This window comes from Saccopteryx leptura, chromosome 3, assembly GCF_036850995.1.
Source record: "Saccopteryx leptura isolate mSacLep1 chromosome 3, mSacLep1_pri_phased_curated, whole genome shotgun sequence".
In the NCBI taxonomy this organism is placed as follows: domain Eukaryota; kingdom Metazoa; phylum Chordata; class Mammalia; order Chiroptera; family Emballonuridae; genus Saccopteryx; species Saccopteryx leptura.
In genome coordinates this window covers 89,372,355-89,513,931 of record NC_089505.1, presented here as the reverse complement: position 1 = coordinate 89,513,931, position 141,577 = coordinate 89,372,355, and the positions used below count along the sequence as shown (strand labels likewise).

General features: G+C 54.3%; 2 protein-coding genes across 7 annotated transcripts; both read right to left on the bottom strand.

The window, feature by feature from the left end:
- Positions 1 to 22,240: 22,240 nt before the first annotated feature.
- SPSB1 (splA/ryanodine receptor domain and SOCS box containing 1) lies at positions 22,241 to 91,652 on the bottom strand. 4 transcript variants are annotated; one of them, XM_066374976.1, is made up of 3 exons: positions 91,481 to 91,652; positions 32,762 to 33,571; positions 22,241 to 25,652 (listed from the first exon to the last, which is right to left on the bottom strand). In XM_066374976.1, the coding sequence occupies exons 2-3, from the start codon at positions 33,453 to 33,455 to the stop codon at positions 25,525 to 25,527; spliced, it is 822 nt and encodes a 273-aa protein (XP_066231073.1). In that variant the 5' UTR covers positions 33,456 to 33,571; positions 91,481 to 91,652; the 3' UTR covers positions 22,241 to 25,524. The 4 variants fall into 4 exon arrangements, with proteins under 4 accessions (XP_066231073.1, XP_066231077.1, XP_066231074.1 ...); XM_066374980.1 differs by lacking the exon at positions 91,481 to 91,652 and adding an exon at positions 76,848 to 76,941; XM_066374977.1 differs by lacking the exon at positions 91,481 to 91,652 and adding an exon at positions 51,785 to 51,886.
- Positions 91,653 to 109,280: 17,628 nt separating this feature from the next.
- Positions 109,281 to 140,008, bottom strand: H6PD (hexose-6-phosphate dehydrogenase/glucose 1-dehydrogenase). Of its 3 annotated transcripts, XM_066374973.1 has the most exons (6): positions 134,921 to 135,143; positions 131,579 to 131,634; positions 130,332 to 130,970; positions 129,116 to 129,233; positions 116,624 to 116,893; positions 109,281 to 115,402 (listed from the first exon to the last, which is right to left on the bottom strand). In XM_066374973.1, exons 1-6 carry the CDS (start codon positions 135,045 to 135,047, stop codon positions 114,039 to 114,041), a joined length of 2,574 nt encoding a protein of 857 aa, XP_066231070.1. In that variant the 5' UTR covers positions 135,048 to 135,143; the 3' UTR covers positions 109,281 to 114,038. The 3 variants fall into 3 exon arrangements, with proteins under 3 accessions (XP_066231070.1, XP_066231072.1, XP_066231069.1); XM_066374975.1 differs by lacking the exons at positions 131,579 to 131,634; positions 134,921 to 135,143 and adding an exon at positions 139,637 to 140,008 and having other exon boundaries at positions 130,332 to 130,968; XM_066374972.1 differs by lacking the exon at positions 131,579 to 131,634 and having other exon boundaries at positions 130,332 to 130,968; positions 134,921 to 135,556.
- Between the last annotated feature and the right edge of the window lie 1,569 nt (positions 140,009 to 141,577).

Here is a 141,577-nt window from a genome sequence, read left to right as displayed (position 1 = left end):
CAGATTTAGCAAGTAAAAATAGGACGCCCAGCTAAATTTGAGTTCCAGACAAACAACAAATGACTTTTTAGTCCAAGAATGTCCCTTGTAACACTTGCAACTCTGTGCCACCTGCTCCTAACGCACTGGTTGGTCCCCGGGCCAGCGCCCTTTCTCTCGGCTGTCCCTCTGGGTGGGCTAGCTCCTGAGCAAGGTGGGCTGAGCCGGCACCGATGTAGGGGCCGGGTGGGATCTGGGCTCAAGGAGCAGCCTGGAATCAGGGGACACAGAAAAGCAGTGGTGTCAGGCCAGATCTCTGAGGGCAGGGTTGGACCAGAACCAAGACCGGGCTTCAAACCCCTTATGTCTCACCTGCCACGGGGTGAGCTGGTGCCCCAGCAGGCCACCGGCTTAGAGGTTGGAGACAGGCTCTGACTCTGACATCTGAAAGCTCTGTGACCTTGGGCCGGCACCTAACTTCTCTGAGCCCTGTCCAATGGGGTAATAATACTACACGGAGGTGGCTGCGAAGATTACAGCGGACAGAAAGCACTTGATGCAGTGCCTGGCATACACCCAGTGCTCAGTAAATGGTAGGCATGACCATACACTTATCCATTTTATGTATATTACGTTATACCATGTTCCATCATTATATAACAATGACTTTAACACAATAAGAAGTTATTACTATAGATTGGACTTTTCTTTTGCTTACTGTTGTACTGCCAGCATCTTGAATGTGCCTGGAACATGGTAGGTGCTCCATAGTTATGTGCTGAGCGGCTACCTGGTGGGGGAAGGGGCTTTGCCTCCAGGTAGCTGGGAAGGGACCAGGCATCCAGCATCCCTGAGACTGGCCCAGCCCACTCCCACCTGACTAAGCCACTTGGCATTGCCCTAATGAGACAAAAACATGACATGCGGGAACCTAGAGAGCCCAGGCTGAAATCTGTGTCTTTGTTTCCATCGAGTTCTGGGAAATCAGACCCTTTCCGACCAGTGACAGGAGCGGGTGGCATCTCAGAATCCTGGCTCAGGTTGAGGGTGGGAAAGGGGGGTAAGGATGCTGGGATTCCAGCCCTGCCCATCCCTCCAGGTAGATGGAGAGGAACCGGAAAAAAAATGGAGGATGGGCAGCCACACAGTTTCGGTTCCAGACGTCCCTGTCTGACGTGCCTTGGACCCCCCTCTGTGGTGTCCAGCATGCCTGGCTGGCCTTCCTGAGGTCACAGTTCTGGTTTCATGGTTATTTGGGCAAAGACACGTTCGCAGTCTTGGAACTCTCACTGTGATGCCCCGTAAGCCCCAATGTCGGATGTTCGCAATCGAGCCCCTGACCTTCTTCGCCTGGGAGCCTGCTTCTCGCCAGGTCTCTGCCTCCGACAGGGGCACCTCCTTGTGCCTGGATGTCGTATCACAAACCAGGAGTTCTCTCAACCCTTTTATAGGCTCTCTTCCCATGTACAAGTCAGCACCAAGCCTGGTGAATTCTACCTCCCAAGTGTCTCCTGAGTCTGTCCACCGACCACCTTCCTAGTCCAGCTTTCAGCCTCCCACTACCGCCTACCCAGTATGAATGCCGCAGCCTCCTGGGGCGTCCCAGCCCCCACCCTGCTCTCCCTGCCGCCACCCGCAGGTGCAGGCCTTCCCCGCAGGTGCAGGCCTTCCCCGGGCTGCACGCCGTCCTGCCCTGCGTGCCCTCTCCCTGCTCCCTCCCGCGCACCTGCAGGTGCCCGCCTCCTCCATGGATACCTGGACATTCATGTCACTCACAGACACAATGACATTTCACTCCTGAATATGTAAACAAGTGTCTTCTGAGATCAGGGACGACAATCTCCTGCACAACCAAAATTCCATTTTTATACCCAGGAATTTAGCTCTGATGCAGAGGTATGATATACATAACAGGCAAGGCATAACTTAGTGCTCCAGCTGTCCCTATGGTTAGCTACTGTCCTCACTTTGCTTTCACTCAGGATCCCACCAGGAATCACACGTGTGTCTGTCTGGCTGTGCCTCCCTTCCATCTTCACAGTCTCTTCGGAGACACTTGAGCTTGCCCGAGTCCTGCTTTCTGGCCTCCTTTCCTTTCACAATAAAATCTGTCACCCCTGGCCTGACCAGGCGGTGGCACAGTGGGTAGAGCGTCAGACTGGGATGCGGAGGATCCAGGTTTGAGGCCCCGAGGTCTCCAGCTTGAGGGCAGGTTCATCTGGTTTGAGCAAAGCTCATCAGCTTGGACCCAAGGTCGCTGGCTCAAGCAAGGGGTTACTCAGTTTGCTGAAGGCCCGCGGTCAAGGCACATATGAGAAAGCAATCAATGAACAATTAAGCTATCGCAATGAAAAACTGATGATTGATGCTTCTCATCTCTCTCTGTTCCTGTCTGTCTGTCCCTATCCCTTTCTCTGACTCTCTCTTTGTCTCTTAAAAAAAAAAAATCTGTCACCCCTGCAGAGGGGACACATTGGAGGAAACACCTTGAACTCTCACTCAGTCTAAACCTAGAAAGTGACAGTCACAAAAGAGCAAGGGCAGCTGGTCTCCACCTGTCCTGTCCTGTCGGAGCCATGAGACTATTCTTTTATAATAACCCAGAGCGAGGCAAAGGGACCCCCAGGCAAGGGTGTGGGAGAAGGGCAGGGTCCCTGCTGATCATCCTTCCAGTTCTCTCTGAGCTTCAACACCCCCCCCATGTTGCCCATCCCTTGGCACCCAGGCCTATGCATTTCCAGGAGGAGGTCTGGGGAGCTCCAGGCAAGAATGCCAAAGCTAGGATGCAGCAAGTGCTTCCCGGATTATCGACTCACTGGGGTCATTTCTCCTCAGAGACCCTGGCACTGGCCAGGATTTACACGCTAGCTAGAATAACAATGGCCCTGACTGGGTCTTCGGAGGGGCAGGAAGACCCAAATGGCCCTGCGGGAGGGAGAGGTCATTCAGAGTCACCAACATTTATTGACACAGCCATGACTGTTCCTGGGACAGCTGTGAATCAGAGGAACTGCCGGGAATAGCACTCAAAGGCCAGACTCACACTGTCTGACCAGCCACGGCTGGTGTCCCTCCGTCACCTTCCACCCCCAGCAAGCCCGGGCTCTGTGGCCACCAGGCGCACACAGCAGGGCACCTGCTTCTATGGCGTACTGCGCCCTGCGGAAGATGAAATTCTTTCCTTCATTTGTCCAAAACCTATAGCTAGTGCCTACTGCATGCTGGGCAGGGTTCTAAGCACTGAATTTGGCAATTCAGGCTACTTTTTTTTTTGAGCACCTACGGTGTGCCAGGCTCCGTTTAGATATTGGGTTCCAGTTATTTGTCCTTCATTTTTTTTAGTACCTACTGTGTGTGTGTTCTAGGCATGGTGGAAGAATGCTCACCCAAGGTAACCCAAGGCAGTAAGGTGCAACCCAGAACCAGGCCTTGCCCTCACTCCCTTGGGGTCCTGGAAGCCTCTGAGGGGACAAGAGTGGGCGACCCAGCTCCAACCCAGGATGGGTGTCCAGGCCTGGCCACTCGCCGGCCATTTAGCCAGGCTGGCGGTGGCTCTCACCCCCTCTGGGGTGCCCCCCCATCAGAGTGGCCCTGTTGCTGGGAGACGCCATGCAAAACAGTGCTGGTCGTTCAGCAAATCTGGCATCGCCCCCGGCCCCACGGGCCACTGCAAGGAGCCCAATCCCCTAATTAGAACCGGCCGGCTTGGCCCGCACCCTCCTCAGGCCTGAGCTGACTTCAGTGGCCATAAAACTTGCAAAGTCTTTCCTGTGTGCTCTCCAGGGATGCAGCCTGCAGGAGCCTCGGCGACGAGTCACTTCCCCTGGCTGCGGGGCTGGCACACTCGCTCATGCCTCCTGGGGCCTGGCACACTGTGGATGCTGGGAAGGGACTGCTGAACAAAAGGACCCCCCCAAAGCCTCTCTCCTGCATCCTCATCCCTTCCTGCGGGCCCAGTCTGTCCCAGCACACTCCCCATCCTGCAAAGCTCGGCCGAGGAGCACGTCCCAGGTGGCTCACGGGCTGCTTCTCTGGGCTTCCGGGCATCTGAGCAATAGACAGACTGGGTTGCTGTTATTTGAATGACCTGCCCCGGAATTCCTCTAGGGCAGGGGCTGAGATCAGTCTGTCTCCGCATCCCAGCATGCACCCCTGGGCTCAGCAGAGTTGGCTCGTTGGAGTCTCAGCTGTTGGTGTCAAAACTCTTCTTGGGTCACCTGGGCCCTGCAGAAAAGCACTCAGCCCTCTCCTCCAGGGGCCAGAGACATCAAAGCCAAACTCCTCTTCCTGCAGATCCCTGAGGCTGGCGTGGCCTGGCCACTGATGTTTCTAGCCAGGTGGACCAGGCCGATTCCAGTTCCTAAGCCAATCTCTGTTCAAGCCTGGGCCGAGGTTTCCACTTGGAGAAGGTCCCCATGGTTAGGCTGGCCAAGGACCCAACTTGGAATCTCTGACTAATCCCAGCTGTCCGACCTCTGGTCCCTGGTGCGAGGAAGCTGTTGGCACTAAGCTCTCTCTGCCAGGTCCTCCTCAGTCCCACCTGAGCGAGAGGAGGCAGGTGGCTGAGACCAGGTCTGTCTTGGTATCCTGAGCTCTCCTGGTTCCCTTTCTGCACCCCAAAGCCCATGTCAGTTTGCAGAGAGCCATGGTCCCAGTCTCTGACAACAGTGTGCAGTGGCTTCCAGCAGAGCCAAGCCTGGCTGCATGATTTTTGGGAAGATGGCCGCTCTTTTCCAAGCTCTGGGGGTGTTTGTCCACACAAGGGGCTGTGGGATTCCCTGGTGGGAGGCCAGAGGGAGGGCTGTCAGCTGAGACCAGACTTCAAAGGGCTCCTCTGGGCTCCCTGCTTAGGCCTCCAGCTGCAGGATGGGCTGAGCTGCCAGCCCAGCAGCTGGCAGAACATAGGTCTGCCCATTTTGCTCAGAGCACGGAGCAGCAAACAACAATGGTGCCCACAGGCAGCTTGCAAGTCGCGGGATGTCCCAGGGACTGGGGTCCGAGGGTGGCCGCAGGTTGCTGGCAGGTCTACGTCAGCCCCTTCCTGGGGCAGGGTTTCTGGCCCTCGCTGGTTCTCAGCCACCTTCTCCAGGGGCACGCAACCCAGCTCTTGCTGATTATTTATTTACTAATTTGTGAGTGACTTTTGGGGAGCAAAGCAGGGGCTAGATGGCCTCTGTGTCCTGATACTAAGGCGGAGAGGAAGTTGGCCCCTTATCAAGCACCCACTGTATGCCTGGCTTGCTGCTGGGTGTCGGGACGGAATGCAAGAGAACAGCTCCTGGGGGCGGGAGGGAGAGGAAGGGATGTGAGTCCAGGGGTGGGCTGCTCCAGGGCCAGCTGGAAATGTGAAGGCTGGGACCCCCATCCCGCATCGGTGTGAGTGGGGCCCACCAGCAGGTCTGGAGAATGAGATCTTCAGTGGGCCAGGGCTGTGTCCCTGAACAGGCGGGGCTGGGAAGGAAGTGCTGTCTGGGCTGGCCTGCAGCTGTACCCTCCTCCCAGCCTTGTTCAAGCTTCCTCGCACCGGCTCCAGGCCCCTCTCCGCCTGTCCCCACTGTGATCCTAGCAGAGGCTGTGGAAAGGCCCCAGCCCTCCCCCCGGCCACCTGCCCAGTTCCCGTGTGACTCAGGAGGGTGGAGAAGCAGCCTGGAAGCGTCTCAGCCTCCTCTCCCATAACCTCCCCGGCTGCCGGCCAGAATTCCCCACCTTTCCTATGGGACCCGGATGGCCTGCCGGGTTCCTCAGTGCTGCAGAGCACATGGGATTTGAACCCTGCTTCCACTCAGGAAAAACCTGGTACATTCCACTCAGGAAAAACCTGGTTTGTCCAAGGGTGTGGCCGGCTGGCCTTGGCCAGGGGCCCCGTGCCAACTGAGCAGCCACTGTAGTGCCCGAGCTTGCACACCCCAAGCGGGGGCCACCGCTCAGCCTCACTGACTTTGCTACCGAGTCATTTTTAAGTCTCTCTGATTGCTGGGTCCCTGAGGCTTGGACAGAAGATTTCATGCCCTTGAATCCATCCCGGGGGACCAGTCTGCCGGGACCAGGAGACAGCCTCCAGCCCCTGCCCCACGGGACCTGTTTCTCTTGGATGAAATAAAAGGCAGGGGTCCTCTCCACATCCAGTGACTAAGCCTGCAGGAGGCCTCAGGCCCCTGGAGGCCAGTTCAGCAGGACTTGGGGAGGCTCTGGGCTTTTATGAAGTGGCCCTGAGGATGGCAGAAGGTAACGCGACTGTGGACCCCCGGCACCCACAACTGCCGGACCCTCTCTTGGGCAGCACTGCCCTTTCTTTCCCCCTGGGGACTGCTGAGACCAGCCCAGCGCATGTTCCGCAGGCCCAGTCAACAAAGAGCACTAGGGCCCCAGTGGAGGCTGCCAGGCTTCTGCTGAATGTGCGATCAATCCCGTAGGTGCCAACTCAGGGAAGGGTGACTGAAGGAATCCACCCCTCCTCTCCTCTCATAAATCATTTCCCCTTTAAAAAAAAAAAATCTTAAAGCTCTTTATTGTGTCTGGAATGCTTCCCCAAGAGTCCGCACTGGTGGGTCTGAGAAAGCACAGGGATGGCCGGGTCCTTCCCCCTGGGGCTGCCTTCCTGCGACTTCCTGGAGAGCGGGGACAGTGCCACACCAGGGCACAGAGTCCCCTTGGCTATCACTAGCCATGGGGCTGCTGTTCCTCTTCCCCTGGGTGCTTTTTGGAGAAGATTCTCTGTCTGCCACTGAACCGTGTGCGGGTCCCCGCTTGCATAGGTCAAACGTCAGGGTAGCATTTTTCCACTGCAGGCTCTAACAGGCTGGATGGTTCTTTGAAGCAGGTTCGAATACTTTGCTACTAGTAAGAGTTGGGTCTTGAACGGAAGTGCATTAGGATGGATACCAGGCAAATCCTTGTAGGGAATGTGCTAGACAGAATACGAGCTGCCCCAGAGATGTCTCTGTCCGAATTCCCAGAACCTGTGATGATGTAACCTTGCATGGCAGGCAAAAGGGACTTTATAGGTGGGACTAAGTCAAGCACCTTGAGATGGGGAGATGATTCTGGATGAAATAAAAGATGATCTCACCAGATGATCTCAAGGTGGGCCCAATGTCATCACAGGGTCGTTACAAGAGAGAGTCAGGAGGGTCAGAAAGAGGGAGAGAGAATGCTTTGAATGGAAGGTTTTGGTCCCCTCAGATCCACATGTTGAAGTCCATGTAAAACCCCACCCCCCACCAAGTTTGGCTAAATTTGGAGATGGAACTTCTAAGGAAGTAAGGTTAAATGAGGTGCGATACTGTGATTTATAAAAAAAATATATAGATTTGGTCATTCGGATGACTGAAATATATTTCTCATATAGTATATTTGGTTTTCCTTCACAATTCCTGGCTCACAGCTTTGGGAATTCTTGGAATTTCCTAAGTGATGAGAGTAGTGGAAAAAGGTGTCTTTTGTTATGTTTAACGAGGTGACTTTTGGAAAGTGCTTGAGGGTGGGACTAGTTGCCAGATGAACCAACCATGTGATGAGAGGGTTAGAAGCTTCAGTCCCCAGCCCTGATTTCCAGGGATGGAGGAGGGGCTGGAGGTCAATCAATGGCCAATGGCCAGTGATTGAATCAACCATGCCTATAGAACGAAGCCTCCATAAAAACCTCAGAGGAAGGGGTTTGGAGAGCTTCCCAGTTGGTGAACACGTAGAGAGGCAGGGAGAAACATGGCCGGAGAGGCACGGAAGCTCGTGCCCCTTCCCACACACCTGGCCCTACGCATCGCTTCTTCCTGGTTTGTTCCTGAGTTCCATCCTTTTCCAACAAACCGGTGATCCAGTAGGTAACATGTTTCTCCAAGTTCTGGGAGCCACTCTAGCAAAGTAATCGAACCCAAGGCGGGGTTCGTGGGAACCTCTGATTTATAGCCAGTGGGTCAGAAGTTGAGGTGACAACCTGGACTTGTGAATGGCACTCTGAGTTGGAGATTGGTCGCTGAACCTCCAAATTTTAGTCAGTCGGTCAGAGGCACAGGTAACCTGGGCTTGTGTCTGGCATGTGAAGTGTGCGTGTGTGTGCGCATGCTGGGGGAAGCAGTCTTGTAGGGCTGAGCCCTAGCCTGAGGCATCTGATGCTATCTCTGGGCAGATAGTGTCAAAATTGAGTTGAATTCTCATACACCCTGCTGTGGTCTGAGCATTGTTTGTTTGGGGTGGGAGAACCTCTCCCCTACTCCTCCACCCCGAGGGTGGAATTGGCTACACAGGAACCCAATTTAGAGGTTATAAGGGTGGGGCCCTGATCTGATAGGACAAATGTTGTTGTAAGAAGAGATATTAGAGAGTTTACATGTATACACAAGAGCTTCCCTAGCCCCCTACCCACCCCGTGACACGGGCGAGGGAAAGGCCATAGGAGGACGTTGTGAGAAGGTGGGAGGCAGGCGCCCTCAAGACACTGGAAGAGGCCAGAAAAAGGACTCTTCCTTAGATACCCCGGAAGGGACCAGCCCTGACACCTTGATTCTAGGACTCTGGGCTCCACCACTGTAAGATAATCAATCCGTGACATTTTAAGCCGAGTCGTGGCAGCTTGTTAGGACAGTCACAGCTCGCCAACACATGCCCTCCGAGGTGGGTCTGCCCCGTCTTGCCTTTTTCCTGGTGGCGGCTCCTGGACCTTCCCTTGGGAACTGGCCCTCCCTGCTCCCGTTCCCTCCACATGTCTGACCGGGATGGAACAGGTGACCAGAAAATAAAAACATCAGAACGGGGCATCTCCCTGGCCGCAGGGCGGGGGCCTGGAGTCAACAGGCCTCCTTCTGGGACTTCTGCTGACACGTGGGGAGGAAAGAATCACTCTTTCCACTGAGGTGGCCGAGGACTAACGTAAGCCGGAGCGCTGGCCGCCACACAGCCCCTGCGGGGTGGGGACCTGCCTGGAGAGGGAGCCTGGGCAGGGGAAACCAGGAACCCAGAACCGAGAGGGGTCCCAGGTGCCCCCTGACCACCTGGTCAAGCCCCATGCAACCCCATCCCGAACTTCCTGTCACACGAACCTCTAGATCCTCCATTAACCCAAGTTTGAGATTCTTTCACTTGCAACTCCGAGTCCTATAATAATGTCCCCAGATGCCATTTGTATGGAGGTGAGTGCTCTCAGGTGGGGAAGAGAGGGCCGAAGTTCCAGCCCGCGGCAAGAACTTGCCTGTTAGCCTCGGCCTGCCCTATCTCGACTGCGGCCACTTTGGCGTTTGTTGGGGATAATTATGAAGTATTGCACTCCTCCTCGAACAATTTTATTTGGGACCTTCCATGGAAACCCGAGAGAGCTTCCTGCTTAAACATGTTCCACCCTTCATCATACTGCCTGGAAGGAAACGGAGACCATACCTCCTAGGTAGCCCCTGCTTCAATCCTCCCGGGCACTCTCCTGAAAATGGAGACCCCCTGCGCTGAAGTGTTATTCCACTTCCACGATGGTCTGAAACAGAAGGCCTGGGGACGTGGGTCATGGGAAAGGAAGCACATGATGGCTCATTGGAAAATCACATGGCTGCCCATGTGATCACAGGCAAAGAATATATATGCACAGATGCCCACGTTGTCATTGTTGCCATCAGCACAGAAACTGGATACAGGCTGGGGTCCGGCAAGGTCTCCAAGGTTATACCTTCCTGGGGACAGAAGAGCCACAGCTCTAACCTCTGGGACCTGGGTGGGATTGTCACCATAATACTAACTATGAGTTTGTGTCTGGCTCCATCTTCCTCTGTCCCCTGCCTGGGAGGCTGCTCTGTGTGGACCACAAGGAAGCCCTTTGCCTTCTGGTGGGGGAGCTCCACAGTGGGCTAGGGAGGGAGGAGACCGAGGACAGGGTATTCACTCACCTGGCTCCCTTCCTTCAAGGCCTTTGTTTCCTGGAGCTGCCGTAACAAAGTACCATAGACTGGGTGGCTTAAGACAATGGAGCTGTATTCTCTCACTGTTCAGTAGGCCGTTAAGTCTGAGATCAAGGTCTTGGCAGGGCCACGGTCTCTTGGAGGCTCTAGGGCAGGGGTCCCCAAACTACGGCCCACGGGCCGCATGCGGCCCCCTGAGGCCATTTATCCGGCCCCCCGCCGCACTTCCGGAAGGGGCACCTCTTTCATTGGTGGTCAGTGAGAGGGGCATAGTTCCCATTGAAATACTGGTCAGTTTGTTGATTTAAATTTACTTGTTCTTTATTTTAAATATTGTATTTGTTCCCGTTTTGGTTTTTTACTTTAAAATAAGATATGTGCAGTGTGCATAGGGATTTGTTCATAGTTTTTTTTTTATAGTCCGGCCCTCCAACGGTCTGAGGGACAGTGAACTGGCCCTCTGTGTAAAAAGTTTAGGGACCCTTGCTCTAGGGGAGGATCTGACCTGGCCTCTTCCAGCCTCGGGTCGCTGCAGGTGTTTCTGGGCTGGTGGCTGCATCACTCCAGCCTTCTCTGTACATCTATCTCTCCGCGTGTCCTCTCCTCTTCTGATAGGGGCACCGGTTACAGGTTAGGACCCACCCTAAATCCAGGAGGATCTCGTCTCAAGATCTTTAAATACAGGTATTGATCGACTTACAACCTATGCAACTTACGACCATTCGACTTTATGACCACAATCACTAGCCACGACTGCTCCGCGTCTGCAGCGCAAGCGTTGCCCAGCTGGGCGTACGACAGTGCAGACCAGCTTCTGGCAGCACTACCATCTCCGCGTGCACCATTTCAACTGTTATCCCAGACTCGGTACAGCAATTTGTGTTTTGTGTCTTGGGTATTTTTCATCAAACCCCTAAAGACCTTTCTTTGGAGTGTGAAATGGAAGATGTTGAAGAGTTGCTAGACAAAGAATCCGGAGAACTTACAAATGAAGAGCTAATCAAACTGGAAGAAGAAAGAGTGGTGGAAGAAGAAAGAAGAGAATCAGAGAAAGAAGAGGAGAAGCCAGAAAGAAAGTTCACCGCTAAGGGATTATCAGAAGGTTTATCTTTACCGAATAAACTTCTTATACATTTCGAAGCAGTGGACCCAAACGGATGATTTGCAAGGATTGAACGAATGGCGCACGATGTGTTTCGTTCGTATCATGAAACTTATGAAGAAAAAAAGAAACATACAATTCAGACAAAGCTCACCATGTTTATGAAAAAACCAACTCCGGTAACCCCAACTGCTGCCTCAGATGACAACATCAACGATCCGCAGCCAAGCACCAGCGGCCAATAAAATGTTTCATACATGTTTATATATTTTGATATGTTTTGCAATTGGGAAAATGTTTCCTATGGTATTTTTTACACCTGTATTTTGTATTTTTGTATACACCTGTATTTTGTAATTTTGTATGTTTTGCAAATATTAAACCAGTTGTACTGGTAATGCAGTGTCTTACTTAAACCTGATGAATGTAAAAATAAGAAACAAAATGGTGTAGAGATGATACAAATGGCATAAAATGAACAAAGAAAATTATGATATATAACAATAATGAAAGAAAATTATGATAAAATATGACTTAAAGATTTTTATAACATCATTTCACAGTACTGTACATATAGCCTACTCAACTTACGACCAAATCGTATTATGACAGGTCTATCAGAACCAATCGTGGTCGTAAGTCAAGCACTAGCTGTAATTACATTAGGTCGCTTCCGGGTGGACATGAGTTTTTGGGGATAGTGTTCAACACACTACAAAGCCCTCTGGGAATGGTTATGTCCCACGCCCAAAGGTCACTGTTCCCCTCAAGGTGTCCTGCTCTGTCCGACTAGCTTTCATTCTGGGCTTGAGATTTTGCCCTACCATTGTCCTTTCATGCTTCGGGGTGCCAGCTCTGGGCTTCTACACCCTCCTTTTCTCACTTGAGGTTCCCCTACATCCTACTTGTCAATAAACCCTCCCTGAATGATCCTGAAGGTGCCGACTGTGTCCTGTTGGGAGGCAGGTGGACACAGTGACCAGTGCCGAGCCCTCCCTCCACCTCCTCCCGTCTGCAGTTAGGAACACTCTCATCTAAAGGAAGAAACAGGCTCAACGGGGCTGAGTTATTTGTCCAAACCCCTGTAGTTGGCGCGCGGCACTGAAGGCTGCCTCCAGACCCCTGCTCTTAACCATTGGAACTCCTTACCATGGTCAATGCCCCTCTCTCAGGATCCCAGGAAAAGGCTGTTTGCCTCTGAGAGGAGTCTTTCAGGGTGTGGGGACCCAGGGAGAGTGAGACCTGGCCGTGTGGACAGCTCCAGACTCTTGCCACTGCAGGTGATGGAAACCCAGCTCCAATGGGCTTCAGCAAAAAATAGAATTGGCCCTGGCCGGTTGGCTCAGTGGTAGAGCGTCGGCCTGGTGTGCAGGAGTCCTGGGTTCGATTCCCAGCCAGGGCACATAGGAGAAGCGCCCATCTGCTTCTCCACCCCTCCCCCTCTCCTTCCTCTCTGTCTCTCTCTTCCCCTCCCACAGCCAAGGCTCCATTGGAGCAAAGTTGGCCCGGGCGCTGAGGATAGCTCCATGGCCTCTGCCTCAGGCGCTAGAATGGCCCTGGTTGCAACAGAGCAACGCCCCAGATGGGCAGAGCATTGCCCCCTGGTGGGCATGCCGGGTGGATCCCGATTGGGCGCATGCGGGAGTCTGTCTGACTGAGTCCCCATTTCCAACTTCAGAAAAATACAAAAAAAAAAAAAAAAAAAAATAGAATTGATTGGCTCATGTGCCTTTAAAAGCTCTGGGGGCACCTGGCCTGTGGTGTCTCTGGACTCAGGTGTGCAAATGACGGCCCAAAGTCGGCACGTGCCCCTGTCTCTCATCTCTGTAGTGGCCCATGCTGGCTTGTTCTCCGGCGGCTGCCAGGACAGCTCCCGTCCTCAGCGTCACGGTCCCAGCAGAGACTTCCCGACAGTGGCTGCAGAGTCTGGGGGAGGACGCTAGATGGGGGTCTCATGCCAGGCAGGTGGCCCCCCAAAGGGAATCTGGGTACAGCTGAGACTTCCAGAAAGGGCAGATGCAGGTGGCCCCAGCTTGGTGGGGGACAATGGGCAGAGGATTTATCAGTCACCTGCAGCCATGGGGGAGGGATGGGGCAGGCCGATGTGGAACTGAGGCTTCTTTCTCCTCAACACAGAGGCCCCCGTGCAGAGGTCTGGGAAGAAGGCAGCAGGCAGTCTGTCCGGGAGGGGATCGAGCCCTTGGGTCCTATGTCCAGGTGGACGCCTCACCTGATCCCAGGACTTCGGCACCATAAGCCTCGGTCTGCCCGGCTGTTCCCCACAAAGGCTCTGACGTAGCAAATGAGCGGGCCAGAGCCCCATCTGTCACGTCCTAGCCTTGTGACCAGCCCTGTCACCCTTTGGACTGCAGTCTCCTTTGCTGGAAAAAGAGGGCCTGCTCCCTTTGTAGAGAGGACTAAATAGGACTTCAGGTGTGAGAAGTTGCCGAGGCCCCAACAGACACTGGACGAGCACCCTATCCTAATCTAAGACCCCAGCCTCCGAGTCTTGTCCCCAGGCCTGGTGGTCCGACTGCACTCTGCAGAGGGTCCTCTATCTCCCTGTCCCCTTTGTGTCTTCCCTGGTCCTCTTGTGTCCAACCAGGCAGGAAGTCCATAAAGTCTGGGCCCCTGGTCCCGCGCTGTCTTTGTCTTCCTTTGCATCCTCAATAAATGCAAAAGACTGTGGAGCGAGGCAGGGAGGGCTCTGTTTTCTCTGGGTCACACATTGAATAAACAGGTTTTGTGCCAGCTCGGTGCCAGGCGGCCCAGGACCGGAGAGGCGGCGAGGCCAGGCTGGCTTGGAGTCTGCGCTGTTTCCATCTGCACCAGGCCCCGCCTCCTCACAGCTGTGAGTTGCGCTTTGGGCAAACCTGTCCCGTCTGTGTCTCAGTTTCTTCCTCTCTAAAACGAAGATAGACAGCTGACCTTGTGGGAGTGCTATCACTCTAGGGAGCTGGGGGAGGGCCCAGGCGCATGTATCCCGTGGCACTGACCCCTTCTGTCCTACTTGTAGCCTCTGCTTTCCTGTCTCGGCTCCCAGGAGCCCTGCCCTGCATGGATGAAGAAGCAGGGTTTGGAGAAGAGAGCAAGTGCGTCCTCCTGGGAAGCCCTTCCCTTCTCAGATGAGCTGGAGCACTGGATTGGGAGTCTGAAGGGCAAGCCTAATCCCCAGGTCCCCAGTAATGAAAACAGAAGCTCCACCCCATCCACAGCACGAGAACTATGTGCCAGGCACTTACATGCATGGTGAACCCAGCCCGTAAGCCACCCTCGTCCTCCCACTGTGGCCAGGGTCCATCTCAAAGCATCAGCCTCTTAGTTCTGTGCAAATCTCCATCTTCTGCTCACCCACTGACCCTCAGGGCTCCCCCAGTCCACAGCAGTGGCCAAAATGAAGACCCCACTGGCCAAGGAGGAGCCGGGGTCCTGTCCCAGAGACTGAGTGTGGCAGGGCCTGGGGAAGGGAGAGGAGGTGCAGACGGCTGGCTGCCTCACGCAGGTGCTCAGCTTGTGTGCCGCACAAGGGGCTACTTTGCAGGCGCTGTTGTCAGCATAGACACACTGCCCCGCATGAGAGTGTGCAGGCAAACGTGGGAACTCAGGCCTGTGCTCATGGGGAGCTGGGGTGAGCCCATTTTACAAGGCCTGGACACATCCTGGGAGGCGCCTGCTCACTCTTGGCACCCATGTGCACACACGTGTGCAGTTGTGCTCATAGACACCCCTCGACTACTCGGTCAGTCTGCCACTCTCAGACCCAGTCCCCACCGTTGCCAGGCAGGGCTTTAGGAACAATGGAGGCCAAATAAGTGGACGAATGGATGACGGGAGGAGTGGGTGAGTGGCGGAGAAGTCTGCCCTGACTTCCGGGCTGAGCAGAGCTCACGGCTCTGGCTGACTTTGGGGTCCGTGCTGGGTGGAGGGAGCGCCCTTTCCTTCTCACTTTAACACAAGTGGTTCTGGTCTTGGGTGTGCAGCCTTCCCAGCCCAGGGGCCAGTGGGTGGAGCACTAACTTTGGCATTCAAAATTAAAGCCCCACTGGCCACCTGGGTGTCCGCTGCCACAGCGTGGTCACAGGCCACGTGGAGGGCGAGGTGCCAAGGAGGGAGCAGGTGCTTTGCCGGGATCCCAGTGAGCTCCTCCAGGAGCGCCTCACCTCCTTGCCCCCCGCAGGCAGTATGGGCTCGTTGGCCTCCCATGTGCGGGGGGCTGGGGCCCGAGGGGCAGGGGTAGAGGCCGCAGGGAGACGGGCAGCCCTGTCCCAGCCTGCCCAGTAGGAGTCTGTTCACCCCTCCCCGGGCTCTGGCGAGAGACTGGAACACAAAGCTATTTTTATTTATGATAGTGTCAGTGGGCTGGCCTCTGTCTAGACAGCTGGTGTTATCATTCGAGGCCATCCTGGAATGCGCGGCCCCATTTATTGAGAACAGAAGACAGTGTGCAGATTAAACAGCTCATAAAAATAAGCTGGGAACAACACTGGGCCGGGAAGACCAAGGTAACCCGGCTAGGTCAGCTATCTTGGACGTGGGGATGTTTTCAGAGAAAACAAGGAGTGATGTGGCCCAGGGGAAGCCAGCACGTCCTGCTGGTATTCCTCAGCGCAGGTGCATGCTGGGAACTACAGGGACTCTCCCTAACGAGTGGGGTGGCAGGAAGAGATGAAGGGGACGCCACCTCCCCTGGGACAGGCCTTATGGAGCAGCTGGGACTCTGTCTGCAGACATCAACACAGGCTATTGCTGCTCACCCCAGTTATCCAGGCTTCAAGGGAGAGTCAGGCTCTGGGAGATGAATCAAGGAGATGTGTTCTGGGTGCATATTTACTCATTCATTAATTCATTCATTCATTCCCTCAATCAATCCATAAATATATACTGAGCATTTACAACATTCAAGCAGGAACTCAGGTCTTATTTTCAAGACACTTGGGGGGAGGGACACGGGGAGAGACTGACATGAAAACACAGACTCGGGTCCTGCAGTGACATGCCGGAGACTCCCACATGGTCTGATCTTATCGCTCTCTTAGTTAAAGGGCCAGACTTCCTTGCCACCAGCCTCATCTCTTGCCAGCCTCAGCCCCTGGACTGCCTGTCTGCAACCTCGATTTACCTAGGGGTGCCGGGGACCTGTCCCTCCCCCTCCCCAGTGTCCCATGGCATGGCAGCAGCTTCTCCAGGCTGACCCACCAACACCCTCGGCATGCCCGGGGAACTGGTCACCATGCACAGAGGAGATCTAGGAGCACAGAACGCCCTTCCCAGGACACTGCACTGGGCTGAGTGAGCTCCAAGCAGCCACCGTGACTGCTCCTCCAAAAAGAAGACACCAAAGTGGGAGCTCAAGGAACCACACAGAGTCCCAGGCTCTTCTCAGGAGCGAAGACTGTAGCTGGGTTTTGAGACTGGGGCACCCAAGGGGAATTCAGAGTGGGGGCCTGGGCCAGGAGCTGCCCGCAGATGGAAGAACTTCTGTATGTAAGCAGAGTAAATAACCCTGAAGTCCTGAGTTTAAGGTTCCTTCAAGAGGCTGCCGTGGGAGGCAGAGAGGCTGTAAGCTTAGATAGCATTATTATTATTACTTTATAAGTAGTATTACTGTATGCACCCACCATCGAATGTCAGTGCTCCTAGCCCCTTACAAAAAGCCACTCAACAAGGCAGGTCTATAACCATCCCCATTTTACAGAGGAACCTACATAAAAAGGGCTCAGCTTCCTCTCCCTGGAAAACTCCTATTCACCCTTTAAAACCCTGCAAGGGCATTCTTGTCCTGATCACCTGGTAGAGTCCAACACTATCCCCTGCATTACCTAAACTCCTACCTCCCATCTCTGTTGGTCTCTGCCCACATACTGATCCCTTTGCTCAAAAGCTTGGTTTTCTGAGTTTGAATCCCTGCTGTCCCCATGTGTCTGGCAGAACAAGGTGTCCGATGTGTTTGCTAAATGGGACAATGGAGGGCGTGGCACCTCTTCTCCTTACTCCCACAGAGCCTCCTGCAGGAAAGACGTTCTTGCTGCCCTCAAAAGTGGCCAGGATAACTTCAAGGGCCCAGGTCCTCCAAGGGGAGTCTGGGCTGGGCTGCTGCCTCAGCTCAGTCCCCAGCTCAGCCTTCCAGGAAGCGAGGGGTGGGGGATACTCAGAGGAGTCCCCAGCTTCCAGGGACGTTTGCAGGGTGCATAAGGAGAAGCCACAGGATCCAAGGGAAGTGGGGAGTGCTCTCTGGGAGGGGCGGGCCTATCTAAGGAGCTTATCTTCTCACTTCCCCATAAATAGAGATTATAATAATAAAACCTTAGGCTTGTGTGGGCTTTGTAGCTTTTCAAGACATTGCTCCATACCCAGGCCTCATCTGATCTTTGCAACACTGCGAGCTTGGCCAGAAGGTATCATTATTCCCATTTCATAGACGAGCAAAATGAGGCTCCCAAAGGCAGTGTCCTGAGTCACGAGATCAGCCACTGACGTTCTGAATCCAAACCCAGCACCCCCTGCGCCCTTGCCTGGGTCCTTTTGTATTTCCACCGGTTGCTGCGTGCGTCGCCCTGCAGTGGGCTGGCCTGGGAACTTCCTAAATTCTGCCACCATTTCTGGGAACCCTAGCTCCTGGGCGGGGGGGGGGCGGGGTGCCCTGCTGTGCTCTTTCTCTTTCTGGTTCTCTCTGGAGGATTCACAAGTGAAAAGGGGGGGTGGGAGCTGGGCAGGGAGAAGTCGGGTTCTTTGGGACTGCCAGAAAGGCAGGCTCTGGGTCTTCCCAGGACCCCGCATTGCTTCCCCAGCTCCGCAGCCTCCAGGCCTGGCTCCTCCCAGTGCGGCCCTGGAGGCGTCCCATTCCAGGGAGAGCCAAACGCTAGCACGTTAGCAGAGGATGTTTTCCTGCCCAGCGGACAAAACATTTCTGGCGTTTTCAGGAGGGGACTGAACACTGTGTCCACTTTGGCGGCGTTCGGGATTCCTGGACGGATACAAGTGTGCTTTCACATGCAACAAGATGAATTACACAGGCTCCCCACCCGCCCCACCCCTTTTCCCTTGTCACCCACTCGCTCCAGAGCAAACATCTGAGAAGCCATTCCAAGTGGCCTCAGGAAGTGAACACTTGAGTCATATGCCTCTCGTCACAGGCCTCCTCGGTGGTGGTGGGGGGGGCTGGAAAACACCCCCCAACAACCCCGAGTCCTGTGAACCCCAACATTTAGGGTTTGCTTGATAGGCTTGGCCTCTGGCCTGACACAGCGGCCTCCATACCAAGGTTGGACCTGCTGGTGTGTCCCTGGCAATTCCCTGGTTCACCAGGAATCCCGGAGGTTTGGGACCCTTCCAGGATGCCCTGAATGAACTGGTCTCAGCCCCGGTTCCCTGTGGACTTCCATGCTGCATTTAAAGAGGTGTCAGGTGGCTGAAGTGAGATAAGTGGGTGGGGCTACCTCCCATGGGACAATCCTGGCCAATAGGGCCCACTCCAACAGGTGCCTCACTGCAAACTGCCTGTGGGGTCTCTAGGCTTGTTTTAGGCCCTGCCTGTCCCGGAAGGTCCAGCAGTCAGAACATTCCACAAACTCGGAGTGCCCACCAGACGCTCTGAAGTCAGGGCCACGCTGCCACCCCAGGAAGGTTAGATGCTTGGGGAGTTGGGCTCCCACGCTGCCTCCACTCAGGCAGAACAGGCATGGGCAGTGGGGGAGGCGGCAGCAAGGATGCTGAGCAAAGGCCCGTGGGTCAGTGCCAGGGCCTTGAACCCGCTGGGGCAAGCTGAACTCCAGCGGGAAGCAGGCTGCTAACCAGTAAGCAAGTTGTAAAAACCCAACTCAGACACAACATCTGGCAGCTGCTTCAAATAGTTCTCTGTCTGAAGTTGGAGTTGCTCGCGGCCGTCCAGTAAATCAAACCATGTGCAAAGAGGAGCCCTGGGCCGACCCGAGGCACCCTGCTTGGCCGGGTCCCAGCCGCGCCTCCAGTCTCTCTTGCTCTTTAAATAGCCCGGGGTTCACATTCCATTTCCTTGTACGATCAGTTCTGTGTGGGCCTGGCCGGGGAGGCTGCAGGGATGCGGGCTAACTCCCTCTGTCCCGAAGAAAGATGGAGGAAAGATGAACACTGAGCCTCCCCGGGGGGACTTGGCATGCGGGACTCATGTCCCCGGCTCTCTCTGCCTCTGTTTCTGATGACTCCTGAGCAATGCCCGTGTCTTCCCAGACTGCTGGACCCACTCATTGTAGCTGGCCAGAGGGACATCCAGGGGGAGAGAGAGAGAGAGAGAGAGAGGGAGGCAGAGGCCAAGTCCTCTGTCCACTGACAAATTTCAAGTTCTCTCCAAGTCCTGGCCTGAGCCTGAGCCTCTGAGTCCATGCACAGCCTGGGCGCTCACCCTGTGGAAGAACGTCCACCCGTTCTGCAGCGGGTCTGCTCTCGTGGGCCTGGCCCTCCTGGCCTGGGGCAGGAGGGAGCTGATAATGATGGAAAACACCCCTGACAGGCCCGGCGATGGGCTGTTTCTCGCCCTCATTGTATCATAGATCCTCATGGTCATCATATGCGTGGGTACTGTTTTGATCCTGGCTCTAAAGGTGTATAGAGGATTGAATGGTGCCCCTCAGAGCGATATGTCGATGTGCTGACCCTGGAATCTGTGAATGTGACCTTATTTGGACAAGGGTCTTAGCGGATGTCACCGAGTTCAGGATCTCAAGATGGCTTCATTCTGGATAACCTAGGCGGGCCCTAATCCAATGACAATGGTCCTTCTAAGATAGACAGGGAGACACAAAGGGGAGAGGGCCATGAGGCAGAGGTTGGAGTGATGTGGCCACAAGCTGAGGGGCCACTAGAAGCTGGAAGAGGCAGGAAGTATTCTTCCTTAGAACCCCCAGGGGGAGCACAGCTCTGTCCACACCTTGAGTCTGGACTTTTGGCCTCAGAACTGTAAGAATCTAAATGTGTGTTGTATTAAGCCACCCAGTGTGTGGTAATTTATCATGGCAGACACAGGAAACTAATACAATATGGAAATCGGGGGTCAGAGAGACTGGGCAGGGCCACACGGCTCTTCAGTCTCCGTGCAGAGGGCACTGAGGAGGGGTCATGGCACCGAGCATGAAGCCCTGGCTGTCCTGGCTCCAGAGCCCAGGTGGTCCTCTCCCCATCCTGCCGCCCCAGTGCAGGGCCCGGCGGGGAGGTGCAGATCTTTGTTTTTTGGCTGAACTTCGTTCTACCTGTGGTCATCAGCAACCTGGACAACAGCTTTGCTTAACGGAGATCCTTGGGAAGGAACTTCACAAACGTGCTTTGGTTAAAAAAGATCTTCCAAAAGTTGGGAGTCAAGGGTCCTGTTGGGAGGGAGAGTGGAACATCTGTGAGGAGACAGGGGAGACACAACTGGGGAGAGACACAGTCCTGGGGGGGGGGGTGCTGAGGTCATGGGAACCACCCATGAGCAGCAGCGTCTGAGAGGATGGCCCAGCGGGACGGCACCTGGGCCGTGGCTCTGAGACCCGGATGGTGTCTCTGAGCTCCTGGTTCAGCTCTCTGGGACTCATTCCCCTGGGAAAACCGAGGGCCAGGGGAAGATCCCAAGGCCAAGGCTTCCCTCCTTCCACTCCAGTCTCCCCCTGAAATTTGCCCTGTTCATTCCTCAGAGACAAGCGCTTTGGTGCCTGGAAAGACACTGGCGTCGCAGCCCCAGCTCTCTGGGCCTTTGCATGTGCTCCGAAACCCAGCGCGGATGGTGCTGCATACCAGTGGGCTCCAAGCTTCTACGGGCCACAGCCCCCTGAAGGCTTCTGAAGGAAATGGGGACCCACAGGGGCTCTGCATGAGCATAGCTCTATGTAATTTCGGGGCCCCATGGACCCCTGGGGCAAAGTGTCAGAACCAGCTATGGGTATTTACCACAATGCAGATTCCCAGGCACCACTACTGCATCAAAGTTTCTGGGATTCTGCTTTTGTAAAATCCCAAGGTCCCCTGGTGGTTCCAATGCAGCAGAGGTACTTGTGAAGTTAAGGTCCCTAAACTTGGTCATGTTACATGTGTGCAGACACCTCCCTAGGGAGGGCAGAAGGTCCACCCTCAGAATAGTCAGAAAAGGGACAAATGAGGCCTTTGCTCTTCACGCCTATGGAGTAGACCAGGACGAGGGGGCAGGTGGGTTGGGTGGGAGGACTGACCCAGGGCCGGGGTAGTGCCACTTTCTATCTAGCCAGCTGCCTCCAGTTTGGGCTTTTCCACCGGGGACACTCCTGCCCAGGATAATCATTATCAGACCAGCGGCAGTAGCCGCTGCTTCTTTGGCCCAGGAAGAAAGCTTCAGAGAAGTGTTAGTTCTCTTTAAAAAAAAAAAAAGAAACAAACAAAAGAAGAAACAAAAAACAAAAAAAGAAACAGAAGAAAGAAAGAAAGAAAGAAAGAAAAGAAAGAAAGAAAGAAAGAAAGAAAGAAAGAAAGAAAGAAAGAAAGAAAGAAAGAAAGAAAGAAAGAAAGAAAGAAAGAAAGAAAGAAAGAAAGACAAAAAAAAGAAAGACAAAAAAAAGAAAGAAAATGAGAAGAAAGAACCAGAGCCCTGCCGAGGACACAGGTCTGAGGCTGGAGCGGGACTCTGCTGAGGACACCGGGCGAATGGTCAGGCCGGTGCTGCCCGCCAGCAGCTGAGCCCCGAGAAGCCCCGGGGGGGCCGTGAGCAGCTTCCTCTGGGCTCGCTCGGCCAGGACATCATTTGTTGATTCTAGAGCCCAGTCCCTAGCTCATGATTTCCTCCCTGGTTGCCATGGCCCCGTACAGAAAACACAGCAAACGCCTGGCCCCGGGCAGCTCATTTATTTCAAATATTCCTTGCAGCTGGACTCCAACCATGCTTGGGTGTCTGGACTGGAGCGGGAACTAATTGCTCTGTCTTCGGCCCCCTCCCCGGCTCCCCCGGCATACTTTATGGTTCAGTAAAGTCCACATTCCTCATCTCACCGAGGAGGAGGAGCGGGAGGAAGGGCGGGAGGGGAGCCATGTACAGGAGATGGTCGGCGGCGGGAGGGCTCTTCCCATCTACCGCCAAGCCTGAGAAGCTGCTACCTGCTCGAAGGCAGGGTATTAATTACATCCACATGGGCCAGTCTGCAAGATGGTTTTATGAAGACCGCTCCCTTCTACATGAAACCCTGCTCCCCCAGAAGTCTCCAGGCTGCACAAAGGCGCTTATTTTTCCTCTGCTTCCTACACCCTCCCCGCCCCCACTGCCTGCCCCTGCCCCTCCCCCTGGCCGCCCCCTTCAAAGCAAGCCAGAGTTCCAACTGCAACCCAGACATGAACTCCAACCTAAAAATAACTTCAGACCACCCTTTGCTTCCAAACATGTCAGGGGAAGGCATCCTAGGGGTCCCTTTCCCCATACCCACCTTGATCTTGGGAGACTGTCCCCAGGAAGAAAGAACATTTATTGGGAAGTTCGTTTAGAAATGTTTGGTCCATTCTCAAAGACCGAGTCCATCCCAGGAACTGCCATTTTCCAAAACAGAAAGCAGCACATGAGCTTTCAAAGCACTTGTTTGCACACTTGCTAGTATGCCTGGCGGTTCTAAAACCTCATTTCACCCTTGCTACCCTCCCAGGAGATGGGCCCATGATGACAGCCATTCACGGAGGCTCACCCAAGATCACACAGCTAGTCAGGGTCAGAGCCAACGTTTGAACCCAGGTCTGACTCAGGAGGCCATGTGCTTGTCGCTGGGCCAATCCACCAACTCACCGAAAGAATTTCCCTTTACCCAGCAACTTTTTGAGAGAAAGAGCTGACACAGTCCCAGTGGTCTTCAGACTCTCTGAGGCAAGCTCACTTGGGGAGTCTGAGAAAACAGCAAATTCCTGGGCTTGGCCCCAAAAATGTTGATTCAGTCTGTCTCGGGCAGGGCCCAGAAACATGCATTTTAACCAACACCTCCCAGGTGGTGCTGATGCAGGTGGTCTGAAGAAAGCTGACCAGGAGGCTCTTAGAGAAATGGACATGGGACTTTGGTCCCAGGGGTCTTGGGCTCTCTGACCAGGACACTCTTCCCAGCACCACCAGATCCTGACATGCCTTTAGAATAAAAAATGCCCACAGGGAGCTGGATGTACTCTTGTTAATTCTTTGGAAACTAGTCATGACATGTGATCATATCTAGTGCATTTCTTGATTACTCTATCACTCACCGATCCTCTAAATAAGCCAGGATTTCCTGTTTTCTCTGCTGGGGTAGGGGATGTGAGGACCCTACCCATGATGGTTGGCAAAGTCTCACCAGCGTCACTGGGCTTGGCACTGGGGACAGACACAAAGATGAACAACCAGCTCCTAGCACCGAATGCCCGGAGCCGGGACTCCACCGACACCCATACAGTGGGCCTAAAGCCCGCTGGCAGCTTGAGCGTTCCAACACACGGCCCAGCCCCAGTCTCTCACAGATGTGTGGATCCTTTCCATTAGGTCAGCAAGCCCCTCAGTCTGGGGTGCAGGCTCACAGACTGCTGAGAAGGGATGGGGACATTCTAGGATCACCCCTCCAGTATCCGCCTGCTTTTCTGGGGACTCTGGCTGGGGTCCCACCCTCTGCCAGGTGCAGGGGTGGGGAGGAAGGGGGCAGTCACCTCATTTGTTGAAAACTGTGGGCCATGCAACTGGCTGGACCCAGAGGGGTCGGCCATGCCTCCTGCCCTTCCCCTAAGGCACAAAGAGGGACTCAAAAGTGGCTCTGTATTTTAATAAACTTTCCTTTATTAGGTTACGGACTATTATCAACCATCATAAAATAGAATGGGAGTTTTAAAACTGTACAGGCCACAGGGCTCTGGGCTGAGAGGGGAAAAGGGTGGGCTTGCAGGTGGGGGAACTGGGGGTGGTGGGCGGGAGGTGCAGCAGTGACAAAGAGCCCTGTGATGTCTCCAAGGCGCTGGGTCAAGGCGATAAGGCTGGGTCTGTGTAAGTGAAACTCTCTCATGTGCAACATTCATCAGGACAAAACCCGCCCTGAAACAGGGGTGAGGAAAATAAAAGTCTTACAGGTAAGGTCCCCCACCCCGTGGAAAAAAAACCCCACCTCACAATAATAAGGGGATAATTTACATTCCTCACCCAGTCTTGGCACCAATTTTGTGCTTCAAAAAATATATTCCACTGGAAGACTTTTTTTTTTTAAGGTACCCTACAGCAGCTGTTTAAAACATAATTCTTACGGACAAATATATATGCATATATATTAAACATTTTAAACAAATAAAGTCATCTATTGTACCTGTACAGAAATGAACTGAAGTGAGACTCGAAGGGAGTCGATAAGGAAATGGCAAACGTGGTGGGAGGGGCTGGGTCTGCTACGTGGGGGGGCTGTGGCAGGGAGGGGGCGTCCCTCTCCTGCTGGCTGCCCCGCCCCACCCCACCCCTCTGGCTCTGCAGGGAAGTGATGAGCCCGGAACTAAGTAGAGACCTGCCTGGGCTTCCGCCGTGAGGCACAACTCCGCTCTGGCCTCCCCCACCCTGCCCTGCTCTTGGCTTCTCAGGGGACAGAGACCCACTCATCCCCCCTTCTTGGTTCGGTGGTCCTGTGGGAAGCTGGAGCTTCTTAGGATGCACTGGGAAATCTCAGCTAGGGAGGCAAAAGCAAAACCAAACCCACACCTAAGAGCCCACGGAAGACAACAGAAATAAAACCGCGCACAAAGATGTATGAGCCCAAGTGCAAGGAACTACGGGAAGACACAGGAGTTGCCACAGCTGTGGAGCTGTGACCCCCTAAGACACTCACACTGCACTTGAGGCTAATGCTCCCTGAGGGGCCAGCTCAGGAACTCAGAGCAGAGCCCCCTGGAAACGGTAGGTCAAGGGACACAAAGACACCTGTGCCCACGTGGGGACACACTGTAGGCACAGCCCAGCAAGAAGGACAGGTGAGGCACACACGTGCCAGGGAGTGGAGTGTGAAAGAAAAGCAAAAGAACACTCCAGAGAGGTGATTGAACAAGATCCCTTTCTAAATGGAATAAATAAATGGCTTTTGTTATTGTTCAAAGAATAAATACAGGGTCCGTAGCCCCGGCAGCCGGGACTGACGCCGAGCGCTCATGCGCCTGCAGGAGGTCCACTTCTGGTTGCTGCCTCAGTGTCCCGGTGCGTTTCTGACATCCTGAGCTGGTCTCCGCGGCATGACCTCTCGTCTAAGCACCTCTTAGCACCCCTGGGATCTGCTTGCGGTGCCGGGGCCCTCCCTGGCACCCGGCAGGTGGAGGCTACCCATGCCACTCCAAGAGCGGAAGGGAGCTCAGAGCCGGGCTTCCTAGGAGTCCATGCTGGGTCTTTTTCCAAGTAGGGGCTGTGATGCGGCATGCAGGCACCTTCCGCCAATGCGGGGAAGGGGGACAGCCGAGCTTGTGTCCAGAGCTGTCCGTGTCCTGAAGAGCTGCTGGGAGGAGGAAGAGGAAGAGGGCCTTCCTCCCACGGCTGCGGACACCCGTCCAAGGCGCAGGGCGCGGTGGTGGTGGCGGCGGCTTGGTGAGTTGGCACCAGGTGGCTGTCGTGCTGGTGTCCTGGGCGGAGCATCACTGGTAGAGGAGGTAGGCCTTGAGGGAGGCGGGCAGCGGCAGCGCGTGGATCTCGCCCAGACGCTCCTTCCCCAGGGCCAGGCGCACAGAGCGGCGGCACAGGTCCATGAGCGGCAGAGGCTCAGCTGGGGAAACCGGGAGAGAGCGCATCGGGTTAGCATGGCCCTGCGTGGATCCACAACAAACATTAACGACAGTAGCATCCTCGAGATGAGTTTTAATACACAATGGATCCTTAAGTACTTTTAATTTAAAATTAATTATGAATAATGACACACAGAACCCATGCCCGGCCAGGCACCCCTGGTAAGCTCCGCAAGTGTGAGCTCATTGAATCCTCACGATGCTTTATGGTGATCTTGTAATCACAGGCAGATGGGGAAGCTGAGGGATAGAGAGAGGTCAAGTCACGCCCAGGGTCACACTGCGAGGAAGACATGACACAACAGGCCGTCCCTGCTCTGACACAGGACAAACAGCAGCCTCCCAGGGCGGCCGGCAGTCAGCTTTCCCCAACACACACCGCATGAGACCCCACACGAGCTTTCAGGAAGGGTGTCCTGAAGGTCACCAGTACCGTTCTCATCTGTATTTCACCACCGAGGGCCCTTAGGCACAATTGGGACCTAACATGCCAGGGCCACAGGCTTCTAGCTACAGCCTGCAAGGGAGGCTATGTGCAGCCTGCACCTCAGATAAACTATCACCTTCAGAAAAAAATCTGGAAGTCATTCCCTCCAAGGCCTGGAGGGGCTGCTCACCCTTCCTCTCAGGGATGATGACTGTTCCTCGCCCTCTCTCTCCTGAGACCAGGTGCAGGTCAGCACACCTGGAGCTGCTCGGGGCCACCCCTAGGGCTCTGGACACAGAAACGCAGACACGAACAGATCTGTGGTCTCACCCTGTCTCCCCTTGTCTCTGAGATGCCTTGGAGAGCAAAACAAAACTGAAAAAAACTAGAGAAAAACCCCAGTGTTTCCCTTGAGAGCCCATTCCACCAACAAATTTATAGATTAAGTTTCTTTCATAGTCACCACTCTGTCTCAGAATATTAAAAGTAACATGTAAAGAAAATCTTCAATTATTGAAAAACAAACCCTATGGCTGGAGGTGTTGGAATGGGGAGTGACCGCTCATGAGTACGGGTTTCTTTTGGGGTGATGTACGAGTGCTAACACTGATTGCAGCGATGGTGCACAAGTGGGGGTACACCAGAGACCACGGAGTCACACACTTCGAATAGGTGGATGTATGGCGTGTGAATTATATCTCAACAAACTTGTTATTAAAAAACAGAATAAATCTTAAGACTGATCATGCATTTACTAAATTCCAGGCTTTATAAGACCAACAACTGCTTTTCATCTCTCCTCCATCGTCACAGAAGAAGGAATTGAAGTAGTGTTTTTCATGGAGAGCTTTGACCCGGGGCCTTTCCTAGAGGCAGGAGGAGGAGCAAAATGATCTTGCCTCCTTTCAAGTCAAGGGTTCCAGACTACGGGTGAACAGGGCTGGGCTTCTCGCCTTGCCTGCTGGCAGAGCCTTGGGTCTCTGTCCTCATAAAGCACCCTTGCCTGGGGAACCCCACATCTGGCTCCTCCCTTCCCACCCTGTACAGCAAATCACTCCTCTGCCCAGGCCTCAGTTTCCCCATCTGTTAAGATGCGGAATTGGACCAGATGGTCTCCAGAGTCCCATCCAGCTGAAATCCTGAAGGCCAGAAGCAGCAGCTCTTGGCCTGGACCTGCTGTTGAGGAGCAGCCCTTCTGCGGGACCAAGCGGGGGAGTTTGGAGCTGCTTCCTCTTCGCCATCAGGGGCTCCCTTCTATCTTCCCTCAGCACCCCCAGCTCAAGGATGTGGCTCAGCCCCACTGGGAGGTAGAGGGGCTGCCCCTGGTGGTTGAAGGCACTTGGCAAAGCACTGAGAGCCACTGAATGTGGCCCAAGAGCCCGGCCAGGCCATGGAGTGAGGGCTGACAGCGAGTTCCCATCACACCCTCTTGGCTTAATGGGTTTCAGGTCCACTTAAGCTGTGGCTTGTGGAGCACCCATCATGTGCCCAGTAGGGACTATGGTTGTCAACCTACAGATGGAGAAACAGGCTTGGGGAGGTGAGAGTTGGGTCCAACGTCTGAGAGCCAAGGGCTAGAAAACGGATACCCACCAGTCCATGGAATTCTCAAGTGTGGCTTTCTGCACCAGCACGAAGAGGAGGCTCCCAGTAGCTCTTTGCTGTTCACCCAGAGGGACAAGGACCAACAGCTACCTCTTCCCCCCCATGAAGCTGTGTGGTGTGGGGGCAGAGCTTCCTCTGCCAGACCACCTTTGGACCACACTGCATAGCCCAGTTAGGAAGGGTCTGTGCAGCCAAAGGGGACATGTCCTTCAGCCATGCCAGATCTTCCAAGATGGGCTACTGGAGTGGCAGCTGACGGCGGCAGTGATGTGTTATGAGCTGAAAGTGTGACCAGTTACCCAGGCATTCCATGTATGGGCCTATTCTTGGGAACCTTAAGTATACAAAGAGGCCTCCCCCCACCCCCGCTGACCTTGCAGGAGCCGAATGACGAGGCACAGGCCATGGTCAGATTGCTTTTCAAAGGCCAGGCAGACCAAGAGGGCGCCGGCCACAGAAACACATGTGGGCACTGCGTGGGAAATGTCTGTCCCACGGGTTTTGGTTGGTTGCTAATAGGACCCAAGAAACTCCTCCCTCCACCTCAATACTTCCTACTGGGGGCTGTGAGCTCTGTAGCCACCTCTATTCACAAAGCTGGGTGCCCACTTTGATGCCCCTGAGGAAGTTCCCCAACAGAGAAGGCAGAGTTTATCCGATGACTCCTGGCCGCTCTGCCATCTCTGGGGAAACCCAGATGGCTCGCTCATTTACATAGTTTATATGAATGAGAGGGGGAGGCGCCCAGAGCACAGCACAGAAATCAGGAAGTGAATCAGGCGCTATTTATAGGAGCAGAAGGTTGAGGAACTGGAGAGTTCACAGGCCAAGTTCCGCATTTCTGGGAGAACCGAGTACCTGGTGGCCTCTTTGGACACGTGTGGCCCCAGCACCGCAGCCTGTGGCTCTCGGAGTCCTCTGAGAAACTGCAGCCCAACTTGAACACCAGAGACAGAGGCAGTATCTAGTTCGTGGGCTAAGTGAATGAGCTTCGGGTGCGTGGGGTCAAAGGCCAATGTCTCATGTCAGGAAGTGCCCTGGATTCAGCCATGTCCTCACCCTCACCTTCTCCACCCATCACTGGACTCGTGCTTACGCCAGCAAGCAGTGCTGATAATGGTGCTCCACGAGATGGATTCTAGAAAGTTGTGGTGGGACTGCCATCCCTGCATCGGTGTGCATTTCCCTTTATATTAAGCAGTTCTTACAAAAAAAAAAAAGCAAAAAAGCAGAACACTAACCCCTTGTCTTTGCCAACTGGGGAAGAATGCCTGACATCCAGCCAGGTGGTATGGCACCCTTAGTCACCTGCCTCTCAACTGAGAGCCCACTGTCCCTGTGTGACCAGCCTTTTGCTGGGCAGGGGGTCTAGAACAACCCCTTCTTCCCACATGGCCTTTTTCCCCAGAAAGAAGCCCCTGCAGGGTGGGGTGGTCAATCTCCCCAGAGAGGGTCATCCTGTGACCCAGCCGGAATGAAGGTCCTGGAAGGGGCCACCATCAGTGAGGCACCCCAGGAGGACACCAGGAGGTCACTGAGTTGAAAGGCTCCCAAGGAAAGGAGCTGCGCCCTGGCTGAACCCGCAACCGCGGCAAACCGCAGAGGACTTATCTGGGCGCCGGAAAAGGGAGAACTCGAAAATGTCTAACTCAGGGAAAATGCTTCCTCAGCGGACATGCCTGCTCCCAGTGGGGGCAGAGGGCACTCACGGGTCAGGGACTCTCTCCTGGGTGACCGTGGTCTGCTGCTTGCAAATAGGCCTTTTCTGTCTGCACCTACAGGGAGGGTGGCAGGCAGTCCTGGGGCCCAAGCCGGGCTCTCTCAGCACAATGGCCCTCTCCACCCCTCCTCCTCAGGAAACGGGGAGACGACAGAGCAACCCCTCTGGTTGCAGCCTTGGCCCCAGAGGTCTCAGGCCCCGAGGAGGAATCAGAACAAGTGGCCTGTGGTCGGAGCTGCCTGGATGATGGGGGAGGTCACACAGGGATACCCACCCCTTTGGCCCAGCACGGGACAGGGACTCTGTCAGGGAGGGTCTGCCCGGTCTGCAAGGGAAGGTGGGCTAGGAGAACAAAACACCTGTGGCAGTGCCCAGGGAGCGTGCACACGTGGGCGACTCTGGCTGACCTGCTCTGCAAACAGCTGTTACCTACTGATGTGAGGACCTGGCGGCTGGGGTGGGGTGGGGTGGTGCGGCCAATCCCCAGACGCCTCGGAGCAGTAAGGGATCAGAACTACCTCCACACCTTTGAGTGTAAAGCCTGACACCTAGAAAACCCGGCCAGAGCTTCCACCTGTTACAACCTGCTCCCTGGGCAGACCCCAGACCCAGTCTGGCTGTGACAGTCCAACTTCCTCAGCTGCCTTGGGAGGTAAAGCAAAGCCTTCTGGGCAGAGGACTTGGGCACCCTCTGACCTCATCTGATGGGCACCCTACCATCTGAGTGCTGGGCTGTTCCCCCCACCCCCAGGCAGTGGCATGAGGAGGGCCTGTCTTGGTCTATATTCACTGTCTCTACATGTGTAGAGGGTGGACTAGTGTCCTGCCCCCCCCCCCGCCCCCCAGTTCAAGACTGACTGGAACCTCAGAATGTGACTCTATTGGAAACAGAATATTTGCAGGTGTAATTAGTTAAGATGAGGTCACACTGGAGAGTAGGGTGGCCCTGAATCCAATAGCTGATGCCCTTATAAGAAGAGGAGAGGCACAGAGGAGAAGGCCACGTGTCTAAAGAGGCAAAGAATGAATGATGCGCCTATAAGCCAAGGACTGCTGGCAACCAGCAGGAGCCAGGAGGAAGCATGGGACGGAGTCTCCTTGGAGCCCTCAGAAGGAACTGACCCTGCCGACACCTTGATCTCAGACCTCTGGCCTGCAGAACTGTGGGAGATACATTTCTGTTGTTTTCAGCCGCCCAGCTGGTGTTCAGATGCTCCTGCCTTCCAGGAAACGCACACACCGCCCTTCTTGCTCCTCTCTGAACCAGCACTCAATCAGGCTTTTGACCCCACCCCACCCCACCCAGATGCCTCTCATCAAGGTCTCCAGTGATCACCCCGTGGCCAGAGTTGAGGGGAAGTTCTCAGCCATCAACCTATTTGATCTAGCATTACTTTGTCCTTCTTGAAGTCCTTCCTTTGTTTGGTGTTCAGGACACCGCTCTCCCCTCCGGCCCCATGGCCACTCCCCTCCGCTCCCCCTCGTCCACCACCTGACCTCACAGCACTGATGTGCCCTAGGGCTTGGCCTTAGCCCTCGCGCCCCCCACCCCAGGCCATCTCACCCAGTGGCCACAGCTCTAGACATCATCCAGCCCTAGACGACTCCCCCACTGACCATTGACCTGGACTCTGTCTCCAGACTTATAGAACCACCTGGACATGTCGAGTGAGCCCTGGCCCCCATCACCGCTCCCCTGGACAGCTGTCATAGCTCCTCCCTGGCCTCCCAGTGGCCATTCTTCCTCCACTAACGTCCACTTCTACACAGCAGCCAGAGTGACCCTTCGAGGACACAGGGACGCTCTCTCAATATGGAGCTGAGGCGTCAGTAGGTAGGCCGGGGCTGGCAGTTCTGACGCACGGCGCCCCATCCTACTCCCCACACATGCCGCGGGCTGAGGACGCTGCAGCACACTCAGGGTTCCCCACTGGGTTCCCTCCAAGTCAACCCCATGCAGAGCGGGGCCACCCGTGTCTGCCCAGAACTGGGGGAGGCAGGAAGCAATGCCTGGCGTTATGACTCTGGGATGGAGGGCAGGGGAGTCCTCACCGATAAACAAGGCAGTTGGAGGTGGGTTCAGGCCACAGGCACACGTCCAGTCTCCACCAGGGTCCAGCTCACCGGGTGTTCTCAACAACCCACTCCCAAGCGCATTACCCCATCCCCTCAAACCTGAAGGGCTGGACACTGCAAGGCCCAAGTAAGCATCTGTGCCCCTGACACCTGGCAGGGCCTCCTGCCCTCGCTGCCCTGTGGCGGGGGTTAGATCTCAGTGTGCCGGGCCAAACAATTCCTCAACGATGGCCAGCGCCTGGGTGGACGAAGCTTTCTGGCCCACCCCCCTTTACAAGGGGAGATTTGCAGGTGGCAGGAGGGACTCAGGAAAGAGTGAGAGTCAAGCCTGGGGGTGGACGGCTCCCAAGTTCCAGGACCTGCCACCGTGGGGGCCCAGCCGGGCAGCCACAAAGTCCTCCGCTTCCCAAACTGGGACAGCGCCATCACAGGAGAGTAATTTTCACACAAGGTCTGAGAAAGGCCACTCTTTTTCCCAAAGGGACAGGTGGAAATTTTTGCTGACTCGGTCTGTTTCTAACCCATGTTCTCCTTTCTAGAGGCCTCTTGACCTCAAGGGTGAACACGCCTCTCTCAGGGAACTATGTCTCAAAGGAGCCTACTTGGAGCATCCAGCACCAGGAGAGAAAGACCCTAAACCTGTCTAATGAGCGAGAGAGGCCACCAGCTTACAGTTCTGTGACGGGACCTACTACCGCCAAGGCTGCAGACCCACCTCAACAATACGCTGGCTACGGTGCTAGAACTTGGTCAATTGCAGATCAAACCTGAAGGCAGGTCAATGAGAAACGAACCGTATCTGTCAAAGACCATCACTCCAGTTATTTATTCATTTACTCACCATCCATCCATCCACCTACCCATCTACTCATTCATCTACTCATTCATTCATCCACTCACCCATCTCTTCATTCATCTACTCATCCATCTATCATCCATCTATTCATCCACCATCCATCCATCATCCATCTATCCATCCATCCATCCATCCATCCACCCAACCATCCACCCGTCTATCTATCCAACCACCAGTTCATTCGTCTACGAGGTGCTGTTATATTATCTGGCAGACTTCAGGTAGAATTTTTCATATAACCAGAGGCAGGCAAGAGTCGCCTCTGAGGATCTGAACGTGCTGGGGTGTCTATTCAAAGACATTTTAATTCCAATGACTACACAAACTTCTGGCCAGGCCTGCCCAGGACCCCAGGGACATGGAATCTGGGGAGAGTGCCACCTTGGACAGTGTAGAGGACACTTACGGTCAAGTCCATTCAAGTAGCGCATGCGGATCTCACAGTGGCCCCAGACGGCACTCACAACGGGATACAGTTTTTTGCCCTTGAGTCCCCGAAAAGCCACGCCCATGTACTGTCCGTCCACAATGAAGCTCAGGGTCCCGTCGTCCATGTCCAGGGCCACCAGGAATGAGTCAGGAACAATGAACGTCTCATCCGGCTCCAGAAAGGCCGGGTAGGTTTTGCTGGGCTGGTTTTTGCCATCATGGTAGAGCCTGTTGCGCCCCAAGTCCCAGCCCCAGGACTCATGGTTGTTCCCCACGAGGGTCGTATACCCGACGGAGTGCAGGGGGGCGTCGGCTGTCGCCACCCCCACCACAGCGTGCGTGCCCCGCTGCCTCATGGCCCACGTGATCTGCCACACGTGCAGCCCCCGCGTGTACCCGACTTTGCCCCTGATGGCGTCCGTGCTCTGGGCCACCGGATGCCGGTGAAAGATGAGCTTGTCGTCCTCCTTCACAAAGACGTTGAGCGAGCGGTCATTATTGTTCCACGAGTGGAGCAGCTGCACATCGTAGGACACGGGGGGCATGTCCAGCAGCAGGTCCAGGCGGGTGGGCTTGCAGTAGTCCAGGCCCTGGAGCTCCTGCTTCAAGGGCCGGTACGTGGGGTCCCGCATGTCCACAGTCTTGATCCCTCCCGTGACCTTCTGACCCATGTTCACCTCCGGTGTCAGCTCGTCACTGACTCCCCAGGCAAACTCAGCAATGGCGGGGCCTCTTCTCCTGAGGGCTGCTGGGCGGCCTCGACCAGGCGTAGAGCGGTCAGTGCTGCCTAATGGACGGAAAGAAAAATAGGAGGCTGGGTCAGCGGGGGTGTGGGGGCAAGGGCAGAAAGTTAACTAGGAGCGCGAGGTTCATAGAAACAGGCCGACCACAGACACGTCTCAGCAGCCTGGCTTCTGGGCTCCCATCACAGCCGATACGAGGGAGGCCGCGGCCTTGGCACGGAAGAAAACCCTGCTCTGTCCCCACAGCTGTGTCATCATATGGGAGAGAGGTCACCCGCCCAGCAGTCGGTGTGGAGAGAGGTAGGCTGGGGGGCTGGCATTATGCTCCCCCGTGGCAGAGCACCACATGCCTACTCGTGGTTTCTCAGGGCAGAAGGCCAAGTTGGCACAGGGCCCGCAATCAGCCTGTGCGGTGGGCATCTTCCCTGGTCCAAGCAAGGGGGAGCACCTCCTATGCCTGCTGCCCCGAGAGAGAAGGCAGAGCCCGGAGAGGCGGCAGCAACGCTTGCAGATGCCCCCTCCCAGCCGTTCCTCTCCTTTCCAGCATAGCCACCTCAGACAGGCCACCTCGGGCTCACAGCAGGGACAGGAACCCTGGGGGAGGCAGCAAGCTGACCGCTAACTCTAGGTCAGCGAGTGTACTCAGCTGGAAGGCCCCAGGGGCCGCTGGCTTGGTGGGCCCCGAGGCTGCAGCTACCTCCCTGGAGTGCCCCGCGTCCCACACCGTGCCTAGACTGGGGTGCCTGAGCCAGTCCCTAAGTCAGGTGGGCATGGAGACAGTCACCCTCTCACCCCCAGGAAGTTCTGGATCAACACTGGGATGACCACCACTTTTTCCTTCGACCAGAAGCCAATGTTTGGTTCCTTGGGGTCCCATCTGTGGAGGAAGTCTGACTCCAAGACACCTCACTCCCGCTCCGGCTTCACCACCTGTTGGCCCGTTTAAGGGAGGACGGGGCCGCGGGGTAGGAGGAGAAGCCTCATTGCATCTGTGCTGTCCTCTCCATCACAGGGGGTTACATCAGGAGGAGGGGCTACAATGTGGGGCTGAGAGGACCCTCACCACGCCGGTCGTTCCTGTCACCAGTGCCCACCTTGAATAAGGAAAAGCAACAAGCCACTTTGGTGTCCTGTAATCACTCCGGGCCTGCGAAGGGACTCGTGGCTGCCCGGTGTGGGAGACGGGCTCACAGGACCGACCAGACAAGGGAGAAAGAAGACAGGCTCCTGGCTATACAGATGTAACCAGACAAGTCTGCAGAGGAGCCTGGGCCAGAGGCCACGGGTGCCTGGCGGCTGGGAAAAGTGTCACACGGGTCGCTCTAAGCAGCACTAAGGTCCTGGAGACAAAGAGAAAACAAAGGAGCCAGGGGCGGGGCGCTGCGGGGCTCCCCTCTGCAGCTGGCATAGAGCTTTTCCCCCGTGGAAGCAAGGACAGAGTACCAGCTGGGACGCAAGGACAGAGACCTGGGACCACCGTCCTCCCTGGGTGCACGTGGAGCCAGCAGGGACAGAGGAGGGCAGGGACATGTGGAGGGGCTGGGTGTTCCCTTAGGTCTTCCAGCTGGCCCGGGGCTGGCCCTCTTCTGGGAAGAGACCCTATGAGACAATGTCTTCAGGCCTCCTGGAGAGCGGCTGTGGACAGAACATACGTCCCCCTGTGGGAACGCTTGGCCCCAGAACGCCTTATCTCAGTGGGCAGGTCATGCTTCTCATCCTCCCCTTCTGGTGGGAACAGAGGGCTTCCTCGCTCCCTGAGGTTGAGCTGTTTCTTCACAGACAGGCTGGGGGACCCTTTGTGTCAAATGGCTGCAAAGCTAGGACAGAGCTGAGCTGTCCGTCTGCAGGTAGGGGATCACCCTGGTTCTAGAAGGTTCTGTGGGTATTGGGACCTCATGTCCTGGATATCCCAGGACAATCCCCGTTCAAGCTTTCAGTCCCATTGACCCCTGAGAGCCACGGACATCTCCAGGGCTCCCCTTACAGCCGTGCTGTGGGGGCATCCGTGACTTTAGGGGCTGTTTGCCGGGCCCTGCGAGGGTGGGAGAGCCCGAGGTTGGGCGTGGAAAGGTGGTCCTCGCCTGCCGGACGCCTCCCTGACCTCCCTCCGAGCATCCTTCTGAGTTGGGGGAGGTGGGTTCAAGGCAGTTCTCAGAAGTACCCACAACCACCTCTGTCTGGATACCCCCCTCTGGCAGGTGCCCAGTGACCTCTCTGTGCAGGACCTGGTCGGGACACAGGTCTGCTCTCTGGGAGGACAAGGAGAAAGTTGACTTCCTAGGACAGTTCATCTGACTGCTTCTTGGAGCAGAGCAGCCACTGCCCTTTCCTTAGCCCTGTCATCACTGCAGGAAGGACCCCCAGAATCTCAGTGCACAGAAGACCCCGCCCCCACCCATGGGGACAGGCAGGAAAAGTGAGGAGGAGGCTGGGTGGGGGTGGAGACGTGGGGAAGGCGGGGCTGTGAGAGAGGAAGCCAGTGGGGAGAAGTCCTTCTAACACGTTCATCTAAAATGCTTGTAGAGAAATGGGTGGGAATGGAGAAGGGTCATAACTGGGAGGATGACAGGTGGGAAGGGGGGCGAGAAGATGGGGTGGAGGTGAGAAAGGGAGAGATGAAGGGAAGAGGGAAACAAGGGGGAGAGAGGGAGGGAGGGAGAGGGAGGGAGGAAGGAAGGGAAGGGAGAGAGAGAGAGGGAAGGAGGGAGGGAGAGGAAGAGAGAGGGAAAAGGAGGGAGGGAAACAAGGAGATAAGGAGGGAAACAAGGAGATAAGGAGGGAGGAAAGGAGAGAGGGAGGGAGGGAGGGAGGGAGGGAGGGAGGGAGGGAGGGAGGGAGGGAGGGAAGGAGAGAACTCAGGCCAGTGGGCCTATTCACACTTATAACTCCTACTTGAGCCAGAGCAGGGATCAGCTTTCTCTGTGACGTTGTTCTAGACAGTAAATGCTGTAGGTGTTGTGGGCCAGTCTCCATGCAACTACTCACCGCTGCCCTGTGGCATGAGGGCAGCCACAGGCGGGCATACAAAAATGAGCAAGGCCGAGTGCTAACGAAACTTCACTCACAAGAACAGGTGGTGCACTGCTGGCCACCCGAGCCAGTCTGAGGGTCTCTGCTGCCACGGCTGCCATGGGAGAGAGTAAGACAGATGCGAGAAGGCACCTGGTGGCAGCAAGGTCAGAATGAGCGGCTAGAAAAGACAGCGTGACTTCACAGGGGCGGTCATCTGTCCATCCAGGTCAGCTCCACAAGCTCTTCCCGCTCTGAGATTCTGCTGCCTTTGAGGCCAGATGCCAAGCAAGTCCACTGAACCCGCTCTTGTGCTCAGCTCCTACCCTCCTGGGCCCCCATGTTAGGAACCAACCTGTAGGAAGGGCCCCTTCCTGCCCCTGGACCACACAACCTTGAGTGGAGGGACTCTGGGAGGAAGAGCCGACAAAGGTGCTTGCAGCATCACGGGTCAACTCCCATACAGGGCACCCCAGGGCCTAGGCAGGACGTGTGGGCCACCTACTCTGCTGCGGCTGGGCCATCCTGCCTTCTTCTGAGTCACCTCCTAGGTGGTCAATCACTGTGGCAACCCTAGGTCTACCCTTGACTTGCCTGTCACCCGCCGGTCCCCACCCTGTGTCCCGGCCGTGGTTAAAGCCATTTCCTTCTCAGCTCCCCCCTGTTGTCCACACCTAGCCACATCCTCACAAGGCCACGGAAGCTACCCAGCCACCCTCCTCTTTCCATCGGTTTTAAAATGTGATCTGCCCTCTGCGTGTCCCCCAGGAGCTCCACTGACCCCCTCCTCAGGAACTGCCGCCTGGCAGGATGCTTCCTTCCCCCATGCTCCCCCCCCCACACACTCTGCTGCCCTCCACCAGCCCAGCTCCTGGGGCTTCCAGTCCTGGGGGAGACTCACGCATAGAAACAGTGGTGCGGGCCACTGCCTAGGACTAGCCCTTAGCTTTTCTGCGCTTCTGTTTGCTGCTCTGTAAGATGGGTGTCCCATGCTCACACCACACTCAAGTGAGACAGTGTTCCAGAGGGGACTGCTACAACTGGCAATGTCACCCCTCCCCCAGACTGCGCTCCATATACTGAACAAAGACTACTGTTATCCATCTTCTTGGTCACTGCACCTGCTTCTGCAGATGGACGCTGTCTTTGGGCTAAGACCCAAGTGCTTACAATGCTGAGCTAGAAAAGATCAAGTTTAAGGTCCTTTCTAAGCCAGGGGTTGGCAAACTTGCTCGACAGTAAGTATTCTAGGCTTCCCAGACAATATATAAATGAACGGATGTGGCTAGGTTCCAATAAAACTTTATTTACAAAAAACAGACAGTTAGATGTGATCCAGGAGCCATAGTTGGCTGATGCCTGTTCTAAACCCACGCAAAACTGCTAATGGTCTTGTCAGAATCAACATGGAGCTGGAGGTGGGTGCAGCGTGGGGGTCACATCACCCACAAGGGCCGAGTGATAGACTCTGGTTTGGTCTGTAAAGCTCCTGTTAACACTGACCCAAGGAAGGAGTCCCCAGTGGGCACCAAATTTCAGGTAGGGAACGGGAGAAGCAGAGCCTCCTTCCCTGCCAGTCCAAGAAACAACTGCAGATGCCCAGGCCTTGCAGGGCCTAGGGTTACCACAGGAGTGTCAGGACCTGGGATAGCTTGCCACATCCTTATAGTCTCCCACCAGGTGGGAGGACCCAGCCCTTGTCCCCATGCAGGAGAAGCAAAGCCACAGAGGGTGGGCAGGGTATGTCCAAATATTGCCTTGCAGGGCTGGAATGGGAGGGGTGGGAACAGAGCTGGCCCTGCTGCTGCCGCCACCACCCACCTGTCAGGCACGCACAGCTTCGGCCACACACACACACACACACACACACACACACACACACACACACACACACCCTTGCGCCAGCTGCTGCAGCATCCGGACTGATGAAGAAAGCACGTCACATGTTAACCACAGTGTCCCCAAGACTGTACCGGCCTGTTCCTCCTCAGGCTATCTCAAGCCAACCCTCAAGGCAAACAAATTCCTACCTCACCAACCTCTCTGATCACCCAAATAACATACTGTTCCCATTGCCCACAGTCCCCAGGGCTGCAGGGCAGGTTGTCATAAACAGGGTTCCAGCACCTGGTGCTTCTGAAGACCAACGTCAGGCCCAGGGAAGGGGTGAGAGGGAACAGGCCAGCAGGAGTCACACACTTGGGGAGTTAGCCACTGACCCCAGTATGCCATGGGGGGTAGGCTGTCACCCTCGTCTGCATGCTCAAATGTGGTAGGATGAGTACTTCAACCAGGAGGAAGAACATGTGTGTACACATAAATGTATACATATAAATTAGCAGTATTTTTTTACAGGTAAAATCAGGTTAAAGATCAAAAAGGGACAAAGAAAAAAGTAGCCATAAAAGGACCGGTTGAGAAGTGTACAAGAGAAAGGACACTCTCTACATAACCATCGGAGAGTGTGCATCATAACACACAACTGCATCTTAGTTGGGGTCTAACTTCTAGAACCTGTGTGTGCAGAGGCAGCTGCCCGATATTGCCCGGGAAGTGCCATGTGCACGGCTTCCTCCCCCCATTCCTCCGAGTGGCAGGCAGACCGCTCACCCACCCCATCACTGTATGCCTTCTCCCTGTCCCCACGCGGATGAGCAGTGGCTGTGGGGACACCGAGGCTGAGCGTGCTTGTGAGGTCAGCCTCTTCACTTCCCCCTGCTCCTCTGGTCACAGCTCAGACGTGTCCCTCCGCCCAATCCCAGCCTGGCCAAGCACTGACTCCAGTATGCCATGGGGACAAAGAGAGGAGGACCTGTCACCAAGGTCAAAGCCAAGCACATGGCTGTGAATGTCCCCTCTCATGCACTGGAGAGCTGGGCTGGGGAAGTGAGGGGTTAGGGGTGGGGGTGGGGGTGGGGGTGGAAAGGACCACACAAGGCACAAGGGAAGCAGGAGTCATAGCCATAGCACAGGGACAACTGTGCTGCACACTGGCCTTGACTCATCTCACCCTGAGGAGGGACACAGAGGGCATGAGTGTGCATGCGTGCATGTACACACACACACACACACACACACACACACACGAGAAGCTTGGCAGGCTTCAAGATTTTGCATTTACAATAGAGTAAATGAGATCAAAAGCTCTGGGAAAGGGGGGAACGGGAGATCTGTTATCAGGCCAGATTCCACTAAGTCCTAGGGTTTGACCTGGTGGAACGCCCTCCTCCCCCCACTAAGAACCGCTGACCCCACCCCCACTCCCCGCAATGCCACACACACACACATCATCTGTACTGGGTCAAAAGCCAGTTCATGGCTCACTGCGGACCCTCTGCAGTTCATGTGCCTCTTGGACACTCCATGGGGCAGAAGCCTCCCACTCGGTGTCCCTGCACCCACCAGAGCCACCTGTCCATCATGGAGCTCTAGGTGGACCTCGGGGGTAGGGGGGTGGGGGTGCTATGCGGATGCACACCCCAAAGCCACTGCCTCCCACTGCTGACTCGGACAATGTGCTCCCATCCCAAAAGCCCACTTCAAGAGGATTTGTTGGGAGCCACGGCTCTCCACGGAAGGGACGAGCGGAACCCCACAAACCATTTTCCCTCTGGTCTCTCAGGCTCCTCCACTGGGATCCTCCATGCCCTTAGGTGGAAGGCAGCCTGAGATAGAACTGATGGAGGCGTAGGGAGGGGCGCCCAGAACCAGATTCGGACCCCTTGACGGTGAGGCGGAGCCAGAGGCACCCCCAGCTCACTGTGTAGGAGGCCGAGACCTGGGGCACACCTTTAATGATCTAAGGCCGAGATTCTCTCTGAAGGGGCGAGGGAATGGGCACACCCACGGCCATGTCTCCTGGGCATGTGAGTGGAGACACCTATTGGAGACACCCACTGTTTTCACTACATGAGTCAGGAGTCACGGAGGAAAGTGATGCTGGTTGAGTACTGCCGGTGAGAGGGGACAAGCGACGCGGGGTACATGGAGTTAAAAAAGGTCGGGGGGGTTGGGGGAACGAGAGGATGTGGGGATGCCACTCAGGTACAGGAGTCGGTGTGTGTCCGAGACACACTGACAGACCCCCAACCTGGGACATGCTTCTTGGCTTGCAGGTGCCACCCCAGTGTAAAACACCCAGCAATTACCCGCCAACCACTTGTCCAGGGTCCACGAAACCCCACCGTCCTGCACAGGGACACACGGACAAAGACACTGGACCATGCCCTCCAGCAGCCTGGGGGAGGCCGCCCCTCGGATGTGGATGTGCCGACTGAACACACAATGTAACGTGATGCTGTTACATTTTCAAAAGCAGATCGGAGAACAATATGCGGAGCATGACCCCATTTCTGCAAGAATGAAATTTTAAAAAGATTCTCTCTGTGCGCCTTTATCTGTTTGGGGGCAAAGGGACAGGTCAGGAAGAATGCGGACAAAGGGAGGGGTCTGGAAGAATAGACACCAAAACTTTCCCAGTGGTTAATCATGGAGGGCGGGGCTGGGGGGGGGGGACAGTTCACTTTTAACAGCTTCTGAGCCGAAACTTTTTAAGACGCATATATTACTTGCATTGTCTTGAAAATGATTTTTAAGCACACACAAAAGAATAAATGGCTGAAAAATACCGATTCCACACACTACATTCACAAGAACAAGTTGTTCCCAAAGTATAGTAGTTCCTAAAGGCTCTCCATGTGTGCCATTTCTTTTAATCAGGCACAGGGTATACGTTTAATTTACCCACCGAGATCCACATTGAATCCAGAGTTGACAAGGGCATTTAAACCAAAGGTGACAATTCCCAGCTGGAGCTCTGGGACCATCCCAAAGAGGGACATTATTCCTACCATGATTTCTCCTAAGATGTCCCCTTACACTGTTTCTAAGTCACAAATTTTAATTTGCCCTGTAGATATGGGATAGCGGTCCGTCTCCGCCGGCCCTGAGCAAGAAAAGAACAAGTTGGGAAATCTGCAAGGCCAGGTGAGGAAGGAAGATGGAGGAGGCCGGTGACCGGGGAAGGGCAAGGATTTCAACCATGGGCTCAGATAAGACAGCAGCCTCAGCACCTCCCTGGTACATCACACTGTCCCTTCGACTGAAGCCACAACTCTGCAGTTCGCCTTTCAAAAAGAGACCCTTGCAGACCAATTCCCCCCCTCCCCAAGTCCCACCCCTACTAAAAATTATCCTTTTGTTCTGCTAAGAGAAAGTTCACTGAACCAGCAGCAAGCACTCTCGGTTGGTATGGGCAACCACATCCAAGGTGACGGGTGACAAATGGATAGAGTAAGGATGGGGGTAGGAGACACGCCGAGGAGGCAGACACTCACCTCCTTTCAGCTCGGTTCCCCCTCAGTGCGTCTGTCCGACTGACCCCAGAACAGTAAAACCATTGTTTTGACCCAAGACGGGGAAAGAATGAAATTCAGGATGTGGAACAAGGTGACCTATTTATAAAGCCTCCTTTCACCTGAAGATCAAACGTGCTGCCTCCCTCCGCTGCCCCGCCTCTCTCTCTCTCTCTCTCACACACACATACACACACGCACACGGGATTTTGCAAGAGAAGCTGCCCCAGGCGGGCGATCTGTGATTATAGCAGAACGCAACCTCTGCAGCCTGGTCTGCCTGCTCGTTAGGGTTCTAGGCTCCCGGGAGCCACGGCTCGCCAACATGCTGAGGCGTGGGAGCGCTCAGGGCGTGTCTGTGCAAGCCTGGTCACAGAACCCGCTGGCGAAGGTGCTGCCCACGGCGGGACCAGTGCCATATGGTTACAATCCCCTGACCCATCCCACTTGTCCACTGAGCTGTGTTCTTGCTCCAGCAAGGGTACAAAAGTAAGTCCCGACCCCTAAAATCAACAATAAGTATTGGACCTCTCTGGAAAGTTCTGACGAGTGATTCTGGAGAGAAAAATCCCACACGGTCGGTCCAGAACTCTAGCCTCTGACCTCAAAAGACCAATGCACCTGCCGTAAACACCTACAGAAGGAACCAGATTACTCACGGCACTTTCAGAAAGGACTCAAATCAGTTGAGCCGTGCCCCTGGGAAAGTGGCGTGACATTCATACAGAGACTAAAAATTAAAACAAAGAGTCATGGCTGCGGCCTGGCCAAGGCTGTGATGGGAACAGCCCGTGCTTTAGTCAGACGAGCAGCCCTGTTCTTGGAGGGACGTCAGTGACACACAATGACACACAGTGACCTTCCAGAAAGTCCACCAACACAGTGGCAGACATACTTTCAAGTGGCAGTGGGAATGAAATCTAGATTGTGGGCCTCTGACCTTGCCCAGCCTGGGGATGGGAGTCCATTTCACTGGACCTGCCTGCTCCACGGAGGAGCTGGGGGTCCCCACAGAAAGGGGGGCAGCAAGGCAGGCCACGGCCACCTCCATGGGGAGAGCCCATGGGAGCCCAAGGGGAAAGGCTCGGGGACAAGCTGGTTAGGGGCAGACGCCTGCAGTCACCCAGGAAACTGGGCAGTCTCCCCTGCTCACTCCAGGTGTTAATTAATGCACGATACTCCCTGCCCCCTCCTGCCTCCTTTTAACACTAGTGGACACCTGCAAGGATGAGCCAGGGAATGCTCAGGCAGGCACAGGGTCAGGTCTCCCAAGGTGGCCCGAGGAGCCCAGCCCCACCTTGCAGGGATGTCTCAGGAAGGGAGAGTCCTGCAGGCATCCTTCCACCGGGGTGGAGGGGGGACAGGAAGCCCCATGGGAGGCCACAGCTCCAGTAAAGCTGCCTGTGGACGCACAACTTGAGAACTCCCCGGTTAAATAACCCTTTTAGGTCCATAGCAGGGGCAGAAGTCTCATAAACTTTCTACAGGGGGAAGAGGCTACAGGGATGTTCTCCTGAAATTAGGTTTGCAGGAGCGGTTCTCATGCGAGGCCCCAGGGACCAGCAGATCAGCTGTCAGAGTTGCACGTGCTCCCGCCCCACCCTGACCTACTGAATCAGAAACTCTGGGTGGGGCCCAGCAGTCCGCAGCCTAATGAGCCCTCCAGGGAAATAGGATTCTAGCACAACATTTGAAATCTCAAAGCCATATTAAATGAGAACTGAGAACGTCAGGCTTGGATTGATAACCATCTTGATTTGAAATATTTCTTTTCTTTTTCTTTTTTTCTGAGAAAGACAGAGACAGGAACATTATCAAGTTGTTCCTGTACGTTCCCTGACCAGGAATCGAACTGGCAACCTCTGTGCTTCTGGATGACGCTCCAACCAACTGAGCTATCTGGTTAGAGCTTAATTTTTTATTTACTGATTGATGTTGAAAGAGCCAAAGAGAGGAAAAGAGAAAAAGGGGAGGGGGAAGGGAAGCATTCATTTGTTGTTCCACTTAGTTGTGCATTCATTGGTTGCTTCCTCTATGTGCCCTGACCAGGGATCGAACCTGCAACCTTGTCGCTTCAGGATGATGCTCTAAAGCAAGTCAGTAACCTTTCTGGCTGAAAGAGCCATGAACGCCACATATTTTAAAATGTAATTCCGTGAGAGCCATACAACGACCCACGTACTTTACGCATTATCCAATAAAAATTTGGTGTTGTCCCGGAGGACAGCTGTGATTGGCTCCAGCCACCCGCAACCATGAACATGAGCAATAGGAAATGAATGGATTGTAATATATGAGAATGTTTTATATTTTTAACATTATTATTTCTTTAATTAAAGATTTGTCTGTGAGCCAGATGTAGCCATCAAAGAGCCACATCTGGCTCGCGAGCCATAGGTTCCTGACCCCTGCTCTAAAGGACTAGCTAACCGGCCAGGGCCAAAATATTTCAAATGTTATCTATGCTCATATGAAAGCTCAATCCACAATGTATAAAGTCCCCACCTCCGTGCCCCGACTCTGGTGTATACACAAGTGCAGATGCAAAGATCTCCCACACAAAACGCTTCCCAGTTTGCGTTTCCTAAGTCATAATATACTGCTCGCAAAAATTAGGGGATATTTCAAAATGAATATGAAGTGATAAAAAAAGAAGCATTTGATTTTTTCTATTAAACAAGAACATCAGGAAAGCAAATGACAAGTCAAAGAAAGTTGTTTGATTATCCAAATGAGATGCAAAACCAACTTTTATTTCATTGGTAAAAATGCACCATACAAAAGGCTGAAAGTACTGGAGCATCTGCACATTCCCTGATCCCTAATTTCTGTGAGCAATGTATATTAGCACTCAGGTCAATTTCACGTGTCAGTTGTTGTACAATATTCCGTTGCCATAATTCCTAGAACTTTCTCTTACAGATGGACCTCTAGATTGTTTGTGACTACGGCCGTGTGTGCGAGTTTCTCTGTAACAGGACGGCCCCAGGGCAGTTTCTTCTCATGTAGTTCACGGGCACCAATCCTTGTATCACCCTTAAAATCTTGGACCTCAGCACCCCCATCTCACTCTCCATTTTTAGCAGAAGGAAATCAAAGGTCACAGTAACCCACCACCAGGTTTCCTGGTCTTCAAACTGACCCTTGGCGGGCTGATGGCTCACATTGCCTTGGACTGAAGGTTTGTCAACTGGGCCCGAGTGGACCGCAGCCAAAGAACTTGGAAAGGATTCTAAGAGGAATTGGGCAGCGTGTTTCCTAGTGCAACCTAATCACCACTCCCTGGGGGTATTCTCGGAACTCAAGGGGAGGCCAAGGGAGAGGCAAATCCCGGCCTCACAGGCCAGTTGCAAAAGGGACTTAAACATCCTGTTGAAGCCATGTGGCTCCACAGGAACATCCTCATCTACGCTGCTGGCCTTTCCTCCTCCAATCCAGTCAACCAGGAAAGTCCTGAACACTTGGGCTGACAAGTGGAGAAGGGACGACCTTGGTGAGTTCAAGAAAATCATCCCGAACTTCCAGGCGAGTGGAAGGGTCTGGGTGCCATGTTCCCATGGCACCAGCTGGTCATGCGGGGGGCAAGGCAAGGAGGCAGGGAGAGACGTCCCCAGCTGGCATATGTGTGGAGCTGAGGACAGCCCTCAAAGGCGCTGGCTGGAAGAATCGCTGTACCAGGGGCAAAGGAAAAGGTTTGCTACGTACAGGGAACTGAAGGACGCCACTGTTATCTGTCCTGAGAGTAAAATCTAGAGAACACTTATACAGGCCTAAGTGAGAAAAGAGATGAAAAGAAACCCAGAAAAATGGAAATGTCTCTGTCTTTAGTGTGATGAGCTTATGACTTTCCCTTTCTCCCTTTCTTTCAAATTTCCTTACCATCATTTTATTATTATTACAAAAAAAAAACCCCAACATAAATGAATGAACTTAGACATCCATCATTGGATGAAATGGGTACCCAAACTGTAGACCACACACACAATGGAATACGGTTCCACCACACAAAAACATGAATTACAGATACACACTACAACGTAGGTCGACCTCAAAAACTGGATGCTGAGTGAAAAAGGCCAGATGTAAAAGGTCACATATTATTTATATATATATATATAAATATATTTTTTTTTTTTGGTAAGAGTGAGAGAGAGAGACAGACAGGAAGGGAGAGAGCTGAGAAGCATTAATTTGTAGTTGCAACTTTAGTTCATTGACTGCTTCCTCATATGTGCCTTGACTGGGGGCAGGGAGGGGGGGCGGCTGCAGCCAAGACAGTGACCCCTTGCTTAAGCCAGCAACCAGCCTATGACCCCTTGCTCAAACCGATGAGGCCACTCTCACGCCAGCGACCTCAGGGTTTCAAACCTGGGTCCTCAGCATCCCAGGCCAACTCTCTATCCACTGTGCCACCATCTGGTCAGGCATGTCTTGTATGATTATGTGAAATAACCAGACTAGGTAAATCCACAGAGATAGGAAGCGGATGAGTGTTGGCTAGAAGCCAAGGGCCAGGAGAGGAAGGAGTGGCAAGTGATGCTAACGGGCCAGCGTGTGTCTGGGGCGTTGGGGGAGGGGGACGCACAGGTTCCAGAGCTCCACTGAGGTAGCAGTTGCGCAATACCGTGAAATGTACTAAATGCCGCTGAATTGTCCTCTTTAAATAAAACGTTCATGTGATATTATGTGAATTTCACCTCGACAAATAAAAACGATCGCAAATAGGTGAAAGATGTCCTCTTTCCTTCTCAAAGCCCACCTGGCAGGAGGCGGGGGTGGGAAGAGGAGGAAGAGCTGAGAGAGGCGCTGAGGCTGCCGGGAGCGGGCGGGCGGAGCCAGGCCTGTTCGCCAGGGAGACACGCGGGGACAGGGCTAACGATATTCATATGTGGGGTTACAGCAAGCCTTCCAGGGCTGAGTCGCTGCGCCCCGCTGCCTGCCCCCTTTCCCTCCCTCCTGAGGAAAAAGCGCAGGGCTGTGGTTTGGCAACCGCACAGCCTGGAGACGGCACCTGTAGAGAGCGTTTCCCTGGAGGAATCAGGAATGCGTGCCTGCTGCTCCACGCCCGCACCCAGAATGTGGTGTCGGAGAGGATGGCCAGCACGCACAAGGGCGGCGGGCCTGAGGATGAGGACATGGAAGAACCGATGTCACAGTGGATCACGCGTGAGGACACTCTCCCCACCCTGGGAACAAGCGAGGCGGGACGAGGAGAGAGACGTGCTAGGGTTCCCAGGTCCTGCTTTTCCACAGAGCAGGCCAACAGCCCGAGGCCGCTCCAAATGGCCAAGGCCCCACTTGGTGCTATCAGGAAGTCATTGCAGCCCTCAGACCCCACCCACTCCCCCGTGTCTAAGAAGCTGGTGCCTGACTGTCACCTATGACGCCACAGCATGGGGCTTTGGCTAGGTTAATGCACCGTTTGACTGGATGTGTTGCCACATGGAAGAAACCTGTCTAATGGGTTGAGTTCTGCGTTCTCACCGAGACTGTCACTCACAGACCTGGAGTGACCCATGCTTCTCACGCCAGGTGCCACCAACTCCCACAGACACTTTCTGGCAATGCTCACTCATGTAAAACACGAAAAGTTGGTGCAAAATGACCATGCTCAAGGCCTATGTGTGTATGTATATATATATTAGGTACCCAAATAAGTTTCTGTTGCCTACTCACCCATCCCACAAGCACCTGCTAAGCCCCAGAGGGCTAGCATGGGCTTCCCAAGACTCCTTCTTTGTTCCTTTGTCCCCGGGAAACTGAATAAAATGGATGACTGCAAACTGAGGGCTCCATGTGGCGGGTGTTTAGGAAAGTAAGGGTAGTGTCCCGCCTACCCTGCTAGAAAGCATCTCCCCCTGGCTGGAAACTGGTGGGAACCGACAAAATCAATAGGGTCGTGAGCACCTGCAGGAACGATCCAACCTGAGAGGTGGTCTGTCCGTGTTCACCTGGCAAGCACTTGGAAAACACCCAAGTCCAAATGAGGTGACTTAGGGCTGGAATTCATTCTACAAATATTCGCTGGGCACCTGTTATAGACACACAGGTAGACCCTGCTACCCTCATGGAGTATGAAGTCCGGTGTGGGAGAAAGGTAACACTCATTTGAACAATGAATGCAAGCTTCAAGGGCAGAGATGTTTATCTGTTGGGTTCACTGTGGAAGCCCCAAAGCCTAGAGCAGTGCCTGGAACATAGTAGGTGCTCAATAAATAAGCAAAGAATGAATATCTAAAATAGAGTCACGTAGTGTCAAAGAAAAATGAAGCCAAGAAGTGAGGATAAAACAAGTGATGGGAGGGACAGGGAGGGCGGGCTTTGCAAGGAAAGGCTTCTTTGATCCACTGATACACAAACAGAGACCTGGATGAAGGGAGGGAGAAAAGCGTGGGACTATTCAAAGGGAACAGGATGTGCGCCTCTTTTCTGCTGAGGTGGGAGTGCGCTTGGCATGCTGGGAGAACAGAGGACGGGGAGGCTGGGGGGAGGAGACAGGAAGAGAGCATGCAGAGGGCAGGCACACCAGGCCTGTGGGCCAGAGAGGGCTGGATTTTGTCTTCAGTGTGACGAGAATCCAGCAGAGGGCTTTGAGTAGGCAGAGGACGCGGTCTGACTTCTGTTCCAACATACTCCCTCGGGGCTTTGGCAGCCAGAGTGGACGTAGGGTGAACAGCTAGGGATTAGTGCTGCAATGCACCTTGGGCTGGGGGTGGCAAGAAAGCCAGGACTTGGGACTGTCACCAAAACTAGCTATGATGCAGTCAGGGACGGCACACCTGCCTAAGGAAAGGGCTGCTTAAGAAAGGTGACAATGAGTGAGGACACAGACACAGAGTCCAGGAAGATGACGGCCTAATCCATGGGCCCAAGAACTCTAGCTCCTGTTAGGTCTACCCCTGCGGAGACAGCAGAAATTGGGCTACATAGCGAGAGGTGCAAGTCATGAGGGCCACTGGCCGATTCCGAGCTCTGGCTCTGTACCTCCCATTTGCTGCGGTCAGAGGTGAACACAACCTTTAGCACACCTGACTGTCCTACCCCCTTAGGGTCCTCATCTGAGCAGCCCTGCTACCGCTATCCAAGACTTGAAGCTAGAACAGGGCGATCAAGGGCCACTCGTTTACTAAGTGCCTATCCTACCAAGGTAGAGGAGACACATGCAGTCTGGAGTTGGGCCTCCTGGGCTTAAATGTCAGCTCCACAAGCTGAACCACCCTGGGCAAGTACTCCGGGGTCTCTGAGCCTCAGATTCTGTGTCCATTGAAATGAGGGTGGATGTCGCTGGTTGGCTTTAAGGATTAAATGAGAAGCCTGTGGAAAGCTTAGCACTTACCGTATTTTTCATTCCATAAGATGCACCTTTTTCCCCCAAAGTGGAGGGGAATATGCCCGTGCGTCTTATGAAGCAAATGTTTTGTTTTGTTTTTTGTTTTTTAGCTGCTGTGGGTTCCCGGACAAGTAGAAGAGTATTTGAACTTTAAAGTCTCTTCTCATTTGTTCATAACAGTGCTAATGGTTCTTAATACTGCTGTTGAGTTTACATTGTTGAAATACATATTATTGTGGTATATTTTATTGAGTATTTTAACACACCATTTGGTTTGGAATATTTTTTTCTTATTTTCCTCCTTAAAACCCTAGGTGTGTCTTATGGTCAGGTGCTTCTTATGGAACAAAAAATACGGTAACAAAGAGCCAACACTGGTGATGTATTTGTCATTCAGTGGTCTGAGGAGAAGGAAAGGAGGGAGGGGCGGTTGGTTCCATGAGAAGGGGGTCTCCGGTAGCTTCTCAGTGGCGGAACGCGGTCATGCAAACCCTGACACCCACTCCTCAGCCCAGATTCAGCAGTCTCCACAAAGAAGGGGGTGTCCCCGCTCATTAATGGTGACAGAGAGGCCTCCATGGGAAGCTCTCCACAGCAGTGGTTTGGCCTCCCCCATGACCCCCGCCCCACCCCCACCCCCAACCCCATGTCTAGAAAAGTCTCTCAGGGAAGCAACTTTGATCTTGGGTGAGTCTGTCCCACTGTCACATTGGAGAACACAAAAGGAAGAAAGGGGAAGTGTTAAAAAGGGGAAATAGGACCAAGATCCATTGAACGGCCCTGTCCAGGATGGCAGTCAGGGCCGAGGGCAGGGGCAAGAACGAAGGCACCTGCTTGTCCCACAAACCTGTCAGCCCAGCTTTGGAAACGTAAGCCAGTCCAGACTCCCCCCCCCCCCCCGGACCCCGGTACACGTGGGGGCTACAAATAAATGCACATTTCACATGCTCGCTTCAGCAGGGCGGCCCCGCAACGTCAGGCAGACTGTGTTACACAGGTATTTCCTTTGCAAGCTGGACTTTTCCTGAAATAAAACCAGGCGACCTTCACAGGCGAAATGCGGAGCAGGGGCCACGTCCCACACTCTTCACCGTCAAATAAGGCCTGCCTCGTCACAGCCCCGGGCAGCCCAGACCACAGAGCCAGGTGTGGGGACCCCTCCCGGCCCCGCATGCTGCAGCCAGCCCCGGGCAGTGAGTTTCCGTAGCTGGAGGGAGACCACAGGTCCCCTGCACCGAGCACGCTGAGTGTTTCTAACGCTGTCCCAAGTTTCCGTTCCCATATCAAAAGCGCCTCTTTTCTGCTGAGGCAGCAAGACCTGCCAACAAAACAAGCCGCTGGGACCCACGTTTTCGTAACACAACGCCTTCCCTTGAAATGCACTACAATGAATCACTGAGGTTTAATAGTTTCGGCAGCTGGGCCGATGGAAGGAATCCGTGTGAAAGTCGACAGCGGAGCTCAGGCGGTACCCCCCCCCCCCCCCCGCGCGCCATGTCCCAGCCCCCCACCCAGATATCCCGTCTCTCTTGATTGACAGCACCCCCTCTCCAGGCCCCCAAATGGAAAACCAGACAGGACTAAGATCCCGCATTGCAGAATGGTCCAACTCCTTCCTTGAGAAGCAGTCACTTCAGGGGTGAGCGAGCCAGTCACCCTGCATGCCCTGCATCTGGCCCCCGGGCCCAGCTCAGGCATCGCCTGGGAGCTTGCTGGGAAGGCAGAGTCCCAGACCCTTTCCCAGCTGACTGACGCAGAACGGCACTGTGGCCAGGCACCCAGGTGACGTGTGTGCCCAGGCGGGTGGGGGCCATGGTGCGTGCCCCCCCCCCCCCCCGCGAAGTGGAGGCCTGGAGGAAACACACACCAGAGAGAGAGAAACAGAGGAGTGTTCATCCCTCTCCAGGAAAACCAGCCCTGAAACATAACTGACTCATAACAAACCGAACCTAGAAGCCGACAAGCTTAACAGGCAGAGCCCTGCTGGGGCCCCGTCCTCCTGTCCAGACCTACAAGAGTGGGGGCACCGTGGATTCCTTGCCTTTCTAGAAGGCCTCGGTTGCTCAGAGTCAAGAACGCCTAAGGTTATGTATGGCAAACACACATCCAGGGCCCTCCCCTGCTCACAGGTCGGGACGGGTTCCCTCTGCTCACTTCCGAGCCCCTGACAAGCCCCCTCAGTTCCATCTGCGCCTCCAATATTTCCGACTGACCACCTAGCCCTCTAACCTTGCCATTCCCAGGAGTCTCACGCTTTCTCATGCCCACACCTGTCGTAACGCCGTTCCTTTCACTTCAACATCCCCCACCCCCCATCCATCCATCCAGGACCTGTCTGGCCCTCTAGGCCACAGCGCCTTCCCTGGTCCATGACTGAGGTGTTCCTCAGCACATCTCCTCCCCACAACTCTCCCCAGAATTACCAGGACCCTGGTCTTGCCAGACTATAGAATGAAGGTCACTCATGGTCCTGAGTCCCATCCTGGCTGAGGTCCACAGCCCTGCCTGAGACCCACCCCCCACGGCCTGCTGGCGAGTGGCCCCACGGTCTCCCAGACACCTACCCGGGGATCTGGAGCTCTGGAAGGTTTAGGGGGGGCCAGTGCCTGGGGTAAGTGCCGAGAGAGAAGCCCTCAGTCCTCAGATGGGGGGCACTGAAGGCAGCACCGGCACCCTCTCTGCCGGCTGCCGGGCCCTGCCGGGTCCCCCGACCTCCCTCGCTGGGGCTGGATCAGCCCTGGCCTGAGTGAGCTCCTCCGTCACCAAGGGGAAGCGGCCCTTGGTTACCACTGGCCCGGAGAACACAGAAGGCAAAACAAACCCTGGAGCCGCTCCTGCTCCTCATGGACTGGCTCCTCGCTGCTGGGAACAATTACAAGGTAATAGCTGGCCAGTTTTTAAAGCCCTCCAGAAGGGAGGCTGTAGGCTGATGGGAGGCCATTTGTAACCAGTCCTTTCCTCTGCTGCTGCATGTCCCTGGGACCCAGCCCCCCCCCCCCAAACCACTCAGGACGCCCGGAGAAGTAAGGCTGGAAGTCACAAATGGGCCAGGCCCAGGCAGATGCGAGGTGGAACCCTGCACCCATAATAGCCACTAAGTCGTTTCTCAAAATGACAGGTGGACGGGCGTGGAGGCACCACCCTCGCAGACTCCATCCCGGTCCGCAGGACAGATGCAGAAGAGGCTGGCTCCCTTAGCCTCCCTTGAGCACCTCTTCCAGCAACGGACAACTTTCCTGCCCCCAAGCACTTGTCATGAACTGAACAGAAACTCACCAGCAAATGATGAGACGCCCTGTTCACCAGGCTCCTTCCGGCCGGAGCTGGCAGGTGATGGCCAGGATGGCACTCGGGCCGTGTCCCCCCACCCCCGGGCCACAGCCTGCTCACTGACCCCACTGACCCTGGCAAAGCACACCTGCAACCCCCAACCAGTCACACAGCGGCTCCCAGAGAGCAGGGTCTCCTGCACTCAGGGGCACCCCACAGCCTGGGCCTTGGCTGTGTCCCGGGTCCCCGTGAGCAGAAACCAGAGGGGTGCCTGAGTGGAATGGGGCAGGGGAGGAGCAGAGTGGGGCTCCCCCTCCCCCATGGTGGGTTTACACCTAAACCCTTCATGGAGTCAGCCATGCTTTCTTCCCTGCTCCCTCACCGGGAAGGGAGGGCATCCCCATCTCCCCCCGCCCCAGGCTTTTCTGGGGACAGACTGCTGACCTCAGATGGGGAATGTGGCAGCAGATGCAAACCCCCGACAAACTGGGTCCCCAGAACACCTGTCTCACCCTCATGCCACAGGGCACACTGGTCAGCCCTCCCCAGTCATTCCGAAGTCATGCTGGTCTCAGGCCAGCTTCGTGCTCTCCCAGGGGAGACACAGACAGACAGACAGATAAGACACAAAGAGAGAGACAGAGACAGAAAAAACAGAAAGACACAGAGTTAGAAATAGAGAAACAGAGACAAATAGACACAAAGAGAGAGAGAGAGAGAGAGAGAGAGAGAGAGAGAAACAGACACACAGAGACAGAGAAGGAGACAGAGATAGAGGCTGGGAAAAAAGAAGAAATAAGAGACTGAAGGGAGGAGGCCTCACAGCCTCAACAAATGTCAGCTGGGGCCTCAGGTGGCCAGAGCACCCCCATCAGGAGGCCAAGGCTAAAGGGCAAAGCAGGAGGGTCAGCAGTCACAGCCAGAGCTGGGGCGTGGGGTAGGAGACTGGGGCACGCCCCTGACTGCCTCACCCTGCTCTCCTACCCCTCCAAAGAGGCTTTCCCATCCCCACACTGCGGAGGTCATGGACTTCAAACAAGTCAACAACCTCAGTGACCAGGGAAGCCCCTGGCTCCAGGGCTGGCGAGTGGCCACCAGGAGGGTGCAAGCACCAGGGGAGGGGCGCCGTGGGCAGCCCCAGCAGCTGTGGCAGCTCCACTGGATGGGGGAGGCACCTGGAGGAGACTCCTGTTTTAAAAAATAAATCAGCTCCTCTGAAGGCAAAGGTCTGGCTCACCTGAGAATCAGGAGACAACCCCCCAGCCCCCTGCTCAGTGCCTGCGTGTCTCAGAGGGACCTGGGGCTAACTCCTGCCCCCACCCTGCTCTTCGGGGTGGGGGAGGCTGAGCTGCGGGAATGGCACCCAGAGTTAGTCTCAGACCCCAACTCTGACATGCTGGGAATTAAAATGGACTAATCGTAAGACCACTAGACAGAAACTACCAGAAGGCCCCCCTCCCCCCTCAAATTGGACTCCGTGGATATTTCTTCCAGACTTTAGGCGTGGACCTTGATCTTGGAGCTCCCTTCCTCCCCCTCCCTTTGAGGACCCCCCACCTGGGCAAGGTACCCAGGAGAGGCCCCACCAGGGAAGACTCCATGCAGTGGTGGTTTCTGCTTAAAAATTCCACACGCGGGCTTTCTCCTTGTAGTCTCTCTCCTCACACGGTTAAAGGAAAACATTTAAGCCATCAGGAAAGAGAAAAATGCCTCTAGACCCAGTCTTGTCCTTTTTTAGCTACTAGTGATCCTTTCAGCCAATGTGACGGCCTGTCCTGCAGAGCAGAGCCTGGGTGGGTGGGAGACAGAGGGGCCCCAGCCCCACAGGAGAGGTGAGGGGCAGACCCCGCAGCGTGTGGGTGGAGAACATGCCCTCAGAGGGGTCCTCACCAGGGCTGAGATGTCAATAGCAGAGATGAGCGACGGGAGCAAACAGGCAGGGGAGACACCACCCCCACACCCCGCCATGGGAGCTGGGGAGGGGTATTTGAGAAGCAGAAGGTGGTCAAGTGATGAGAATGCCAGGAGCATTCAGGGCAATAAACAGGGAGAGGGGGCAGGGAGCAGGATCTGGAGCCAGATGGCAAGGACCCTGAATGCCATGAGAGGGAGCAGGACTCAGGCACAGGGACCAGCTGCGGGGGTGTGTCTGTGTGTGTGACAGACAAGAAAGCCTCCTCCCCAAGTTCATCCAGCACCCTGGCTTTCCACACAGAACCAGAAAGTACTCTAAATGGACAGCTCATGACCTCTTTCCACTTCCCCCTGGTTGTGGGGTGGGGGGAGTGGAGCATTTCTTAATGACAAGGGTCACAAGGGGGGTGGCCTACCAACACAGCAACAGATGCTATCTTATTGTCTCCCGGTCAACTATGGCAGAAGGGTGGCCCCCTGTCCCCACTCCCCAAACACTTCCTTAAATGCTGTCAGAACAAACACTCTTCCTCCCTCCCTCCCTCCTCCCTCCCTTCCTCCCTCTGTTCTTTCACTTTGAGGTGGTAGGTTAAGAACCAGTAGGGAAGCATTAGAACATTCCTTTTAGATAAACAGAAAATGTGAAGTGTGTTAACAAAGCAAGAGACACCACTTGGAACCAACAGCCTGAGAACGCATCGCTAACTTACCCTGTGAAAGCCAGAGAAGTGTAAATACCAACGGCAGGCATGCTGAGGGAATCCCAGGTGATCATGAACACGCACGAGGAGGCCAACAGGTCCCAGCACACAGTAGGTCCTCAAATAACACTGGGTGCTTGCACGGTCCCTCAGTGCTCTGGGGCACCATGGGCACACTGCCCTTCACGTGCCTGAATGCGTTAGGTGGCGGCTATACTTATCACTGTTACATGATGCACAGGTGGTCAACTCTTAGCTCCAAAGGTCATCTTCCAGCCACTGACCACAGAACCAGAGAACCACCACTTCCTTTTAAAGTATAAAGACACCTTAAAGATCACCTAATAAAAATGCTTTGTTTGTAAAATGGTGCAGTTGCTGTGGTGGACAGTATGGTGAATCTTCAAAACAATAATTAAGGCTAGTATTATTACCATTATGTCCCCACAATGCCTCTTCTTGGGTATATACCCAAAAGAACTGGAAGCAGAGTCTTGAAGAGATCTGTGTCCACAGCTGCATTATTCACAGTAACCAAAATGTGGACACAACCCAAGTGTCCACTGATAGAGGAACAGACAGCAATATGTAGTAGGTCCACATAATGGAATTATTCAGTCTTTAAAAAGAAGGGAATTCTGCCAGAACAGTGGTGGCACAGTGGGTAGGGCATCGACCTCGGATGATGAGGTGCCAGGTTTGAAACCCAGAGGTCACCACTTGAGCGTGGGCTCATCTGGCTTGAGTGCAGGCTCATTAGCTTGGGCATGGGATCATAGACATGACCCCATGGTCACTGGCTGGAACCCAAAGATCGCTGGCTTGAGCAAGGGGTCACTGGCTCAGCTGAAGCCCCCCGGTCAAGGCACCTATGAAAAAGCAATCAATGAACAACTAAAGTGCCACAACAATGAGTTGATACTTCTCATCTCTTTCTCTTTCTGCCTGCCTATCTATCTATCTCTCTCTCTCTAGCTAAAAAAAAGAAAAAGAAAAAAAAAGGAAATTCTGACTCATGCTATAATACGGATGAACCTTGAGTGAGTACATCATGTGAAGTGAAATGTGTCAGTCACAAAACGACAAACCCTGCCTGAGTCCACTTCGATGAGGCACCTACAGGAATCAAGATCATAGACAGAAAGGAGAATGGTGGGCATCCAGAGCTGGGGTGTGCCCCATGGCACAGAGCTTCCGTTCGGGAAGACAAAACCATTCTGGAGATGGGTGGTAGGGATGGCCGCACAGCCATGTGACGGTGCTTAATGCCACTGAACTATATACTGAAAAATGGTTAAAATAGTGAATTTAAGTTACACATATTTTACCACAATTAAAAGAGATTTTGTTTCATATGAAAATTAAAAAAAAGAAAAAGAAAAATATGAGGCATAGAAAAATCGTGATGAAAGGGGGTCCCTCTATCCTGATGCCACCGGATACTAAGATACCCGGCCAGCGATCCCTGGCCACGACCTATCTTTGAGCCAACCAACGGCCGAGGCTGTCCACGCAGGAGCTGTGCCGAGAGAGGAACGAGCCTAAGCAGAGGCAGAAAGTCGCCGTTGACTTGGCTAACGGGCTCCTTAGACCTCTCTGCCAACCTCCCTTCCTTCCAGCGGAAATAAGAAGGAGAAGACTTGAATAGTCGCAGGCTGCTTCCCGGTCAAGTCTACTGGGCTGCTCACCTGCTGTTTCCCACGGCAGGTGCTTCACAGACCTGACAAGGAGACAGAACTGGCAGGAAACAGAAGCGGACGCAAAAAAGAAGCTGCATGTATGAAAGGCTGAGCCCAAAATGGCTAAGAAGCCAGGACAGGTCGCTGTCCAGGAAATGACTCATGTCTCCACGGGTCCCTTGGGGCTGCACCGGGAACAGACGACAAGCAGGGTAGACCAAGGTTCTCGAGGTTCTCAAGAAGCTTCAGGCGGTTCCCCAGTGGACCATGAACCTGCCAGGCCTGTTTCTGACACCGGGGGTGGCCGGTGTCTAGCACGGGGGGCCACGAGGGCAACTCAATCCACACTGGCTGGTGAAGCGCACTGAAACCAAGGTGGGGTGCCACCGCACCCTGGGTGCCAAGACCGCCTGGCGTAACCGACACCCTCTCCTGCAGCCACCCACACTTCCTGTGGCCTCCGTCACCCTCCACGCACTCAGGCTGCAGAAACCAGCAAGTTGACTTCATGCCCCAACCACCGTAGGGAAAGTACTCTTCCAAGGTCACAACCTCCTCAACAAGAAATTGAACGGCCTAAAAAAGCATCTTCTCTACCTCCCAACTGCATCTGAAAACTCCCAACCTCGTCGTCCCTGACCTTGAAACACTGGGTTCCGGGATGGCAGACACCCTGCTCTGCAAGGGCTCCCGTCCCCGGCTCCTTGGCCGGCTCTTCCTGCTGCCCCTTAAACACAGCCGTTCTTGAGGGGCCCTCCCTCCACGGGCTCCTCTGCTCTTAAAGCTCCAGGGAGCATCTCTTTTTGAACTTGATACATCTACCCCACACCATCACTTTTTTTTTTCAATGATAGCCTATAGTTAGTATTAGTCTGCTTCAGTTTCAGATGTACAGGTCGTGGTTAGACAATCGTGAACTTTACAGAGTGTTCCAACGGCATCCCTCTCAGGCAGCTCTGCCCCACTCACACCCAGCCCTCCCCCACGGACTCAGACGAGGCCCCCTCCCAGCTTCTCCATCTCTGCGATTGTTCTCCTCCTCCTCCCGGGGGGGGGGGGGAGGGTGTCACCTGCATTCAAACCTCCTCATCTCCCTGGGTTCCTCCTCCTCTGGGCTTCCCACATATATCATCAAATGGTAGATTCCCACATAACTGCCCAAATCTGCTCCCATTCTCCCTGTTAAGTCATTACCACATACAGCGAGTGCTGCAAGAGTCTCCAAATCGGCCTCCCCGCCCACAGCGTCTCTCTGACCTCTACCAGTCTTCCAAAAACACTCTCATGTAGACTTTTTTTTTTTCATTTCGAAAATCTGTAATTCAAAAAAATGCACAAAAGAGACTCATATTTTCAACACCTCAAATGAACAGCTGTCGACAGTTTGTCACATTTGCTGCTGGTCCTTTTATTACACAATAGTCAAGTGGCCAGAGGGCTCGAATAGGCAATTTAGAAGACAAGTCAACAAATGAAAAGATGCCCAGTCTCCCTAGTAAAATAGAGAAACACAAAATTCAGTAATAATAAGCGATCACTTGCACCCCTCCCTTCCCCGGGGTTCCTACAGAGTCAACTCAGAGGTGGCGCCTGCTGCTGGTGGGATGGGGAGGTAGTGTCTGCCCCCACATGACTCCAAATTGGTGCAGGTTTTGGGAATTAAACTGGTAATCAACCAAGCAATTCCGCTCTTGGAGCTTGGGCCCACAGGAATGAAGGTATTAAAAAAAATCTGTATAGGGTGTTTATCATAGAGTCGCTGCCATTTTCTGCTACTCCAAATTAAGCGTAGAGCCATCGGTGGAAACTGATCAGATGATCAACTCTGGTATGTCTGCTCCACGAACCATTCCGCAACAAGTAAAAAACAAGGCAGAACCACACAGGAGCCCGGGCATCCAGCGAGAAGAACAGGTGTGAATATAAACAGCGAAGCCTTTTTAATAAAATAATGACGTTCCCCAAAGTACATATATCTATATGCCTAGGCAGGCAGAAAGGTATGGAACTATTTGGGTGCATTACCCTTCAATAAAAGATTGATGTTAAAAAAAAACAAAAAAAAACTAACCTAGAAACTAACTGATGTTGGCAAGCATGCAGAGAAACTGAAACCCTTGTGTATACTGGGGGAGATGTAAAATGGTGCAGCCGCTGTGGCCCTCAAAAAACTAAAAATGGAATTAGCATATGATCTAACAATTCTACTTCTGGTTATAAGCCAAAAGAATTGTAAGCAGGGTATCAAACAGGTATTTGTTCATAAGAGCCAAAAGGTAGAAGCAACCCAAGCGTCCATTGATGGATGAAAGGATTAAACAAAATTCCCATACAATGGAATATTATTCAGCTTTGAAAAAGCAAGGGCATTCTGCCTGACCAGGCGGTGGCACAGTGGATAGAGTATCGGACTGGGATGTGGAGGACCCAGGTTCGAGACCCTGAGGTCGCCAGCTTGAGTACAGGCTTATCTGGTTTGAACAAGGTTCACCAGCTTGAGCCCAAGGTCGCTGGCTCGAGCAAGGGGTTACTCGGTCTGCTGTAGCCCCCGGTCAAGGCACATATGAGAAAGCAATCAAGGAACAACTAAGGTTCTGCAACGAAGAACTGATACTTCTCATCTCTCTCCCTGTCTGTCCCTTTCTCTCACTCTCTGTTACAAAATAAATAAATAAAATTTAAAAGCTTAAAAAAAAAAAGAAAAAGAAAGGGCATTCTGACACATGCTAATAATATGGATGAACTTTGAGGACATCATGCTAAGTGAAATACGCTAGTCACAAAAAGACAAATGCTATATGATTCCACTTACATGAGGTACCAAATTTACAGAGACAGAAAGTAGAATGGTGGTTACCAAGGGCTGAGTAGGAAGTAGGCATGGAGAGTAGTATTTAATGGGGACAGAATTTCAGTTTTACAAGATGAAAAGAGTCAGGGAGACAGATGGTGGTGATGGTTACACAGCACCATGACTATACCTGACATTACTGAACTGTACGCTTAAAAACTGTTAAGACTGTGTTATGGGCTGAATGTTTGTGTCACTGCCAAGTTCATATATTGAAATCCTCATCCCTAATGTGATGGTATTAGAAAGTGGGACCTTTAGGGGGATGATTAGGTTATGAGGGTGGAGCCCTCAAGAATGGGATTAGTGCCCTTATAAGAAGAAAACAGCAGAGATGATCCCTCCCCCTACATGTGATTTACAATGAGACGGCCATCTGCAAACCAGAGAGGGCTCTCCCCACACACCAGGTCTGCTGGCACCTTGACCTTGGACTTTCCGGCCTCCAGGACTGAGAGACACAAGTCTGCTGTTTAAGCCAACTTGTCTATGGTATTCTGTGAGAGTAGTTCAAGATGATTAAGACAGATGGTAAATTTTGTTACGTGTATTATCACACACAAAAAGGGACAGAAAAACATGCTCCAGGTTAACATCAGTTGGGGACAGGAGGGAGAAAGACAAAAAGGGAAGGAAAGAGGAGGGGTGGTTGGCAAACATGACGTAGTTCCCCAAAAGTGTGCGCAGGTGAAGCCATGAATGTGCGCGGACCACCAACATCACAAGGTCAGCGTCGGAATGTTCACGTAGGTACCGCAGGATCTCAGGTGACCTGTCCTTATTTATATTCACAAACTACGCCCCATTCAGTCTCTTCACACTTGAGCATGCAACATCATCCGGAACAACAATCAAGCTATTTTCGTTGTGGAAAAAATTACCTACAGAAAAGCACAAAGGTTGAAATCAACCAACCCCATCTTTTTCCCATGCAGAACTGGCAACTGCCAACATTGCTGACTCAGACCGAGCGTCTCCTGGGAGCATCTTGTGAACCAAGAGCCCATAGCGTGCATGCTTTCTTTAAACGTGTGTGGTTTCTTCCTTTGTGACGCCCTTGCTCTGACGCCATCAGGGGCTTCCTCCTGCTTATCAGGTAAGTCCAGATTTCTGTTCCCACACCAGCCGCGGCCCACTCTGTCACAGAGAGGCTTTCTCAACCCTTCTGTTTGCTCTAATAGCTATTCCTGTCCCCCAGGGCAGCTCCCGCACGTGCCCTCACCGGTCCACCCCATCCTGGAAGGCCCCAGAGGGCTGTCACCACAGAACCAAGCAGACCCTCTGAAACCCCCCTGTGAGGTCCACCTCACCTTACAACTAACTAAGCAGACACAAGGGTGCAATGCCATTGCAACATGACCTCACGTTGGACTTTGAAACAAAACCTCAGTATACATTGCCTACCCTCAGATCCCAGCACTTTCTAACGAACTGTGTAGCCAGGACGGTGGTACGAGGCCCGGGCAGACCATACCACGGTCAGCATGCACGTGTGGTCATCTGTTCCAGGGCCACTCTGAACCAGGGGGATTTTCTTTCCTGGACTCTAGGAATGAGTCCCAGAAAACACTCCAAAAGCTTCCTAAGCATCAACGTTTGGAGAATAAAATGTCTGTCTAGTGACACTGCCCACAGAATGTTCCCGACACCCCCATGGCGCTGCACATGTCCCCACCCAAGCCCCCCATGCTCCCGGCCACTCGTCCAAGGCTGAGACTTGGGATGTCTCCAGCACTCCAGCCCTGACCTCTGGCTGAGTGCTTGGCTTACTGCCTGAAACACTCTCCACCCTCACTGCTTTCTACACCTGTCCCACCCACCATCCCGTACCGCCTTTCCAGAACATTCTATCACTTCGCCCTCGCAAGGTCGCCCCCCTCCTGCCCTGGCATGAAGTCCTCTGACTGGGATACACACAACCCCTCTATCTAGTTGGGGTCTTGCCTCCGCCTCCCTCTCTACTGTGTTCCTTACTCCCGAACCCCTTGACTGAGGGCACCTGAGGCTAATGCAGACCTGTACCACCGGTGTCCCGTGTGGTTCCATACCTTCAGGACTCTTCCAGCAACCACCGCCCGTGCGCCCTGGAGAACACTCCTGACACTGTCAGAGCTCAGGGAAATCTTTCCACCGCTTACCAGAGAATTCCAGCAAATGCAGGCTCCACACCTGTTGGCTGAGGATAGACCAGTGGCTCTCACCGGGGTGATTTTACTACCCTCAGAGAACATCCGGCCAAGTCTGGAGACATATTGGATGGTCATAAAGGAGGGCTGCGGGGACTACTGGCATCTAGTGGGTAGAGGCCCAGGATGCCACTAAATATCCTAAGGGGAGGGTACAAGGACAGCCCCCACATTGAAAACTGATCCTGCCCACAATGTCAGCTGTGCCTCTAATGAGAAACCCTGAGACAGTGGCTTCTGATGAAGGACTCATGCATCCCTGGGACAACACGGCCTTGATGTGGCTAGAAGCACAGTCCAGGACACCCATGACTGTGACTCCACCCCAGGGCAAGATTGGGCAGGGGCACCTCAACTCCACCGGTCTGCCAAGCCAGGGGGGAGGAATTCAGCGATTACCCCATTACTGTCATCAGCCTCTGTGTCCCCTGAGCAAGACATTCAGCCTCTCTGGGCATTAGGTTTCTAGGTCTATGGACTAAAGGGTCCAAGAAGATCAGCTCTTCCCCAAAGTGGTCTGAACAAATTCTTTTTCTTTTTTATTTTTAAAGTTATTAGGGTGACACAGGTTAACTTAATTATACAGGTTCTGGGTGACCAATTCTACAACACAGCTCTGTACACCGTATTGTGTGCTCACCCCCCCCCCCGCCCCCAAGTCAAGTCTCCGTCTGCCATCATTTATGCTCCCTATACTCTCCTCCACGCCCCCTTCCCCGCAACCACCACACTGTTGTCCATGTCCATGAGTTTCCCCCCTTTGCTCTAACCCTCCACCTCCCTCACCCAGTGTGCCCCCTCTGCCCCCCAGCTGTCTGTCTGCTCTCTGTGTATGAGTCTGCACAGGTTCCTAAGCCCCTGAAAGTACCCAAGTTTGGGGAAATATATCCTCTCCTAGAGAGTCACAAAACCCACCAGCATCTCAAAGGCTCTGAGGAGTCCTGCAGGACAGAAGCATGGCAGGTTTTAACTCTAGAGGCTCCCACACTGGAGGACAAGGGGACATTCTCCCCGCCGCACATCTTCCCACCACGTCCCAAGGGGCACGGGTTTGGAGGTCCTCTGAATCTCTCTCAGCTCTGCGGCTTCTCAATTCTATGCTGAGCAGGGCCCCCACCTATTCCTGCTTACCGGGCTTTTAAAAAGGTATAAAAGTGAGTGTGCTACCCTGTGACAGAAGGGGCTGCTTACCTGCTCCAGCTGTGCAAACTCTCTGTGAGGTCCACCCCTGCCCCCAAGCCCCCAAGCGTAGGTCTGACTGGCACACTCATTCATGTGCCCAAGGTCAGGGGCTTGCTTTTGGGTGGGTAGTCCTGGCTGGTTCTGAGCCACGCTGGGCCCGTCCTCTGAATCTAGACCATGGGTTGGCAACTGATGATGATCCATGAGTCAACCGGGCCCACTGCCTGTTTTTGTCAATAAAGTTTTATTGACACACAGCCCTGGCCTCGTGTTCACATACTGTCTCTGGTATTCTCTCACTCACGTACCACACCAGCAGTCAAGTCATTGCAACAGAGGTCAAATGGCCCATGAAGCCTAAACATTTCTTCTCTGGCACTTAAGAGTTAGCTGACCTTTGGTCTAAACTTTAGAAAATTTTGGTGACCACTAGAGAAACGGGGGCCAAACCTCTCTCTCAAACTCCTCCCAGAGTCTGTTCCCCTAGGCTCAGGCCCCCGTGTCCACAAGCACTTGATGACACACTGTGCCCAAAGCACAGGGGCGTGCCAGACCCTGCTGTCACTCCACCACACCCATGCCCCCCTTCCCCACAGCTGCACCCTGCCGGCACCAGGATTTCCCTGGACCCCCGTGACGCCCCGCCCTTCACAAACCACAGCCTCATTTACAGCAGCTACCAGCCTTTTTCAGTTACGCACCCAATTAGCAAACTTTGAAACACGTACGCCCAAAAGACCCATATTGTGCGGTGGACCGTCGGTCTGAGGAACAAGCAGCAAACATGGTCACTGTGCCCGTCTCTCCCCCAATGACTGGCAGCAGATTTATTAACAGCCAGGAATCATCCTAATGCCCTGCCCTGAGGGATGCCCCAGAAAACCCCAGGGTGAGGGGAGGCCAGGGTCTTGGAACCAGGAGCCACACCCACCTGGTGGCAGTCAGGAAGGGGAGAATTAGGGACCCCCCCAGAATAGGCGCCAGCTGCTCCCCAGCAGCAAACACCACTGCCGCGCAGGGGGGGATTTCTGTGTTTTGACTCAGAGCAATACGTCTTACAAATTAAATGAAAGCAGCCTAAAACGCAGCAATAAGGAAAGCCCCTTGGAAACAGTCAGCGGGGTGACAGGTTCTGCCAGGAGAGTGGGAGGAAGGGTGGCGGACAACGGGCTGGTGAGGGGGGATGGGAGAGCCTCTGCCAGGTGGCTGCCTTCCAGGGGTCCTCAGACCTCCCCCCAGTCCCTGCACTGGGCCCTCCCACCAGGGGGAACACTGGGCCACAGGCAGTCAGTGACCCCCAGGAGATCAAGGTCCCAGCTCACCTTCTCAGCCATCCAGTGGCCTTTAGCCACCGTTAAAGGGGTGTTTTGGGACAGTCACTCAGACTCCATCCACTGACTTTCTGTGGGCACTTTAGGTGGTTTGAGTGCTACCACAGGTGAAGCCTGGTGACCCCCCATGGAATGGAGTAGAGAGACAGGCTCAGAAAAGTGACATGAGCCGTGCTTCCCCAGCAGCCCCAGTGGGTGATGCTTCATTCCACCCAAGACATCTCACGAGCACCCAAGGCCCAGCCGATCAAAGGACGGAAGAGCAAATTCAGCCCATTGGAGAACATTCCACCAGACCCCTCCAATGCCAGTGGCCTGACCAGCCACAAACCTGGTGAAAGACGAAATACAGGAGCTGCAGGTGACTGACCTCACGGACCCCAGACTCCTTGTAGCATCTTCTCTGCTTCTGGGATGAGTCGGAGCAGAGAAGGGGACCCAAATACATCTCCCCTCGAGTTTTTATGGAGAAAAAACCAAATTCCACCACGGGAAGCTTTGTGCCAGCCCAGGAAGCAGGGCCACCCAAGTGAAAAGGCAGCCTCCCCGGGCAATTGACTGCTTTTAGAAACACACCCTGCTCGTCTGCCACAAACCTGAGCCAGCAGCCAAAAGAGGGAAGTGAACAAAACAGCTCTCCGGATAAGACAGAGGATGCCGGGGGCAAAGCTAATGATAGGCTTCAACTCCGCCACCCAAATTTGTCCAGACAGCCCTATCCAGAGGGTGGCACGGCAGAGCAGAGCAGGTGGGAGCCTGCACAGGGGGAAGGGGGAGGGAGGGCCCCTGTGCCAGGTCCTGTACTGAGCCCTCCTGAGGTCCTTACTGTCCCCACCGCCCTGTGCTGGCCTCCAGCCTCCACACAGAGCTCTCTCAAATGCTCATCCAACTATGCCTGCTTAAAACCATTTGGTGGTCATTCGTGAAACACAAGAGTCACCCCGGCAAGCTTACTGAGTGCTTACTGTATGCCAGTGTCACAGGGCTACCTCAGGGACAACGATCAAACCCTCGTCTACAAAGGTGTTTTATGGCCTTGGCCGGTTGGCTCAGCGGTAGAGCGTCTGCCTGATGTGTGGAAGTCACCAGTTTGATTCCCAGTCAGGGCACATAAAAGATGTGACCATCTGCTTCTCCATGTCCCTCCTTCCCATCCTGCAGCCATAGCTTGAATGGTTCGAGCAAGTTGGCCTTGGGCGCGGAGGATGGCACCATGGCTTTGCCTCAGGAACTAAAATAGCTCAGTTGCCAAGCAATAGAGAAGCAGCCCCAGATGGCAAAGCATTGACCGGTAGGGGGCTTGCTGGCTGGATTCCAGTTGGGGCGCATGATGGAGGTCTGTGTCTGCCTCCCGCCTCTCACTTAATCAAAAACAAAACAAACAGTGTTTTAAAATCTGGTTCTGATGACCTTTCTGGCCTCATTCCCCACCACCCTCCCTGCCACAACACATAAAACCAGGGTGGCAACACAGTGTCCCCAACAAGCTGGGGTAGGCACCCGACTCCTCTGCCCAGCACCTGGCTTCTCGTGTTCTGCTGACGCACCTCGATTCTGACTTGGAGGACTTCCTCTTTCCACTCTGGTCCTGGGCTGTGGTCCTACTCTGTCCTGGCTCTGGGGCAGGTACACACATCAGTCCACGCATTGGGGCACCACCCATCCCTGTGACAGTGTGCATGCAGGCCAGTCAGAGCCAACCTTGGGACTTCTGCTTTAAAGGCCTTCTGAGAAGGAGGCCAAAACCAAGGAAAGCAGACGCTTAACCAGCAAGGCAATTGCCGATGCCAGAGTTTGAGCCTCTGGACCCAGCTGTGCCTGAAACCCCTCAACTTAGTTAGCTGCTACCAGTTCAGCAAACCGTTCACTTGTTTAAAGCTGTTGGGATTGGGTTTTCTATCCCTTACAACTGGAGAAGGCCTACCTAACTCAAAGCCGAGCTTTGTGAAGACTTCACATTTTTGCTCCTGTTTTGTCCTCCACTTGGAACTCTGGGCTTTCTTATCAGGCTTTGCCCCAGGGAGACTCTGACCCCAGACTCAGAGTCCATCTGGAAAGCCTCCCTGACCTCTCCCCAGTGTCATTTAGATGCCTCTACTCTGTGTCCTCTCAAAACCTGTCTGGGCTTTCCATTCAATTACCTGATCCTCAGATATGTGCCGAGTGGCCACGCCCTGCCCCTCCATCAGCCCGGGAGACACGCTGTGACTACTGATTTTCTTACCTGACTCTGCTCCTGAAAGGCAGGAACCAGGTTGCTCCAGCACCAGGCCCAGAGGCTGGCACACAGAAAGTACCAGATAAACAACTGCTGAAGGAGGAGGGAGCGACCGTGCCTCGTGGTGGCATGCCGCCTCTGTGGTTGCACCCTGTGTGAACGATGGGGTGGAAATCTAAGCCTATCCAGCAGCAAACTCTGTTGGTCCTATCCTCAATCTATCCAGAATCCAGTCCTGAGCTGTGGGTAGCTCTTGCTCACTCTCATCCCCTTGCTGTCCCATCCTGGTCCCTAGCACCAGCCTCCTCTGCCCAGACTCCCCAGTAGTTCTCCTCGCTGAAAAGCAGTGGCTCACAGTGGCCCACTGGCCCTTACAACCGACCTCCTGTGCCTCCTCCCTCTTCCCACACTCTGCTCTGTCCCACTGGCCTTCTGGCTACTTCTGGCACATGCCACACTCCTACCCCAGGGCCTTTGCTCTTCTCGAGCCCTCTCTGCCCAGTACCAGGTATACCGGGCCTGGATACCAAGTGGCTAATCCCTCATTTCCATCAGGCATCTGCCCAAAGGTTGCGTCATCACTGAGACCTTTCCCAGCTCTTACTTTAAATGACAACTGTTCTGACCCTGTGCTCTACTCAGCTCACTTGGTTATCTTCTTAAAACCTAAACCCTACAAGAATACATGTTCCACGAAGGGCCTGGAACAGCACCTGGAACATAGTAGGTGCTCAATGAGTATCTGCTGAAGCAGTGAGCGACTGCTTCCACCCCATGAAGCCACTGGGCACACCACCACACTCCACAGAAACACCGCCCCCATGCAAGCAGGGCCTTGGGTTTCCCCTCCTGCACCACCTTCCTGAAGGGTGATCAGGTGTCCAACCATTTGTCCCTGACCTGACCTGGACCCTTCTCCTGGCTCTGGAACCTTGTACAGCTCCTTCGCCCCAGGTCCCCTCATTCCTTGACAACTCAGTCCTCAAGTGTGGCGAGAGCTCACTCCTACACACCCCAAATCGTCCCTAGTGCACCAGGCCAGCCCGTGTCCAGGGTGCACAGGGCAGCCAGCCTCTTCCCTCCATTGGCACTGGCCACTCTTGTCTGGAAACCCCCGCGTCAGTAGTGGGAACAAAGGTGGCTCCATCAGCTGCTGCAGGCTGAGCTCTGGGGGTTCCACCATCCCCCACTGCCCGCCTGGGGCACACACCCACTCCCGAGGACCCTCCCACCACAGCCGTCCCTATCACCCCTTCCCACCCGGTTTCCCAAAAAACAATGTGTCTGGTCTGGATCAGACAATGCTGGCCCTGTGACAAACAGGACCGTCTGGCCTACTGTCGGCTCTATCTAAGAGGTCAAGGGTCACAGGAGTTATCATCGCGTCATCATCACAGGGAACTGAGGCTCCCCGGAGGCCAGGTCCCTTCCCAGGGAGACTCTGGGCGCCTCCTCCTCCTGCCGGGAGCCACACAAAGTTCTCTTTATGAAAGCGAGGCAGCAGGGCACCGGCAGTTTCAGCCTCAGGGAAACCCAGGTTTGGGTTTTCTCCGAGGGCACAACCAGGCCTTTGTCCTGACGTTGCCCCATCCCCACTGGCTGGCCTCCCTGTCAAGTACACGGTGTCCAGGACCCAAGCCCCTGCAGCCAACCATTCTGAGGCTGGGCACAAAGAGACACCACAGAGGACAGCAAGGCACGTGCACCCCACACTGAACACAACCCACCCACATTCCCCACCAGAGCCTCACAGAGGACCTACTATGTGCTGGGCAATGGTATCAAAGTGGGATCTGCCCTAGAGGTGGGCGATCGATGTGACATGTGACAACAGCTAATTAGGATGCATCTCACTGATGCCATCAATCGTTGTGAGTCCTGCGCACTGGCCGGCATGGGCTGGGAGGACCGAGTGCGGCTGCGTGAGGCCCGTTCCCGCAGCAGCAGACGCGCCACATTGTTGAGAAACATGGGAACCTGTGGTATCTCACTGGGGATTTGGTCCCCTTATTTTGGCACACAGAGATATGGCCTAAAAAAAAACTGAGAAGAAGACATGGAAAAAAAGTAACAGAACAGGAATTGGAACCCAATGGAACTACCAGGATGCCACAGGAGGGATTCGGAGCTCAGTTCCTGGTGGACAAGGGGAGAGAGTGACCCCCTTTGGGGTTGGCATCCTGGTTCTTCTTCCTGTCGGAAAAGTCCCCCGCCACACCCGATTTCCCACTGGCCACTAGGAGAAAGGGTCTGGGGAGGGGGGAGGCCCACAGTCACATGGCTCCACGGTCCCATGCACACGGCCCGACATCTGTGGGCCTCTCAGCACCCTGGAAGCCCAGCTGTGGGATGTCGATAGTGTGGACGTGGCCCAGGAGGCCTTAAGGATTTGTAAGGGTCACCCAGAATCTGCCCAGCTCTCGACACCCAAAAAAGACAGTGGGGGCAGCCAGAAACCACCTCCGTGAAGGAAGACGGGTCTGGTGTTCTCCCTGCTCTACTTTGGGCACATGTGGATTCCATGAAGCCTAAAGATGAAGGCTGAATTAAGCCCTCCATTGTGGGCAGGGGTCCAGGCCTGGGGGAGGGGCAGTGTGACCCAGCACTGAATTCCGGGCACCGGTGACGTCACAGTGTAGCCCTTCAGGGTCAGCCTTGGCGCCCGGGCTCTACGGCATCTTCTGAGATCCACCATGATTCCAGACAACAGGCCCTGAGGGACAGTTCCCGAGCCAACCATGGGGAGAAATGGAAAAGCCCCAGTGATTCTGTGGAAGAAACATCTGCCAATGAGCGTCAAACAGGAGTTGGGGGACCGGAGACAGGCCAAGTCCAGCCGCTGGCCCCCCTCGGCTCTGGGCCAGCAGGAATTAGTCTGTCCCATCTAGACAGTCAAAGCCACCAGCCCAGACAAAGCACTCACTCCACGGAGCAGAAAAGGTCGGGTGCTCAGACAGAGGGTCAGGAATGTGGGTTTCCCCTTTCCAAGATGGCGGAGGGGGAGGAGGGGGGCTGGCAGGACCACCAGTGGGCACTGCTAAGGTGGCCCTGCTGTCCAAATGCAGAGCAGGGGAGGGGCGCCAGCCTGCTCCCAGACACTCACTGCTCCTTCACAGCCAGCATCAAAGAGGGAAGGCCAGACACTGTCACCACGAGGAAGGTCACATGTGGGTCAGTGCCAGCGGCACGGGAAGGGAGTGACCTCTTTCTAAGGCCCATTCAGGAACCTCCCTGCAAGCCCAGACGTCTGACACAGCCAGACAACAAAGGAAAGGGGGGCCGGGGGGGGGGGCAGAGGTGTCTGATAGTCCAGTGTGGTGCTCTCCCTGATGACAGGGGCCCCACCGCTGCACCTCGGCCTCCTGCTGATCATCAGGGAGGACAGAGCAGGCCCAAACGCACTCCACCATTTGCCACCTTACACTGGCTCTCCTGACTCTCCAGAATGTTCTGAAATTTTCAGCCCAGTGGAACCAGAGGTGGTTTCGGCCTCCCCAGACTTTAGCACAGGACCCTGTGACCCATCTCTCCCCAGCACGTGTGCCGTTTCTCACAGGGCTTTGAGGAGCCCTTGTCAGGCTGGGCATTATTCAGACACCCGCCCTCTCAGTCAACCGTCAAGGCAGGACTTTTAAATCCTGCTTGCCAACAGGTCAAGTCACAATACAAACCAGGGAGGACCAGCAAGCAAGACTGTTGAAAACCTGTGGGGGCGAGAGGCAGGCACAGGCTTTGGAGCTCACCACCCTGGGTTTGAATCCTAGCTCTCACCCTTCCCCGGATATGACCTGAGACGTTTTGGGGACCTCCGTTTCCCCATGTGCAAAACAAGGACAATGACTTTAGCTGTCTCACAGGAATGGCTTTAGGTGAGAGGATGCCAGTGCACACGCATCCCGGTGCCTGGTACATGTTTAGTGCTCATTAAAGAGATGGATCTGAGACAGAGAAGGAGGAGCTCGAGCCCCAGGAACTAGAGCCCAGAAGAGGGCCGCACATGGCAGGCACTTGGTCAATGGTGCCCACTGGAAATGATCTTGTTGCTGCTGCTGCTGCACACCCCAGCCCCACTCTGCCCAAAGACTGTCCCCCCGCAAGTACCTGCGGAAGCTGAAGGAACCCCCCCCCCCCGTGAATCTGGTGATGCCCGAGCCTGCCCAGTGCCCCCATCCTGTCTCTCCTGACTCAGCACGAGTCACACCTTAACTTTGCTGCAGTCAGGCTGGTTCTGGAGTCAACGGCTCATTACGGTGACAATCGGGGCAGCTTATCATAAAATGGTGACCCTCCTTTTTTTTTTTTTTTTTTCTGAAGCTGGAAACGGGGAGAGAGACAGTCAGACAGACTCCCGCATGCGCCCGACTGGGATCCGCCTGGCATGCCCACCAGGGGGCAACGCTCTGCCCCTCCGGGGCGTCGCTCTGTTGCAACCAGAGCCACTCTAGCGCCTGGGGCAGAGGCCAAGGAGCCATCCCCAGCGCCCGGGCCATCTTTGCTCCAATGGAGCCTTGGCTGCGGGAGGGGAAGAGAGACAGAGAGGAAGGAGAGGGGGAGGGGTGGAGAAGCAGATGGGCGCTTCTCCTGTGTGCCCTGGCCAGGAATCGAACCCGGGACTTCTGCACGCCAGGCCGACGCTCTACCACTGAGCCAACTGGCCAGGGCCAAGTGACCCTCCTTCTTAATGGATCTTGGATGTGATGACATACAGCCCTCACCTGCCGCCTGTGCCTGCCTCCCTCGCTAGGTCACACGCATGTCCAGTGACTCTTTGTACTCATTTTTTGGCTGAATAGTAAGTGCTCACTAACGGTCGTCGGAGCTGAACGGCTGGAACACCTCTCTCGCAGTACCAAGGTGATGACGGAGTGGTCAGGGCAAGTTCAGATAAAGTGGCCCAGAGAGGGTCTGTCCTCTCCCAAGAACAGGCCCCGGGGCTCGGAGGCCATTGCTGCCATCCAGGATATGTGAGACTTCACCTGACAGACATGCTTCCATTGTAAGGAATTCTGGCTCCACCCTCCTTGCACCACCAGCTCAGAAACAGAAGGCTCCAAAGAATCCAAAAGTGTCAGCTAAGCCCAAGGAATGTAAACGTTTAAGGCCCCTGCCTGCGATGCTCCGCAGACTAAACTAAGGTTTAAGAGCATTTGTCAGCTGAGTGACTGTGTCTGTGTATGGGGATCTGATGGAAATAGGGCCATTTCCAGTACCTATAATTACCCTGCCACCTTTTCCAGCCACAGTCCCATTGCCTTGGCCTGGCGAGCGGGCCAGACACTCAGGAATTCAGGGATGGGATCAGGGCAGAGGAGAAGCAAGACACCTATTTTCAAAGGGGAGAAGGTCTTCCACTAGAGTCTGGGAGAAACCCCTCCTAGTCACAGCCACCTTTCCCATAATCCTGTCCTGTGGAAACCGGCCTCAAAAACACTGGTGATGACAATGAAAAGTCCCCAACAAGGAAACAAGAGACACAGAGCCCAGGTTCCAGGGGTACCACCTTCAAAAGGGAGGTCCTGGTCAGCCTGAGTGGGGGATAGCCACCAGGGGCTGTGGTCAGACCCTAAAGCCAGGATCAAGTGGTGGCTGAAAAGCAGTTGCCTGTTTCAGTCCCACGGTGTGCCAGGCACTGCCTTAGGCTCAGGGGCTGCTGGAGGACGTAGATGGAGCCCCAGCCTTCATGGAGACAGTCAACAGACAGCCACTGAATATGAGCTGATTAGATCAAAGATGCTTTTTATTTTATTTTACTATTTTATCTATTTTTTAATATGTGAGAGGCATGGAGGCAGAGAGACAGACTCCCACATACTCCCTGACTGAGATCCACCCAGCAAGCCTTCTACCTGGCGATGCTTTGCCCTTTTGGGGCCACTGCTCTGTTGCTTGGCAACCAAGTTATTTTAGCACCTGAGGTGAGGTCATGGAGCCATCCTCAGCACCACGGGGCCACCTTACTCAAACCAGTTGAGCCATGGCTGTGGGAGAGGAAGAAAGAGATAGACTGAGAAAGAAGGTGAGGGGGAGGGGTGGAGAAGTAGATGGTCGCTTCTCCTGTGTGCCCTGACCAGGAATTGAACCTGAGACATCCACACGCTGGGCCAACACTCTACCATGGAGCAAACCAGCCAGGGATGCCACACGCTGGGCCAACACTCTACCATGGAGCAAACCAGCCAGGGATGCCAACATTTTCCCCTGTTATGAAGAAGTTGGCTAACTCATTCATTCATTCAACAAATTCCCAATGAGCTCCCACATGTCCCAGCCACTATATTAGGTGGGCACCAGGACCTGATAGTAATAACCAAGGTCCCTGCCGTGGAAGATGTTTCAGCAACTCCCAGCACATCCCCCAGGACCTCCGCGGCACCCCCTGAATCCTTCCAAGTCCCCCGGCTAAGCACAGAGCATGGGGGCCAGCTCCAGCTCCACCTCACTGTCTCCCTCAGTGATGAGGGGTGACTGTTTCTTCTGCTCCGCTGTCTGAAATACTTGCTGCACAGAATGGGTGGGTGTGTGTTTCCCCCAAGTGCCAAGGGACAAATCCGAAACATGGAGCAAACCCGCTGTGTATAAAACACCCCAGCAACAGCACACTCCAGAACACCGTGACGAACTGGCTCTTCAGGACTTCCCAATAAATGGGGGACAGGGACATGTCACATCTGCATACAACTAAGGTAGGATGTGGGAGGAAGGGCAAGAGGAGGTTAAAGCCATCCGGCTGGGGTAGGGAGGGAGGAGGTATTGCCGGTGGAAGAAAGACAGAGACACTTCCGCCACGCAGAGGGCAGTCCTGCCCAGGGACAGTGGTTAATTCTCACCCCCAGTCTGCCTTACTCTTGCTGCAACCCCCCACCCCAGAACAGTGCTGGCACACAGTGGGCACTCAGGGAGTATTTGCAGAAGGAATTCTGCTATGAAAATTTAAGAGGGAGGGCCCTGGCCGATTGGCTCAGTGGCAGAGCGTCGGCCTGGCGTGCAGAAGTCCCAGGTTCGATTCCCAGCCAGGGCACACAGGAGAAGCGCCCATCTGCTTCTCCATCCCTCCCCCTCTCCTTCCTCTCTGTCTCTCTCTTCCCCTCCCCCAGCGAGGCTCCATTGGAGCAAAGATGGCCCGGGCGCTGGGGATGGCTCCTTGGCCTGTGCCCCAGGCGCTGGAGTGGCTCTGGTTGCAACAGAGCGACGCCCCGGAGGGGCAGAGCATCACCCCCTGGTGGGCAGAGCGTCGCCCCCTGTTGGGCGTGCCGGGTGGATCCCGGTCGGGCGCCTGCGGGAGTCTGTCTGACTGTCTCTCCCCATTTCCAGCTTCAGAAAAATACAAAAAAAAAAGAAAAAAAAAGAAAAAAAAATTTAAGAGGGAGGCAAAGAGAAACCTAAGATGAGGGCGGCGTCCAGAAATCACAGGAAAGACACCAACCTGGACATTTGGAGTCCCTGGCCGGTAAGTCTAGCGGCCACAGCCTAAGTCACTGCATTCAGGGGGCTTCGAAGTATGAAGCCCCTTCCTCCCTTTTGAGAAGGGTGTCCAGCCTCTCATCCCCGGATCAGGAAGGCAGGTGGCTGCTGGCCCAGGGCCAGGCCCAGCCACAGTCCTCCCAGGAGGTTTGGGGCCTGCAGACAGGAAAGGCAGGAAGCAGCTTCCCACCCAAGGACCAGTGGGTGTGGGCTCAAGCGCTCACTCAAACTGGGCTGTCCTGTCTCTAACCAGCAGGCAGGGCAGTGCTTTGAAGCTCTGCCCTTCAGGAGGTGGCCCTATCAACATCCCCCCCACCCCACCCAAACCACACCAGCCACAGCTGGGCCCCGGCGGAGCCCGCTCCGTCATCCCCGCTGGACCAGTCCAGTCTCCCCTGTGTCCCTTCCTGGCCCCTGTGGTCCTCGCTCCGAGTGGACACCTGAGATTGCTCCGTAGTAAAGCCCCCTCCGCACTTGGTATCAGCCACGCTTCACTGAACCCCTGACCCAATACGTCCCCACTGCCTCCTCAACTTGACTTCAGAAGGGAACAGCAGCTGTACGGGGTCCTGAGGAGGGGACCCCCAGGACTGTCCTCATCCCTGCAGCTGGCTTCTTCTCCTGCCCTGCAAATTGAGTCTCATGCCCATTTTGATAGGTGTGGAAACTGAGGCTCAAAGAGGCCAAGTGATTGTCTGGGATCCAGGTCGGAAGCCAGAATCAAACTCCTGGTTCTCCCAGGATGCTAGGAGTCTGAGGATGGAGGAGGGATAGCCTTGGGGACAAAGAAGAACACGGCAGCAAGGCCTCGTGAGCCGCAGGTAAAGGAGGCTGCCCTGGTGCCCTGCCTTCTGTTCCCCCCACAGCCTGAGGATGCTGGACCTCAGGCAGGCCGACACCGCCAGGGAGAAAGAGCGAAGAGGCAGAGGCCGGAGGGCACAGCAGAGACAGCACAGTCCGGGGAGGGACCAGCGTGGAGGTGGCAGCTGAGGCAGGAGGCCATCCCTGGTCAAGGAGCCAGGGGTGCATCACAGGTCTCTGGGTGCCCAGGTCTACCTTCACCCCTCGACCGCCATCAGCCCAGACCCTGCGACCCTTCCCTCACCAGGCCACGGGAAATGCCATCCCTCCCAGGTTGGAGCTTCCCAGAACTAACGCCGCACTTCCCCAATCTGCCCGGAAAGGGAGAGAGTACAGCTGTTTCCTGTGGTCCCCACCTGCCTTGTCAAGGAGCCCAGACTGTCCATCAGCTTCCCCCGGCTCCCAGGGGGACGCCAGTCAGTGCTTCGCACCCAGCCTGGGCACTCCAGGGCAGACCCCGGGTACCGGGAAGTTCCAGAAAAGTCTTAAGAACCCACTAAGGCAATGACAGGGCCGGAACTCCCCTTAGGTCTTCGCTTGGGTCCTTGTTTCCTGTCTGTGTGCCCCATAAGCCCCAGAGTGAGACGGAGCCCGGCCAACACAGGCTCTTGCAAACATGTAAAATGAATGGAAGATCAGACAATAAAAAGTGCCACCCAAGGAGCCCAAGGAACTGCAGTGCTCAAAAACAAAACAAAACAAAAACACACAAAAAATAACACCCAGTTCCCTCACCACAGGAAATCAGTTGCACACAACTTTGAAAGTGTCTTTTCCCACCTGGTGACCTGAAAAATCTCTAATACATGCACACATCCTTCTCTCTCTCTCTCTCTCTCTCTCTCTCTCGTCATATAACTAAACTGAAAATCCTAGCATCATATTGATTTTTACAATAATCTTTTTTAAGTGCTTGCTACACACCACCAGGTACCAGCTAGGCTCCCGGCGGTTTTGCATATGCACATTCCCTTCCGCCAGTGACAGACCTCTTCCCTTCCTCCTCACCCTCTAGTTCTTACACATCCCAAGGTTTAGCCTCAATGTCACCTCTTCCAGGGAGCCTTCCTGGATTCACCTGCTGAGCATAAACCTTTACTCTCCTTAACATCCTCCATAACACCAATTAGTCTCTCATTGCTTATATTGCCCTCTGCCTCAAATGGTCTTGCTTGAGAGTTAACTATATTTGCCTTCTTCCCTTCCAGAAAGCACAGGAAGCAAGCTCTCAAAGGCCAGGATTAAGGATGACAAATTACAAGGCATGTTCCCTCCTCACAGCAGGAAGGAAAACAAGGTGAGGACCCACGCCACCTCAGGCCCCACTGGATCCCAGTTACAGGAAAGACCACCCCGGCCAGCTCGCCCCATACCCTCCTCCCATCTGTGCGTTACTCTGACCCACCCCTATTTCACTGAGGGGAAACTGAGTCCTAGTTCACAGAGGAAGGAAGGACCAAAGCAACAAACACTCCAGCCCCCTCCATCTGCCTCTCCAGCCAGGCTTGTAACTGCTCCTGCCACCATACCCACACACACACACACACACACACACAGTTTCCGGGGTGCCCCCCCCCCCCAGAGAAGAGACCTGTAAACCAGAGACAGCACCCAGCAGGCCACCTGCTGTGCTCTGAAGGGGTGCATGGGCTCTGAGATACCCTCAGATGTGGTGATAGAGAGTGACTGCCCAAGACCCCCAGGTGTCCGCCCCTGCATCCAGCTGTCCCCTCTGCGGACAGTGTCAAGAGGCCCCAGGCCCCTGCCCACTGCCAATACCAAAGTCGGCTAGCTGGGCCAGTCCCCACCCAGACCAGCCTGCTAATGCTACCAGGCGGAACCACACCTATGTGCACCCCCTACACACACACACACACACACACACAGCCCTCCATTGTCCCCTGGAGGTTGCCTCTCACCCCCTGCCCCAGCGGAATCTAACGAGCCTGGGTGCACCATCATCTCCAACTCACCTGAAGCAGGCGGCCCAGCCAGCTGGGAAGTGTCTCCTTCCCAGCTCAGGTCCCTTGGGAGGTAAGCGAGCCCAGAGGAGGCGGACTGTCTCGCCTAGCACCTTCCTCTTTCCCTAAGCTCCCCCTCCCCTGCCCTGCTGGGCAAGGCTGAATAGGGAAGAGCACAGGGCCACTGTTTCCTCTGCAGGGCCCAGTGGCCGCTGCACCTCCCCGAACTCCTGCACCAGGTCTCCCCTTGTAGATGACTAAGCGATTTCCACCTCGGAGCCTGCCTGCCGAGAGGCCCCGCTGGCGGCAGAGCCATCCCAGGATGCCCGGAGCCGCACGCACTAAAACCCATAATTGGCGAGTCCTCTTCTTGGGAAAGAAAACCCCCTCCATGTTTTGTTTTGTTTTGTTTTATTTTCCCCTTAAATGAAACAAATCCACCCACGTAGTTACTGGAAACTCCAGCATGTGAAACTGAACCGCTTGCAAAGAGAATTAGTCAGCAACAATGTGAGCAGAGGAGTAGCCCCTCCGTAGGTGGAGCCCCCCCCCCATGATCTCGAGGTTCCCATCCAGGAGGGGAGAGGGGTGGCCCCGACCTCCATGCCAAACTACAGGGGATGCCCTGGGCCTGGAGCAAAAGAAGGCATCGCCCGTTCCTGAGGGCAAGTTTGCTTGCACCAGGTGGAGGACGAAATGTACATCTGAGTAAGTGCCCCGCTCACAACATGCGATGCTTTAAAAACCCTGGCTCAGGAATCTGACCTTCGTTCAAATAAATCGACGCCATCCAGCTGGTTGAACCTCTCTGGGTCTCAGTTTCCTCTCTGGTAGGATGAAGATACCAGAACCTCGCAGGTGCCCTGTCAGGATCACCAGACCCCCACACGAAGCACTTTGTGCCCAGCACCCAACGCGCAGCCGTGAAGGCTGACTTAGCGTAGGGGAGCTAAGGTGGGTGGGTGGGCGGGGCTGTCGTAGTAGGGCTCTGTCCCTCCGATCTCTGTCCCCCTCGGTGCAGTGGGGTTTGCTGAGTTGGTTCCCAACCCCTCTTGCTTTCCCCAAGACGCAGCAGGCTGAGGTGGGAAGTAGCTCAGGCCAGGTGCCAGCAGGTACAGGTCTCCTTGTCCCAGTGCCCTGAGCCTCAAGCTATGTGACACCACTGGGCTCCTTGACCTTGTCCTTCTCGTCTGTACAGACACTCTGAGGGCACAGACATTTTATTTTGCGCTGTTTCTTTTAAAACAAACAAACAAAAAACCCACTAAGTCACTTGCCAACTTAAAAAAAAAAAATCTGGATTCCTGGCTTCTCTTAGGGGGAAAAAGAAATGGACACGATTCCTGCACTGGAGGTCATTCCTCCAGATAAGAGAGGCCGCCCCTCACACGGGACACCCGAATGCCAGTTTGTCCCATTCTTCCCCCTTCCCCCCCATACCCTAGGCTCTATAGTCTCCACCCATTGCTCATTTGCATTTCCCCTCAGGGCATCTACATTCGCAACCCAGTTTAAAACCTTAATTTTATTTAGGAGCACAGACTTTAGCCACTCTTGACTGGAAATATACACAGGAAGCGTCCCTTGGGAAGGTAATTAAAGTCTGACACTTAAGGCTGATTTTTCTTGCCGAAAATCAAGACGATATAAGAAGACCCACTCCCTGGGCTGGCCGAGGGAAACCCCGCCATGAAACTAATTTTCCGAAATTCTTTAAGTGATTTGCTGGACAAAGTGCAAAAGAAGGTGTCAGGGGTCCTGCCCTTCATTTCTCGAACTCCTCTCCCTCTCCTTTCGCTTATGAATCAAAAGAGGGCCTCCTTCTGTGGCTCTCCTCCTCTGGACCACGGAAGGCGGGCACCGGGAACCAGGATGTCCCCTGAGGAGCGTCTGGGACAGCTGCTTGTAGAATGGGGAGCCCCCAGCTTTCCCAGCTGTTTTGTTTATTGGGGGGGGCCAGGGGATACAGGTCTGGGGGAACTCGGCCAGACCTACTTACAGCCCAGCAGAGATATTAAAAAGGTCAAGGGGACATCTAAGGGCATTTCCAAGTTGTCTTGGTCTCTCCTGAAGGGAAAAACACAAGATGCAGAACCTCCAGCCCTCCTGCAGGGACACTTTGCTCACTCAGCCTCCGCTGAGCGCCTGCCATGGGCCAGCCACCAAGACACGGCGCCCCTGAACACCCAGACACACTCGTACCACAGAACTCACCTGTGCAGAAGCCTAGTGACTGCTGCCTTGTGACCTATCCCTGTCCCCACCACATCACGAGCTCGTCAGGCTCAGAAGCCGTGTGGGGCAGTGACTCAGAGCACAGACTGACTCTGGGTCCAGCTCGGCTTCTTGGCTGTGTGATTCCAGACCTGCTATTTGACTTGTGGGCTTCAGGCTTCCTATCTGTAAAGTGGGCATAATACACCCCACTCAACAGAGATCGTGGCAGCAATAAATGTGTGAATGCACGGAAAGTGCCAGGAACAATGCTCGGCACATAGCAAGTGCTCAATAAATTGCCAGGGAACTAACTGGTCTAAACCCAGGAGGAAAAGGTAGCCCGTGTACATAGGTCTGCCGGGGACACAATGGCCTCGGGCCCAACTTTGGACGATCAGCACGCACTGTCACTGGTCACCTTAACTTTACACCCTCCACCTTCACTGCCTTCAGTAGGTGCTTTCGCAGGCTGTCCTGATTCAAGGCGATGACAAGGTGTGAGATGGTGCAATCCTCACAAGATACAGCTCGTGAGCCGCTCACCGTGGAACACCCACGACAGCACCTGCCTGCATCGCCACCCACCTGCACTGGACTGGGAAAAGCTGTGCGCCCCTGACCCTGGCCCCCCACCTGCACAGCATGCATCAGTACTGAGAAGGAATAAATTCCAGGATGGTGTTGATAGCTGCCCGGCTGTACACAGTCCCTAAACATCACCCAAGCGGACATTTACAATGGGTGGTGTGTGAATTTTACTTCTAGAAATAAATCCTACGTTAGCTGCTGCTGTATAGGCTCTGGGCCTCCAAGAGAGAGCATCCCACGGCTATGCCATCCAGAAAGATCGAGTGCTACCTGCTCTGTCTTCTAAAAAGTTCGGGGGGGGGGGGGAGTTACGCCAAGACAAACACTCGGTCATCGCGAGGGCTCCCCGTCTCAGTGCTTGCCGGCTCTCTGGCCTCCGCAGGGAAAGCCAGCCCGCCCCCCCCCCTTTCCTACTTTGTCTAAACACGGCTATTTTATCTGGCTGGGATGCATGGTGGCACAGCTCCCACAGAAAATTCCCCGTGGAGATTCCAAACCCACCTTCCCGGGAAGAAAACACAGATCACATCCCGAACCCCAAAACCTGGTGGGGAAAGCCACGTGGCGCCTGACACCCAGCTGCTCTGGCAGAACCATCCCGGATACTGTCAGCTTAGCCTGCGTTTTCTCCTTTATCTACTCCTGCCAGTCATAGAAGCGTGTTTGTTGGGGGAGAGGCAGAGGCAGGAGAGGGTGGGAGAAAACCACCCCCAGTCTGCCTCTAGGAAAGTGGCCCCAAAACTTATTTTTAGCAGTTCAAATGATATTCCCCCCAAATGAAGCCTTGTGCAGAACTCTACCCCCTGTCAATAATAATAATAATAATGTCACAGTGAGACTGTTCTGGCTGGAACGGCCTGTCTTCCTGGTCTGATGGGCCAGGGATGAGGCACCCACATAGCTGCTCATCCCAGAGCCTGGGCCGGCTTTGCACGCCGGCATTCCTGGGGCGCTGTGGGCGCCCTTGTTAGAGCTGCCCAGGAAACCAGAACATGGTTTCAAACCCCCAAAGCACAAAGACCCCAACTGACCCTTTCTGGAACTTCGATGTCATCCCGAAGCCCTATCTTTCCCAAAAGGAGGCTGCCCGTGTGCACCGATGGGACGGCTGAGGAGGCGTGTCACCCGCTGCGTGGGGCGATGGAGGCGTGAGGCTTACCATACAGTCTCTGCTCTCGCTCGAAATTTTCCATTAAAAATACATGTAAACACTACAGCAAAGCAAAACCTCAGCGGTGTCGAGACACCCCCCAGGGTGGGGGAGGAACCCCAGCCACGGTTCAGGACTCGGCTCAGACACGGCCTCCTGGGTCGGTGCTGTCTGGGTGTCTCAGCGCAGGTACCATGACGGCCCAGACAGAGCGGGCATTCACGGAATATTGGCTGAATGATGAAGGAATTAAAAAAACAAAAAAACAAAAAGACCTCTACCCGGAGCTGTCTAGACACCCCTGAGTGTGACTCGATAGTGAGGGGACGGGCTTTCTGGGACAGGCAGAGAGAAAAAGGGACCTGTGTGTACAAGGCAGCTCAGAATTAGCCCAACAGAGGACACGGCTGGAAGAAAGGGGAGACCCTACTTTTTTTGAGCATCAGGTCTCTCCAAAGATGAAGTTTTTTTTGAAAGGGACCCGGGCATTTACATGTAATGTCACATACTGGGAAAAATTTCAGTGCAGCGTTGCTGTTTAGGATGACTTTTCAGGCTTCACAAACACGAGGCTACCTTTCTCATTATGGCTTCTCAAAATCTCCACACTCAGAGGACCTTCGGATAAACCTTCATGGATCCACCTCAACCCTGTCTTCAGGGTAACTGAGCAGCAGGGTTCTGAGTGCCAGGTCTTCCTGATCTATCCAGGGGCTCACACCCCAAGAAAGCCACACAGGTGCCCTTGAGAACACGCCTTGCACAAAAACCTCCATACTCTAAACCCTGTGTTTAAACCTGAGGTGGCTTGAGGCTCCCTGAGAGCAACCTGAAAGGCAGACCCACTGTTTACTGCATGGCCTTCCCAAAGCAGGTGTGGGACCACCACAGAAATGCCCTAGCACCCCTTGTCCCAAAAAAGATCACAGCCACAAAGAGGCATCACTCCAGCCAGAAACCCTAGCTTCGGGCAGACCTGCAGCCCAAGCGCCAAGTGCATGGTTATGATCTGCTGGGAAAGCCCCCAGACTGTCCAGGCAAAAAGACGAGGGAGTAACATCGGAGCTGCCAAGGAGACAGCCAGAGTGTTTGACCAAGGAGGCGCAGGCAGACGGAGACAATAATTTCCAGTTGCTCCACACCTCTTAGGAGCAACTTTTGGGGTGAATGAGGTCGGGGAGGAATGCAAGAACACCCTGTACCCACTGACTACCCCTCGGCCTGCCATTTGAGACCTCCCTGTCATACAGCAGCTTTCCTATGATCCTTCACATCATAGCCAGTCCTTCCTCCCTGGGGGTCACGCCCCCCACCCCTGAAAACTACCAGCCTAGAATAAACCCTTGTGAACAGTCACACGGGGTCTTCTGTGGGCACTCAGCACACCTGACAGTGAGCTAACGTTTCCTGCATACACCTGTCGACTCACCTGCTCAGTCGCAGCCTGTCAAGGGCCCAGTGGTAAACAGTCAGTGCCCGATAAACGATGCCAATGGGTTCAATATTCACAGTAGAAAGAACACAGGCTGTGGAATCAGGTCAACATGACATTACCCACGCAGCCGTGTTACCTCTAGTAATTTAGAAGATGCCTCTGATGCTCACTTTTCTCATCTGTAAATGCTGAGATAATGCCTAAGTCACTGGGTTGCTGGAATGGTCAGAACTCCATCTAGAGTGCTGAGCACTGGGCCAGCCATGGTAGTCATTCAGTGGAGGGTAAGACTACGTCCGGCAGAATCATACTTGGAGCAGATGGGAGTCGAGACACCCTGAACTACACGTGAGCCTGAGGGTAAGAGGGAAAAGGCAGGAAGTCAGGGGGATCCAACGACCAAGGAGCCAATGTTCCTTGGGCCTTGACAGCTCAACCCTTCTCCCATGCCTGGGACAACCCACCAGTTCTCCTTTCAACAAAGTGTCCCCTGATTTGCAGTCATGGGACCATGACTCCGGGCCCCTGGTCCAGGACCCACTGCTAAGGTTCTGGTGACAGGTCGAGGGTGGGCAGAGAGCAAATGGCATGACTGCTGGTTGACGCTGGTCAGGGCATCACTGTCTTGGAGACTGGCAGGGGGCTCTGGGTCATACCACAAATGAGGCAGAGACAGTCCACCCCCTTTGAGGCCTGAGTGGCCTCACAAAGAAGAAAGAAAATGTCACTGGCTAAAAGCTAAAGCTCCGGTCCCAAATGGACCAACCGGACTTGAAAGTCAGAGACCAGTCCTGGAAACGGCTCCCACCTCTGGGTGGCCTGGCGGAGCAAGGGTCCCACAGGGAACGGACCCCAGCCTCCGAGCTGGCCCATGCGGGGACGTGTGGCATCCCTGCTAGAGATGGTGGGGGCCAGCGCTTCACAAAGTGAGCTTGGGATGGGGTCCTGCCCTGAAGGTCACGTCACAAGTTTGGGAATTCACTCTAAGAACAATGGGTGTCGCTGTTGAGCTTTAAGAAGGGAGTTGACGGCCCTGGCCGGTTGGCTCAGTGGTAGAGCGTCGGCTTGGCGTGCAGGGGTCCTGGGTTCGATTCCCGGCCAGGGCACACAGGAGAAGCGCCCATCTGCTTCTCCACCCCCTACCCCCTCCTTCCTCTCTGTCTCTCTCTTCCCCTCCCGCAGCTAAGGCTCCACTGGAGCAAAGATGGCCCGGGCACTGGGGATGGCTCCTTGGCCTCTGCCCCAGGCGCTGGAGTGGCTCTGGTAGTGAGAGCGACGCCCCGGAGGGGCAGAGCATCGCCCCCTGGTGGGCAGAGCCTAGCCCCTGGAGGGCGTGCCGGGTGGATCCCCGTCGGGCGCATGCGGGAGTCTGACTGTCTCTTCCCGTTTCCAGCTTCGGAAAATAAAAAAAAAGAAAAAAAAAGAAGGGAGTTGACATTGCCAGGTGTTCATTTTTAAGAGACTACTGGGAAAAAAATTTAAAACGAGAAGGGTCACTGAATTCAGGACGACGGGCCGCTGGGTCTTCAGTGGTGATTGAATATGGAGAAAGACGGGTCTGCAGTTCTAGGTAAAGTTTTATTTATTGATTGATTGATTTTGATTTTTTTTTTTTTTTAGATTTCATTTATTCATTTTAGAGCGAGCGAGAGAGAGAGAGAGACAGAGAGAGAGAAGGGGGGAGGAGCTGGAAGCATCAACTCCCATATGTGCCTTGACCAGGCAAGCCCAGGGTTTTGAACCGGCGACCTCAGCATTCCAGGTCGATGCTTTACCCACTACGCCACAGGTCAGGCTCTAAGTGAAGTTTTGTCTACACCAAGCTCTTTCCATGTTCAGGTGGCCCTCCAGGGAACCAGGGAGGGAAACCCAGCTTTCTTCCAGGAAACACGACAGCCTGAGGCCAAAGGTCACAGAGTAGGTGATTCCATCCGCAGGCAATGTCCTGAGTGGGCAAATCCACAGACTGAAGGAAGATCGGTGGTCACAGGGGTTGGGGAGGGGGCGTGGGGAGAGTGACTGCTGACTGGCTACAGGGCTCGCTTTTGGGGTGATAAAAATGTTTTGGAACTAGATAAAGGTGTTTGCCCAACACTGTGAATGTCCAGTGGCCCTTCCGTATCTGCGGGAGCTGGGTTCCAGTTCCCTCTGCGGATACCAAAACCCATGGATGCTCAAGTCCCTTACAGAAAATGGCGTAGTGTTTGCATATAACCTACACGCAGCCTCCCGTTTACTTTACCCATAATACCTCATACAATGTAAATGCTGTGTACAGTTGCTGTATGGTATTGTTTAGGGAATAATGATAATAAAAGAAAGTCTGTACATTGTTCAGTACAAACACAACCACTGTAGGCCTGAGTCCATAGTGTTGGAGACCAAAAGCCAATAGGGTCTTTGCAATTTAGATTTTTGGGGGACAGAGGTGTGGGGAACTGGCAATAAGTTGACAGTCTGCCCAACCCCCCACCTCACTTGTTCTGTGAAGTCACTAAAGGATATTTTTTTTCACACCTTCATGTTAGCTATGGTGTTGGATTGTACACTCTTCCTATCCCCCATGCCTCTGGGAAAAACTTGAAGCAAGTTTCTTTTTATCCTTTGTTTTGTGAAGTTAAATGTTATATATAATGAAAGTTTTCTTCACTTAATAAAATTCTTGAATTGCCTTGGAAATGTGACTTTGTTTTAATGATCTCTTTAATTTGCTAATGGCCTCACTTTACCCTATAAATAAAGTAAAAAAAAAAAAAGCACTCTATTCTTGCCATCAGCATTGCAAAAGCCTCCCAATCCCATCCTTTTTCCCTTTAAGCCTATTTTCTTAATTTCACGCCATTCCCACTCAAAACCTGGAATTACTAGCCACGCTGCTTCCCAGCACCATAGTGCACATCGGCAACCATGTAACAACTCTTTTCCCCAAGGTTGCCAGCTTGAGCACAGGCTCACCAGCTTGAGCGTGGCATCATAGACTGATGCCACAGTCACTGACTTGAAGCCCAAGGTCGCTGGCTTGAGCAAGAGGTCATTGGCTCAGCTAGATCCCCCACTTCAAGGCACATATGAAAAACAACCAATGAATAACTAAAGCGATTCAACTACAAGTTGATGCTTTTCATCTCTATCCCTTCCTGCCTCTGTTTCTGTCTCTCTCTCAAATAAAAAAAGAAAAAAATTAAAAACCAAAAAAGAATATTAAGAGATCTCCCGGAACTAAGAGTCTCCACTGAGCCACACTGATCCCATTTCTCCTGGGGTGCCACCATTTGCTCACAAACCTGGGGCCACTTCCGACTGTCCTAGGCCCCAAATGTCCAATTAACCCTGCAGGACGACAGGTCCTCCTCACCCCCACTCCACTGTGCCCAAAATGCTCACCTGGGTCAAAACCTGGCTATTCATTGTGAACAACTGTTAGGCAAACATGGCAGGAGGCAGCATCCATCCACCACGAGGGGCGTCCAGGGACCCAGACATGCCACTGCGGGGGACCCAAGGCCAAGAAGGTGAAGAGTTAACAGGAAAGGGTAACCCCTCCCACCCCTCGCCCTCAGCCAGCCACTGTCCTGAGAAGACCAGTCAGAGCTCACCCTTCTGGAACATCCTCGGCATCCTAGCCCCTCCCCACACAGACGTGTCCCGGGAGCCTCAGCCCCTCCCCCCACAGAAACGTCACCAGCGTCCCCGCCCCGCTCTGCTGGCCCACCCCCTGCCATCCTCCTGCCTCTCTGCCCTCGCTCTGCCCCAATCCAGCCACAAGCTAGCCCATGCTCACTTTCCTCATCAGTCATCCTCCTACCAGGAACGCCCGCCTGCCTGTCACTGTCTCCATAACGCCCTGGGTACTTCCACCCCAGGGCCCGTCTCTCCCACTGCACAGAGACAGAGCAGGACCCCATCCACAGAAAGGAGGGGCCAGGACCCCAGAGCAGCAGAGCTGGTGAGTGGATGCGAACTCAAAAAGTGCTGTGAGTGCTGGCAATTAGGAGGCTAAGCCCCAAGGACTGCTGGAAAGAAGTGCTGAGAAGGGAGGAAGTGGAGACCCCGTGTGTTGGCCTGGGAACGAGGCTGGACTTCGGCTGGAGGGACCATGCCTTCCAGGAAGTCCACCATCAGAGCCCCTTCATCCCCACAAGTATCCCAAAGGCACAGCGGGGAGGCCCCTGCCCTGGAGACTGTACTCAGAGAGAGTGCAATAAAAACCCAGAGACCAAGCATTCGTGGTTGGATGAATGGACAAGCTAAATGTGGCCCACCCACAGCATGGAGTATTCCCCAGCCTTAAAAAGGAAGGACATTCGGACACATGCTATGCCACTGATGGCCCTTGAGGACATCGTGCTAGGTAAAATAAGCCAGCCGCAGAGGGACAATCACTTCTCTGAGGGACCTCAAGAACATGCACAGAGACAGAAGGGGAACGGTGAGTGCCAGGGGCGGGGTGGGGAAGGGGGACGGGTGTCAGTGATGCAGTTTTGCAAGATGAAAAGAATTCTGGGGACGGATGGGGGCTGATGATTGCACAATGGTGTGAATGTACTTAGGGCTCCAAACTGCACACTTAAAAATGGCAAATGTGATGTTAGGTGTATGGTATCACAATCATGATCTTTAAGAGAGAGATTAAGTATAAAACCCCTGAACCAAAGAGCCTTCCCTGATGCCCACCACGGAGACTCCAGCATACCCCCCTCTTGTCAGCGGTGTACTGTCCCTGAACACATAGGCCCTGTCCAGAGCGCTAGCCCTGAGGATGCTGGTACAGGGGTCTCTAGCTGACAGTGCTAGGGGTAAGGGGCACGCCCCCTCTCATGCCAAAGGCTCTGTACTGGTGGCATCAACCCCCTTTTAATAGAACGTTCCTGTGTCCAGCCCAGGCCTCTCTCTTGAGCCTCAGGCCTAGCTGTGGTCTGGACATAACACATGCACCATTTCCATCTGGCCTGGTTCGAGGCACCTCCGTGCCCCTTGGCCCACCCCTCTCTATGGGGTCATCATCCACTGGGACCCCCACACTAGCAGGAAGCTCACAGGCATCTGCAATTCTCCACCATACTTCACACCCAAATCCCACTAATCATCAAACCTGCTGATTCCACCTTGAAGATGCTGCCAGCCTCCATTCCATCTGGCAGGAAACAGATGCAACGTAATACAAGGGAACATTGCGTGCGACCACCAGCAGCCGGTCTGGCAAGGGCAGTTCAGAGTTGGTGCAGCTGTCCAGACCCTGTCACCAGGTAGATCCTAGATTCCTAGTCTGTGTGGCATTTCCAGCCCACATGCCCTTAGGCTTGACCCAAACGACCCACTGCCTCCCTCCTTGTCCCAGAGGTACCCGTGGGCCGCTGACATTCCCACACTCCTCCTCCACCCATCGCCCAGACGGAAAGTTCAAGCGGGTTAAGCTTGAGTTCAGGTCGGTTAGGTCCAGAGCTTGTGACAAACCATTTCCACATCCCCTGCTGCCCAGCCCTGACTCGAATCCCCACAGGGGGCAAAGTGGGTTGTGCCTTAGTGTTTGCTTGTACCTGTGGTTGACCTGGTTTGTCTCATGACCAGCAGACTCCATTATTTGTAATGCTGAGCAATGAACAGAACTTTTAAAATACAAAATAAGACTCTCGGGTGGGGGTGGGGGGCATAAATACAGATCCTCAAGGAACCCTCTTTCCCTGTCCTAGCCAGGAAGGCCCCTCAACTCCAAGTCGGGAAGAGTGTGCTTATCCTGACTCGCCACCCAGCGGACACCTTCCCCGGTGTTTCCCTTAAATGCTTGTTAGATGTGTGATACCACATCAGAGACTGGCTTCATAATCACATAGCACGAGTGTGTGCATGTGTGCATGCGTGTGTGTGTGCACACCTGAAGCTGGTGAGGAAGCCTTATATACACTCTTCTCTCAACTTGAGAATATGTTTGAGATGTTCCATAATAATGTTTTTCATTTAAAAAATCACATACTTCTTGAAAAAAAAGGCCAGGCTGACAGAAGTGGCACACTGCACCAGGTAAGGGCTTGAGTGCCAAAATCAGAGTTAGCGACTTTTGCTCCACCGCTCAGCAGTGGCGAGACCGTGACCAAGTCACGTGCCCATTCCAGCCTCAGGAGAAGGTGGGTGGCGGGTGAACCGGCTGGTGCTCAGGGCTCTTAGGACAGAACAAGGGTAAATGTGTCAAGGACTCAGATCGAAGCCTGGGACCAGCATACACTATATCACTGTTTCCTGCCATTATTATTACCATCACCACCACCACCATCATCATCATCATCATCAAACAAGGTCACATCCACGAAGCACTCAGTGGCACAGAGCCTGGCACCTGTCTATGAGCAGGACTCTTAGGTAGGGAAGGATGCTATCAGGTAACTGGGACAAGGGTAAGAACTAGGTTGAAAGTCCAGAAGAAAAGTGCCTTTAAGTCTGTATTTTGTCGACCAAGCATGCGGGGAAGGACTCACAAGGGATTAGGCAGCCTGTGCCCAGGAACCATGTACCCCCCCCAGGCAGACCGAGGTACCCCTACTTAGACCGACCCTGTGCTTTGGTCTGATGAAGATGCTTATTCTCAAACATTTCAGGAAAAAGATAAATAAAATCATGACTACTACCGTCTATTTCTTGAGAAGATTTGGTATGAAATTCCCAGACTAAACTTGTGAACCTCATAAGAATCAGAGGTTTGGCTCAATGTGCAAATGTATCAGCAGACAAGACTCTGCTCATGGGGTGGGGGTGGGGGGTGGGGGGGGGGGGGTGCCAGGGACCCAGCAGAGCACAGAAAGCACAGTATCCATTGTCCTCAGTGAGCAAGGGGCAGCGCTGGCTCTACCAGCTGGACCTGCACTCTGCTGCCCCTGATCCACAGGAGAAATGAAGCATCTGTGCTGATTCCCCAGGGGGAGCTCAGAGGCTTAAGAGGCAGCCCCGGAGAGCCCACTGAAGGGAGGTTTCAGCCCTGCTGGAGCAATCCCAGGAATGCAGCCTCACCCAGCCCCAAAGTGACATCACCTGGGGCCTCTGGCAGACCGCTGCTTCCTGAGAGCCCTGGAACCCCCAGAACTCGCTGATTCTCTCCTGTCTCCCAGCCTCCCTGAAGCCATGACTGTTCCCCTGTTCACGGCTGTCAAAGCCACTGCAGCCAGTGTGACTCTGCTTGTTTGTCTCTGTGCTTTCCTGGGAAAGAAAAGAAAGATTTAGAAAGTTATTGCATTAGTCTACTCCACACCCCCACAGTCATTCTATCTCTCTCCATCTACTGGGTAAAGCGCTCCCTGTAAAAGACAACGCAGTAAGAGAACAAGAGAAGTGCTTAAAATGATCTAATCCAGCCCATCACTTTACAGCTGGGGAGACAGGAGTGCCTGGCCCATGACCTCAGCACTGGGGACAGTAACCAACGGCAACAGCTAGGCTTCTGGCGACTTGGTCCATAGCCCTGGCTGTGCACTTCGGGTAAGCCAGCCACTCTCTCTGGGCCTCTGCTGGGAAAGATACCGCGTAAGTAAACAGGGCTTCCCCAGATTCTCAATTCTTCCCAGGGGGAAAAGCTGGCTTCTGCCCCTAAAGCTTAATCCAGCGCCTCCCACCACCACCCGGAGTGGGAGTACCAGGAAGGCACTGGGCAGAGAAGGGAGAAGCAGCTGCCTCCTTCCTTGCTTGCTGTTCTCACACCCCACAACCAGGGATGAGGTCCGGCCCCCTCCCCTGTCCTACCCCAGGAGAGAATTCTTCCAAGGACACCAAACCTTAGTCACTGAGATGGCGCTTTTACCATCGACACCTGTTAAAACTCAACTCATGACCAGTTTCTGATGCTACCGGCTGGAGTGTTTAATTAAATATTACTCATTCAGGAAGCAGCCCCTGCCAACTCACCCCCAAACCGTACTGTTCATTTTCAGAGAAAGAGAGAGAGGGAGGGAAGGAGAGGCTCCTGCACCCTCAGCAGGCACCAGGAGGACTCCCCTGGTCCTGAGTACGGGTCCAGCACAGCCCAAAGTCAGGAACCAGTGGTCCCACCGCCAGGTAACCGGGAACCTCTCTCACACACACACACACACACACACACACATTCACAGAATACACTCACAATCACATAGACACACACATATGCACTTAAGAGATACACACATGCACTCACAGATGGACTCACACACACATTCACTCACATAGATGCAAAGACACACAATTACTCTAGACACGCTCACAGGAATTCACTATCACACGCGCACACACACACACACACACACACACACAGATGCACTGAGAAACATATTTACGGAGACTCATACCTCAGAGACACATACTTATTCCCACAAACCCACACAGCTGGGTTCACAGAGACACTCACACAGCCATACACTCAGGCACACACCACCCTCACTCACACACACAACTTGCAGTCTCACGGCAGGCCGAGGGAGCCATTAACATTCTGAGGAGCCTGTGCCCTGAACTTGAACAGGACAATTACCAAGTCCCCACCTACATTCCGGGGCGGAGGGTGACCCATCCCACGGTTCCACCGATGGACCCAGGCTCCTCTGGTTTTTTCGTTCTAATCAATTTCCTGACATAACATTTGGCTCTCCCTTTGGTTGCCGGGAGAAGCCGCGGCGGCTCCGGGTAAGCGGGGAGGGTGGCGGCGCCTGGGTGTAGCCCGGCGGGCTCCCCGGGGGAGGCGCTACCGGCCGGGATGGGTGGTACACCGAGGGGGCCAGTCGGCCGCGCTGCAGATGCGGGGCCCCGACCGGCGGGAAAAGCGAAACTAACTTCGCGGAGCGGGAGGGGCAGGTCGGCGCCCCGGCCTCGGCTGCCGGGACTGTCGCGGGAACCCGAGGCCCTGGGGGCGCCCCAGCACCTAAAAGTCGGCGAGGGGCGCCGCGCGCCCCAGGCTCCTATGCCCGATCTGCAGCCAGCGAAGCTCAACCCCGGAAGGGACGGTTGTCGCGGTCGCTGGGACCCCTCCCCCGTCTCGCCCCCGCAGGTGTGACCCGTGGCTGCCGCGACCAGCCCTCATCTGCAGCGGCAGCATCGGCAGCGGCACTGGGCGGAGCCCGACCCCCCTCTCCCGGGACCTACGGCGAGAGAAGGCTCCCCGTGCCTCTACGGTCCCAGTCGGGACCCCACCGGTCCCCAGTGCCCGGCCCCGCGCCCACCCACTCTGTCCCCAAGTGCCGCGACCCCCGCGCCCATTCCGTCCGGCCCCGCAGCCACGCGGTCCCCGCGCCCGGCCCTGCCTACCGCGTCGGGGAGGACGCTGCCGCCGCCCGCTCTCTGGGGCCGAGAGGCTCGGGGCGCCCGGCCGCGCCCGCCGCAGGGAGCGAAGCCGCCTCCTCCCCGCGGCCCCGGCGCCAGCGCCTGGAGCCTGGTTCCTGCTGCGAGCGCGCGGGCTGCCCGAGCGCGACTTCTATGCAAAGAAGAAAAAGCGACCCAAGGCTTTAAAGTGAAAAACGAGAAAAGCGCTGGGGGCGGGGCCGGCCTGCTCTGGCCCCGCCCCTCCCCGCCCCTGGGCTCTGGCGCGCGGGCAGTTGCGTGCTGCAGGGGCGCGAGGGGGCGCGGGGCCGGGCGGTCCCGGCGTGGGGGCTGGCAGCGCCTCGCTTGCCCCGCGCCAGCTCGGCCGGCCCCCGCCAGCACCCCCTGCTCACCCCACCCGGAGGCCACCGGGGCGCGGGAGGCCGAGGCAGAGCGGGCGCGCGGGGCGGCGCCGAAGCGTCGGTCCGGCGGGAGGCGTCTTAGAGAAGTGCCGGGCAGCCTCCGCTGGGCCAGAGGCCGGGGTTGCAACACCCGAAGGGCTGCGGCAGTGCCAGGCACCGGGAGGTTGGGGGCTCACTAATAATAATTTTTACAATCTCTTGGGAGAGTGAGGGTTGTTTCAGTAACCTCGGAGCAAGGCCCTGTTTGCCTCATTCCCAGCGGTTTAAAGTTCCGTAATTCTAGGACACAGGAGAGGAGTTTGTGGGCCGGAGATTAGCCAAGGACTCCCCGCGGTACTTGAGCCTACCCCCTTCCCCCAAACAATTCCATTTGGTACCCACAAGGGGCGGGGGTCTCAGGACTCTCAGTCCTCAGGGCCTGGGCATCGGCATCCCAGTGCCCGTTTGCTCCAGGCATACAACAGGCCCCTTTCCATGCATTGTGAATGAATGAATGGATGAATGAAGGAATGAATGGGTGGATGAGCAAGCAATTGCCTGGTGGGCCTCCACCCTTGAGGACTTCTCCACATAGTTGTCCTGTGGCTCTAGCTCATCACAGCTAGATTTCCCTCCCCTTGCCCCTTACACAGCAGCCACGTGCACCCTAGAACCAGGAAGCTTTTAAGTTACTCTTTTAAGAACATCTTACATTCCTCCGCCCCTTGCTGTGTGTTGTGTCTATGTGAAGGGAATGGGGAATTGGCATTATTGGAGAAGCCGTTACAAACAATGTAGTGTACAGTGATTTCATCTTTACCAGAACCTGTACGGGCAGGACTGTTTAACATTGTAAAGATGAGGAAGCAATTCGCGACCAGGCAGTGGCACAGTGGGTAGAGCATTTGCCTGGGACACTGAGGGCTCAGGTTCGAAACCCCGAAGTTACCGGCTTGAGCGTGGGCTCATCAGCCTTGAGTGCAGGGTCAGGCTTGAGCATAGGATCATACACATGACCCCATGGTCAGTGGCTTGAGCAAGGGGTCACTAGCTCAGCTCTAGCCCCCAACACCTCAAGGCATAAAGCAATCTATGTACAACTTAGGTGCCACAACTATGACTTGATACTTCTCATGTCTTTCCCTTTCTGTCTGTCTGTCCCTGTCTGTCTCTCTCTCTCACACACACACACACACAAAAGAAAGACAAGGAAGCAGTAAGTGGCCAGAGGCCCTGCCCTAGCAAAGCTTAGAGCCCCATTAGCTTCCAAAGCCTGATGTCTTCTAACTTCACTGTGCTGTCAGTCAGTTTTGCTTTGTTTTGAATTTTATATATATAAAATTCTCAACTGGCTACCAGGGGCAGGGCGGGCCAAAGTGGGCCTTCTGACTGCTCAGCTGATGGTTCTGGTTCAAGTTATCTAGAGAGGTTAAATCAAGGCTAGTCAGGTGGGCAGCCACTGCCAGTAACTCAGGGGTGCTTGGGATTTAAAAGGGCATGTGACTCCCTTTAGCCACTTGGCAACCTGAGAAGTGTTCCTTGTCCCAGGACATTATGGCACGTGGGAGAACTATGAAGACACGGGGCTGACGAGGGTCTTTCCAGGTTACTGGGATACCCCAGAGCATAGCCATGAAAAGCGCAGCCACCTTTGGGCTGCGGTTCTCCCTGAAGGAACAGCCTCTCCTCATCGCACCTTCTAGGACAGACTGGAGCAGACTGTGTGGGCGTAATTCCAAGGACAGGGTCTGTTCAGTTGGGGCCAGAGGCCCCACTTTCGGGTGGGAACCCTGGTAGACAGTTCCCTATTTGAGGTCCGCTGCACCCCGACTCCACCCTCCAGCAGCATTAATCTTGAAATAGCTCTGATCCACTCAGGTAATTAGATCCTGCTGATCTAATTTTCCCAGAGGAACCCCTGGGGACTGAGACTTTGTCTCCTCCAGGACGCGGGGCGGGTGGGCCCAGGGCCAGATGGTGTCGGGAAGCCAATCCCCCAGACCCGCTGAGGCCGAGAGCAGTGTTGAGCAATTGTGGAGATGGGGTCGTGTCCCTTTATGCTCATCCTATCAGTGCTGATACTATTGTTTGTTAAAAGATACATAATCTTGTAATATGGTGACATCAGCTGATAAACACCACCCAGGAATTCGCAGACTGACTGACTCAAGTCTTAAACTAAGTATCTGTGTTCCACAGGGGTGAGGAGGAAGGAGGGTTACTCTTGCCTCCTGGTGGTACCACCCTCTCCCCTCAACTCCACCCCCCACACACATTTCATCACTTTGTATCAGTACAATTTGCTCATGTCTCTAATCTGTCTCAGGAAAATGACAGGGAGAAATGAGAAGATAACAAATGAACATCGGCTGCTTTTTCTGATGATGAAAATCTGTCTAGAGATGACCTAGGTATCCTTTGGGCCCAGAGAGCAGAATCCTGCTGCCTTCATAAGCATTAGGGACTCCGTTTCCTCTAAGTCCCTTTGCTGATTGGAGTGAATGGGCAAGGGATTTGGAAAGAGACACACCTAACCTCAGTTCTGCCATTCACCAGCTGTGTGACCTTAAGCAAGTTACTTAACCTCTCTGAGGCTCGTTTCCTTCATCTGTAGAATAGCTCTAGCTCTATGTGTTTCCCAGAATTGGGGGGGCAGGGAGGTGAGAGGCAATCATTCAACAAATAATTGAGCACAACACATACAGGGGATTATGTTAGAATGAAATTGGAGGGTTTTGAGGAATTTCAAGATAATAGACACATTTTACATATAAATGACAATAATAAAAAGAGGTTTCCTAGAGACGCGTGGGATAACACAAGTGTGGCAAGATCCACGAGAACAGAAAGAACACTAAAGATATTCATAAAATTTTGGCCCATTCTGCATTTTTAGAATACGATTTACTTACCTTATAAAGTGAAACTGAAGTAGACTAGACCTTATCTTACAGAACTTTGATCTTAATAAGCATTCATGAAGCAGTACATTGATTCATTTCATAGACTCCTTTGTCCTTCAACTTCTGTGGGTTTCATCCAGGATCACATGTTAGACAGTGACACCTGCTGGCAAAGTGTGATATTGCAGTATAGCTCTATCAGACATCGTCATCAGAATCAAGGAAGGATGCAATTTCGGTGGCTTTAAATGAGTCACTGGGTGATAACCAGGCTTGAAGAAAGTTCCTGTAATTTTGAAAAGAAGTTAATAAATACATGACCTTGGACTTGTGACAATAATTATTGAAAAGTTCTTCAAAAAACACTTCCAATGAAATAAAAGCGAGCGGGCTGTGATCTCGATGTCTGTTTCCACTCTTCACCAGACATGTTTAACAGTTTTTCAGTGTATTTATTTCCCCCCATGGGACATCCTCAATATTATAGTAAAACTCCACTAAAATAATATAATAAAGCACCCCTCCGAGTATTTAGTCATTTGGTCCTCCAGTATTCAGTTTTATTAAATATTCAGAGAATAAATATTGAACAGCACTATTCTACATGTTGGAGAGCAAGTAATAAATGTAACAGATCAGGCTCCAGGCCTTAGAGAATTTCGTTTAAGTGGGAGAGACAGACTATAAACAGTAACTGAGATTGTTTCAGACAATAACAAGTGAGTACAGAGTATCATTTTATGTAGATGAGCTCTGTGGCCTATTTTTCTTTAGACACAGAGAGAGACCTGCATCTAGTGGACTTGGTTCAAACTTTAAGACAATGTATAAAGATTCTAGAAAGGTCACGCTTTCCCAAATGACAGATCAGAGACCTCCAATAACAGTTAAGGAATCATTTCTCTCTCAGGTCCCTCACAGCAGTTTGTTGTTAGGTAGACACCTTGCAAATGAGTCCAGACTCACAGGTCTAGCCTCTCTGCTCCACCTGCATCTCAGGATGCCCCTCCCATCCTTCACCAGCCAGGGGTCAGATGTCTCATTCATTCATGTGCCTCACAACATGGGGAGCTTCTTAAGTTGGCACTGATACCACGAGGGACCAGCGTGGAGAGTGAGGATGGATCAGCACCCATCACTCCTGGGAAAATCTCTCCCGGAGCCTCTGCACAGAGCCAGGCACAAGCGGGCTGGGAATTGGAGATGCCACATCTGCATAGGCTATTTCTTCCTCAGGGATATCCTGAATATTTCTCTCCCAGAGAGATCATGTTGAAAGAAGAAAGAATCAACACGTCAATCCTATAAGATGATTTTATATATATATATATATATTTGGGGAGGGGTTCTTTTATTAACTTTTAGCTAAGATTATTCCTTAAGCCAGTTTCAACCAAAAAAATCAAGCTTGATTTTACCATAGCATTCCTTTTTATTATTATTATTCATTTTAGAGAGGAGAGGGAGAGATAGAGAGAGAGAGAGAGAGGAGAGAGACAGAGAGAGAGAAGGGGGGGAGGAGCTGGAAGCATGAACTCCCATATGTGCCTTGACCAGGCAAGCCCAGGGTTTCGAACCAGCGACCTCAGCATTTCCTGGTTGACACTTTATCCACTGCGCCACCACAGGTCAGCCTACCATAGCATTCTTAAGTGGAAAGACTCCACTTCCTTAGAGGCAATAAAGCAGAAAAATAGAAAAGGGCTTGACTGTAGACAAGAAGGCAGCCCTGGGGAGTGTCAGACATGAAAAGAAATTACATATGGATATGCTAACATTTATTGAAGGCTCTCTATATGTCAGGCACTGTGCTTGCATTTCACAAGCACCAATTCACACTGCCCTTCTATGATGTAGGTGCTAGAACTGTATTTTATGACAGAAAGGTCTTCCAGATCTGGTAGCCTTTGTCCCTCGATGCTAGGAAAGAACTTTCCTGGGTGTCGTGTCTCATATTAGGGGGAAAGTGCCCAGATCAGAAACTTCTTGAGGCCACATTTGACAAACAACAGGCACAGAGCTGAACTGGAAGTATACTAAGCAAAATTAAAAACAACTGAAAGTCTGTATGATGGTTCTAAACCAGGAGGGTAGACTTGAAGGCAACCAGCCAAATAGATCAAAAGACAGTGAGTGGATCATCAGGTGATATCTGTTGTAGCTAATGTGCTTGTTCCCTAGGCTTTTTTTTTTCTTTCCTTTTTTTATTAAGTGAGAGGTGAGGAGGCAGAGAGACAGACTTCCGCATGCCCCTGACCAGGATCCACCCGGCATGCCCACCAGGGGGCGGTGCTCTGCTCATCTGTGGCCATGGCTTCGTTGCTCAATAACCAAGCTATTTTAGTGCCTGAGGTGAAGCCATGGTGCCATCCTCAGCATCTGGGGCCAACTTTGCTCAAACCAATGAGGCCATAGCTGCAGGAAGGGGAGGGAGAGAAAGAGAAGGGAAAGGGGAGGGGTGGAGAAGCAAATGGTCGCTTCTCCTGTGTGCCCTGATTGAGAATCAAACCTGGGACTTCCACACACCAGCACTCTACCACTGAGCCAATCAGCCAGGGCCCTTAGTTTTCTCTAACTGGGTTTCTACTTCTCCAGAGACATTAATCCACGTGCAGCAGGAGAGGTTTGCCACCACACAGACCCCTCCTTGTTCGGTAAGTAGATGATCAAGGGCTATACAATTACCCAATACTATTTTTGCCGATGAGGCAGGTGATCATTGCTGAGCTGAAACTGCTTGGCTGTGGAGCAGAACAACTCCCCTAACGTGAGGGAGAGATTTCTGAGCGTTTGTTCCTTGGCACTTACTCTGGTTGACGGAAAAAAGGCTCTCCCTGCGGAGGCAAACCCAGAATTACACACGCCTCCTGGGAGTTCTCATTGAAGGCGCGTTAGAGGTTTAATGGGATGAACCAACGGGAGGCTGCTGTTTTGTTAAGAAGAGGGAACAGGACAGTGAGTATAGCAAGGGCACAGTGTCCTTGAGTCTTCCAGCTGCCAATGTATTGAGATGCCTCAGCATTAAGACTATTACCAAAAACCTCCTGGTATAAAGATGTAGCCAAGAGGTATGCAGAAGGCCCCAGCATAAGTGACAGTATCTATGGACCCATTCTTTTGTATACTAGGCGTTAACGTCAATCAACACTCAGATGCTGTATTTTAGTACTGAAAGGCTGCCTAAATATATGGGAATGTAAGCAAGCTTATGAATGGCCTGACTTACGTTGGTTGTTCACACAGAGTTTCCTATGCAGTCTAGATTTTCAAGAGATCGTGTTTCCCCTAGGGTTGGATTAGATTGAATCAAGTAATGGGGTTAGGTGGGCTTTTGTACCCTAACTTTACAAGATGGGCCTGTGGAATCATTTAAACCTACGTGGCCTTTAGAATTCAAGCAAAATTACTCACAGGGTGAACTGAGGAATCATTACTGTCTTGGACAGATCCGAGCCTTCTGATGACAGATCCTGTGGACAAGTGCATTGTCCTTCCAAAAAACCAGAGTAAGAAACAACAGGAAGAACAAGGTGGACAGGCCTGGTCCGGTCCCTTTGGGAAGGATGTCTCCTTCTGGTACCTCCTGCTCCAACTCTTGGACATCTTTAATTTCAAGGCATAAGACGGTGAGCAGGTCCAGTTGAGGATCTGGGGACTTCTTTAATTGTGACACCGGAATCCAAGAGGCCTCTCCCTGGAGTTTGGTGGCTCAAGGGTTGATCAACCGTCCTGGAATGATGTTGACTTTGACACAGTACGAGGCTGAAGGGAGTCCTTTTGAAGGTGCTTGTCCAGTAAACAAAACTTCCCAGAGGCAGAGCGTTGGGTAGGGGGCTTTCCTCCCCGGGATGGAGCACACTACCAAAGCACAGCCATTCTCAACAGAAGCTCTCGGCCTTTAGTCTTGAATATGTCTCCTTTCATCAACTGCGGGTTGAAAGAAGCGGCTGCCAACGGGCACGGGGCAATCTCAAAGGGTCAGAGTTAATGAGTCCTGAGGGGAGACAGGGGCATCTCTTCCTGTTCGGTACAAGATTTAGAAGAGTTAGCGGCTGTGCTTTTTGTCCAGATTATGCGAAGGCTTCTACCAGCTCCGCCCATCGGGTGTTAACAAGGCTTTAGCGTGTTCCACTGACGCTGAGGGCCGAGGGCAGTCAGCAGGGAGATGTAAGACCCGCCTACCAGCACAAAGTCATTGCAACACCCAACCAAGAACATGGGTTCCCCAATCACTGTGGGGTTGGAGAGGGGTCCCCCCAGTGGGGATAATCTTTTCTAACAGAATTTTAACCGCAGAAGAGGCAGTGGCCTGTCCACAGGGAAGGCTTCGGCCCAGTGAGAGAACAGACACACCGTGACTAAGACATTTCTCTTCCTGAGCCGGGGGACGATATAGGAAACCCAATCTCAAAGGCCCATGAGGCAATAAAGTATCCGGGAGCAGGGCGAGCAGGCTTCCCTGTGCTGTGTTTTGGACACGTGGGACAAGCAAGGCACTTTTTGTGGCCTTGTTCCTATTTCCCCACCAATATTGGTTCATGAATGCTACCATTTTATCAGCGGGCCAACCGTTAGGCATGTGCGGCGGTCAGGAGTGGGAATCTTAGAATTTCTGGGAGGACCCATCTGTTACTTGGCCAAAGCAGAGTTGTTGCTGCTGCTGTTGTTGTTTTTACTAGAAACAACAGTCACTAGGTTTCCAGTATTATTTTTCCTTTCCTGAGATCAATTGTTGGGCATTTCTAGTCAATTCTTTTAGGTCATCTTGGGGGACATTCCTTTGGACCATGACTGACATCTGGCCATTGTTTCCCTTGTGGGTGGCATTTGGGGGCAGAAATATCAGTGAGGGTTTTCTCTAGGCTCGAGGAGGCCTCGAGTTTGATGTGCCCAGGGATCTTAATCATCACCAAGGCGGCTGGCAACAGTATGGTGCCCGGTAGATTTTGGAAATCAGAGCCATTGAAGATCTTTTTTTTTCCATTACAGGCAAGGAACCCTTGCTGTCCCCATAGCATCCCAGAGCCATGGCTACCCCAGCAGACCGCCGGCGTTCTGTATAAATGTTTGCGGTTTCAACTGCAGTTAGAGAAGGAGCCCACGTCAGTTATCTAATTCAGCCCGTTGGGCCAACGTAGCCAAAGGAGAGGTGCTTTCTTCATGACGTCAGAAGGAGTGACAGTAGCACCCCCTGCACCGTACTTACCATTTTCACCCTTCAAAGGAGAACCAGCATGAAACCATGAAACATACGCATTGATCGGAGGGACTTCCCGTCGATTGGTATGGGGACTCGAAAGGTGCTCTGTCAGCACTGAGCAGACACAGCGGGAGGGGGTGTGAAGGATGGAGGTTTTCGCAGGGAGAAAGAGTGGTGAGTCACGTGGTCAGGCTGCACCCCTCGTAAGCGGCAGAGCCTGCATCCGAACCCAGGGTCGCTGGTTCCAAAGGCAACAGCTTAACCATTATTCTATATGTCCCTTCTTAGATTTTCGACGTTTAGGTAATGTCAAAAAAAAAAAGATGAAATAAGAGTTAGTATAAGCAGGCTATTGAGAAGCATGGCAGTAAAGACCTGAGGAAACAGCTATAAAGGATTTAAAAATAGTCACCTCTTGGGGTGCAGCAAGGGGGCTTGCTGCGGTTTTTGTTTTACTCTAATATTTTAAAAATTATTTTTCATGCATTATTATTTTTTTAATTAAACGACAAATCACATCAAGAAAAGGAACCTCCAAAGGGACCCCCCAACCTCCTCCCCGGAGGCAAGCCTCTGCCCAGCGTCCTGTGACGTCCTGACCTGTCTGTGCCCACTCACGCGGGGGCTGCGCACCACCCACGGGTCTCCCTCTGCTTCCCTCCCCTTGACAACCTGCCTCGGAGACGGCTCCCATTGGGACACGGGGGGCTCTCTCTGCTGTTCCTCTGCACGGTTGTGGCTGAAATCAGGCTGGGTCTCCCAGATGCAGGGGCCCTAGATGAGTCTTCCTCCTGTGCCTGAAGACCCCCATGAAGCCAGCCACCAAGACATGGGAGCAGAGTCATCAGGCCCAGTGGCCTCTCATCCCAGGTGGAGCTCAGATGCCCAACCCAGAGGGACAGATCCTGCCTAAGTCACCGCCTGCTGTTGGCCCACGGGGGATCTAGGAGAAGGTAAAGTGATAGGCCAGGTGGTTCTGGGCACCAGGGCCTCCCTGCCCCCTTCTCATGTTGTGGGTCATCTAGTCACCCTTGTCCTCTGATTTCTATGTGCCACAGAGATGCCCAGTGCCTCGCTGGATAAATGGTACACTGGGATACCGGCCGGCCAAATGCCCGTCAGTCCCTCCCAGCCTCCCCCAGGATGTCCCTCGGGGCGGGCCAGCCTCCCCCCTGCCCTCCACGCTGTCCTTTCTCCAGCGCCTGCAGCCGCTCAGTGTTGGGGAAGCTGAGTCTGGCTGAGGTCCCCAAGGTGCCCACTCTGAGCCCAGAAGGAGGAGGACCAGGGTGGAGCAAGTTGAATTTTCTTTCCATTGAAAGAAAAGAAAAGAAAAGAAAAGAAAAGAAAAGAAAAGAAAAGAAAAGAAAAGAAAAGAAAAGAAAAGAAAAGAAAAGAAAAAAAAAAACCAAGTCAATATTTTTAGGTGCCAGCTGAGAAGTTGCCTCTTCTGCACAGGGTCTTCCTTGTCTGCGGGGTGGCGGGGTGGCGGCGGTCCCTGGGCTGGATCGGGACAGAGGCTGACATCTGGTTTTAAGTGAGGGGCCTGCTTTTCCCACCCACTCAACCAGTAGGTTTGCCTGGAGCTCCAGAAGGGAGCTTTCAGGAAATTGGTGGCAATTTGAACCCCGGCTCCTTCTGGCCTCTGGACTTCATTCCGTCCCAGACCACCCAGGCGGCTGGCACATACCATGAGTGGGCTGAGCTCTGTCTGGAAGCTGCATCCGGAAGATACTCCGAAGCTACAGCCAGGGCCATGTGTCAACCTGTGTTTCCCTGTGTCCAACAGGGCCCTTTGCAAAGAGGTACTACAGGTGATCTGCAGCCAGCCTATGTGGAGGGTCACCTTTGTCTCCCAGGGCAGCTGGGAAGGACGCAGGGACACCAGCAAAAGCCCAGAGAGAAGCTCTGCCTCTCCTTGGGGACTCTGGGCACCAGGCGTAACTGGGGGAGGTGGGGCGTGCAGATGTGCTGAGACCTGGGCACACAGGCAAAGCCACTGCAGAGGAGAGGAGCCCCCACCCGGGCCAGGCTGCCGAACAGACAGCTTTGTAGATGAATCCCCCTCTGCAGCCACGATCCTCGTGGTGAAGAGAGCACCTGGAGAAGGCCTGGGCCTTCAAGGGACTTCCAGGTCACTACGTAGGAGTAGATCTTCCTGGGCCCAGCGTCCCCAGGGGAGCTGCCTCCCACCAAAGCCTCCGGAACCCGAGAGCAGCAGCTCCGGTGCCCGCGGCTCCCAGAGGACAGACCGAGGCCCAGAGTCAGGACAGGGCTGTCCCCATGTCCCGCTCCAGGGCTTTCCTCTCAGGTGCTCCCAGCTGAAGCACCCCTCATGGAGAAGTGTCTGCGATGCCCCCAGGGTGGGTGGGTGCCCCCACCAGGTGTTCTCACAGCTCCCAGCCAGCCTGCGATCACCTGGGTCCTTGTCTCTTTCCCCAGCAGAGTTGTGGCCCTGGGCTGGGTCCTCCTCTGTCCTGGGTCCTATTTATCCCAAAGCCAAGCCCAGTACCTGGCACACGGTAAGTACTCAGTAAATACTGTGGGGTGACAGGAAGTCAACTGGCAGCATTTCCTGAACACATAATCTGTGACCGCCCCCCCACCCCCCGGCCAACTTTGCCCGGAGTCCCGCTTCCCCACCCAGATCTCTCAGGACACAGGCAGCTCCGGGAGCCCACCTTGTCAGGTGCTTGCTAGACTACCATTTCCTGAGTGCAGGGCCAGGTCTCAGTCACCCTCGTGTAAGACAGAGCCCCTCAGACGTGAGGACACGAAAGACTTGTAGCTAACTGTCACGTGAACAGACTTGGTGAGCATACCCATGTCCCTGCTTGTGCAGTGGCCCGTACCAAGGGTGCCTTTGTGAGGGCCACACTGAGCTCCTTCCCAGAAAAGAAGGTTCGTCATCCAGGTGACAGAGAAGGAAACTGAGCTCAGTGGGGACATCGAGCTGTTGCCCACAGCTAACCAGCGCAACCAGCGTTGGAATCCGGAGTTCGACTCTTACCCTCACAACATGCTGCCCTGCAGAGGCCCAGAGGCCACAAACAGTAGGGGTCCTGAGTCCTAGCTCCCAGCATCCTACAGAGGGGGTGGAAGATGTGCCCCAGGCTAAGTCGAGCACCATGGCTGTTTGGACAAGCCTCGGGTCTGAAAGGAAATCGCTCTTGGCAGGAGCCCGTCTGGGAGCGGGCGCGGGCGGTGTGGGCAGAGCTGGAGCCTGGACCTCATGGAGCTGGGGGGGAAGGAACAGTACTGGAACCCCAAGGGACAGACAGACACACAGGGAGGCTGGGCTGCCTGGGCACTCTGCCCTTCCTTCGGGAACGCGGCCGGTCTGGGCGACCCTTCACGGCTAGGGTGATAAGTTACCCACCCCAGTCTAGTCCTGCTGCTGGATCCAACAGGAGCCAGGGGCCGAGGGAGCCAGGGCTGTGCCCATGCAGACCGAGCTCCGGGGGCCCAGAACCGGGGGGGGGGGGCAGGATGGAGAGGGGAGTAAAAAGATGGAGGATGGGCAAGCAGAAGATGCCCTGCTGGGGCACCTTCTCTCCCTGACCCTCTCTGTGGCCGGGGGGGGGGGGGGGCTGCTGGCATCTGCCCTCCTTATGGAGAAGGGTGGGAACAGTAACCAGAGATGGGGAGAGGGGTACTGGGAAGGTCAATGCCTCTACACCAGGGGTCCCCAAACTTTTTACACAGGGGGCCAGTTCACTGTCCCTCAGACCATTGGAGGGCTGGACTATAAAAAAATCTATGAACAAATTCCTATGCACACTGCACATATTTTAAAGTAAAAAAACAAAAAGGGAACAAATACAATATTTAAAATAAAGAACAAGTAAATTTAAATCAACAAACAGACCAGTATTTCAATGGGAACTATGCTCCTCTCACTGACCACCAATGAAAGAGGTGCCCCTTCTGGAAGTGCGGCGGGGGCCAGATAAATGGCCTTAGGGGGCCGCATGCAGCCCACGGGCCGTAGTTTGGGGACCCCTGCTCTACACAATCTAGGCTCCAGGGGTCAGGGCCTGTGATGGCCTCCTTCTCTCTCCAGACTTGAACACGGATAAATAAACGTTGACAGGAACAGATGAAGCTATCGCAGAGCCTGGTGCACAGGGCACACCTAGGCACAGGTGTGTTCAGTTCCTCCTGGGCAGTGAGTGGGTCCCAGGTCCCACCCTTGGGCATAGACACTGATGCTCCACGCCATAGACTTTGGGAACAGCTGGGGGACACGCTCTGCTTCCCTTCCCGGACACGGAGCACTGAACTCTCTCACGCCACACAAACGTCTTTCTCCAGGGCGTGCTGGCCAAGTGTCCCGAAGATCTGGCCCTGGGAAGAGCCAGAGGGCCAAGTTGCTGGACTGGGGACATCCCTGAAGGGAGGTGCCGAGTGAATTCTGGGGTGTGCAGGGGGAGGGGAGGGAGGGGAGGCCTGGAGACTGCCAAGGGGGCGAAGAAAAGGGCTAAGGGAACAGCAACAAAGAAGTCCCTTTTTAGGAAAAACAGAGCCTATCTGTGAGTCACCGGGGCATTCTTTCTCAGGAAACTCTTCACCAGGGGGCCGTCCCAGGGTGGTGGCAGAGGGCAATGGTGTGACTTGGGCTGACATGGCCTTGGAGAGGAGGCTGCAGCCAGACCCCGGCCCACAACTGCCTCCATGTCCCCCGAGGTCTGGCCCAGGGGGCCTCCCGTCCTGGGAACCCCCGGTCAACCTCTGCACTGCTCACAGCTGACCTGTTGGTGTTCTGGCAGGCTCACTACAAGATATGAACAATGGCACCCTCCAGCATCCCTGGTCCTTGTGCCCCAGCTTAGGCTCCCGTGGCAACCCCTCACCCCTCCCATGGCAGCACATTGTCATAATATTTGCAAGGAATCAAACCCTGGCTAAGAATGCGGAGGCTGTGGTGGCCCTGGAATTTCTGAGGCACTGGGAGTAATTTTAGCAGAAGGCTGCTGGGGAGCCAAGGAAAGCACCGCGACCCGTGTTTATTTTTGCGCGCGCAACCGCATGTCGTGGGCACGTCCCCTCCCGTCTCTCTCTACCTCCGCTTTCAAGCCTGGTGGTGGGTGTCGGAGCAGACGGCCTGCCGAACTCCGGTGGTAAACATTTTGGGTTTGGGTTTCTTGGGGGATGACTTGCTTCTGGAATAACTCAATGATTAGAAAAACTTTCGGGTGGATGTTCCCTTCCCCGGAACACAGAATAACAACTGCTAAAATTGTTATTTCTATTAACCAGACTGCCCTGGTTTCTCAGGGCCGGCGAGCATCGAGTGGAGGAGAGTTTGAAGCTGTCGACACGCGCGCAGCCAGTGGGGCAGACCCTGAGGGTCTGGGGCCGGTATCTGCTCCTGTGGGGAGGAACCCGAGGGATTGGTGCAACACGCCAGGAGTGGACAGCCACCCCCCACACCGCCGTCCAGTGACCGGTTCTGAGACGGGCCCTACCTCTCATTCCCACAAGGGAGGGCTCTGAGGGCAGGAATCTGATTAGAAAAGGGAGCAGACTGCTTTACATGAAGGAGCAGAGCGCTCGACAAAGACTGAGGAACTCTCAACTGCTCATGGCCAAGAACTGGGGGAGGGAAGGCTGGTGGGGGGGAGGGGGGGAGGGGGCTCTCCAGGCCCCCCCTCCCCCCGGTGCTGCCACCACAGGGATCCAGGCTGGACCCAACGAAGTCCACCCAGGGAGTCCCGGGCAGAGCCGTGAGCCTGATGTTGTCTCCTCCTGTGGCATCTTGGGCCTTCCAGAGGCTGTGAGCTGCTGGCCACATCCCCTTGTGGGGCAGGCTGTCTGCACAAGGCCGGCAACACAGGGCAGAGTGGCCAGATTCAGCACAGGACACCCAGGTAAACTTGAATTTCAAATAAACAACAGATAACGTTTTAGTGTAAGGATGTCCCAAACGTGGCGTGGGATATACTTCTACTTGGAAGTGTATTTCTGTTCTTTATCTGAGACTCAAATGTAACTGGGCATCCTGTAGATTTATTTGCTAAATCTCACGCCCCTAATGCAAGGGGAGCTGAGCTCGGCTTCCGGGGTTGGGGGGCATCCTGCTCCTCCGAGTCCAGCTCTGCTGAAGCGACTCCCACATGGGCCCCTCCAAGGAGGGGGCCTCTTGGATCTAGTTTGAGTTGGGTTTCTGTCTCCTGTAACCAAGGGAGTCCTGGTTAAAATAGCAGGTAGCAGCCATGATTCAGAAACAGTGGCATGTGCCCTGGAAATCCCGGGGTTTGGGAACCCAAAGTGCCGAACAGGAGCTCTAGGACTCCTGAAAGAGGACAGTGGGCCTGGCACCCTGGCCTCCCTCTGGCTCAGGGCTGCTTCTTCGTGCCTCTCTGTCACAGTGCCCTTCATCCTCGAGCACGTGGCCTGAGCTGACCCGCCGTTCACACCTCTCTGCTGACCTATTGCTTTTCCAGCCTCCTCCTGTGTCTTCTAAACTCTCCCTTGAGGACTCAGGAGAACAAGAAGCATAAACTCCATGAGGACAGGGCCTGTGGTCTGTGTGGGACCCTGGACTGGAACAGAGACAACCCCGAATCAGCAGCTGATCAGTATCCAAACTACCTGCTCCTTCTCTGGGCCTGGCTCTGAGGCTGGGCTGTGCAGGGCTGTGTGGTCAGCCTGCCCATCCACAGCACAGGTGGGCAAACGGACATATCCAGCACGCAATGAAGGTCCAGCAGCCCCGAGAGAGGCACGGAGGGGGAGGGTGCACATCTGGGAAACACCCTCCCTCTTCCAGGAGAAGGTGAGTTTGGGCATCAGGAGAAGTGGGAGGTGGCCCAGTGAGGAGCCCACAGGAGGCAAAAATCAGCCCGCCAGCCAACAGGAGAGAAACAATCACGGACCTGAACAATAAATACCAAGATAACAATAGCCTAGCTACAAAAAACCAGAGTTTGGGGGCAGCTGTTGGGAAGCTGTGTGAGAGCCGATGTCCACACCTATCAAAGTCAAGAGACCCCCAATAGAAACCGGGGCACGGAGTTAAAAAACCACATTAAAAACCATGAAGGACTCCAACCATTAAGAAGAAAATCTTGGCCCTGGCCAGTTGGCTCAGTGGTAGAGCGTCGGCCTGGCGTGCAGGAGTCCTGGGTTCGATTCCCAGCTAGGGCACACAGAAGCGCCCATCTGCTTCTCCACCCTTCCCCCTCTCCTTCCTCTCTCTCTCTTCCCTCCCGCAGCCAAGGCTCCACTGGAGCAAAGTTAGCCCAGGCGCTGAGGATGGCTCCATGGCCTCTGCCTCAGGTGCTAGAATGGCTCTGGTCACAACAGAGCAACGCCTCAGATGGGCAGAGCATTGCCCCCTGGTGGGCATGCCGGGTGGATCCCAGTCAGGTGCATGCGGGAGTCTGTCCGACTGCCTCCCCGTTTCCAATTTCAGAAAAATACAAAAAAAAAAAAAAAGAAAGAAAATCTTGCCCCTTGCTACAGCATGGACGGACCGAGAGGCTATACACTGAGTGAAATAAGTCAGAGAGACAGAGACAAACACCATACGATCTCACTTATTGGTGTCATCTAAAAAATAAAATAAAACAAACAAAACCCCTCAAACTTATAGACACAGAAAACTGATTGGTGTTTGACAGGAGCGGAGTTGCAGGGTGGGCAAAATGGGTGAAAGGGTCAAAAGGTGCCAACTTCCAGTTACAAAATGAGTAAGCCCTGCCCTGGTGTCCCTGGTGTTGAAGTGTCATCCCACTACGCAAAGGTCGACGGTTTGACTCCCAGTCAGGGCACATACAGGAACAGGTCGATGTTTCTGCCTGTCTCTGTCTCCCTTCCTTCATCTCTCTCTAAAATCAAGAAATAAAAAATTTAAAACAACAAAAATAACTAAGTAAGTCCTGGGGATGTGATGTGCAGCATGGTGACTACAGGTGATAATACTGCTATCACATATTTGAAAGTTGCTAAGAGTAATTCTTAAATGTCCTCATCACACACACACACAAAAGAAAGGAAAAACTGTTTTTGTGACAATGTAAGGTGACGGATGGTAACTAGCCCTATTATTGTGGTGATCACTGCACAATGTACATGCACAAATATCGAACAATTAAGCTATACACGGGAAAAGAATATAATGTTACATGGCAGTTATACTGCGATAAAATAATCAAACTTTTTAACAAAAAGCTTGTGTTGCAGCAGGGAGGACCTAACTGATAGCATGGGCTTTAAGGTTTTTATTTCTAACAGTGCTTCTTCAAACAAAAAATGCTGACTATAGTTTCCAAGAGGCTGTGCAAACGCCTCTCAAAATGGCAGAGCAGCGGGCCAGGCAGAGCGAAGGGGTGCAGGGGGCTTCACAGCCCTCTCTGTGGCTGCCCCCACCTGCTAGTGTCTGCAGCCAGCACTGATCTCGGACCTTGCTCTCCACTGACAGCACATGGGAAAACCGCCCGGCGTGGAGGTCAGGCCTTGCTTTCTTGTGTCAGCACCGCCAGCCTTCTGAGGCTGAGTGCTGGCCGCATCACTGCACCAGCTGCCCTGGCCCTCTGGGAGCGCGGGATCCAGTCTCCGCTAGAGATGACACCCACCAGGCTCCCCTCTGGTGGCCGCACCCACCTTATGTTCCACTCCTTCAGCCCCTTCCATTTCTCCCCCCCCCCCCCAGTATCTTTGTCTCTCAGATGCCACAGTCTACTTCCTCCGGTGATGTCCTTCCCCACCCCCTGAGCGGCCAGGAAGACAGGGCCGGGGAACGGGACAGCTGTTCTCAGGTTGCTTGGGGATCTGTGAGATCAGATGGGGTCGTCTAGGCCAGTGGTCCCCAACCCCCGGGCCGCGGACCGGTACCGGTCTGTGAGCCATTTGGTACCGGTCCGCAGAGAAAGAATAAATAACTTACGTTATTTCCTTTTAATTTGTATTTAAGTCTAAATGATGTTTTATTTTTTAAAAATGACCAGATTCCCTCTGTTACATCCGTCTAAGACTCACTCTTGACACTTGTCTCGGTCACATGATACATTTATCCGTCCCACCCTAAAGGCCGGTCCGTGAAAATATTTTCTGACATTAAACCGGTCCGTGGCCCAAAAAAGGTTGGGGACCACTGGTCTAGGCCACGCTGTCTCCCAGAGGCCCAGCGACCCTCGTGCAATGCCGCCGCTTCGCACAGACGTACGGTATCTGTGCTGAGTCCATCCCGACTCCTCGCTCCAGCACTCTCTCTACCTTCCCTTCCTCTGAGAACACACACAGCACGACGACAAGGTCCACAGCCCGCCACACTCCGCCTCCCCCAAAAAGAAGGAAAGCATGAATTTTGCCAAAACGATTTTATTGTTTTAAAAATAAATGTTACCTTTGACATAGAAAAAAGTCGTTTTAAAAACTGGATTGTTTGAGGGACCTTTAAGGGTCCAATCTAGGCAGCCCCCGTGATACGAATGAGATGGGTTCTGTAGGTTTGTTCTTAAGTTGAACTTGTATGTAAGTTGGAACAGGTGCATTTACCTATTAAATGCAACTTAGATGTGTCTTGACATAGTATTTATTTTTACCTTTCTGTGCATACAGATACTTAAACATTCTCAAGCCTACCTCGTTCGTAACCTGGGGACTGCCTGTATTTCCATAAAAACCAGGGGCAGTTTCTCTCTGCAGAAATGCATGGCACAGTCTCACCGCTCGGCAGAGGGGGGTTAGCATGCCCACGATCTCCCCACCGCACAGGGAATATCTCAGCCCTCTTCTCCTCGCCTGACAGAAGTCCCGAGTCAAGCATCCCAGCACAGGACAGACACCACAGGGACACGACCCAGATCGAAGACACCCGGCTCCAGTGCCCACACCCTCCCACCCAGGTGTCTTATTGGCAACTGCCCTGGAGCACTGTGCCAACTTGGCCTTCCCAGGTGGACACAAGGCACAGGAGGGCACAGACAGCCCTTGGGGCCCAGAGGAGGCCCTGCTGGTATCTGCTCTCACCTTGTTCTTCCAAATGCAGAGCCAGGAGGTTGGAGGACATGCCCTCTCTCATGGAAACGTCATTGAAAAAAAGCCAGTAGCACCTGGAGTGACACCCGCACAGCTGCAGGGTGGCCTGAGGTGCCCAGCAGAGTGGCTGTAAGGGAGGTGTCAGGGTGGGACCCTGCAGCCCACATTCCTCACTCCAGCAAGTGGACAGCAGGGGACTGGTCCTTGTGGGCCACATGGTGACACTGGGAGGCAGCAACCTGCCCTGCCCCCTGCCACCACCCCGCAGTCTGCTCTGCAGGGAGGGCAGGCACAGACCTCATTGGTCTATCACCACCACCTTGCCTGCTGTGTCACCACTGGCGTTTCCTGTGACTTGTTCCTTCTCTGACAGGCTGCCTGGCAGCGTCTCAACTAGTAGACTAAGGTCTGCAGGGCCCTGTCCGCTTAAGATAAAAATGTCGCTGGGCAAGGCCGAGGCCAACGCTGCATATGTAAGGCTGTATGTATTTTTGGTGAGGAAAAAAAAAAAAAAAGCTTGTTTCTGAAAACTAAATCGTAGAAAAGGCCTGATGGAAGTGTTGCCCTTTTGGTCACACTGTCCCCAGCTCTCGGCCTGGGCTCTGCGTCCAGACGGGAAAGGACGAAACAGGAAGGCAAAGTGGGGCGGAGCTCCCAGACCAGGGAGGCCAGCCTGTGCACCCGGAATGACAACCCTGGAGGGAGTATTCCTCACTACCCGTCCGCGGGCGGAAAGCTGTGATTAGGCTGCTGGACCAGAGGCCGGAGAGTGGGGATCAAGCACCATCTGTCCGCAGAGGAACAGGGAGCGGGGAGGGTCAACACCGCGAGAATGTATTGTAACTTGCATTTAGCGGGGAAACTCTGCTCCCCGATGCAAGTCAGACTCCGGCTTAGGAGACCCTGGAAAGTCCCTCGGTTCTCTCCTGACAAGGCTTGGTTCTAATGCTTACTCTAGAGATGCCAATTTGACATGGCCTCCTGCCTTTCACAGGACCCCGGGTAATGGCCACTGCAGCCAGCACCCCCAGGGCTCCCTGGGAAGGAGCTGGCACCGCAGGGTGGCTGGGAGGGCACGTCTAGAACCCTGAAGACCTGGCCTCTACACCTGGCTTAGAGCAACCGGCCTGCTGTCATTTAGACTTCAGTTTCAAAATCATTAGTTAAGTGAGGTTCCTACCACCAACCTCACAGGGGTGTAGAAAGGATCAGACAAGACCACGTTGTGCTGAACGTTTAGTGTCCAGCCTGGTACTTGACCCCTGCATCATAATGTCCCCAAGTTTCTGACGAGAGCTGCCTCCTCACGCACTGCTATCTCTTCCTACTGTCTCCCAGTGCATGGGGCTGACACTGCACCCACCCTGGGCCTGGGTGAGTCTGAGGTGCGAGGCTGCAGGTCCAAAGGCCTGGGTTCGAGTCCTGACGTGGTGAGCCGTGCCCCTGCAGGAGCCAGGCACGTGCGCTGCTGCAAGCCGGAGTCTGACTTGCATCTGGGAGCAGAGTTTCCCCGCTAAATGCCCTCCCAAGCCCAGGTCCTGGGCTTGCGGAACAGGACAAGGTTGGACGACAGTAGCATCTGTCAAACTAGGTATCAACTCAAGTTAGCAGATTACAAGCAGCACTTCTGGGATGAAAAACAAAAGCTGGAGGGGAGCCCAGGCTCTTGGGCAGGAATGCCTTTAGGACACTTGTGCTCGAGACAGATTTCTGCAGGACTCATGCTGTCCCAGCATTTCTTGCTATGGAACAGCCAGCCTAGGCAGCCCGGCGCTGGGAATCTCTCCTTCCTGGCACAGGGCAAGGAGGGAAAGGGGGAAGGGAGAGGGTGGGAGCGATCGTGGACCATGTCTCCCACCAGACTTTTCTGATGTGACTTTAAGGCAGCAGTTGATTCTGGAAACCACTGGCATTTTTTTTTTTGCCCCACCCCTACCCCCTATGTGCAAACGCTCTAGATAAAGGGTGCATTTTGAGGCAAAACCATCTCTAAGAACAGGACATCCTAGGCTCAGGCCCGCAGTGACTCACTATTATTCAGAAATGGTGACAGCTCTCCCTTTATCTTAGACAGAGACTCTGGCCTGTGGAGGTCCCTTTCTCCCTGGTGTTGCAACCACAGAGCAAGAAATTCCCAAAGAACAGCTGGGGGTGTGCTCGGGGCCAAGGACCCTGGGAGACAGAATGTGAAAATGCAAATACAACACAAGGGGAATTCCTCCCAAGTCACGCTGCAAAACGGCAGGGATGGCGCACCAGTGCCCCCACGTGGCCAGAGGTGGCACACGAAATGCAACCATCTAGGTGCACCAGCACCTCTAGAGCAAAAAAGCTGTTCCCCCCACCCAGAAAAGGGAGGGGACTTCCTGACCCAGGTACTGTAGGTCTGTTCTGCCAGGGTCAGCTCTATTGGGGTAAAGAGAGAACGCTGATGTCCTGTCTGGACCGGGTTGCTGGAAGCCAGGGGAAGCAGAATTTTAACAAGAGTGCCCCTGGTTCAGGCACCCATCTCCAATGAAAGCAATAATTCCGTTAACTCCACAGCCCTGAAGAAAGCCTGAGCAATCAAAAGTAGAGAAGTAGATTTCGTGACGCACCTCTTCACCAAGGAAAGCCTTCAGCGTGACACGGACATGTTGTATCTGATAGAGAGGGTGGGTATGGGATGGGGTGGGGGGCATAGCCACACAGAAACACCTCTTATTCCTTGACAGTTATAGCTTTGGGGCGTGATTATGTGGGAAGTTGAAATAAAAATTAGATATGTCCTGACAATTTTGATTTAAAAAAAGAAAGCATTTCAGAGTACCCCCTGGGAGGTTTCAGGAAATAGGTACTGATGGCCCCCGCTTCTCAAGAGCAGAGCACCCAACCTATCCGTGAGGAGAGGCTGCTGATTTATTCCCCAAGTCTTCTGCAGGCACCCGTGGTGACATGAGGGGTGGCAGGGGCATCGCAGACAGGAAGTGGGCAGGCTGGATGCCCCCGAGAGGTAGTGTGAGAAGGGTGGGCTGCGGCCACCCCACCAACAGCCCAGGCTCCTGACGGTCAGAGCGCCTCTGGGTGGTCCATCACTTGATGTCACATCTCTTTCCCTCCAGAAGTGTTGTCACCATGAAAGAAAAGATCTGACCGGATGGATCACTCCAGGTAAAATAACACAGGCTGTTGAGAGTGGAAACAAATGCAGGAGGTCCCCCGAGACGGACAGGACCTGCTTCAAGGAGGTGCCCCTGGAATGGCCTGATCATCTGTGCATGGCGTGTTCCACGGAGAAGCACATGGGTGGGGACAGGGTCTTCCCTGAGGAGCTGGGGGCACCTGAGCCTCCCCTGGGCAGAGAAGTTCGTCTACTGAGGAAGGGCTCCACACAACAGTCACAGGGTTTTTGGCACCGTTTTAACACCCTGGTATTTGTGGCTGTGTTACTGTCATAGTCCTTCACCTGTCTATAAACAGAGGGTATGAGGGACAGCCAAGAAACAGAGGAGGGATGAGAAGGCCTCCTCCACAGCCAGACTGAGGATAAAGGAACTGGCCACGCTGAACAGGTGGTGGTGGCCACACCGAGGACAGGACAGCAGGCTGACTATAAGAAGCTCAGGAAGGGTGGGGGGACAGGAAGAAGGGCTGCAGCAGCCTGAGCGCTCCCCATAGCTCCCAGCACACTGCTCCGCACGGGCCCTGCTCGCACTCCATGCCACCAAAGGGTCCCCGCGCGGGACACCTCCCCTTGGCCCAGTACATGCTTCTTCTGGAGCTGAGAGCTCTCATGTGGTCCTGCTTTGTGCTGGTTGATGTTAATGCACAATTGCTGTGGGCTTTTCTGCAGGTGGATGCTTCTCTCCTAACTTGGGACTAGAAGCTTCTCTCAAGCCTCCATTTCTTCCTTGTTTCTGTGTCTGCCCACCACAGCTGGATGGAGACTGTCAAATGGATTGGGACGGGGCCTCTCCCGGGACCTGACCCTGGGGCATCAGATTCCAGAGAGCCAGGGCACGCGGGCAGGTGGCAGGACGCAAAGTGGAGGGGAGAAAACAGGAAAAGACAGCACTGGAGTGAGCAGAAGGCGAAGGCACCCATCAGCCCAAAAACGCCTCATAGTCCATGTACCAAACCAGCTGGCCAGAGTCAGGCAAGACGCCCGAAATGGGCCACTTCTTGGGTTCATGGCCCACACGGCTCACCAGCATGGTGATCTCACGCTTCAACCGGCCCATGACCAGAACCACCACCTTCCGGGCACGGTTGATGAGGGGCAGGCTGAGGCTCATGCGGTGGTGTGGCCCGATGGGGCTCTCAGTCAGCACGACCAGCGGCTCACCGTCCAGGCCGGTGGGCGACTGCGGGAAGAGGGAGGCTGTGTGCCCGTCGGTGCCCATGCCCAACAGCACCAGGTCGAAGCTGCCGTTGGTGACCAGGGCTGAGATCTCCTCCGCGTAGACCTGGGCGCCCTGGTCCTCCTCGGCGCAGAGCCGCTGGTGCAGGTGCACCGGCATGGGGTGGACGTTGTAGTAGGGCACCCTGACGTGCTGCAGTAGGTGAGTCTGCAGGCCCTGGAAGTTGGACTCAGGATCCCAGAGCGGGACGCAGCGCTCGTCCACCAGCCACAGGTGCGTGTGTGCCCAGGGAAAGCTGTAGTGCCCCGTGGCCAGCTGCTGAAACAGGGCTACGGGGCTGGAGCCGCCCGAGAGCGCCAGGTGGAACTGGCCAAAACGCCGCACCGCATTTGCAGCCGTGGCCTCAATGTCGTCAGCCAGCTTCACGATCAGCTCCTCGGGCCAGGCTGCAACCAGGGGGCTGTCTCGGTAGGTGGCCGTGAGAACCTGGAAGTCACTGGGCATCGGAGCAGCACCTGGCCCAGGCACCAGCTGCTCTGCTTGCTGCAGGGAAAAGGCTAACTGGCTGCCGCTGAACTCAAAGTCCAGCAGATGCCCGTTCTCGGATCCTCCTGGGTAGAGGCGTGGGGTCTCGTGGGCCAGGCTGTCCAGCAAGGGGGTCCAGAAGAGCCAGGACGCCAGCAAGTTCTCCGTGGTGATGAAGGAATCCTTGCGGCCGTGGAAGATGTGCGATATGAGGGTGGAGTAGGCGTCTTGCTCCCGCACCGGGCTGTAGGCGTAGTAATCGGACAGAGGGAGGCCGAAAAGGCGGAGCTCCGGCCGGCCCTCCACCTCCTTCCAGCTGCTGGACGGCAGGGTGGGCCGGAACAGGTTCCGGCTGACCAGCACGGCGGGGCTGCCCAGTGCGCCGTGCCCGATGTGAAAGACAATCTGCTGTGGCAAGCACCGGCTCTGGGCCCCGGCCCAGCGCTCCTCGCTCTGGGCACAGTATGCCCGGTTCTTGAACAAGACCCGGACGTAGCCCACTCTCTCGTCCAAGGCTTTGCCAGACATCAGGAGGAAAGGGACGCCCTCCCAGCGAAGGTTGTCCATGTGAATGAGGACGCCTGAGGTGAGAGGTGGACAACAGAGGTGTCGCTCCAGCACAGGGAAAGGAGGACCTCCCGGCCCACTCATCTTCCTACCTTCATTGCCAGCCAGCCCCTCCCTTCCCTGGACCCCGCTCCTCCCCTCCCCGGGCCCCTCCTCTCCCCGGGCCCCTCCTCTTTCCTGGCCCCTCCCCTCCCCGGGCCCCGCCTCCAGGCACTCTCTGCGCCTTGCTAGACCCCCCAACTCCCGGCTGCCTCTCCCATTATCTTCTCCCCAGCATAGCTAGAAAAGCAGCCTGAGGACCATGTCAAGACACCCACCTCTCCTAGACGCACAATTCCTTGAGGAAGGGGACCTGAACTCAGAGTCTCTGATTCTGAGCCTCTAAGAAGTCCCATGGTGGGGGACCCTGACTGCTGGGGGGGGGGGGGCTAGGGAGACTCGGGATGTACCTAAAGCAAGGTCAGGTCCAGGAAAAGGAGGGGGTGGTGTGCAGGTAAGAAGGTCTGCTGGGGGGGTGCGCTAAGGCCCAGATGCTGAGTGCACTCCCCATGTGAGTTTGGAGCCTGTTTCCCACGTGCTCTCCCTGCCGACCTCAGACTGGTTTTTCAGCATCACTGAGCCTCAGGTTTCCTGCCCTTTTCATGGGGACAACAACCATATGTGCCTCGTGGGCATGCGCATGTGAGGCCTGAATGAGATGTATATCAAGTGCCTGGCACATAGCAGGTGCCTGGTCAACAGCTGCTGCTCCTGTGGGGCTGCTATCTGCAGTTTAAGGGAGGCACCCTCTCCCAGAAAGCTCTGAGCTTGGGGAACTGTCCAGAGGACGTCTCAGTGGGGCACCTGCCTGACCAGCGCAGTGCCTGCCCACTGGAAGTGCCTTGGGCTGTGGCCGGACAGGCATGCAGCCTTCCTGAGGGGCTGGATGTCAGCTCCACAAGGGTGGGAGCCAGGGCTGAGCCCAGCCCTGCAGATCTGTGGGCAGGAACTGAACTGAGACTGTCATGGGGGTATCCTTCGTCCACAGCGAGCCAGCAGCTGCTTTTAAGCTGGTGGGAGGCCAGACAAGCGGGGGAAGGTCTCACTGGCGACTGAGTGCCCCTGTGACAATCCTACTTCAAGACCCTACCAACCTAAACCACAGGGTGTCTGGGCTTGGAAAGCTGCTTCCGGCTGGGGCGGGGCAGGGCTGAGGGGAGGGGGAGCCAGCAGCCCATGCTGGCCCCAGAGCCCACCTGCGAAGGTCGGTGTCCGGCTGTGGAAGCTGCTTGGCTTGTGCAGCTCGCTGCGCACCTGCTGGCTGTAAGCCTGGTACTGGCCCACGACAGCGCTGCTCCTCCTGAGGCCCCGCAGCGCCTGGAAGGCCTGCAGCTTGTGCTGCAGCACGGCCTGCGAGCTGCTGACATTGTGGGGCAGCTCCATGGCCACCAGGGTGAGGATCTCGGTCAGGTGGTTCTGCAGGATGTCCCGAATGACACCGTACTCCTCATAGAAGCTGGTGCGACCTAAGCAGGAGGGGGACAGGGAGAGGGAGGCGACACATCTGACTTCCCGAGGTGCACCGAGACCCCGACCCACACGCCTTGTCCCACACCCTCATACCCCAGTCCAGAGAGCCTACGAAAATGATTTATGCAGAAAACCTCAAAAGAAAAGGATTGGGGGCATCCCAGGGTCCCCTCCCCTCAATGAGAGCCATTTAAGAGAAGGTGTCAAACTCTCGGGCTTCTCCAGGAATCGCGTGGGGAAGGCGTGGTCCCAGCCAAGGCCAGACTGCACTTACAGCTACCTGGCCAGCCTCTGGCCCTGCCCCCACCCCTACAGGGTGTCAGCATCACTGAGAGGGCCCGGGCTCTGGGTCTGATGGCCACGTACTAGGGTGTGGCTTCTGAGTCTCTGTTTCTGCCTCCTGCCGATAAACGGGGCTGACAACTGCCACCCGATGCACAGATATGCCAGGCAACGTACAGGCACTGAGGACACAGACAGATCCTTGCCCCCAGCTTACTGGGAAGAAGACGGGAGGGAGAAAAAGTAAGTCGATCAAGGAATTATAGACAGAGATTGTGAGAGAGGGTGATGGGAAAGCCCTGCTGAGACCTGAACAGTCAGCCCTGCAAAAAGCCGAGAAGAAAGCATTTCGACAGCACAAGTCCCGATGCAGGAGAGAGCTTGGCTGGTTAGGGGTCTAGAAACTGAGCCAGAAGGAGGAGACAGAGGACAGGGGGCCTGGGGCCTGGGCAAGGAGGCTGGACTTGCTCCTATGTTCAGGGGAAGCCACTGGAGGTGTCAAGCAGGAAAGGACAAGTTCCGATGTGTATTCAGCCTAGATTCCTGGCCTGCTGTAGGGAGAATGGTTGTAGAAGCGAGGAGACCAGGGAGGAGGCTTTCGTGGCAGTACAGGAGCTGGAGTGAGAGGATGACTAGTTCTGGAGTCAGGACTGACCAGATTTGCTGAACAAAAAGGAAGAACCAAAGGTCACTCCTAGAATCGGGGCCTGAGCAAAGGAAAGGCAGTGGCAACATCGGCCGAGATGTGGAGGCTGGGAGGAAGCGTGAGACGGAGGGGAAACTGCGAGTTCTGTTTTAGGTGTATTTCAGCCTGGGACATCCAGGTGGAGGTGTCACGTCAGCAGGTAGACAGGGCCACTGTGAGGGCAAAAGGAAATAACATGGAACGTGAGCAGAGCCTGGCAATGACAAGCAGCCGGGCACGGTGCTAAGACCTTACACTGCCCCTCCTGTTCACACTCACGGGTCCCGCACGGCAGCCACCAGGACTGTCCGTGCGCTACATGAGAGGGAGGAGTCACATCCAGAGTCAGGACATGGTTCAACACACACCATGCTCTGTTCCCTCCTCCAGGGCTCAGCAAGAGCTCTGACATCAGGGACTCAAACATATGCCCTCCAACAGTCTTAAAGCTCAGGGTTCAAATGCACAACACCTCACGTGACATGGTTCACATTCCGCTGACTTGCCAATACCCAGGCCCACACACAGCCTGACCGACAGAGAAAGCCTGAGATCACGACAGGTGGGGCAATCGCGTATCAAGACTCTACGTATAGGCCCTGGCCGGTTGGCTCAGCGGTAGAGCGTCGGCCTGGCATGCGGGGGACCCGGGTTCGGTTCCCGGCCAGAGCATGTGGGAGAAGCGCCCATTTGCTTCTCCACCCCCCTCCCTCCTTCCTCTCTGTCTCTCTCTTCCCCTCCCGCAGCCAAGGCTCCACTGGAGCAAAGATGGCCCGGGCGTGGGGATGGCTCCTTGGCCTCTGCCCCAGGCGCTAGAGTGGCTCTGGTCGCGACGATGCCCCGGAGGGGCAGAGCCTGCCCCCCTGGTGGGCGTGCCGGGTGGATCCCGGTCGGGCACATGCGGGAGTCTGTCTGACTGTCTCTCCCCGTTTCCAGCTTCAGAAAAATACAAAAAAAAAAAAAAAAAAAAAAAGACTCTACGTATACTGTCTATGACATAGGCAGTGTGTTACATCAAGCATCTCCGCTCATCCTGCCAGGGCTCAGCTTCCAGGAGACATGACTAATGTCTGGCCCACCGTCCTGGGGGCCCAGTCTCCTGCCAGCCCCCCGACTGACTCAGTGCCCGCTCAGTCCCTTCCTTGCTACACCTGAAGCCGCATCAGGGTAGGGACTGTGTCTCTGCTCACTGCGGCCCTCCTGGCGCCTGACAGAGAGCCAGGCACCATGGGACACTGTGCCAACCAGAAAACGTGTAGACACACGTCATCACGGATCCATCGCAAAAAGCATGTCAATAGAAAGAAACACGCGTGCTTCCATAAAATTAAAATTAATTCTGAGAATAGGATGGAAAGTAACCAGAAAAACTGAACTTCAACAAAGGAAAACCATCATTAGAAATTAGAAATGCAATAAATGGGTTTTATGTAGTAGAAACAGTGGAAAAGAGTCAGCTATTAGAAGTCAGACCTAAAGAGATTATCCTGAATGCAGGACAAAGGGACAGAAACAGCCACCTCAGACACACAGTATGACCCCCCTTCAAAATTCCACAGTGTATTGTTAGGGAGCCACACACACACGGAAACAACAGCAAGAAGCAAGGGGATAATCTACCCAAAATTGGGAACAGTGGAGGACATGCGATAGAAAACTTGGGGAGGGACATAGGAGACGATATAAAACTCTTCTTAAAAGACGGGTTGGTAGGTACGTAGTATTTGCCATACCATAATTCTGCAGCTCTTACTTACATTTTGTAAGCATTCTTTTTTATCTAGTCAATATCTGATTCAGACAAACAAAAAGAAGTGGCTCCCTGTTCAGCCTGCTTGGCCAAGCACACCACTTGGTAGCGGCCACCCTGGGTTCCTCGGCGCCAGTCCCGAGCCACCTGCCCTGACCGGGCTCCCAGTGCAACTCCGGCCAGCTGGACAGCCAGCAGGACCGGTCCTGCTGTTCTGTGACCAACAGAACAGCCTGCCCTGAATGCAGCCCAATATGCCACACCTGTTGGGAGTGCCAATGTTGTGGGGCAAGAAATAAAGCCAGGAGCCTTCTTACAGGAGGGCAGGCTTGACCCCATGGGTAGAATTCTGACTCTTTTATTGTCAGCTAGAGTTCAGCATCCCTGCCCAGAGTGCAAACCCCAAGAGGGCAGGACAGTCAGTCCCACTATCCAGCCCAAATACTCCAAGTGCCCCCTCTACACACACTGAGAAAACAATGGCCAAAGTCCCCCAGCCCACAGGGCTCTGATCTTCAACGTCCTTACAATACTGTTGAGAAAACATCAAGAAAAAGATAATGATAACATAGTGTCTATATGTCAGTTCACTTACTCTTTACAATAGTGATCTAGAAAGAGGTCCTACTGTGGACCCCTATTTTAATTTTAATTTTTTTTAGGTGAGAGGAGGGGAGATAGTGAGGCAGATTCCTGCATGCACCCTGACCAGGATCCACCCAGCAACCCCAACTGGGGCCGATGCTCAAGTACCAAGCTATTTTTAGCACCTAAGGCGGATGCACTCCAACCAAGCTATCCTCAGTGCCCAGGGCCTTGCTCAAACCAATCAAGCCACTGGCTGCAGGAGGGGAAGAGAGAGAAAAGGGGTAGAAGAAGGAGGGGGGAGAAGCAGATGGTCGCTTCTTCTGTGTGCCCTGACCAAGAATTGAACCTAAGACATCCATACACCTGGCTGACGCTCTATCCACTGAGCCACTGGCCAGGGCCCCCTATTTTAAAATAGGAGGAAACTGGGGTTCAGAGAAGTTACGTAACTTGCTCAAGTTAAGGTCACAGGCTAGGTAAGGTTCACACCCAGGCAGCTGGCCCCGGCATCAGTGATTCTTAGCCCCAAAATATCTCCCTTTGAACTTCCTACCACTGCCCCTGGAACAACAACACAACAGAGTATTATGCCCGGAATGGCACCAAGTGGCATGAGCACCAGGGTCGAAGAAGCAAGCTGAGCTGGGCTTGGGACTGAGGGGACTAGGTTGAAGGTCAGGGACCCCATGCCTAGCAGGGCCAAAGTGTGAGGGGCACAGGTATGCTGTCCCTCAGGACAGTTAACTGCCTCAGTGGCCGTGAGGTGCTGCCTCACGGGAGTGTGGGCCCAGGGTGCCCAAATCTTCTAATATTTTTGGAGAATATGAAGTGTTGGATCATTAAGTGTAATCTCATGATTTTTAAATGTGCATAAATAATTTTTTTTTTAATGCTGTGTGTCTCAAAGACATGTACCAGTGGGCTGACTATACCCTCGGCCACGTCCTCATTGAGGTGAAAATACCACAAGTCAGAGGGCAGGGGCCCTGACACGCAGTTCAGATGACAATGCCTGGCCCGGCAGAAGCAGGCAGTCTGTGGTTCTGGCTGTCCTGAAATTGAGGACAGATGGGAAGGGCCTTGGAAACTCGACTGAGGAGTCCGAGGAGCTATTATAAGTTCTTGACCTCCTCCAGGTACAGAGTCACCATATGACCCAGCAATTCCACAGCCACAAATAGAGACCCAAGAGAAACGAAAGCATATGTTCAATACAAAAACTTGCACATGAATGTTCAGAGCCACATTATTCACAAAAGCCAAAAAAACAGGAACATCCTAAATGTCCAACAACCGATGAAGGCGTAAATAAAAAAAACATGGCCTAGCCACAGAATGGAATAGTAGTCAGCAATGAAAAAGAAATGACATTCCGACAAAATGCTACAGCACAGATGAACCCTGAAAACATCATGCTAAGTGAAATAAGCCAGACACAAAAAGCCGAAGATGGTATGATTCCATTTCTGTGAAATGTCCAGAACAGGCAAATCCATAGAGACAGGAAGAAGATTAGTGGTAGCTTATCAGAGGACAGCAATGAAGGGGCCACAGGGCTCCTTTGGCGGTGATGAGAATGTTCTAAAATGGATTGTGGTGTTGGCTGTACAACTCAGTGAATATATGAAAACCCAATGAATTATATCCTTTCAATCGGTGAATTGTGTAAGATATGAATTATGCTTCAAAACTGTTTTGTTTTGTTTTGTTTTTAAAAAAAAGCCTTAGAGCAGGCTAGTGGAGACACGACAGGGGTGCGGTAGGAAGAGCAAGCCGCCTAGGATCCGCAAGGTGGACTGTCAGACGGGCTGGTGGTAATGACGTCAAGCAGGGTCAAATTGCACGGGGCAACACTGACACGCAGACAGTAGCCAATGGGTGAGTCAACACCAGGTGGAGACGGGCTGGATCAGTGAGAGGCAGCTCAGAGTTGTGATATGGAGTGGCGTCGCCAGCCAGGCGGGCTGCCTGCCCTGCCGTGCCGTAGCCACGACCCCAGCGAGGGGCTCTGTCTCACATATGAGAGAGAAATTGTCACGGTGGGGCTGCTGTGAGGTTAATGAGCTAACTAACACTTATCCAGGGCATGGCCCACAGGAAGCACTGTTAAATGTTGGCTAGTGTTTTTATTGTCACAGGGGCTGTGAGCGAGAGGGGCCACCAGTCAGGCAACTCCAAGAGCAGTCACCATTTGGAAATGAAGAAGTTAGAAAAAGAAAATGGTATTTCATGAGGAAAATGCCATAATGGTGTTTGTTCTAAATCTGCTGACTCTAGCGTGGTGATGTAACATAGCTGGCGAAAATATCTACAAGGTAGCCAGAGTATAAGAGAGGACTCGAGTCAAAAATGCCATCAATAGCAAAAGAAGCATTACTTTATAACCACTAAGAAAGAAATGGGGCCCTGGCTGGGTTGGCTGAGTGGCAGGGTATTGACCTGGTGTGTGGAAGTCCTGGGTTTAATTCCCAGTCAGGGCACACAGGAGAAACGCCCATCTGCTTCTCCCTCCTCTCCCTCCCCTTTCTCTCTCTCTCTCTCTCTCTTTCTCTCTCTCTCTGCCCCTCCCACAGCCATTGCTTATTGGATTGCAGCACATTGGCCCCAGGTGCTAAGATGGCTCTGTGAAGCCTCCACCTCAGGTGCTAAAAATAGCTTGGTTGTAAGCATGACTCCAGCAGGACAGAGCCCCAGACAGGGGTGCCAGGTGGATCCTGGTCTGAGTGCATGCAGAAGTCTGTCTATCCTCACTCCTAACACAAAGAAAGGAAAGAAAGGAAAGAAAGAAAGAGGCTGCCAGTTCAACCACGTCACCTGGTCAATGGGAAACCCAACTTCAGAGATGTTCAAATATGAAAAAAAAAATGTGTTTCATAGAATCAATGAATCACAGTAGATTTAAGAGTACAGAGAGAATACAGCTTGGAGAACAGATGAATTTTTGATGGCGAGAACACAGCAGAGTCCTTAAGAGCCCTGTTGTCTGCTTACTATTCATTAGTTTCACAAATCCCTAAGTGGCCGTTTTCCTATTTTTATCCTCTCTCCATCCTTGGGGAGAAAGCATTTCAGAGGTTTACTGCCCGCTGTGTAAAAGAGAGCTCCCTTTATTCCTAATTTCAGGCTTCAGGGGCTGCGTCGTGTTTAGCGCAGCCCATAGATCTGTGGGCTTTGATCCTTTTCTGGCTAGCTCTGTCTTTTCAGAGTTCAGTGCAAGTGCCCAGAACCACGGGCCTGGTGCCTCTCAGGGGGAGGCCGTGCAGCTGAGCACAAAGGGCAGGCGGGTGGGCGGGATGGGGGGTGGCTAGGCCACTTAAAGACGACCAGCCAGCTGGGTTTCTCTGGTTACCACTAGTGATTTGTGTTGTGGACTGATATTTTTTTTTAAATCATCTCTATTGACCCCTAGGGTTGAAAGTTGAGGGTGGAAATCCACTGATGTTTGAACAAGGATGGAACAAAGCCCAGCCAGGATGGGCAATAGGGAAAAAGCCCCTGCCCCCCCCCCCCACACACACACACATACTTGGCTTCTGTCCCAATCGAGTTCAGAGCTCATCCAAGATCACAGCCAGGGAGACCCTCCGCTTTGCCCCCGCTCTGGTTGCACTGACCCTGGAAACCTCACGGGGCAGCACCCCAGGGAAGACAAGAGAAGTCTGCTGGGATGCGGTATCGGCTATAAAGTAGACTTTACCCTTTGGCCTCCTAACTCCCTATAAAGTATACTTAAGGGGGGGGGGGAACGTAATACTCCTAGAATGTTCTAGAACAGGGGTCCCCAAACTTTTTACACAGGGGGCCAGCTCACTGTCCCTCAGACCGTTGGAGGGCCACCACATAAAGTGCTCCTCTCACTGACCACCAATGACAGAGGTGCCCCTTCCGGAAGTGCAGCGGGGGCCGGATAAATGGCCTCAGGGGGCTGCATGTGGCCCGTGGGCCGTAGTTTGGGGACGCCTGTTCTAGAATGAGATAGTGGTTGTGCAACTTTTGTGACTACTAAAAATGACTAGGTGGTACATTTTAAAATGGTAAACTTCGTGGCATGTGAATCATATCTTAATATTTTTAAAGGCTCCCAATGCACTATTTAAAAATAGCAAAAACTGGACACGACCAAAAGAGGCCTATTAATAGGACAGTTCGTACTCTGTGGCATAAACAGAATTGAACGGAAGTACAGGGCGACTGAAAGGCATGCATTATGCAGAGGGTCAATATGTGAACATTTAAATGCATATATAAGTGGGAGAGCGAGAGAGAGTGGTGACATCCAGCGGAAACGGACATAAAAGCAGATAGCAGAGCAGGGACAGGTCTTCATATAGCCCAGCACGAGTCACCTATATATAAGTCACGTGGAGCCCAGGGGCTGAGACCACGGCCACTTCCTGCTCTTGCCAGCATAGACAGAGAACAGCATTTCCTTTGTAAAGTATTCCCATGTACTCTGGTTTAACTCTCAAGACAGCCCGAGAGAGGGGCAACGGGCCATCGTCACCACAGAACAGGGACGGTGCTGAAGACCGCAGCCTTCAGAACTGGGACTGGGAACCCAGTCCCCACTGCCTCCATGTTATGGGAGATCCAAATTTTCCCAGAAAAAAACAGAGATTAAAACAAAAAACAAAACGCTAAAGGCCAGCTACGATCCCTACCAATTCTTTCTGGGATCACTAAAAATAAAAAGGAGGTTGGGCCAAGGAGAGAGCGGTCTGCCGGGCAGGAGGCTTGGCAGCGGCCCTGAGCTCACCTTGCGGCAGCCCTGCAGACAGGAAGGGGAGCTGCCCTGCTGAGCGTGCTCCCGGCCCCTTCTGGCACACCAGGCTGACAGGCAGGACAGCTGGTGTGTGCCCAGGAGGGTCCCAGCTGCCCTGGCAGTCAGTGAGAGGCCCTGACGGTCAGTGAGAGGCCCTGACGGTCACTCCAACCCTGAGGAGCATGCACCACGCTCCAACCCCACCGTCAGAACAGGGACCTCCCAAGCCACGCCTCAGTCCCCTAGTGACCGAGCCCTACTTCCGGCACAGCCTTTCTCAGTGGCCATGATGGGGTGAGGGGAGAGAGAAGGGTCCTCTCTACACAGAAATTAGGTGGCCCAGCCAAGGTCACCCCTTGTATGGCCCACAGTGCTGCTTCAGGAGGCCCAGGGACCCAGGGGCTCCCAGGATACGGACTCCCGAGGAAGGCACCCAGATGAGACTGAGGGGAGGTGCTGGCAGACCGGCAGGAGGACGCTTCTCCCTTCCCTCCCCCCTGTGCCTCCCTTCCCTCCCCCCTGCGTCTCCCTCTCCTCCTGCTGTCTCTGCAGCAGCCTTGATGCTGCAGCAAACTCCTCTGGGCCAGAGGCAGTGGCAGAGAGGGAGAAACGATCTTTCACACAGCCGTGGAGGCAGGGAGCGGGGGAAGCCAGCTTCCACCCATTGAGACATGAGTGAGTGGGGGTGGGGGACATCCAAATGACCTTGCAGCTCACGAGTCTCTTCCCTTTCCAAGGACCTGCAGCAGCTCAGACCAGAAAAGGTCTGTTTCCCAGTCCTGGTTGGCAGCCCCCTCCCCTTCCAGCACTCAGGGTGGCGGTCCAGGTGCTGCTGGGGACCACATCAGTGCCTCCCTGCATAGGACTCGGCGGGGGGTGGGGGGGGGCTGCACAATGGCAGCAGGAAGGAGAAAATGCCAGGGGCCGGCTGCTGGGCATGGGAGACATGGCTGGGACAGAGAGCCAGCCACACTTTGCCCTTTAACTTCCCCGTCAGAATGCTGGGCTCAGAACCTGCCTGCTGGCCACACACAGTCCACTGCAGCGGGCACCGTGACCCCAGCACGAGGGCAGCCTTTCCTTCTGCTCGCTCCCTACCCCCAGCCCGGGAGAAGGCAAGCTGAGGCCCCGGTCTGCTGGGCACAGGGCCTGGTGGCCACGGGGGGATGGTTGCAGGGTTCAGGCTCCAAAGAAAGACCCAGAGGCGACAGCAAGGGTCAATGCTTGGGCACTAGAGCGGTACCAGGCCACTTCCTCAGGATGTGAAAAATGCCTGTCCTTCCCAGGGGATTAGGAGGGTAGGTGATGGAGGAAGAGAGGGAGAAAGAGAGACGGGAGACAGAACTCACTCTGTTGCCAAAGGACAGTGTCCAAGGCTTCACTAAGCCCAGCAGCAGGAAGTTGTCCCCATTATACACTGCTCTGGGCCTGGATATGCAACTGGCAGGTAAACAGGCTGGCCACGGAGACCCAACCCCCAGGACAGCTGCAGTCCTCCTGGCTACCTCTGACAAGAACAGCGGGCTGATGCCCTGGCCGGTTGGCTCAGCGGTAGAGCGTCGGCCTGGCGTGCAGGAGTCCCAGGTTCAATTCCCGGCCAGGGCACACAGAAGAAGCGCCCATCTGCTTCTCCACCCCTCCCCCTCTCCTTCCTCTGTCTCTCTCTTCCCCTCCCGCAGCCGAGGCTCCATTGGAGCAAAGATGGCCCGGGCGCTGGGGATGGCTCTGTGGCCTCTGCCCAGGCACTAGAATGGCTCTGGATGCAACAGAGTGACGCCCCAGAGGGGAAGAACATCGCCCCTTGGTAGGCATGCCGGGTGGATCCCGGTTGGGCGCATGTGGGAGTCTGTCTGACTGCCTCCCTGTTTCCAGCTTCGGAAAAATGAAAAAAAAAAAAAAAAGAACAGCGGGCTGAGCCAGCCCCTTGGACTGCCCCCTCACTGGCTGCAAGTCCCCCGGGACTGGTGGGTCCCTCTCTGCCTGCTCTGCTCTGGCTCTCTCTGCCCCTGGGCTGAAGGCACAGAACCCACCGAGGGAAGCAGCCCTGTGCGCTGAGGCCTGGCAGCACTGGGACCCTCCCCTCGGAACCCACACTCTGCGGGCAGCGCACCTGTGCTTGGTCCCACATGGCAGCCCTGAAGCACCCTGCGCCCTCCTTCCTGGACCTTGGCTGCCATGTTGCTGTTCAAACCTGGGAGGCTCCCTGCCCCAGGCTGGCTTTGACCAGCAGAGCTGCCCGAGACCCGGCCTCTCTTCCTGTCTTCCCTTCTGTTCCCGTCTGTTCTCTTTTCTCCAAAACCCAAAAGTGCCTTTGCTGCCCTTTGCCTCACCCCTGGCTCCACAGGGATCCTGCAAAGCAACGCACCAATGACATCAGATCCAACGGTGCCCACTGGTACTGCCCGATATCACGGCTCTTCCCAATTCAGGTGGGCACAGGAAGGAGCTGTGAGAAATGGAGGTGGAGGATTCCTGGGTCCTAGCCCGGCCGGCAACTGGGCCGATCCAGGCAGAGCAGGTGCTGGCTCCCCCGTCAGGGACAGCAGGTGCAGCAGGGGCCCTCAGCTCGGCTCTGCAGCTCATGGCTCTGCAGATAAAGCCAGGGCGAGGCCCAGCTCTCCCTCCCGCCAGGACTGCAGACACACATGGGCACAGGCTGCGCCCTTGCTGAGGACGGCAGGGAAAATGTGGAAGCGCTGGGGAGGACCCCGAGACCCCCAGAAGCTCACTGCAGTGGGGACCTCTTTTCTGGTGTGGGTTCCGGATGTGAGCAACCCAGGTCCTCTCAAGGATGGCAGTGCCCTTCGGGTCTGGCTCCCCAAGCTCTGCCTGGCTGCCCCGGCCCACCACATCTCCGTGCCCTGCCCCCACGGCACCGCCTGCCTGCGTCGTTCATTTTGGAGTTTGTCCCGATATATTCTCTCCCCTGACGGAGCTGTGAGGTTTCAGGGGACAGAGGCTGGGTCTCACTGCTCTCTGTATCACCATAGAGCTTCTAGCTCTAAACACACATCCAAGGGGAAAGGACAGAAAGCTGGAGACCCTAACCAAGGGGAAGTGAATGGCAAAGACAAGACAACGAGAAAGAGGCAGACCTCCCAGCCCCCCACCCAGGCCCAAGGGGTCTGACGCCCACGTTCCACCGAGGCACACACTGCAGGGTGGGGACAGGGCCTTAGGCCCCCTGCCCAGGCTGCAGAAGCAGTCTCAGAATGAGCAGGGTGTCGGGTGCAGAGCCCGGTGCTAGAGCCATGCCGCCTGCCCAGGACCCGGCCCCACCACTTCCTGTGCCATGACCTTGGGCACATCACCAAACCTCAGCTGTCCGTGGAAGCTAATAATAGTCCCCACCTCGTTTGGCTACTGGAGGAATTCGAACACAATGAGAATCAGCTTTCCCTATTTTGGGTGAGAAACGATGCTTTGAACATACACAGTCCATGCTCAAAAAATGTGCATCGCTCCAAGGGGCCTCAGCGGCTGTCATCCACACAACGTGCTCATCTCCCAGATGAGAGAAGTGACCTGCTGCTGTCACCTTGGGGAGGGCAGAGACGGGCCTAACCCTCGGGTCTTCGGACTCCCAGCCTGACAGACACTGTTTATTCATTGGGTATTCACTGGGTGCCAGCTGCCCCAGTGGGACGGCCCAGCCCCTGCGACCTGCTAGGACTATCTATGGACTGGACAGGGATAAGACAAGGAAAAGACTGAGGGGCAGTGAAGGGAGGCGGGGGGTGCTCTGAGTGTCACTGGAGTGGACCTTATCAAGATGCTCAGCAGAGGGTCCCCAAGAAAGTGACAACGGAGCTGAGGATGAAGAGCAGCAGAGATCGGAAGCTCTCCAGGCACAGGCTGCCTCTCTGGCAAGGACAAAAGTCTGAGGCACCCTCACATAGCCTGATGGCTCCAAGCGCTCACAGAACACTCAGAGGAGCTTCCAGCACTTGGTGCTGACTGACTGTTCCGGCATCAGAGGGTTTGCCTGCAGCCCCCCCCCCCCGGGGGGGGGGCTAGGCCGTGCCACATGCCAGCCAAACTGTCCCCTCTGAGAAGCACTGGCAGAGGCACCAGCCTGCGCTGCATCTCACACCGGGCAGGAGGCGGAGCCAGACCACCCACGCACCTGCGGAGCGGGACCACCCACGCACCTTTGGCGTCCACAGTCTCTTTCACGATGATCTCCACCCGCTCTACGTGGTGCCGGTTCCAGAGGCCTTCCAGGGCCTTGCGATTCTGGTCTCGGAAAGGCAGGATCTGAGCCAAGGCCTGGTGAGGAAGGAGACTGGTTGTGCCGCACGTTCTTCTCCACAAGAAGGAATGCCGACTCCAAGGGACGGAGGGCCCTGACCTCTCTCTTCCCCGCGCGGAGAAGGCTGTCAGAGCCATGGTCCCTGGCCTTCCCGGCTTCCCAGCCCAGGAAGGACTCAAAAATTTTTAAGAGACCAACCACCACATGGTTTCCAGCTTCTTATTTTGCCAAGAAAGGAAATATTTAAGATTATCTATCATCTATTATCATCGTTTCATAACAGAAAGATACTGTAACAACAAAAATGGAGTAAGGAAAGCTTCCAGTTGAAAACATTCAGGGTTTTTGTTTGTTTGTTTTATCATTTTCCCACTAGCAAGTGAAAACCTCACCAGGGCAGGCGCTGGTCTAAGGACCACTCTGGGAATACTGCAGCTCCACACCGGACTGGACAGGGAGCCGTGCCCAGAGGGCCCCCCCCCCACCAGCCCGGTCAGCACCACAGCACACAGGTGAGCTCTCCGCTGGCATTCCTGGAGACAGGTGTCCGCAAGGGGCTCCACGGACACCTGCAGAGTGGACTGGGCAGCTACCTGCATCACCTGCTCTGCCACAGGGCCTGACCGGGAAGCATGAGCCTCAGGTCCCGGTTTGGTTTTAAGATCTTGCTACCAGCCTTCTGGCTCAACACAGAACTCAGGGAGAAAAAGGTACTGAAAAACAGGCAGATGGGTGTGGAATAAGGTAGTTAATTCTGCTTCCCATGGCCTGCCCCACGGGAAGCCAGGTTCAGACCCCAGTGCCTTAGGGCCACCGCCGGAAGGGATGCAGGGCACTGCTGAGAGATGTGACCTGGTCCCTGCTGCAGAACTGAGGATGGTACACACAAGAAAACAAGTGCTGGACACATGCACAGGGCCACCCAGACCTGCTCATGGCCTGTCCTCCGCCCTCTTACCTTCTGCCCACCCTCAAATGGACGGACAGTGGAGCTCAGACTCCATATGCCTCCAGGCCTAATTCCACAATTAGTGGTGTGGCCCTGGCCCTGGGGTGGACCTGCGTCCAGCTGCCCCGCTTGCTCCAACCCCGGCATGCTCCAGGCTGAAGCTCACCTGCTTGCCCAGGTAATGGTCCACCCGGTACATCTCCTCCTCCTGGAAAACGCTTCCCAGTTCCGCGGCCAGCTGCTGGGCTGAGGGGAGGTCATGGCCGAAGGGTTTCTCAAGGACGACCCGCAGCCAGGCGCCTGGGCCCGGACGGCAGCTGCTGTTGATGCTTCGGGCGATGTCCGCGTAGGCGAAGGGCGGCACGGAGAAGTAGAAAATCCGGCCGGCCTCCTGGAGGCCCTCACGTTGGACCCGTGCCTCGATGTCCTTGCTCAGAGTCTCATAGTCCTCCGTTGTGTTCAGCTGGCGGTACTGGCTCAGCCGCTGGAACTGGTCCTTGAGGTTAGCGCAGTGGCCGGGTGCCACATCCTTGGGGCAGGAAAGGGACTCCAGCACCTTGGCCATGACTTCTTGGCCCTGCTCGGTGGGCGTCAGAGCAGCCCCATGGAAGCTGAAACTGGGGCCCTTTGCCGCCTCATCCAGGTATAGCTGGAACAGTCCCTGCCATAAGTATTTTTTGGCCAGGTCCCCAGTTGCTCCCAGCAGGATTATGGAGACATGTCCCTGGAGCTCCTGGGCCTGTAGGCAGCCCAGGAAGGCCATGCACACTGCCACTGTGAGCATCTTCCAAAAGCCAGGCAGCCTGGGGAAGACACAGAGGAACAAAGAAGGAACAAGGAAGGGCTGGACATGGCTGAGATGGCCATGATGTCGGGGTGAACACGGTTCTGGGCTAGCAAACATTTCCTGCCTGGCAAGAAGCAGCCACGTGTCTCTCAGGAGAACATCGCAGTCCCCAGCTTCCCCTGCCCTCTCGGCAGGAAGCCAGCAGGTTGGGAGCCTGCTCAATAAACAGGGACTGTGCCCGGGAAGGTGGGAGGCCAGCCACTGCTCCAGGTGGAACATTTTGCTCCAGGAGCATGGGAAGGCGGGACAAGCTATGAGGGAGGCCCACAGGGCTGCCGTGGGATTGAAGTGCTCCACCTTCTGACCAAGGCCAGTCTCTTCCCCGAGCGCAGGCTGCCTGGACCATCAGAGCAGCTCAGAAATGGCGGCAGGCCCGTCAAAGAGAGCTGGAACTGTGAGAGAGTATGACCCCCTCCTGCTGTATCTCTCTCTGCCTTTCCCGTGTCCATGGGACTCTGTGCACAAGATGATTACTGACAATTGCTCCATCTTAGTGATTAAAGGCATAGACTCTGGAACCAAATGACTGAGTTTGAATCCCAGCTCAACTCCTTACCTTGGACAATTATATAACCTCTCTGTACCTCAGGGTCCTCACTTGACATGGGAGTAACAGAGGTACCTATACCCCAGGGTTGTTATAAGAATACAGTGAGTATATGTTTAGGACAGTGCTTTCCCCCTATTAATTACTATATAAGTGGTAGCTATCACTGTGGGATATTAATAAGAGCAGCAAACACTGAACTTCCTGTACGTGTGCATTAGAGCTCACTGAAGGCGGACAAGAACCCTGAGAAGACCCAGCGGAGTGGGGACCGTCCACGTCGCCCTTCTGCAGGTAGAACAGCTGAGGCTCAGGCAGGTGACGGTCCCCGGGGTAAGAAGAGTGGGTGGGGGGACCGGACAGGCACCCACCTCCCTGGCTCCTGAGCGGACCACATAGCATTGCTCGCTGCAGCAGCAGTCTCCCCAAAGCGAGCCTGACATCTTGGCTGGTTTTCAGCCTTAATTTGAAGCAGCTGACATGCATGAAAGGCGAGAGGCCTCTGACCTGCCCTGAATGCACCAGAGGGTTCACTTTCTCTGGCTTGCTGCTCCGACCGCGGTTATATGTGCTTAATGTGCTCAACTCGACCCCAAGGCTCTTCCCATCTCCGATTTCCCACCACGGCCAGGGCTTTGAGGGCAAGGCAGGGGAGTGAGGAAGAAGACCCACGGGCAGCAGCTGAGCCTCAGGAGCAGTGGGAGTGAGAGGCCCAGCCCTCGCCGGGGTGTGCTAAGGAACAAGGAACTAAGATCACTGATTGGCACCTATTATAGGGCAGGCATCCTACCAGTTAAGGATGAACAAAAGCCTCTACAGTGAGGCTTTAATCTGGTTATACAGAGAGTGAAATTGAGATTTAAAGAAATAACAGGAACTAACAAAAGGCCCTGCAGACCGGCCAGCTTCCCTTCTTCCTGCAGGCCCATCTCACCCCCAGCAGCAAGGCACCAACCAGATCGGCCTCCTGACTCGGGCATCGGACCCCCCTCCTCCACTTTTCCCTTGGCCTCATCCTCACCCGCCTTGAGACCCATCCCCGAGATGGCCCCAGTTAGCAGCCAAACCAAGAAGAGGACCCAGCAACAGTGTCTGCACTGCAGTCTACAGGACACCGGACAGTTTCCTCATTGGAGCTCCCACTGGAGAATCACGGGACTGTCGGAGTGGCCCCCTGGCCTTCTTCTTCCCCTCTGCCTTTATCTGCCCTCTCCCCCAAATCCAGAGGGGCCACAGGACCCCTTCTACTTTTTTCTCCTGCTTTCCAATTCCTGTCCCTTCAAACGCTTCTTTCTTAATTGGCAATCACCCCGGTCTGGAGGGAAGGAAACGCTGCAAGGTCAGCTCAGGAGACAGGCGGCAAGAAACGCGAAGTCCGGAGAACAGCCTGGAGGAGGAGGAGCCGCCAGCTGGCAAGCCGCATGTCAGAGCTCCTGATCAGAGTGGGCAGCCAGGGTTCTGGACGTGCCTGGTACCAGCAGAGGAAGGAGTTCAAGAACCTCAGGGTGCCAGGATAGGTAGATGAGGGAGCCCCAAGGGCCAGAACCCCTAGGCCCACCCCCGGAGGACTCCAGAAGGCTGTGATGAGGGTCTACCCGGCCCTCCACTTAACCTCCTTCTCACTCAGAGGTCTGGCTACAGACCCCTGACCGGCCCTGTACTCGATTCCTGGTTCTCAGATTAGCCTCCCTCATCTCTTGAGTATGTCCCCAGAACTTCCTTAAACAAGAGCAAGTCAGAGATACCAGTTATTGCAACAAGGTTGCTTACTCTGTGATTGCTCAACAACCAGGAACAGCTCTTTCCTGAGCCAGTGTGATGATGATGATGATGATGATGTGTGTGTGTGTGTGTGTGTGTGTGTTTTAAAACCTTAACAGTGTTTCTCAAACATGCATGTAAATCTGAATCTCTTGAAGATCTTTTTAAAATGCACATTCCAACCCAGAAGGTCCAGGGAGGGGCCTGAGACGCTGACAGCCGGTCCAAAAAGCATACTTTGAATTGCAAGATTCTGGCATACTGAGCGCTGAGTCTAGAGCCTCGTCAGAGGGGACATCAGAATCAAAACACATATACCTGCCTCTGGCTCCCTTCGCCAAGGCAACAGTCCTCCCATTCAGCAGTCCATAGCAGGTGCAAACGTGGATTTTTCAAAACAGCCTGTAGTAATTTAGATTTGCCCATCCCCCCTGCAAAAACTGGTCGCTCACTTCCAAGAGCCCAATAATAATACCTAATGTTTACTGGGCAGGCAGTGTGCGCAGGGGATTAAAATGCCCGGTCTCCACCTTTCCTCAAAACCGCCTTGGGAATGAGCCTTTGAAGTGGTGCTCACCGTACAGGTGAGAAAACTGTAGGTGGAGTCAACTGTTGAGTTACAAAGCCTGAGCCTCAGTACCTGTGACAACGGAGCATGGCATTTGCTCAGAGGACCTGTGCTCAAAGCCACTGCCTAGCTATATGACCTAATTAAGTCACCTAGTCAGTCCGGACCCACATTTTCCTCATGTGAGAACAGGGACACCAGCACATTGCTCCAGGTTGCTCCAGCACATCCCCCACTGACGTCCCCCTCTCCCGCCACGAGGCTCTGCGCTGCAAGGTTTTTCTGAAGCACTTCCGCCCTCCTCCTCGCCTGCTTGGACAGGAATGTGCTGCAAAACAACTCTTCTAAAGTCACATCCTTGCCGTGAGCCAAAAAGCAGGGAAGTGGCGTTCTAACCACAGGCCCTGCTGCACTTCTCGTCTATTCTTAATTAATAAAGAAGCAAACCCTTCGTGAAAAGTTTGGGCAGCTACAGGACAGGACGGACCGAGTATCGGGTTGTGAGTTGGAACACGTGGTGATCCCTGCCCTGGTCCTGCTGCTTAAACAACCCTGTCACCCTGAACGACCAGTCTTCCCCTGGCTGTGCCTCACCGTCCTCGCCCATGAAATGACGAGATCCCGCAGAGGATCGCTACCATACTGCCCTGCCCGTAGGTGCTGTGTTCTCCAAGGCAAGGAGAGGACCCTCTGGTACCAGGAGACGCCACCGCCTTTCTGGTAGTGGCTGGGTGCTGACAGCCCTAGCCCAGTGTGGCAGGCCGGGAAACACAGGACTAAAATACGAAGCAGTGTGCTGATAACAAAGTGTCATACAGAAGTTAAGACAAAACTCTTTGAAGCTTTACCTTAAGTGTGCAAAAGATGCAGTTTAATTTACAACAACTGCCAGAAACACACTACACTGCCAAGTGTGGGGGTCCGAGGGCATCCTGGCTGCAAGACCAACAGGACACATGTCCATGGTCCAGGCACCCTTCACTGCCCCCAACTCCAGACTGGGGGTTCCCACCAGGTGCCCTGGAGACTCACCTTTGAAAGCACAGCTCTGCTGACCTCCACACAGCTGCGGACACTGGCCAGCCAGAGGGCCTGGGGCAGAATGGGCTTCCAGTCTTTGTTTTTGCCCAGGTGGAAGAGGTAGCTCTGGGGGGCACATGCACAGCGGTGCCCCCGCGGGCGCTCCAGCGGTTTCTGGGAAACCCCAGGAGGAAGCAGCTCTGGCCCTCTGTTCCCGGCAGCCAGGGGGCGGGAGAGGAGCTGGAGGTAAAGGTCAGTGGGCCGCCGCCTCCGCCCTGCCCCCTCTCCCAACGCAGCGCCCACACCTGTGACATCAACTCTGTTTGCCCAGCAGGAAGGAGGGAGGATTTCTTCAAATCACAGCCCATGAGTTTGGAATTTTTAAAAGAATGTGTAGGAGTAAAACAAATGAAATTAAAGATCCATTTTAACTAAAACATAAGGGGCCATGCCCCGTCCCTCCTATAATCACCACCTCAAGTGTTTTCCCTGCACTCTTTCCTGTTTGTTGGGGCCCATTGGTGCCACCCCTCACACACGCACACACCTGCACACGTGGGTCAGACCCTCATCAATGACCCGCCCAGGGCTAGACTGAGGACAAAGAAGTGAGATCACCTCTGGGGCGCTTTTTCCTAATCTCAGAGAGTCCCTTTTCCTGTCACCTTTTTTGGTACCAATCTTGGGTCCCAATGACCCAAACGGTGTGCGCGGGAGCCTCCCTGTATCTGCACACAAGATTCAATTGCTAAACTTTTAGGAATTTTCCAAGCCAGTTGTGAAACATAGACATTATTAGCAACCAAATTATACAAATTTATAACTAAATCAATTATATTGGGTAATACATACTAAAAACTCATGACTTCCTAATTATTTCTGTTATATTTTACTATTAGCAATGCTCTTGACATTATTTACATCTATTGTATCTGTAAGGCGAAGATACTCTAACGCATGGGCTTGACCTTGGCCAGCGAGCCTGTTTACACAGCGGGTATTGGCAAAGCTACAAACCAGGCTCCCCCACTAGCCCCCACCCCCTGCAGAGCTAGTTGTTACACATTTACCAGCACACTTGGCCTATTCTGCCAAGTCTTGATTTCCAGTCAGGACTTTTCCCCCCTAAAATGCCACACTCAGACAACCAACTGCTACTCTGATGCCGTTAGTTTGGATGTCTGTAAGACTTTTCATGTTTAAAATCAAACTGACTTAACTCCCAACCTGCTCCAAATGCAGATCTTCCCATTCTCCTTAGAAGGCACCTCTCTCCTTCCTGGTGCTCAGGGCAGAAACCTTGGGGTCGTCAATGTGTCAGCAAATCCTAGTCTCTGTCTTCAAAACTGTAAGTGCGAAGCTCCCACTGCCCTCACCTTCCCCTGCTCCCCCCGGGTTCTAGCCCCACCATGACTGCCTGGTACACTGCAGAAACCACCTCATGGCCTCCCGTTCCTCCCTTCCCCTGAGCACAGCAGAGTGGCCGTTTTACAGTCTGGGTAGGACCATGTCATTCTCTAATGTTCAGTGGCCTGCAAGGTCTACAGGCTCTGGCTGCCCACCTACTACCTCTTGGATTTCTTCGCCTGCTTCCCTGCCCTTTCTAGGCTCCAGCCGCCCAACCTCCTGCCTCAGGGCCTTTGTACTTGCTGTTCTTTCTGCCTGACCTACTTCTCCCCACATATGTCCACATGGTTCAGCCCCCTCACTAATTTCAAGTCTTCGCTGAAATGTCACCTTCTTAGGGAAGCTTCCTCAGCCGACTATAAAATTGTAAACCTCCCACCCCCATGTCATCCCCTGCTTCATTTCTCTCCATAGTATATATCACTTTCTATGACACCACGTGATAAGTATGTGTATTTTGTTTATTGTCTGTCACCTCTCCCCTCAAGAATGTAAGTGCCCATGAGGACAGAGGTTTTTGTGTTTTGTTCACTGTATACCTCCAATATTGGAAAGGGGCCTGGCACCTGGAGGGCGCACTAGAAATATCTGCCGAATGAACAAATAAATCCCATCTGGACAAGACCACTGTCACCTGTGTCTGAGCTCTCTGCATGTGAATGATGGCACCAAGGGACAAATCTCTAATGGTGACTTCAAGCACTGGGAAACAGCACCCATTCGCAGCAGCTTACTACACGTAACAATACTATTAATAATAGGAGATATTTATAGAGTATTAAATTATATGTCAAATACCAGGCTAAGAGCTCGACATGCATCATGCCACATCCTATGAGGTAGGTACTATTATTGTCCCCAATTTTAGAATGAGTAGCAAGGAAATGAAGGTGCAGAGGTAAAATGACTTACTGGAGGTCAGGCACCCCTGGAGATGAGAGGATTTGAATACAGGAGGGCTGGCGCAGCACTTACTCCCCCTAATCTTTAAAATGCGTGACTACGTCCCCAAATGGCAACATGTATAACACTGTATTAGTGTGGACACTGATCCTGCTCCTCCAACAGATGGGACATCAGTGGTTTAAACAGATAAGCTATTTCTCTTGCATCAGCTACCCAGGCTGGGAGGCGGCTCTACACCCTGAGGTCAAGTGTCCCTGAACACTCACCCTGCTGTAAATGGCCTCGGTCCATTTTGCCTAACAGTGATTCACTCTCCTCTGCCTTCTGACGTTATGAAAACATTGTGTCTAAGCCTGAGTTGTTCTGTTAAAACCTGAAAGGTCCTTCCAGTTTCTGGAGAACCAGTTAAGTGTGAGAACTTTGGGTTCAAATCCTTGCTGGGCCACAGAGTAGCTGTGTGACCTTACACAAGTAATGTAACGTCTCCGTACCTCGCCATAGAGTAGGAAAACAAGTCGATAAGGACAAAATGAGGCAATCTGTATAAAGAACTTGGCACGATGCTTGGCATAGAGTAAGCACCCAAGAAATGTTAGCTCCAGTTTTTATGAAACCAATAGCATCAGTGAAGGGACTTTTCTTGTTAGCTTTTTGGAACAGTTGCAAGACCGATTAAGCACCGCACAGCAGAAAAAAAAAATGCCAAGGAACAGCTAGCTCATCAACAGCTTCCTGACCTCCCTACGGCACTGACAAAAGATCAAAGGGAGGTGAGGCTGAGACGGTTGAGAAGTCCCTGCCCAGCCTCTGAGGGGTTTATAATCTGGCCCAAAGAACACAGGAGGACAGTAAACCCCTACCTACGCAGGGCTGGGCTTTCACTCCACTGCAGAGGGCCTTCTCTCCAGCTGTAAAACAGGGACCATCCCCTCTCCTTAACCTCCTGCTGTGGGGGAGGGAGCCAGAACATAGCTATGAAAATACTGAGGGAGGAAACAGTGGTAAGAACCCTCCCAGACAAACAGCCACCTGGCTCCCAACTCTGGGCAGCAAAAAGAGTAAAACCAGACTTCCTGCTCTGCCCCTGGGTGAGGGCTAGACAGATTCCAGGTGAAGTTGGCTCACAGGTGATGGCATTCATCTTGTTCAAAGTCCATCAATAAAGTGAGAAGTGGCCGAACCACGGATGACCAAGCCACAGGTGACCAAAGTGTCTCTTGGTTTCCCTTTCCTTGCTCACAGATTTAACTGTTTCCCTTTTACCTGGCCTAAAACCATCTGACTATAAGAATAACTTAGTAAGGTCCTGGCTGGGTAGTTTGGATGGTTAGAGCATCACCCCAAAATGCAGAGGCTGCTGGTTCAATCCCCAGTCAGGGCACATACAGAAACAGATGTTCGCTCTCCTGCTCTCTCTAAAAATCAATAAAATAAACACTAAAAAAAAAGAAAGAAAGAATAACTTAGTAAACTCCAGCCTTTGGATACAAATAACTTGAATGTTTGCCTAGAGTGGTTATTTATTGAGCAGCCTTGTACCTCAAAGAAACAGTTACACAAAAAGCTGTCAGAAAAAAAATGAGCTGTGTGCAGGCCAAACACTGAGCGTTTCTAATCCCAGGTGCTCTTAAAATCTACCAAAAGATTAGCCACATAAACTAAAAAATTCTATCAGCCAGCCATACATCGCGTCAGAGAAGGCAGAATTTAAAACATGCCCACTATGCAGCAGCTTTCTCTCAGCCGCTACCTTTCATGAGCCACGGGCCGGTGGGGGGAACAGGGGAGTGGGTGGGCAAGGAATTCTGCCTCATGATTTTTCCAGAATTCCTCATCTCTGGCAAAACGTTCAAATTTGACTGAGCTGTTTTTCAGATCTCCGGGCAGGTTTACGTCTGGAAAACTATTCATTGGATCAGTGTATTGGAAACGCTGATTGAAACCTGCGGGTTAACGCACAAGATTAAGCAGATCCCAGGATAAAAGCACTGGGTTTCTACTCTTCACTGAATTGAATTCCAAGAAGCCTAGGAAGGGACCCCCTTTGTCCCTCTGGACTCTCCTGCCAGGGTCCTGGCTGCCTGCTGCGGAACCACCACCAAATAGAACCTATGCCCAGGGATCTGCCCCGGTGAACTTTAACAATTTATTTTGCGGAAAGAGGGTGGGAGAGGAATTCGGGCAGGCTCTGGCCCGCCTGGCTCTCTGAGGCTGCAGGCAGGCGAGTGGTGGCGAAGGTGACTCTTCCTAACAAAGCGCCCGAGGATTGCACAGCCGCGCATGGCCGGCCTCCCAGGCTGGCGGCCCGACCCACAGACCTCTGGTCCCGCGCCGGGCGCGCGCGCGGCCGCCGTCCGGCCAGAGGGCCCGCCTGTGGCCAAGAGACGCAGACAGAAAGCGGGGGAGGCAGCTTACTTCGTCTCTCCCATCAGAGCCGGCCGCTGCTCCGCGGAACGTCGGGGCGGCACGGGGCGCGGCGGGCCGCGCTCAGGCCGGGGCCCCGCGCATCCTCTTTCGCGGGCCGGGCCTGACCCGACAGGTGCGCGTCACGCGAGCCCGCGCCTGCTGCTCGCGGGGATTTCGCCCGCGGAGCCGGGGACGGCGAGCCGGGAGGGTGCGCGGACAGGTTCAGCCCGCCGCCCTTTCCCTGCGCAGAAGCGCAGCAAACCCACCGGGCCAGGACCCCACACCAAGGTGGCCCCGGCGGCGCGCCGGGGATCCCCGGGGCAGGGGCGCGCGCCAGCAACGAGGCCCCGGGCGAGGCGCGCGCGCAGCGGGACCGAGCCCGGAGCGCGCGGCGGAGACGGAGGCGGAGGCTCGGGCGAGACCACGCCCCCGGCTTGGGGTTGTGGGGCGGGGAGGAGGCGGGGCCTCCGGAACGATTTTCCGGTTCGCGCCAGTCCGCGGGACTTCAGAGCGAAAAGGGAGGGCAAGTGGCCTGTCTAATCTTCCTGGGCTCTGCTGTGCAGGGCTGGCTGCTTCCTGATACACGCGAGTGACTGTGTCGTGGAGGAAGTCTAGAGCCTGGTTGCTGGCTCCACCCCAGACTCTGGCACAAAGCTTTGGGAACAGGATCCCTGAGCTGTGTGGGTGGTCTGAATGAATGGCTTCAGTATCCAGAAGTAATGACTTAGGGGTCGGAGAGCATGCTGTTGTCATGCCCCCACCAGACAGCTGTCAATCTCTGCTTATACCCGCGTGACCTTGAATACTGTAACCCGAAACTCAGTTTCTTCATCTGTACCAAGGGTACAATGAGAGAGTACTTGCCTCAGGAGTTATCAGGCCTGTGATGAGTGCTCAGGAACTGGTAGCCTACACCCTTGTGGCTTTATTGGCAAGACAGTACATGGGAAGAAGGCCCTGCAGGGTGACAGTGAGGTGTGTGAGATCACCGGCTCCGCGGCATCTCTCCGTACTCAGTGGATGGTACGCAGGTCCTCGGGCCCACTCCTCACCGTTATCATGCCGTGCCTAACCCCCGCCCTGCAGCAGCCCTGTGCCCACTCTCCCCCCATCCCCCCAGTGCTGTGAGTGTGCCCAGGTGTGCCCCCTGTCAATACAGAGGCAGTTGCTTCCTCCTGCTTCTCAGTAGACCCTGAGTGACCTTGGTTTAGTTAAGGCAGGGACACTGCTACACTGGCCAGCCAGACCACCCAGGACCACCTTCCGGACATGGATTCCCTCCTTCCTACTCTGTCCCTTCTCCAGACCCATCGTCCTCCCACCTCAGAGACAGAAGACAGGAGAATGCGTGGCTATCTCTACTGAAGAATGCCAGACACCACCAAAGAGGGGATTCTGATCCCAGAGCGAAAGCTTGCAGCAGCTTTGTATTTCATGAAGGTTCCAGGAGAGGTAGAGGGTCAGGAACGAGCAGAGGGAACTTGGCAGTGGCCAGCAGCACTAAGTAGGGGCAACAGACATGATTACCACACAGGACATTGTGCAAGAGGGTTCCAGGAAGGCTGGAGAGCCAAGGGGGCTGGGCCCCACTGTCCCCAAGACCAGGGCCATCTGGGGGCCTGCAGTGGGCTGCTGGGACTCAGGAAGGATTTCAGCCATCCTGGGTGGGACATGTGTGGAGGGTCAAGGAGCCAAGTACCCACTGGCTGCCTCCACGACTGAGGAGCAGGGGTGGGCAGGAGCCAGCCAAACCGGACTGGGGGATACCAGGACTCTTGGTCAGGAGTCTTTACCATGCTCTGTCGTCCTGGGTGCACCATACACCCATGCAGCGATGTGAACCCAGGCCAAGGGAAACACAGGTGGGAAAAGGCGGGTGCCCAGAAACTGAAATGAGCAGAGGGGACCTTTCCCACATCCCTATGCACCCATCACAAAGGAGATCTTCAG

Excerpts from the sequence above, each read along its gene's own strand:
- SPSB1 (XM_066374976.1), bottom strand. The coding sequence starts at position 33,455 with ATGGGTCAGAAGGTCACGGGAGGGATCAAGACTGTGGACATGCGGGAC. Across the intron at positions 25,653-32,761 it reads CTACTTGAATGGACTTGACC|CTGAGCCTCTGCCGCTCATG; the intron begins GTAAGTGTCCTC and ends CGGTTTCCCCAG.
- H6PD (XM_066374972.1), bottom strand. The coding sequence starts at position 135,276 with ATGGGCTGTGATTTGAAGAAATCCTCCCTCCTTCCTGCTGGGCAAACA. Across the intron at positions 116,894-129,115 it reads AGAGACTGTGGACGCCAAAG|GTCGCACCAGCTTCTATGAG; the intron begins GTGCGTGGGTGG and ends CCTCCTGCTTAG. Across the intron at positions 115,403-116,623 it reads CCGGACACCGACCTTCGCAG|GCGTCCTCATTCACATGGAC; the intron begins GTGGGCTCTGGG and ends CTCTCACCTCAG.